General features: G+C 39.4%; 7 protein-coding genes across 14 annotated transcripts; 5 read left to right on the top strand and 2 right to left on the bottom strand.

Moving 5' to 3' along the window:
- The first annotated feature begins 19,489 nt into the window (after positions 1–19,489).
- Positions 19,490–22,274, top strand: LOC113148269 (ubiquitin-conjugating enzyme E2 G1-like). Its single transcript, XM_026339902.1, has 6 exons — positions 19,490–19,712; positions 20,238–20,340; positions 20,426–20,523; positions 20,692–20,870; positions 21,088–21,198; positions 21,322–22,274. Exons 1-5 carry the CDS (start codon positions 19,670–19,672, stop codon positions 21,172–21,174), a joined length of 510 nt encoding a protein of 169 aa, XP_026195687.1. The 5' UTR covers positions 19,490–19,669; the 3' UTR covers positions 21,175–21,198; positions 21,322–22,274.
- A 121-nt stretch (positions 22,275–22,395) lies between these two features.
- Positions 22,396–26,461, bottom strand: arpc3 (actin related protein 2/3 complex, subunit 3). The gene is made up of 7 exons (XM_026339901.1): positions 26,329–26,461; positions 25,805–25,904; positions 25,218–25,294; positions 24,478–24,546; positions 24,154–24,280; positions 22,989–23,083; positions 22,396–22,625 (listed from the first exon to the last, which is right to left on the bottom strand). Exons 1-7 carry the CDS (start codon positions 26,332–26,334, stop codon positions 22,563–22,565), a joined length of 537 nt encoding a protein of 178 aa, XP_026195686.1. The 5' UTR covers positions 26,335–26,461; the 3' UTR covers positions 22,396–22,562.
- A 41-nt stretch (positions 26,462–26,502) lies between these two features.
- On the bottom strand, positions 26,503–29,310 carry gpn3 (GPN-loop GTPase 3). Its single transcript, XM_026339900.1, has 8 exons — positions 29,147–29,310; positions 28,900–29,008; positions 27,974–28,141; positions 27,690–27,814; positions 27,435–27,550; positions 27,162–27,252; positions 26,948–27,076; positions 26,503–26,856 (listed from the first exon to the last, which is right to left on the bottom strand). The coding sequence occupies exons 1-8, from the start codon at positions 29,192–29,194 to the stop codon at positions 26,791–26,793; spliced, it is 852 nt and encodes a 283-aa protein (XP_026195685.1). The 5' UTR covers positions 29,195–29,310; the 3' UTR covers positions 26,503–26,790.
- A 403-nt stretch (positions 29,311–29,713) lies between these two features.
- rnf170 (ring finger protein 170) lies at positions 29,714–32,957 on the top strand. 3 transcript variants are annotated; one of them, XM_026339882.1, is made up of 7 exons: positions 29,714–29,852; positions 30,655–30,818; positions 30,991–31,066; positions 31,241–31,355; positions 31,665–31,738; positions 32,179–32,310; positions 32,440–32,957. In XM_026339882.1, the coding sequence occupies exons 2-7, from the start codon at positions 30,679–30,681 to the stop codon at positions 32,707–32,709; spliced, it is 807 nt and encodes a 268-aa protein (XP_026195667.1). In that variant the 5' UTR covers positions 29,714–29,852; positions 30,655–30,678; the 3' UTR covers positions 32,710–32,957. The 3 variants fall into 3 exon arrangements, with proteins under 3 accessions (XP_026195667.1, XP_026195669.1, XP_026195668.1); XM_026339884.1 differs by having other exon boundaries at positions 31,256–31,355; XM_026339883.1 differs by lacking the exon at positions 29,714–29,852 and adding an exon at positions 29,962–30,073.
- Positions 29,772–38,268, top strand: LOC113148258 (E3 ubiquitin-protein ligase RNF170-like). 4 transcript variants are annotated; one of them, XM_026339886.1, is made up of 8 exons: positions 33,736–33,958; positions 34,780–34,910; positions 35,242–35,405; positions 35,577–35,652; positions 35,773–35,872; positions 36,158–36,231; positions 36,648–36,779; positions 36,919–38,268. In XM_026339886.1, exons 3-8 carry the CDS (start codon positions 35,266–35,268, stop codon positions 37,186–37,188), a joined length of 792 nt encoding a protein of 263 aa, XP_026195671.1. In that variant the 5' UTR covers positions 33,736–33,958; positions 34,780–34,910; positions 35,242–35,265; the 3' UTR covers positions 37,189–38,268. The 4 variants fall into 4 exon arrangements, with proteins under 4 accessions (XP_026195672.1, XP_026195671.1, XP_026195670.1 ...); XM_026339887.1 differs by lacking the exons at positions 33,736–33,958; positions 34,780–34,910 and adding an exon at positions 29,772–29,852; XM_026339885.1 differs by lacking the exon at positions 34,780–34,910 and having other exon boundaries at positions 33,738–33,958.
- A 3,738-nt stretch (positions 38,269–42,006) lies between these two features.
- Positions 42,007–65,369, top strand: hook3 (hook microtubule-tethering protein 3). 3 transcript variants are annotated; one of them, XM_026339864.2, is made up of 25 exons: positions 42,007–42,181; positions 48,020–48,105; positions 48,305–48,377; positions 48,639–48,689; positions 48,802–48,934; positions 49,037–49,104; positions 49,571–49,633; positions 49,828–49,911; positions 52,284–52,447; positions 52,574–52,714; positions 53,151–53,238; positions 53,470–53,583; positions 53,669–53,779; positions 54,013–54,097; positions 54,834–54,903; positions 56,486–56,626; positions 56,885–56,972; positions 59,059–59,093; positions 59,269–59,351; positions 59,513–59,613; positions 59,758–59,862; positions 59,994–60,065; positions 60,511–60,647; positions 60,815–60,823; positions 62,111–65,369. In XM_026339864.2, exons 1-25 carry the CDS (start codon positions 42,125–42,127, stop codon positions 62,124–62,126), a joined length of 2,175 nt encoding a protein of 724 aa, XP_026195649.1. In that variant the 5' UTR covers positions 42,007–42,124; the 3' UTR covers positions 62,127–65,369. The 3 variants fall into 3 exon arrangements, with proteins under 3 accessions (XP_026195649.1, XP_026195650.1, XP_026195652.1); XM_026339865.1 differs by lacking the exon at positions 60,815–60,823; XM_026339867.2 differs by having other exon boundaries at positions 60,511–65,369.
- An 11,176-nt stretch (positions 65,370–76,545) lies between these two features.
- trabd2a (TraB domain containing 2A) lies at positions 76,546–119,151 on the top strand. Its single transcript, XM_026340363.1, has 7 exons — positions 76,546–76,935; positions 78,003–78,563; positions 97,085–97,231; positions 97,722–97,896; positions 112,872–112,962; positions 114,862–115,125; positions 117,580–119,151. The coding sequence occupies exons 1-7, from the start codon at positions 76,831–76,833 to the stop codon at positions 117,776–117,778; spliced, it is 1,542 nt and encodes a 513-aa protein (XP_026196148.1). The 5' UTR covers positions 76,546–76,830; the 3' UTR covers positions 117,779–119,151.
- Positions 119,152–144,179: the final 25,028 nt, after the last annotated feature.

Genomic DNA, 144,179 nt, shown 5'->3' on the forward strand with positions numbered 1-144,179 from the left:
CTTATCGGGTTTTACAGTGCAGGCCTCCACAAAAATTCATGCAAAACTCAAATTTACAGCTAACAAGAACTAGTATAATAAACTTTTGCTGACTTCCAGAATCAAATCATCTCAAAGTAATCTAATGAATTCTCCACATTTCTGTGTAATTAATGTATATTCACCCGAGGTTCACCTAGCTTTGTCTAAAGAAATTAAAGAAAAACTGCATTAATTAACCAGAGCAGCAAGGGTATCATCTTTGGGCCCAAAGTACCCATCGCCGTTTGAATTAAAGTATAATCTTCCAGCCAGTAAATTACGTCTCCAGACTGATTCCACCTTGACACCCTGAGACTAACAGTCGGCTCCAATTAAAGAGCATTTGGCGAATCATTGTTATGAAGGCATTCACAGAGTCATAAAAGGAAACTTAACATTTTATGACATCAGATAGGAGGAGATAACAATCAATGTGATTGGTATGCAAGGCAATTGTGACAAAACTGACGATGTTACAGCAACTACAAGGGCTGTAGAGCGACCTGGAATGTAAGTTAATAATGTTTCAGCAATCAGACATTATAATAGGCCTGCTTGTAGCTGCACAGGAAGGAATACTGATTGTTTCCTGATCACAGTGAATGTTAAGATGGGAGAAAATAGCTAAGGTATCTGGTAATAGATAGTGACCATTTCTGCCAGTGTTAGTGATGGTGAGAGACTCATCCCAAAGCAGCCTTATAACATGGAATATAGCACTGTACTTGCCCAGGTGGGTGCAGTCCCTTAAGTATCTATGTAATCCCATCATTTGCAGCACAGCCAAGTATCAGCTCCCCACTGCAGTTTCTGGCTAAGTGAGACAGACAGCAACAGATTGCCCTGCAGCCCAGTTACCTCCAGTACTAAAGTCCTCTGTGATCCACTCGCAGTCATTTAGAAAGCTAACCACAGCACCCTCAGTGCAAATCAGGGATGCACTTCCAAAAATGGAATCAATTACCATTTCAATTACTTTTCAGCTCCTGTGGTAACTGGTAAACATTATCTGTGATAGTACAAGGGCTGCTTTGATTCCTGGGCCATGATTAAAATGCATGCATGCATGGTGTGCTAAATGGATTAATTTTGTCAGGACAATTACAACTATTATATTATATTATATTATATTATATTATATTATATTATATTATATTATATTATATTATATTATTGAATGTGAGATCTTTCAGCTGTACACTATATGTATGTACGTTATATGGTCTTTAAATGTTAAATATTATGAATATTGATATTATATAATTAAACATGCAACAACAGTGTAAATCCATCTAACTATAGGTAGTATTTATTACAGTCAAACCCAGGGAAAATGTGTGCAATTTGACTAAACTAACCAAACTTTCTATCTATCTATCTTGGAAATCTATGATTTCCAACATGACATACTTTGTAGGCAACAATTATTTTTGAATTGGGACCACACAGATGTTTGTGATGCAGCCACTTACTAAATGAGAACAGAGAATAAAAATAAATATATCTCTGCTGAAAAAAATAACAAAACCTGCTTTAAATTTGACCAAAAAAACAAGTAGAATCACGCAGAGCTTAATCAGTCATGGTTAAAAGCTGTTTGGGAAAATGCGTTCTCAGGTTTCTTACATATGGCTTCATTATGCATCTCATTTGTTTGTTCTGAGCTGATCTTGATCAAATCCCAGGAGACGACCACGTCTAACACCGGTGTATTCTGTCTGTTCTAATTGAAAAGAAGGCCCATTGGGATATTAAGCCATGTTTAGATGTTTTTCTCAGGTTGTTTTACATTACTAAACATGTCCACTCAGGGAGACATGGCCACTATGTTCTGCAGACTAATCCATATGTGGGCATTCCACTTTCTTTGTCCTTGAGAGGTACTTATAGATACATATGCAGAAAAAAACCAAGGAGTTGTCAGTTAAGTGTTTACAGTATGTTGTTGATGCATATGGAGTGACAGCATATTTGTACTTCACCTGCTTGTACCTGATGCAGTCACATTATAACCTATGTCTTGGATGCACTTAGGGTACAGTTTCTTTTTTTTTTAAGGGGTCAACATAGTGATTGTAATAGTCACCTGAGGCTGCAACAAACAGGGCAGTTGCATCCATGTTTAAGATGTTACATGTTGCCATGCTCGTGCAAGTTTGTCTAGACGGGCTGATTTAAAGTTCGGCTGTCCCCAACACTAATCACAACATCAGTATCAGACGAAACGTCTGGCTGTGAAAGCAATGCCCGGCTTTTTACCCTGCAGTCCCTGCATGTGTCACAGTGACATATGAAAGTGCTTAAACTCTGCTAAACTCAAGGAGGCGATGGTGCCGTTCAAGACGAGGTTGGAGAGGTTTTCAAATGCGGGGCCAGCATGTTTGTAATGAGAAGAGAACAGGGTGCGCTGCGGCAGCATAAAGAAAGAAGAGCTCTATTGCACATTAAAGTCTGGAATGTTTTACAGATGGTAATAAAGCCCCCGGCTAATCACGTTCGCCACAAGCACGCTATCTGTCAGCCAATGACCACGTACAATCATCGAGGTTTACCTTCATAAACAGTATATCAGTATCTTTATTCTTCTTTATTCTTCTTCTGCTGTGAAAGAAAACAGGATGAACAGGGATTTGCTGTTGCAGTAACAGATTCTAAGAGTGTGTCCCATCTCGCGACACACAAATGTAAATTGCTTTGATACGGTCATGCTTGAACTGCAAAAAAATATGCATCGCCATTGCTTTTGGAAGCTAGTTTTATCACAGATAAAATAAGAGGAAACATTAACAATAAGTGCGGCAGTAGTGTCAGAAGTAAAGTGAATTAACTAAGGACAAGTAAAACAGGAGCCTGTGCTGGTTACTGGCCTCCGAGTTCATTGGACACAGCCTTTGTCACTTTAACATCACTTGAACTGGCCACAAACAACCTGGATGAATATCCAACCAAACAAAATAAAGAAATACGCTTTAAAGGCAACAACGTCAGTTCATCAACTAACAAGTTACCATGCAACCATCCCACCACGTCACCATGGAATGAATGCAGCCAACCCAGCCTATTGTTTAGTCAGCACAGTGGTGACACAATCACAAATGGATTTATTTTATGATTCATTTGGCTCTGGAGTACTTGAGGCAATTAAGTGTCTCATTTATTACAGGGAGCATCCTGCTGAATAGTAAACAGAGGCTCTTGAGGGACGAAGATGAAACAGGTTTCCTGCTTTAGACTGACACAAACACAAGAGCGAGATTTAATCAGACAGTTTATTCAGCATCCTATGCAATTATCTTCACTGGTAACACTTTAGTTTTCACAGCCTCTTTTCTTCACTTCAGCTTGTGTACTAACATATAGAGTTTTCTACCTGTGCTTAATTAAATATTCTAAAAGGTCATGATGCGTTCTTGATAAAATATTTAATTACAGTGACACAAAATAAATGTAATCATTTGTCTTGTTTCCAACATTATTTGACCACATTTGACAACACTGGTTCTCCCTTTCTTATCGAGTTTTCTCCATCTCTGTTCAATTTCTTATTGCTCCTCTGTTACCCATTTGCTTCCTCCCTTGCAGCCTCCTCTCCATGAGGCTTTCAGTGTCCTAAGCATTTCATCACTTCTGAGTCTTGCATCAGTAGGCATCTGTTGCTTTTATTAAAAGCATAATTGAAAACTCATCTTTTAAAATAAGTTTTTCCCCAGGCTTTTTAATCTGCTCAAACAAACTGCATCTGGCTACCCTTATAGAATCTACTTGGCTTGTTTCTCCTTTGGGTTTTGCATTGTTTTTCCGCTTCTTGTACATAGTTCTTGACCTTTTATTGTGATTTTTACCTCAAAAAAAAAATCAGCTTTTAATTAAAAAGTATCATTATTGTTTTAAACTGCAATGTTGAAATGTTTGCATTCCTCCCTTCTTGGACACTAAGGTAAAATTGACATGATGTTTTTTCATAAGGATTTTTGAGTTGCGGTGATCCGTGGCCTCATGCAAGGCAAAACAATACCGTGCCTGTTCCTGTCCAAAGTTGACTTGGTAGTTTGTTACTGTACTTTAGGCTGCGCTTTACGTTTGGTGACATCAGACACAGCAACTGGGCTGAATGTGGCCCAGATAGTGTCACATTAAATATGAAAATAACTAAGCTACAAAGTGTGGCTGTAAAATTAAGTGTAAACTATACTGTCAAATTCTATCTGTATATATCTAATATCTGACTGCATGTCTCTCTTCCAAGAAGCCATTAAACGCATCATACCAACTGTAATTAACTGCATCACTAGCCCGCAGCCAAATGAATTGCTGTGCTTGTTACACAACTAAACGTTATATGTCATCATTTATAAGAATTGTATAGGATCCTATATAGGAATCGTTTTATGGTGAAGAGGAGACGGCACTTTGCCCACTTGATGATAAGAAGAAAAGATGTGCTGCCGTGCAGAATTTGGTTGGCTCATTTTCGAGGATTTCATATTGACATATGAAGCGCACATAGATGGTTTGGCATCAGATTCAATCAACTAAAGTGAAGGGAAGAGATCTCTACATCGTGAACTTGTGGATCTTGTCAATGCCTTCGGCTCAGTATCACATAACTTCGTGTGGGAGGTTTGGACTTTTCAGTAAAATTAGTAAAAAGGCAGATCATGTTTTAAAAAAAAAACATTCAAATGTGCATCACACTAGCAAAGTTCAGTACAGAAGGGCAGCATCTGCAGATAGGCATCATGACAGAGTGAACAATTTCCCTTCCAGCCGTCATTAGGGCATCATCGTGGGTTTAAGGCAGGAAAAAGGCTACAGCGAGAGTTCCACCTTCCACCCAGCATGGCATATTTGATTAAATCATATCATACACCAACTGGATAGAAATTGGACCTAGAAATTGGATCACAGCCTAAGCCTTTCTCAAACGCTAAGTCAACTAAAATGAAGAGAATCTCTTTTTCCCCCACATATGTGGTTAACAAGAAACTGTCAAGTAAAAGCTCTCCGTAGAAGGGAAAAACAATTGCAACTGTCTTAGAAAAGGCTGTGTAAAGCTTACATGACAAGGAGCAGCTATGTGAGGTCAGGCAGGAGACGGTTAAGGGTACAAACGGATAATTGAGGGCATGAAGGTGTCAAAGCCACCTGGCAAGTTGAAGGAGAATTCCTTTTCTTACAACCTGGATCTCATTTTCATTGCTTAGAGCGGGACATTTTGACATGGGGATACAGTGTTGTTGATAGAGCCAAGTCCAATGGAGCAGGGATTACATATGGTCAGACAATCAGACGACTTATTTACAGTTGTTGTGATTAGAGTAAAAACTAGTAAAGAAAGATAGGAGGGATAGGATTTTTATTTTTATGATTCAGACAGTTCTGTTCTCACTGTGTCGCTGCTTGTGCAAACTACTGTGTCTACAGTAACCTGAAAGAGGGGAGCAGTAAGAGAACACTTCACGAAAAGACATTTTAAAGATCTGTCATGAGTGTAGTCCAGCGTGCAAACAAGGTCAGACTCAGCCTGCTCTGATTGATGGGAGCAGTCAGAAGTACTGAGGGGGTGAGAGAGAAAACCGTGATCTAACCCATCCAGGGTCCAGCTTGCTCTTTATTTCTGCCCTGCATGATGACAAAATAAATTTTATAGTGATCACTTCAAAGTGGCCCAGATGTGTTTGGTCTTGAGCCAGGAGAATGGATGAGGCTGACTCTGAAGTGCCACAACTCAGTGGTGAGCTTTGTAGAGCTGGCATGGGCCCAGTTTTGGCTCAAGATCAACTCTGCCCTCTAGCTGGTGAAGCTCTGAGTCAGACAAGCATGATGTTTTCCCTTTGGAGGTGACTTACATTGCTTGGAAAATTGCTTTAGTGGTAAAAAAAAAAAAAAAAATCACAGTGGACAGAGTTTTAATAATTGGGTTAATTGTAATGATGATGATAATGATTTGATTTTAGGAAAATTAGGATTTGGATATAAAAAGTTGCTTTGTGGTGTTCTTCAAAACTACGAGGTTTGACTGAAGACAGACTAACAACATCTAAGTGTCAAAGACATAATATGATCAGACACCTCATTAAGAACAGTACAATAAGTACGTTTGAGTAATTTTAGTGTGCTTGATGCACACATTTCTCTCAGCTGCATTCATTCTAATGAGAAGGTTTGCAAACATCACTGAGCCAACACTGATACTAAATCTCTTCCAAGTAGATAGTAATATCAAACTGTAGGAATATCAATCTTAAAATGAAAAAAAAAAAAAAAAACTTCTTAAGGACCTCACATTTTAGGAACACATAAACAGTCACAAAGGGGTTCCACAGAGGCATGAGGATAAGGTCGGAATCTGCATCATTTAAGTTTTCAGTTCAGCGAGTGGCTATTTGCTTATTCAGAAAATGATATTACTCATACTAAATTCTAAATAGAAAAAGATCCCACTGCTAAGGAACAATGTGTAAAGTCCTTCACTGTATTACAAAAGTCACTCAAATGAAGTTGTGTGTATTGAAAAGACCAGACCACACAACAAACGGCCGTGACGTGCATTTAATTGCACTCGTTAAACTTGGTAAACGCTCCAAGATCGAGTTTCTTTAGAACCCAATTTTCCCCATTTAAGTTGACCATGAAATGTTGGATTGAAGAATAAATACTTTCAGTACATACTGCCATTTATTTTTCTTTTTAGTGTCTTTGGTCTCAGTGGGAGAAGTTTGTGTTTGAGATTTTCAAAGAGAAACACCTGCCGTCATACCAGAGGGCAGGACTAGTCTTTGAGACAACAAATACTAATGAAACGAAATGAAATGTGCTGGAGGATGTCAGAAAGAAAACATTTCTGAAGGTAACTGATAACTAGTTGTGCCGACTCACTTATATGTCCCCTCATTATAATGATGAAGGCCGCAGTAAACAGGAGGCGGAGCCAATCGGGGGGAAGGTTTGGAGGCACCTGGACCCACCTCTTCCTGGTTATAAGATATCTCAACGCCTAGTGGATGGCTTTGCTGTGTCGTATTCACCTCAGGATGATTTGTGGTACATTTTTTATTTCTTTAATAATATTGTGTTTTATGAACAAACAGCTACAGAACCAATGACATTATCATGAACCTCAGCTGTGCTTTGTGTTTAGTTCTAATAGGTAAGATTTTAAAAATAGGACGAACATTACATCAGCTGAACATTAGCATGGTACCGTTTTCAAAATAACATGCTAATGCTTAGAAGGTTTCAAAGAGCCACTATCTTGGCTGCTTGTTTACCATCTTGCCTCAATAATCAAGAGTGGGCAAGGGAGGATTATTGACATGAAGTTATAAAACACCCAACGAGTATCGATCATATTTGGGCTCCCATTTTTGTTATTATTTCTTTCTTTCTTTCTTTCTTTTTGCTGCAGGATGTTGACGGGTTGAAATGCACACAGCATGCCAGAATCGCAATGAGTGAGCACACTCAGTTGTGTTTATCACCAAAGATAACAGAGGGGATGGATAGGTCAGGAAAACAAGTTCGATAGATTAAATTAACCAAACCAAGAGAAAGAGAAAGAGGCTGATGATTCGTACTTTTTGCTGAATCCTCACACAGTACAATCTGTCTGAAACCCAACTTAACAAACACAAAGTTGTTCATCTGGAACATGTCACTGCCTCAGATTGATCACTTCTGTCAAATACAGCAAACCCTCCATCTGAACTATGGTCAAGACCCCACCTGATTTACATGAAAGCACAGAACAACACCCTTTTTTTTTTTGCACATGGACACATTGAACCCCTCCCTGACTCGCTCCTGACAGCCTTTATGTCTTAGCTGGGCTGGAGCCACAGAATCCATCATCTTTCTCCAACTCAGCCACTGCAGCTGTCTGATCAATGATACCACTAATAATATCTGCCACGCTGTCACCTATGTCTCATCATCCCAACTGGCACAGCCAGGGGCAGCTCTCTGCAGATTGCCTCCACAGATTAGGACTCCATTAGAGAAGCTATTTACCCACCTTTCCTCCCCTCAGGCTCCCCTTCACTTTGTTTGCCCACCAAAGGACCCCGACGGAGGACATCATAACCTTTTTCAAAGTGAGAAATAACTGCTTCATGTATATTGCTCCACAGGCATCTGATAAAACTTAAGCCAGGAGTTCTGTGAGGATCATTAAAGTTTAAACTTTGGTAAGAAACGGTAAGACATTGCATCCAGCTTTTCTCTCTGTAAGCGCTATTCATCATTTTGCCAGTACACAATTCTATGGCATTTCGCACACTCTCAGTTAAAGATTAGCTTGGAACAAGGCTGCTCCTCTCCAATTTCCTGTGCAAAAAATATGCATTTGTGCCTTTGCAAGAATGACAAAGAGTAATATACATACATATAAAATTTGTATGAATATACAAATCTACTTTTTTTCCCGATATCACTGCAAAGGAATGGCCAAACTCTGTGTTTAGCCCCTCCAGGCTGCCTCAATGCCACGACGACAGGAAGAAGTCCCGTAAATCATTGGCCTCGGCATCCCAGGCCCATTACAGCACTCACTTAAACCAGTCATTAGAGAAAGAAGACCCATTGCATCCCTGCCCTCCTCTGCCATTACCACTTCCATATTAATCATCCGCTTCTGTGCAGAGAGAGAGCGAAGACAGAACAAAGGTCCTCGTTTACCCCAAAAACAACAGCACAGGGATCTTTTGACCCTTCATCTGCATGAGTAACTTAGTTGGGACCAAATGGTTGGAAAACATTGTTCAGAATATAAAGTGATGTAATATGTTACTGTTAAACCCTAATATAAGTGAACATTCATAACTTTTGGGAATGATGAACACAGGCTCCCACTGGCTCTTTTAATTAAGCGCAATGAGCCTTGTAAATCCAATATTCATCCAATAGGGAATTATTTGCAGAAGGATGGCTTCTGTCATACACAATAGAAAAAATAGGTATTTAAGCTGATACAAATGATCTATTATGATAATGTAACTCCCATGCCTCTAAAAATTTCCCAAAAGGTTGTAAAAGTGTTTTGAATTTTCAATGCCAATCTGCCCTTATGAGGAGAGAGAAATTACTAGAGTGAATCTCGTCTCAGGCAGTCCATTATCGGACCAACTTCTCTCCAGGTAATTTCACTGGCAAGCGAGTATAGTCCCAATAGAATGGAAAAGAAAAATGTCATATTTCCTCCACCACTCTTTAATTCATGAGTCCGCCGCCTTATCAGACCACTGGAGTCCTGACCTGTTTTACTTTCTGCGGGCGTCCATTGTGTGTGGGTGTCCTTTTCCCCGAAGACTTCCATTTTCCCCCTTACCCAACACTGTGCAGGCCAAAGTTCCCCTACTTCCCCCAAGGGACTGATAACACCTCAAACATACTGAGTCAAGGGGATGGGATGGGATAAGGCTTTTGGAATTCAGAATTGGTTTTCACTAAATTTGATTAGGATTTCATGGTGCTCCATTTTTCCTCACCCTGCGCCAAGGGCAAACAGTGGGATTATGCAGGTCTACTTCATACGTGGCAGACGTACGTAAAAATGGAGTTCGCCAAATCACTTTGCATTTATTTTAAACTGCTGTGAGCAGCAGTGGGGAACATACAGAACTAGCCGGGAGCTTGATATGACAAAAGTCCAGCGTATCACAACTTCATTTTTGTTTTGGCAAACATTTTTATTGGTAATAAAAATGCACTCACTTTAATTAAGTTCATTTCTGAGATCTGTGGATGCTGCAGCATTGCTAAAAACAAGTTAAATGGTATACGCTGGGGAAAAATGCAAATGTATAATTGATGCTCAAAGATTCATCCACATTTGCCATTTACAAATTGACTTTCAAACTTTGACCTGAGCGTACCTGTAGTACCATAGTTTTGCGCTCGCTTTCAGTTTTACCTCCCAGTGCAGTGGCAGATAATCGAGTTAAAGCCTAACTGTTGGCATTCCTACCTCATCAGACGTGTCACTGTGTTCCCTGAACTCATCAGTCACTTTGGCAAATACAGTGTTTCCAGGAACAGAAAGGAAAATGTGGAAAAAGTCTAGTCTGCTATCAAATGCAAATATGGAAGAGAATTTAAAGTGCTCGATGTGTGCAGAGATATGGGCCCTCAGTGACACCAGTAACTACTCTGAAATGCAGTGTCTTTCAAAGTTTATTCTTTGTTCATTTTTTATTGTCAGGCAAAAACGGGATGCAGCCACTTTTTTTTTATCATAATACAATATTATCACAATCTAAAGAATTTACATCCTAAACACCATAAATAAGTAAACATGCACGCATGAGATTTCAACCATCATTTAAATCATCTCTCCCATGCCTTCAGTCTAGCAACATAAAGCAGGTTTATGTTAATGATTCTTCACATAAATGTAATATCCCAGTCTCTGATTGCTTATGAGTAAAATCGAATTGAGTCTAATCAAATAAAAGGAGGGCAGTTAAAACATTGTTAAGAGGAGGATTAGACGGTGGATGGGCTTTTAGTTAAATCCATAAGTCCTGAAATTGATGAGAGATGATGAGTAAAGACGCCATCTGCTTAGGAAGGATGCCAGTGAATGATAGATCACAGGTCAGACTCGTCGCGGCGTGTCACTGCGTGTACAAGCACTGCAATCAAATGTTGTCCACTGGAAATTCTGTCCTAACTTTTGACCTATTGGTAAATGGATTGTGGTGTCGATATAAAGCAGTAGGGGAAATGGGACTTTTTAATCAGTTCACATCTTTTTTAATATAGTAGTCACAATAACATTTATCTTATTCATAATGACAGCAACATGCAGCAGGATTGCGCCAAACAGACAGTCTAGATATCTTACCATTACAGATAGCTGCATGTGTTGATTATGGCAAGAATGAGGTATTCCCTGGACACAGCTTTCCATTAATCATATCCTGTGAAGTAATGTTTAAAACTAGAGAGACACCGCTGACAGTGTAACATTAATCTGTCTTGGCCTTCATTATGGTCTTTCTCTATTTGCATTGATTGGCTGCAGAAAATAAATGTGGGCACGGTGAAAAAGAAAAAGAGAGACTGTGTTTGTGAGGGAGCAAATGAGGGCTGGGAAAAGAGACAAAGACAGGTATGTAAGCATTAGAAAAACTGCAAAAGACAAAGAGTTTCGAAGTGAAAGGGAATCAAACGCAATGCATTCAGCCAGATAATGATCCAGGTTAAACACAGATTTGGCCCTCATCCAGCTCCTCCTGGTCACGGGGAGGTCAAGCAGCATGCCGCATCCAGCGGCAGAAGAGAAATGTAGGATAGACTCTTAAATGGCCCAGTTCCTCCCCTTCCAGCCACTACAGAGTGATGACGGCCTTGTCTGAGATAAAGGCCGACCCATTGGTCTGATTTGTGGCCGGTGGGGCAATTTCAATACCCGTCTTTGGCTTGATAGATGAGGCCCCTGTTTGATAAAGGGCCAATTTGCCACGGGGCCAATAGGGATGAAATTGCAGTGGTCGCCTTTATTTTGTCCTCTCCTCAATCCACAGCAAAACAAGGCTGAGTGGAAAGAACCGAGCGATGCAAAGTAGGCACAGTAAAAACAGAGCTGGGTGGAATATTGCTGTTTTACTTGTGGCAAACACTGCGGCTGTCTTTGATCACTAGAACACATCCTGGTTGTTTAAACAGCCACAGTCAGATGTCAAAGAATAAATAAAAATGGCTTTGGGTGAGGACCAGGCTGCTCTACAGTACAGATGGAATATTAACTATGCCAATCGATACGCTCAGTTCAACTGCAGCAAAGTAAGACACTAAAAAGATCCACTTCAGCTGCCTGCTGGTGCTCGCTCTGGACAGCTGTTAATGACAGGTGAGGAGAAGTGTCAAAGTCAGGCTAACAATCAGGAATCTACAGATTTGATATCTAGTCTATTCTAACAGTGAGCTGCAGAGTGGTGAGTACACCCACCATTACAGCTGAAGGACCCAGATCAAACTCCTGGATTTCAAATTGCGCTGAAAGCACGAGTGCCCTGGCTGAACACTCTGGAGAAATGTATAGTCTGGAGGCTGCATATGTATCTGTTCAATTTTAAGAAGTCAAGCATCCAAAATTGCCAAAAGCCTTTGGGATCACAATCCACTTCTTTGTTCAGTGAATGTCTCTGTAGTAATTAGGACTATATGTGTTTTAACTGGTGGAATTGAGGACAAGGAACTGTGGTAGGACACTTTAATGTCATGCTTCATGTAAGCGTGCTGGGCACTTCACCGTATGTGAAATAAATAGATGTGAAGCCACACATACACAGATACAACACCACCTGCTCTACCTATCCAAATGTGCAAATGTGCAAATCATTTCTCGGGGCACACCATCAACAGGTGTTGAGAGCATGAAGAAGATGGCCGACAAAGTTTTGACGTGTGAGGTAGAGTTTGCAGTTGATGCTCAAAAAAGAAAAACAATAACATACAAACAAACAACTATTTATCTATTACTACCTGGCATCTGTTGGCTCTTTGTCCATCAGATTTACATAATGAACTAACAATTTAATATTTTTTATTATTTTATTTCACATTTATTTTCACATACTTATATATTTCTAACCACTTGTTACTTTTAGTTGATTGATTGTGCTGCTCTGCTGATTTGCTAACTAGTTGTCCATTGTTATACTGTAGAAACACAGTATGCATACATAATTGTCTAATCAAATCATAATTTTGTCAGATGTGTTGATTTACTCCACAATCTATCCACATATGTCTTGAAATACCCTTTTGTCAGTAATCACCGCTCCACTTGGTTTGGGAGTAATCACAGAAAAATAGGGGAGAGCTCTGATTGGATGAATCGCATTCACAAGTCAAATGTATTGACTGTGTGGGAAATAAAAACACATTTTAGAATAAAACGAGTGATAAAAAGCGTTCAGAGATATACCACACATCGACTGGAAGTGTCAACAACAAGAAGTGCTACATTGCAATAAGAATTAGGATGTGATATTTGAAGATGTGATATTAAAAAGGTTCATTTTTGGCGGATGTGTACAGTCCTTGACAATACATCGAATGCTGATGCTCTGATGAAAGAGGCAAAATGCAATCATGCCAATCCTTGTTCTGATTGTACCACCTGTGTTCAGCTCACACATGTTACACAATAATAAATCAAAATTCAGCTTCTCAGACATCGGATTATTGGTTAACCTTGTTTCTGCCTCCCGACTCTCATTGCACTCTCGCCGCGCGCTCTAAAACATCTGTGAGTTTTATGGAATTGGTCATTGAGCCTGTTTCGGAGCAAATAACTCATAGGACGTGCGGAGAATTGGTTTTCACTGAAAAAAAAAAAAGAGGAATACCTTGGAACAATCATTACAGCTAAAACGTGCATCCATTAAAAACGGCAGTAAATGTAAAATATCTTATATCATCTTCGCCATTAACATGGATTTGATCTAAAACACCAGCAGGAGAAAGAATAAAAGAGAGGCCTTTCATTCAAGATCAATGGTACTCGTGCACCCTGGAGCTTTTCTCCACAAAACCAGTTGGGATAAGACATAATCATACTTTTGCCAAAAGTAGATTAATATATCAAAGTGTAAAGCTCTTTCAGGGGCATATTAAACTAATTTTACACAGCCAGCGTCTCTTTCAGCCCATTCGTGTGAATGAATGATCTCTGTTAGATGTTGCATTATCCAGGCCAATCTTGTTTTCATCCTGTAATCTTGTTCTGTTAATCAATTCTGTTTTCCTCTGTGTCATAGCTTGCTGTGTACCCGTATAAGTGAATAAATAGGAACATTGATGAACACTGAACACACGAAGCCTCTCATTTGTGGCCACCAACTGAGACGACAATCAGGACAGCAGCTATTCCTGGTCACAAGCCTGAGGGGGGCCTGTGTCTATTACTTTACCAGACGCTGTTCAGCAATAGGGCAGTTGGTTTTTAGAAGCACACGGGGGCAAGTGTTGTCCTGGTTTTTTTCGCAGTATGTATTTACTGTGGTGGTCCTGCACTGAAATGTCAGCAGGCAATAAAAAACACATCAGCAGTGTATTTTGCATACAAGTGTATTCATTTGTTTTCTAAGAGGTAGTGTGTGTCACATTCTGAGCCATCATTTCTCTCAAATTAAAAAGTCAGGCGTCAGATGTAATCATTGTTGCTTACAAGCACTGGCTTTTTAATCCTTTTGGGTGGCAAAGGCTTAAAGACAAAGCAAAGTCTGCTTGTAACGCCTCGTCCCGGGCTGTGCTGCGGAAGAATTGTGAGCAGCGTAACCCAAGAGTGATTGTTTTAATGCTCTGGCTGCTTAAATTAACACAGCTGGCCAATGCAAAGCAGTTAGAGATGTGAAAACAAAAGTCACCCATCTTTCCTCTCAACGATGTTTTTCTTTTAAGATTTCTGCGAATGCTGGGAAAACCGCTGCACAATTATAATTGTGCTGTAATATGGAAAGGCAGGGTGAAATTGGAACTCTGAGTGTGATGTGTCACGCGAACAGAGACAAAATTAGATTTATTTACCAGCCATTTATTAATCATTTTGACTGGCCCACTAATTTCCGGGCAGACCAGGGGGGTTGAGGGGGTGTTTGTGAGGGATGAGTGCATTTAAATCAAAGCAGGATGTAATCAGCCATGCAGGGTGTGGAGCTGTCCCTGGAGGATTTAATACTCCATTATTTAAAACAGGGTGTATCAATGTGAAAATAAAACACACAGTGACAAGAGTTACACAGAGGTGTCGAACATCAACCAAGCAGAAATGGCCAAATTTGGGATTTTACAGTGATTCTTATATTTGTTTTGCTTAAATAACATTTAAGTAACTTTTCTCTCAAAGTGTGCCTCTTCTCTAAAGCTGTAGTGCACACAGAAAGCCATCACATTGTTTCAGCCTAAATAAAGATCAGATGCCTAAAAATCTAGTCTAAAGCTCTGCTGACTGTGTTCTTCTCATTCTAATTGCCCAAATATAGTGAATAATTATTGCGTGTTGGAGGATAATGAGCCTGTGAGCCTGCGCCCATGGTAAATCATTCTAATGTGTAGTCGTCATGGACAGAATAACAGGGGAGCTTGTTATTCTGGAAATGTAGAAAAGCTGTTCTGTGACTGCAAGAGCAGCTCCTTAGATGATCTGGAAGGATGCAGGAGGTGGGAAGGGATGCTCATATCTCACACCTTTACGTCATGGGAATCACTGGCGGTTGCAATGGGATGCGCTCTGGTGTGTTTGTCTATAAAGATAACAGAATCGCATTTATAGACACTTCAGATAAGTGAGTAAACCCAAACAATTCAATCATTGGGGCTGAAGGTTGTAATCTTCAATTGATCTGTATTTGAAGATGGGGAAACTTTCCAGTGAATATGTGGGTCACACTGCCATCTGTTGGAGGGTAACATCAAACTACTTACACATGTTGCACTAATAGATGTGTGTATTCCCCATAAAAGGAAGTGAAGTTCTGTAAATACGTTTAAAAACCACCGTGATGCTGTTGGAGAGATGCATCTGATAAAGACGAATGATCAAAATGATTCGGGCATTTCCCTCTTTTGGCTACAAACCAAACCCGTGGCAACACGCAAGAACAAGCTCCACCACTGTGACACCCACAGCGATTAAAACGCACACGCTGACAAAGAGTCAGTGATAAAAGCAAAGATGGAATTCAATCAGGATTCTGTGCAGGTAGAAAAAAAATCCAGGGGGCAGCCATCAAAAGCTCCAACTTCAAAACCAAACAATCCCCAAGGCGCAGTGAGCTGCTTCTATGAGTAATGAATTAATACTTTATGTGTTTTGTGCTCCGATAGTACTACATGTGAAAGCAATTAATGATTGATGTGGTTAAAGTTCAAATTAAAAGCATTGACGCTGTAAATAGAGGCTGTTTGTCCAAAGGGTTCTCCCACAGTTATTCTAACAAAGATTGAAGAGACATGAGAGACAAGCTTCATATCCGAGGCTTTAATTGACTCATTCCTTCATTTAGTTTCTCACAAAATTCAAAATCTGCACTGGTCCAAGAAAAAAACTGGACTGCCTGCAACAGCTTGTTCCAGCCAGTCACTGCTAACCTTTCTTTACAACTATATCCCAATACCAAGACAGTGAGTAATCCCACTGGCTCTCAGTGGAATAGGAGTAACAACTGTTTTGCTAATTGCTTTAGCACCATGACATCACTTTCTGCCACAGCACTATTTTGGCATTTCTTGTCCTCATCCACCAAGATGAATTACAAGCTGAATCACCAGTGGCTTTCTTTGTAGGATCAGCTGTTAAACTGTGGTATCTTTCGACAACATACAACACACATATAGACACAAACCTTCTGAAGATTTCAGCAGTTCAGAGGATCACAGGTGACACTGTGGAGCATGCACACACATTAAACAGATGGCACATGACGCTGTTTATGTGATACGCGGGACAGACTGTGAAATGTAGGTTTTCAGGCTGCATGTGTCCGAAGAAAATGTTTGAAAATCAATTGTGTTTGAAAGCCAGCATGAAATGGCCATCTGTTAAGTGGCCCCTGGATCTGACAAGATCTATGTTCAATTAGGCTGACACAAGCAAAAATAACTTAAGTTATTGCTCAGAGTCACCACGTGATATTTGTCATCAGAAGTGTACGACATTTCAAGGGGAAACATACTAATTGTATATCTGATTTTTAACTTTCAGTCTGCCAAAGGTACAATACACATGTCCTTTACAACCAGGTCTAATCTTCTATTTCATTTCAAATTCTCAAGTAAAGACGTGTAGGTCGGCAACTCCTTCACTTGACTTCACACTCTAGGTTAAAACAATGTCAATACCATACTCAAATTTGGTTTAGACCTTGGAACAGCAATGAGACAGCTCTAATCGATGCAACAAATGTCCTGCTATTAGCCACTGACCAAGGTTTTGTGTCTTTTCTCCCTGTGGTTTCAGTGCAGCCTTTGATAAAATGCAAACAGACAAATGCATGCAGCATTTTTAACGTCATAATACTATATCATGGCCTAATGACACAGCATTTTAATAGCATCATTACCTAATGCAAATGAGACCAGCATATATGCAAAAAGCGTAGCTTCTGTCTCATGCTGGTGGTACTGTTAAAACTCAAAGTTAAGACCCCATTTCCCAAAAGCCTCATTACATTGTGTTATAAAATAGAAGTTTTTACATTGTCCCCCTCGAGTAATCGTCGGCATCTTTGTTTTCCTTTATTTCTAGCTGAAGATACATTTGTACACTTTTTAATCCAATTTTTAAAAGCATTCGTTTTGTTTGTACGTTGCCCAATGAGGCAAATGGTGGAAGTTCAAACTGTCCAAAACCATAAAAAGACTGCGCTATTGAATTCCTAAATAAAAGAATTGTTTAGATCTATATTCCACATGACAGTGTCACAGGCAAAAAAAGGTATTTTTGTGGTGTTGACACTGGGTTTTCTAACGTATACTGTATAACTATTTGAATTTAGAATGAGATCAGATTGCATCTGTGCGCCAGACTAAAACCACAAGATGCGTTTCTTAAATTAAAGGTGACAGCCACCCTCAAGACCAACCCAAGAAGACGCTCGTCCTGATCCAAATTTGATTAAGAAGCTGCCTTTACTCTCCATCTATGATGGGCGCCTGTGGGCAATAAACAAACAAGTCAGTAAAAGACCTGAGGGTGAGAGGAGTTCATCCAGGGGGGAGTCAGAGGTTGTCGGAGAGGAGCTGCACAGATATATGAAGTTAACTGTGGAGGGCCAGGATTCAAATGAGTTCAAGATAATGATATTTAGTGTGGGTATGTTGTACATTTCACTGCTGTCAGGCAGGAAATGAAATAAATTGTTGATATTTTTGAGGATAAACTGGTACTTTACCATTTGTTGCACAACATTATGGTAGAATGAAAGTTGCAATAATACAGATGGTGATGGTGAATATCAAGAATAAATTAGAAGTTGAGAGTGGTGGTATTAAAACTATAATTAAATCTGGTAAATTAGAAAACGAAGACTGTAAAACAGGGCTGAATGTAGGTGTCAGAAGATGGAGATATCAAACATATACAATTTGTAAGTATATTTTCATACAAGCCAGATGAGTAAGACAGGGACTATATTTAAAGGAAACCTAATGTGTAATAAATTAGGAAAACTTATTTATCACACTTACCTTTTGCTAGGCAAACTGCTTAAGTCAATACAAAGCTGAAGGAAAATCATTCAAGTAATAAATTATGTTAGCACTGGGGTCTTTGAAAGAGTAGATGATGTAGTGGTAAATGTCAAGGACCAAAAAAATACTGTTTTTCCATTTTAAAAGCAGGAAAGGGTGTCATATAAAGTTAATACAGGCTGCAATTTTTAAGATCACAGAGAGGACAGTAAACGTTTACAAGCTGCACAACTGAAGTCAGTTTAGAGCAGTCACATGCAGTTTATGTAAATTTTCACTATGTGTTAAAACAGTAAAAGCTGGGAGAAAACAGATACAAGGGTATTAAACTGTAATGTGTGACTTGTACACTGCTATTCCCTGACAGTATCACCACATTACATGACATCAAGATACATTAGTCTTATGTTCACCCAGAGAAAGTAAAGAAAGCAGCTGCTTTGTGAGTACAACAAGTTAAAGAGCTGGGATAGAATGAGATGGAGAAAGGTCACACAACCTGCAGGCCCAGAATAAAAGATTTATTAGTCCTAGAGAAGATAACGAATGGCGACGGAGGAAATGCAAATGATAGGGTTATAGTAGGGCCACAAAAAAGACTGCACCAGCAGATGTTTATAAGTTGATTTGCAGTACGTTTTATTAAGACTGTGTAGACCAGGCTGTTGTCAGAGGGGTCATCAGTCATAGTTGTCAGGGTAACACCAGTCAAAGTTAATCTGGAATTTTCATGTTTGATTTTATTCAGTCAACTTTAAGTATTTTTTTATAACCACGTGTGTACTTGAAGCCTTATTGGCAGTATCAGAATATAGAAAATGGGAATTTTTATAAATTTATAGCAGTTTAAACAAGTTTTAAGGCAAAACTACTGCAATCCGCTGTAAATATTTAAGGTTTCCCAAGAGTGGCCTTTAGGAGTTTAATGTAAAAGCATGAGGAAATGTGTAGTGTCCTCTACGAACAGCTAGAGGCGTTAATACAGTAATGGGGATATGAGCTGCAGCAAAAAAGTGACACGAAGAAGAAATTGAACGCCGTGGGTAAATGTATGCCCTGAACAGCCCCTTATAGGCTCCACTTCTTTGCCTAGTTGTTGTGAAAATAATAACAGAACAATATCCCTACCATGGCTGTGAACTCTGACCTTGCATTTGATTAAACTGGAGAACCTTAATCGGCACAGTACACGTCCACCACACAGAGAGGCAGCGAGCTTTACCTGAAAGATGCCGCTGTGGGCGTAAAGGGAACAGGTCCAGCTCCCACTCACTTCAGTGCTTTTTTCCTTTTCACTCATGTTGTTGCTGTTGACAGACGCAGCGACTGAGGAGAAAACGTGGACGGGACCCTTCACTGTCTTTGCCCGATGTTTCATGTGATCTTATTGAGAGTTAGTTAATACAAGTAGCGTCAACAGACTTAAAAAAATAAAGGAAACTTAAGTAAAATGACGGAACAGTCCTCGTTGTTGCTGCGTAAACAGTTAGCAGGTAAGTTAGCTAATTGGTGCTACCGAATCTGCATTTGATTTTACTGTAACTTCATTTAAATATAACGTTAACCTTGATCACATTGTCGGACACGCCAAAGCCATAACTTTGTGTAGGTTTGCAGCCGTGGTGTGAGCCCAGCAGTGGCAACAAAGTGGAAATCACGTGTGTGAGTGTGCTACACAGCTGTTAGCTAACATGACTGGAAGGCTAGCTGTTGCTCAACAGCCAGTTGTGTTAGTGAAGATGTTTCCAAATCGCTACAGAGGCCAGTGTGTGTGTGTGTGTGTGTGTGTGTGTGTGTGTGTGTGTGTGTGTGTGTGTGTGTGTGTGTGTGTGTGTGTGTGTGTGTGACTCTTTATCTTTAAATAAAGGCCCCTCATATTGCTAGTAATATGTGTTGCTATAGTTATATTGATTTAACTTCTGTCTCACTGTATATTGACATAATATATATGTATGATAAAGTCCTGTTAAACTGTTTCATAAATAATTTCTTCAGATTAATTCTGTCCTCACTTTCAGAGCTCAACAAGAACCCAGTGGAAGGATTTTCCGCCGGTCTTGTAGATGACGATGACATCTATCAGTGGGAAGTGGTCGTTATTGGACCTCAGGACACGTTATTGTGAGTAAAATTGTTATTATTTCCCCCTTTAATTCCCTTAACATGTCACTGTAGATCCTAACTCCATGTTGTTTCTCAATCGCAGTGAAGGGGGTTTCTTCAAAGCCACATTAACTTTTCCTCATGACTACCCCTTGAGGCCTCCAAAGATGAAGTTCATCACAGAAATCTGGCATCCAAATGGTAAGGATCAACATCCCGGTGCAGTGTATCTGCCGCTACACTTTTATAAATAAAGTTAGTAAGTCTCTCACCCAGCACTTACATTGAAATGTACTACGTTTGCGACAACCGCAAAATATTTGTCTGTTATTATGCTGAAGTTCTTTGCTAATACTTGTTTTCTATTAGTGGCAAAAAATGGCGATGTTTGCATCTCCATCCTGCATGAACCTGGTGAAGACAAGTATGGGTATGAGAAGCCTGAGGAGCGCTGGCTGCCAATTCACACAGTGGAGACTATCATGATTAGTGTTATATCTATGTTGGCAGACCCCAATGGAGACTCTCCTGCCAACGTGGATGCAGCTGTAAGTACCTTCTGTCACACATCAGGATGCTACCACTCTGGGTTTTGTCTTGGTCCTCAGAAAGTAAAGTTAATTAAACAAACTGAAGTAAGGTTTGATTAATTTCAAAATGATCTTGTGATTGGAACTGTCTGTGAGAAATGTGAGGTCACGAAGAAATACAGCAGTGGAAATAGAGGAGTGGGAGTATTGAGGTTTTGTATGTTATTACTTGCAGAAAGAGTGGAGGGAAGATCCTACAGGAGTATTTAAGAAGAAGGTGGCACGCTGTGTGCGGAGGAGTCAAGAGATGGCTTTTGACTGAGGCCACACTTCAGTCGTCAACACAGTAAGTATAAACCTATGAAGAGCGTACTGAGACATACGAAGTTGTTTGTTTCATTTGTGTATTAGTTTTACTCAGGTTCAAACCGTTAAAAACTGAACTGAGGTGTACATTTTGTTTCTGCAGATGGGATCTGACAACTGGTTAAAGAGTCCGCTCTGATCATGGGACAGAGACTTATCAACACCAAACAGTTGGCCGAAAAAGCAAAATACTAACACGAAAATGTTTTATAAACCCATTAACACTTCAGTACCATCGGCTGTTTAGTTTGAACGGTCACATATTTCTCTTAAGTTTTTCCTTTCTTGCAGTTTGAAATTGGTTGTTGATATATATTGATTCATATTTTTGAATGGCAGCAGCAGCACTCTTGCTGCTGAAAGTTCCCATTTAATTTTTTTTATCATCGCTTACACAAGATGCTCTTTCTGGCCATGCGTCAGCATTTTATTCACAAGATAGTGAATTATACAGCTTATTACTTTTTTCCTGTATGTACATACTCAGCAGATTTCTGAAGAAAACAGCCTTTGCAATATATGCACCGTTTTCTAAATTTAGTTTACCTATATTACCTATTTATTTAGAGTGAGACTACTTTAAAATACATATAGTCTCTTTTGGATCCCTTTCTTTTTATTTTCAACCTGCTACACTGAGCCATCCAGTCTGTTGTTTAATTGATTATGCAATTTTGGAGTATTTACAGTTATTAAAGAAATGGAGACACAGACACTGGCTTTCCTTTCCTGCATGTCTGTTGTTCGGCGGAGAGCTTGAGGGGGAAACTTTACACCTGGCGCACCCTTTGAACAAACCAAAGAGTACACACACAATGATTTTATAAGGAATGTGATATATTTAGATATCTAAAAATATTAGCCGTATGTGTCTGTCAGTGCACATGAAGACAAAGTGCATCTACTTTCAGATATCACCCACAGAACAATCTCCAGATCAAGTGGTGAAAAGGGGCAATTTTCAAGCCTAGAAAGAGCACTATAGAGTAATAGTATCTACTTTTGAGGTCAGTGACATAATGTGAAAGGACACAATAAACTCAGTGTGGACATTAACTGATTTGGTTTTTACCTCTTTATGACTTCTACAGCTCACTGAAATATACATTTTCAGATTTTACATCATTTAGAGCTACTGAATATACACTGAATGTAAATAAGGACAAAGCAAGGTACATTCCTTTCTGAACTCCATGATTGCTTTATTGAAGCACCAGCTCAACATGGCCAACATCAAGACAAAGACATATCCTTTAACTCATTATAAAATATTTTCCCATCTCATCCAAACAATAATCCATCCATCTTGCAGATGTTTAATAGAAACTGTGGGTCCTGTGTTTTTCACTGTCCAGGAGCAGACAGACTTTTGTTCATGAACTGCTTCTTGACAAAGCACACCCACCACTGAAAGAAACAAATGTCCGTTAAGAAAAGACTGAAGCAAATGGGGCAATACAGTTTTCTGGTCACATGACAAATGTATTATGTACTGTATATGTGTATGTATGCCATTATGTTGCACATACACTACATTTAGTGTGCTGCACACTCTATATTTACAGTTCCAGATGTGAGCAGCAATCTGCATATAGCTGTTTAAGCAGCTATATTTAGATTTTCTCTCAGTATCTAAGTTTCATTTCCCATTACAACTTAAACCACATTGGATGTAGTTAACACAAATGCATCAGAGTTGGCGACAGCCTGGTGCAAGCATTATGTACATATAAAGCTGAAGTGATGTCATTTAAAATACTCTTCACTTACTTTGCTGGGTTTGTCTGTCTGTGGGTCGAACACACGTTCACATAGCCTCAAGCCAGTCTCCTGGCGGATCTGCTGGAGATATGCCCTCATAGTCTCTGGAAAAGGTTGCAGAGCCAATATTATAACAACCATCAGTTACGGTTTAGATAAATACACTATTATACGAAGAAAGTGATATCATAGCTTAAAATGGACAGTGGGAACCTTAAATTGTTAACCTTTTACCCTTAATATTATTTCTTATTAATTATTTATTAGGGTCTCTTTTAGCTTTTGGGACCAGTGGAAGGTCGACTTCCTACCGTACCACTGTAAAAAAAATTTTATGTGCCTGTCAAAACAATAACTAAAGAAATGCAAACATACATATAATCCATAAAAACACAATAAAACGTTGGTATCCAATAAATTCAATTATAAAAAAATTCTGTGTCCCTAAAAATATGAATTATTGTACTATTGATACAATCCAACAATATGCGATATAGGTTTACTATGTAACCAGCTTTTAATCATGGAATAAAGTTTAAGTGTATTTTTGTTTTCTTATTACATGAGGCAGTTACATGAAAAAAAAAATGAATGTGGTGTAGCCAATAATACTGCTTTCTTTAGAAATAGTAGTAGGCCATAGTGAGTTTTAACTTCTCCCAGAAACCAGGGAGAATTTCATCAATACAAGTATAATATGGACATTGTAAAACTAATCTTGCAGTCTTATTCTGGGCTAGCTAAACTCTATTAAAGTCCTATAAAAAAACAGACCATGCTACTGAACTGTTTCCCAAATGAGCCAACACTATTGCTACACTAATGACATTTCATGACTGATGGAGTGACAAAGAAACATTTCCTTGCTGGAGCTATACCTTTTCCCATTTTCCTAATGATAGTTTACAGAAAAAAAGCCAGCAAGCACAAAGCAGCACTTCTACCCGAGATCCTTAGAGCTGAAAGTGCCCTAGTCAGCATTGCTATTTTCGGCAATTCTTTCAGGCTGGGAATTGGATGAAATATAAGAAGGGTACGAGGGAACTGGCACTAATTCTGACTCCGGGGTAATGAAAACTCCCCTTATTCACTGCAACAATCAACAATTTATTCCAGGTAGCCTCATCAGGCAGTCCAGCATGTATTAAATCTTGTTTTTGGTGCCAGCTCTTACCTTCCTCCTGCTTGTTTGCAGGTTTAGCGTACATAGCATTAAGAGGGAAGCCGGGTTCTCCAGGAATGGGAAAGTTTGTGATACCCAGAGTGTACATCTCTTTCTCTCCCTGGCCTCTGGAGCTGCACTGTAAACATAAACCGATGCTAAGGGTTAGATCTGTTTTACAAGCATTCATTTTAACAGGCATTCAAGCTGCCAATTCCTCCCTCTTATATATGAGGCAAAATAATTAATATTTGGTGACTCTTCAAAGTCATCTAGTGGACAGTCAACCAGTATAGACCACCGTGAACGACATACAATAACAAATATAGAATTTACCTTCTGTAGCCTCTTTAGGCACTCAGAAATGTAGAGTGTGACATAGATCAGCGTCCTGTCTGCCTCATTCTGAAAGAAACAATCATAAAATGTACAGTTGCAAGGAAAAGTATGTGAACCCTTTGCAATTACGTGGAGTTTTGCATGAATTGGTCATAAAATGTGCTCTGATCTTCATCTAAGTCACAACAATAGAAAAACACAGTCTGCTTAAAATAATAGTACACAAACATTATATGTTTTCATGTTTTTATTGAACATAACATGTAAACATTCACAGTGCAGAGTGAAAAAAGTATGTCCCATTCACATACTTTTTCTTGCAACTGTAAATGCATTACTAGTTAAAGTAGACTGAAATGTGTACTCTGACTAAAGCACATATGTTTTTGTGATTAGTGCAACAACTCCAGCCACGTCTGATCAGCAAAAGGCTGCATAGTTTTAAATCTGAGGAGAACAGGAAGAAGCAAGCTGGGGCATGTGTCAGGTTTGAGACACAGCGAGAGATGGGGAAGAAAGAAAATCATACAGGAAGTAACATACTTATTTCTCACTCAAACAGCTTAACTGTAAAAATACAATTCTACATCTTTGTGTTTATTTTTCTTATTGGTTAAAAGAAGGAAGCAAAGTTTGAGGTGTACTCAAATGTTTACCTTCTTTAAACGCTGGTCACCCTAAACAAGAGAGAAATGCACGCTGCTAATGAAAATAACAGTAAACAGTAAATGTCTTACCTTGATTTCATAGTTCTTAAAGAAAACATTGGCCTTGAAGTAGTAGATGGCCTCATCAATGATGTCTGAGTCTATGCCTGAAATTGAAAAAAGGTGTCAGTAAATCCAAATGTAAATTTAACAAATATAGGTAATTTAAGCATTTATTAATAGTTGTCAAAACTTCTTCATCAATGCATTAATTATTCTGTTTTAGTTATGTGATGTTTTTAGTTGGTGAAAGCCAAGTTTTGATTTGTGATGCAGGGAGAAATATGCAGAGAAAGAAGTGATGCTGAATCAAATCTTCTGCTCTGTGGATTATGTTTAGATTATACACCAATAATGACTTAATCACGAATTTCCAGACTTTGTAGACAATGAAAAACTGTGTCAGAGAAGTAAATAATGAAGGGTGCACATATGGTTCACTTCAGCCCATATATGGAAGTAAAGCTGAAACATGTACCAGGAACTGAACGCGTCATATGGACAAAACCGACATAAGCAGGTAAACACACTGGAAATAAAACACTTCCCATGTTTATATGTGATCAAGAGTGTTTGGCTCAAATTATAGGTAGACAATAATGCTCACACAGCCTTACCATCTCCTCTGGCCGGTCCCTTGAACTGGGTTTTGAGGGGGAGCAAAGCCATATTCCCCACCAGTCTGGTTTCAGGGACCATCAAGTTTGAATGATACGCCTGAAAACAAGAATAACAAGTTTGCCCGATCCTGAGTTTGTCACCGATTTTCTTCTGGGAAACTGAACGTTACATTTCTGTCAAATGTGTCGCTCAGAGTCTACATCTGTGCTGCTGTGCATCTGAACTGTAGCTAACAAGTGAGCTACAATCATGCCACGCAGTGACGTTATATGTTTAGAGATAACTAAGATAGAAGCATTTCCATCCAAGCAACAGCGGTGAGTTTGTGATTTCTGCCACATCGCTAAATTTTAAGGAAATGCTAACGCGGATAGCCAACTATGCTAACGACTCCTGTCAGCACAGCTAACATTAACTGAGAGGCGATTAAGTCACTCGCTGCAGGGTCTACATAGGCTATTATGCCCCAAACGGACAATCAAAACATGTGCTAGTCAACAATCGTGTATCGTTTACTCACCGGCATATTGAGTGATAAATATCAGTCCTGTTCAGCAAAGAAAAAAAAATACCAGCACCTCAGAACGCGACTTCCGCCTCACCCACCCTTCGACCGTACAGGAAGTGGCTCCATGTCATGCAGTACACCGACCGAGAGAGGGCGCTGGTTTCCCCTCACACACCCGAGCCAGCTGTGCATTTTGGGTTATGTTTTATTTTTTAAAAATATAGCATTTATACATAACAACTCTTTATATTTCCACACTGTCTTAAAATACTTAAACATTAATACACTGCAGTCGCAGATATCTTGCGTCATCAAAACCGCTAAGGCAACAGAAAAAACTTCTAGACATACACATGACGCAAGATATTCATGCTCTTCTGTCTTTCTTCAAATGTCACTTTCTCAGTGTCCTTGCAGTCCCATGCCATTCTTCACGTAGACATGATATCATGTATGTTCGCTTATTAGTGCTCCTCAGCTATCAGATTTGTCTTGAAAAATCGCATCATAATTTAGGTTAGCAGGCTCTTCATCAATCTCCTGTAGAAAAGGATAGAAAAAAAAAACATTAGTTAACAGTTTGAAATGTAAAATGTATTTGTGCTTGTTTTGCTTTTCTTTGTTTCTTTACCTTTGGCTCCTTGAACTCCAGGTCCTCTCCATACTGTATAGAGAAGTCGATGTGTTGCAGTACTATGTTAATACTTTCCTCATCAGTGCAGTCAAAAGGCAGAAATCTCACCATACTGTAGTCATCGATCTAGACACACAGGCATACAATCATTTCAAAATTTAAAATGTTGTTCTCAAAGTAAATGTAATATCAAATCAAGAGCTTCACTTACAAGACCACAGATGGCTTTTGTCAGCTTCTTGAACTTTGTACTTCTGATCGAGTTATCTTCCATCATTGAGTACATGTCTGGGTCCAGGTATCTACAGTAGACAAGAGACAAAACATAATGAATAATAATGAGAATAAAGGCAGAATAATGATGCTGCTTCTTTACTTGTTGGTTTTAGTACTAACATTAAAGTGCATTATTGCTGGAGATTCCTTGTTGACCATATCAGTATATTCAGCATATCTGCACTGCATTAATATAAAAAAAACTTACTTTTCAATTTCCTTCTTTGCTTTGGGACTGAGCAGGTCCATTTTTGTCATGATGTTTACTTGAGGAATTTCCAATGACACCATGGCACTCAGGGCAGCCATGACTCCTGAGATGAACTGCAATTAAAGAAAGGGGAAGATGTGAGACTTCATGTTTACTGTCACTACTACTACTAGTACTACACTATTTATATGCACTTTGTGCTGCAATGAGGTGCATTATTAAATCATCAAAAAAAGATGAAATGACTGTTACCTTAAAAGACTCCACCATGAACTGTGAATCTACCAGGAAGACCCCGCACACCCGAAACTCCCACTGCTGAAGCTGCTCCACAAGCTGCTTCATTACGGGGAGATGTGTATATAGTTCAATCTGACCTGGAAAAAGAAGCCACTTGTCAGAACTGCAGTTGTTATCACTTATCAGCACCAATCAAATCTCTTCGCTTCACCTTATGTCATGTCTAACACTAAGCAAGAACAAAGTGAACCCTCAGTCTTGTGTTGGCTTCAGTATGCATCTGCAACAATGTTTACCTGGGCAGTCAAACAAAATGTAGTCGTCTTCTACATGCCCCAGGCTTTCCTCCAACCAGTCAAAGTTGTTGGCAAAGTACTCCATGCAGAACACCAGGCCTCCATTAGGGCCAAATCTGAGTGATTCGTCCTCCATCACATCATCAACCTGAATGAGCTCACGAATGTCTGGAGGCACAGAAACAATGAGAATGACATGTGGATAACATAAGTATACACAAAAAAACTGTGGCAAATAACAAAGGTTAGCACATGATTCATAGCCACAGAAACACACCCATAAGCACTTTCTATAAATACACTACAATACATAATATAACACGTTCTGTGATCACACCATCCTTTTTATCAGGCAGGAGATCAAAAATTATGTTATGATACTTTCTACATGTAAAAGACCAAGACACCTGGAAAACAACAAATAATATTTCCTTTGCTTTGTGCCACAAGGAATTAGACAAAGGCCAAAAAAAAGGGATGATGACAATGTTGGAGGATTTTGTTTTTCATTGCACATATCCATTATAGTCTAATTCCAGTATGCTGCATTTTCCATGATGATAATTAAAACTGTGCGAGGTTGATATGAAGTAGGTGTTTATAAGTAGTGACATATGACATATATTCAATGTGTACCTTTCAATTTAGAGCTCATAGTGTATATGAAATACATGTTAAGGTGAAAAGTTAAAGCTTGTGATAATAAATGTTGTTTCCATTCATTTGAGTTGATAAAATTTACCTCTACTTTCCGAATTACATGTGAATAAAGACCTGAAAATGCATCTATGCTAAACATGTGCATCTAATAACAAAGAGTATTTGGTTATTTTCTTTTCCCTTAACCTGTGTATGTATACATATGAATGATCCTTGTAATTAAGTGTAATAATCTTTTGGAGAGGGAAAAAGCATGCTGAATTCACCTGCCATGACAGGGTAATCAAAGTGCTCAGCTGCTGGGTCCAGATTGACGACCTGAACTGAGCGGTTTATAGCCTCTGAATGCTTGATCATTGTGGAGCAGTAGGTACTCTGAAAAACAAAAAACAAAAACAAAAGTCGATCAATATATAAACTGATATGATGCTACAGTCTCATGCTTTAGCATAAGTTAGCGCATTAGCTCAACAGCACAGCAAAGCGTTTGTAGCTGAATGGCTGATAACATACCTTACCGCTACCAGCAGGGCCCATCACTAGCTGCGCATAACGAGGCATTTCGCCTCAATGAAAAGACACTATAGTAAAAGAATAAATCCCTTTATTGGCTTTCTACAGCTAGCTTATTTCTTTTTTGGTACTGATGCCGCAGGCCCACTTCTTCGCGTGTTAGGGGAAACGTACGCCTGTTGTAAACTCCACTACTGCCCCCTACTGCTCAGAGTGTGAATTACAATCAAAACAGGGAAACATGCGGTCAGTGCGTGTTTCTGTGCGTATAGAGGTGGAAATATGACCAGCAAAATGTGTTGCTGATTATAATAAAACAGCCAAAGTCTCTCTCTCTCTCTCCTTTATTTAATTTTTATAAATACATAAATAAATGTGCTTCCCACTGGAGGGCGGTAGCACATCTGGTGAGTCGACGTGTACATTCTCAATCCCAGCAGAAGAAGAAACGTGACACAACTAACTGAAAGATAACGCAAAAGTGACGAAACCATAAAACGGATGCAAAAGCAACTAACGCTAATGGCAAAGCAGCTGTGTTAGCACCTGCTGTCAACGTGGTAATCTGACTGTGTGTCGAGCAGTCTGCTTCCAGCGTAACACCACTAGCTACTGAACCTGCCGTAACTGGAAACAAGATGTCTCTGGGGAGTGAATGGACTTGACAGGTGGATCCCCTGGAAAAGGGAGGACTTTCCATTAATAGGTGAGGTCTTTTCGTCGTGCACTGTCTACGTCTTGAATTGCGTGTTAGTTGGGGTATGTTACATTATCACGATTACGCCCTTGTGTGGTGGTACAGTCACTCACCGGCTGCTAAGCGCTAGGTTGGGCTGGCACAGGGGTAACATTAGCTAACGTTATGTTTATGATTCACGAAAGGTGACGCCTTTTGGTCCCGCTGAGCTCGGATTTAGAAGAGCACTTGTATGTGTTTTATCAGCGTTTAACAGCTCTGATATTAAGGTTAATTATATTATAATTAAGGTTATATTAAGGTTTCTTAGCAAGTCAGCAGTTCATAAATGAATCGCAGCACATAAACACTAGCAAGTTCAGGCTACTCTACGCTAACGCTAAAACTCAGCTAGCTACGAGGAGACTAGGAAAACAACATTATGAGAGACAGCAGTAGCTCTTATTGTCAGGAGAGTAAACAACAACCACTCTCTAGATATTTTGTGATCTTGGTAGCAGACTGGCTGACAAGCATTCTTGGATGTTTGACTAAGTTATGATTAGCCAGTCCACCACTTGTAGCTAGCTAGTTGGGCAACGTAGCATATGCTAACGATAAGACTTGTATGCTCACTAATGTGTCTAATCTGTACAACATAACACTAAAAAAATAAGTTTGCCAACTTAATACTGACCAATTTGCTGGCTTTATACAGAAAATACCACATATGCTTTAGTCTGCACCTGATATAATCCTTAAATCTGCTGAAATATTTGGTTCTTAAGTAAATGACGAACCCAGCCCTTCGTGTTGTTCTGCTGTTTTCTAGTGTTGTAGGCTATGAGTGTTGGTGATGGAGGACAGTCAATGTGGGGAGCTGGACTACCTGATCAAAGATGAGGACACTCTCATTGAAGGTGTCAGCAACCAGGTCTTACTTGTTGTGATCCTCAGTGTCACCTTCCTTGCAGGCCTGCTCACTCTGCTCTGCAGGTAAGAAGAACATTTTTGTAGATTAGCTATATGTAGAGGAATTGTATTTATATGTCTCTCTCAAGCAATGAAACATTTGCACAAAAAAGTCTTTTTTCTTTGTTCTGTAACACATTTCACAGTTTTAGTGGAGAAATATTGATGTCACGTTTCTGCTTTTTGACTATTGCAGACAAGAGCAGCAGAACATTCATCCTGAAAACCAGGAGCACGTCCGAGCAGTTCGACAGCAACTCCAATCAGAGCAGGTACTGTTCAGAGGCAAATACAGTGCTGACTTTTCTAGCCATATCATGAAATCAGTTGTTTTTTGTATTTTATCTATGTCTTCAAACTGATAAGTAATAAACGTTTACAGTTACATCAATATCAAGAAGCAAATATGTCATGTATTTTATATGTATATATTGAATTTCTTTCAGGATGAAAATGCTCAGGCAGAGGCCAGGCAGCAGTATTACACAGACATGTCTTGTCCCGTGTGTTTACAACAGGCAGTTCTGCCTGTGGAAACCAACTGTGGACACCTTTTCTGTGGTATGATGATTGTATAGATTTCAATAATATGCACCAAGCAAAAACCATACTGTTACATTATGAAGTAATGAAGAAATGAAACTCAAAAGTGGAGATGTTTTTACCTTTTCTGCTGTTATGTTGTTGCCAGATGATATGGCTCAATTTTATACAGCATAATGTTCAGAAATAAGAATCACTAGCAAGAATGAAAATTTATTAATGAATAATGATAATTAATTAATTCATTAATGAAAATAATTTATAATTAAGTACTAAAAATGGATTTAGTTGTTTCTTTTGTGCTCAGTGCTGCTTTTCTCTACACAGGCTCCTGCATAATAGCCTATTGGAGATATGGCACCTGGCTGGGTGCTATTAATTGCCCCATCTGCAGACAAATGGTATGGATCTAAATATAATAAACATTTGATGTACATAGTGTAACTTTGTTGCATTTTTTTCTTATGCCAGTAGTTGTTGTTGTTGTTGTTTTTTACTTCCAAAAATATCCAGGTGCCATTTTCATTTATGAAGACTTGTACATATACCTATCATTTAATAAACCTATCATCGGATAGTTTTATATTAGTTATTGTCAAAATCCTATCGTATATTTCATCCTAAATAGCAACACAGGTGAAAATTGTGTCAGTAAGAGTGGTGGTAGTATTTCCTCTTGCTTCTAAGATAACCTCCGATTATTTCTCACTTGTTCAGTCCACATCTAATATGCACTGGGTGTGCAGGATCATCATTTCCTCTTCTAAATGTTTTTCAGTTCTTCTTTTTATGTAACAGTTGCGCTGATTTTTTATTTTTATTTTTTTTTTCCTTTTCCCAGGTGACGTTGCTCTTCGCACTGTTTCATGAGCACGCCACTCCTCAGCAGGTCCAGGATGGTGAGGCAGAACCTCAGCTAATTTTAAGAGACATTAATGATTACAACCGCAGGTTTTCAGGCCAGCCAAGATCTGTGAGTATACCAAAGCCAGATCCATCTTTAGGCTGTATTAGTTACAGGTTAATGAAGCCTATTTATAGTACACTATTCATATTTTTTTTTTCTTTTTGACTTAATGTTTTCTTATGTCTATCTCCGCAGTATATGGACAGACTGCGAGATGTGCCCACCCTGCTTCGTCATGCCTTTAGGGAGATGTTTTCTGTGGGTGGACTCTTCTGGATGTTCAGGATTCGAATACTTCTCTGTCTAATTGGTGCAATCACCTATCTGGCCTCCCCCCTTGACATTCTCCCCGAGGCACTCTTCGGGCTCCTGGGATTCATGGATGATTTCTTTGTAATCCTACTTCTCTTTGTGTACATATCTATCATGTACAGAGAGGTGGTTACACAGAGACTGAATGGCTAGGAGATCAGTCATAAGAAAAGACAATCACTTGCTCGTAGCAGGCTCAGGAAGATGGATCTCAGCAGCTGAGGTGGACTTTAAAGGACTGAAGAATTGTTTAAAGAACAGTTCAGCAATAATGCTGATTTGGGGGTTAGATAATGATTGAGCTCTGAATGTTGACTCTGTATATAGACTTTATCAATAATCAATTCAAGGTTGACAGCAACACAGCATAAGGGGGCAGCATAGGGATGTAAAAAGACCTACATTAAATCAAACTCTGTTTTACCAAGGACACCCTTGTCTGAAACGGTAGCATTGCTACCTGCCAATTCTGTGACAGTATTACCAATATCAGTCAGCTTGGTTAATGTTCATATCATCATAATGGTGACAGTATTGTAATTTAAGGTTGATTGTCAATGTTCTGTCATAATTATACCCATTAGAAGCTGGCTATCTGTTGCATTGTTGTCACCTGCCACACATTGGAGTGTTTAGAGAACCCTATTATTGTGGCTGATGATGATGTTGCACTTGTTGAAGTAACTGTTGACTGTTCATATTCATAATGACCTGAAAACCAACACAGTTCATGCATGTGTGACAGTTACTGAGGCATTTTACCTACAGCTGATACAATCGGAGCCTCACTGGAAGCATCCATGTGGCCTGTCAAAGCAGAGGGCCAACATTTCTAATGCATAATGACCTGTCTTTCCTCAAGAAGGAGAAACCGTAATGGCTTGATCAGAAATATCAGCTCAAAACTGCACTGTGGTTCTCCTACTTGTGGATGATCAATGTCTTGTGTTTTTAATTTATAAGTAAATTTAAAAACCTTGAGTCTATATTAATTATTTTTATTTATATTTATTATTCAAAAAAAGAATTGAAATGAACATGCTGTACACGTATGTCAGAGGGTTAATGTGTTGTCAGTGTTTTGTCATGGATATGTTCATTTGGCAAAACAACATTTTCATGGGGACTAGATTTGTTGACATGATAAATAGAACGCATCTGTTAAAAACATAGTAGGTGCACTTTCTCAAACTTGCCTCATTATCGGAAGATGTGTATAAAGTTCAATCTGACCTGGAAAAAGAAGCCACTTGTCAGAATAATCTCGCGATATTTGCAACGTTACTTCCGGTTTTGCGGGAGATTGCGTTTGTAATTTCCTGTTTACTACGGGATGCTAGGCACATGCGAGCGTGACGTGAATCAATTGCCATCTGCAACGAAGCACTACAGACGCAATGCTGTAAGTTTGTATTTATGTTAGTTGACACTATAAACGTTATATTTGCATATGTATTGTGTTAAAAACGAGAAAGCATACGATGTTGCATTTGATTGATATTCGGTTGTATAAGTTTCGGTGCTAGTATTCAGAGACTGAATGTTTTCCTTTTGAATTGTGTTTTTACAGTTTTTACCAAATGACCATACTCGCTCACATGCACTTTTAAGTGAAGAGAAGAAAATAAACGGCACTTTAGTGAAGTGAAGCCTCTTCATTTGACGTCTGGTTAGCTCCGTGTTTAGTCAGAGTTTCAACACCCTGTACGAGAACACTAGATGAGGTGGGGTCTTGTTGTCTCCCGTTGCTGCTAGTCACGGCAGCTGTTGAAAACAGGAAGAGAGCTCGTTAGCTGTCCTTGTCAATGCCGATCTGATTGTTTATCGTTGTTTTATTAAACCTAACACCTAACCTAAAGTGTATTTCGACAAGAACGTCAAGAACTGGTCCGACGCAGCTTGAACGTTGTGTCCTTCTGTGTTACGGGAGTGTCTGAAATCAGAGGATCCTCAGTGGACTGAGGAAGTCTCTTCGTGACTTTGGTCTGTTTTCACTCAAACATCAAACCTGTGCGTTTCGTCTATGGAGTAATGTTTAAGTGAATAAATGTCAACTACACATATATTCTGTCGCACTTCATTACAATAACATAAATTAAGAAGAAATTGTTTGTTCGGGAATCGAACCCGCTTCTCATTGTAGGAAAAAGTTCAGGGTCGGGGGTGAAAACCACTGATCCAGCAGATGTTCAGCACTTGTTGTCTGTTTGTCTGTTTCCAAAGCATCCAGACACACGTCTCTCTGAACAGCAGCAGCAGACACATCAACTTGTGACCACTGTGTCTGTGCATTCACACAACTTCAGCTTCTTCTAATGTCTCTTTTCAACACTGACAGGAGCTTCTCCCTCAGGGTTGGTCTGCTGTTCACTACATTAACGTGTCATGTCCAGGAAATACAATAAATACATCTCTAACGTTGTTCGTAGTTTCGTTGTTCCCTGCAGTGATGATGCAAACATGTCTTATGCAGAAAGCTTCTGCTTGCGGTTGTAGGTCAGTCAAATGTCTACATGTTGACATCCAGAATATTTGATAGACTATAGCAGTTTCCATTTTATTCACCCATGATAATGAAAGTACTTCGAATGTAGTGTTTTCCTCGATCTCCTTTTATTTTTTCTAAAGAAAGGTTCAATATGACAAATACATATAATGTCCAGTGACATGCTGTCTGTTTTCTAGTGTTGTAGGCTATGAGTGTGGGTGATGGAGGACAGTCAATGTGGGGGGCTGGACTACCTGATCAAACAGGAGGACACTCTCATTGAAGGTGTCAGCGACCAGGTCTTATTTGTTGTGATCCTCAGTGTCACCTTCCTTGCAGGCCTGCTCACTTTGCTCTTCAGGTAAGAAGCAGATTTCTGTACATTAAATAATTGTACAGGATTTTTATTTGTATGTCTCTCTCGTGCACTGAAATATTTGCACCAAAAAGTCTTTGTCTTTGTGCGTTAACACATTTCACAGTTTTAGTGGAGAAATATTGATGTCACGTTTCTGCTTTTTGACTATTGCAGACAAGAGCAGCAGAACATTCATCCTGAGAACCAGGAGCGCGTCCGAGCAGTTCGACAGCAACTCCAGGCAGAGCAGGTACTGTTCAGAGGCAAATACAGTGCTGGCTTTTCTCTATTACTCGTATATTAAACCAAATATGTCATATGTGTTTTTAATATGTATATATTGAATTTCTTTCATGTTGAAAATCCTCAGGCAGAGGCCAGGCAGCAGTATTACACAGACATGTATTGTCCCGTGTGTTTACAACAGGCAGTTCTGCCTGTGGAAACCAACTGTGGACACCTTTTCTGTGGTATGATGATTGTATAGATTTTAATAATATGCACTCATATGCAACATATGCAAGCAATACCATACTGTTACATAATGAAGAAGTGAAACTCAAAAGTGGAGATGTTTTTACCCTTTCTGCTGTCTGTTTGTCAGATGATATGGCTCATTTTTATACAGCATAATGTTAAGAAATAAGCATCAGTATGAAATACAGTAACAAAATGCAATTAATTAATTTATAAATGAGGAGTAAATATGTATTTAGTTGTTTCATTTGTGCTCAGTGCTGCCTTTCTCTACACAGGCTCCTGCATTATAGCCTATTGGAGATATGGCGCCTGGCTGGGTCCTATTAATTGCCCCGTCTGCAGACAAATGGTATGGATCTAAATATAATAAACATTTGAAGTACAAAATTAAAGTTAAATGTTTTTTCTTATGCCAGTAGCTGTTATTGTTTTTTACTTTCAAATATATCCAGGCGACATTTTCATTTATGAAGACTTGTACAAGTACCTATCATTTAATAAACCTATCATCCAATAGTTTTAGATATTGTCAAAATCATATCGTATATGTTATACTAAATAGCAACACAGGTGATAATTGTGTCAGTAAGAGTGGTGGTAGTATTTCCTCTTGCTTCTCAGATAACCTCTGATTATCTCTCACTTGTTCAGTCCACATCTAATGTGCCCTAGGTGAGCAGCATTATCATTTCCTCTTCTAAATGTTTTTCGGTTCTTCTTTTAATGTAACAGTTGGCCTGAAATGATTATTTTTCCTTTTCCCAGGTGACGTTGCTCTTCCTACTGTTTCATGAGCCCGCCGCTTTTCAGCGGGTCCAGGGTGGTGAGGCAGGACGTCAGCTAATTTTAAGACACATCAATGATTACAACCGCAGGTTTTCAGGCCAGCCAAGATCTGTGAGTATACTAAAGCCAGATCCATCTTTAGGCTGTATTAGTTACAGGTTAATGAAGCCTATTTAATGCACCATTCATAGTACGGTATTCAGATTTCTTTCCTTTTTGACTTAATGTTTTCTTATGTCTATCTCCGCAGTATATGGACAGTCTGCGAGATGTGCCCACCCTGCTTCGTCATGCCTTCAGGGAGATGTTTTTTGTGGGTGGACTCTTCTGGTTGTTCAGGATTCGAATACTTTTCTGTCTAGTTGGTGCAATCATCTATCTGGCCTCCCCCTTTGACATCCTCCCTGAGGTACTCTTCGGGCCCCTGGGATTCATGGATGATTTCTTTGTAATCCTACTTCTCTTTGTGTATATATCTATCATATACAGAGAGGTGGTTACAGAGAGACTATATGGCTAGGAGATCAGTCGTAAAAAAGGACAATCATTTGCTCCTAGCAGGCTCAGGAAGAGGGATCTCAGCAGCTGACGTTGACTTTAAATGACTGAATAATTGTTTAAAGAACAGTTCAGCAATAATGCTGATTTGGGGGTTAGATAAAGATTGAGCTCTGAATGTTGACTCTGTATATAGACTTTATCAATAATGGTTCATAACTTGAATCAATTCAAGGTTGACTGCAACACAACATAAGGGGGCAGCATAGGGATGTAAAAAGACCTACATTAACCCTCGAGGCACCTTTAAAATTAACCTACACTTTTTACCTTCGGGACCCCAAACGGGCCCTCTCATAAAAGTAAAATAAAATTGTTATATATATATATAAAAAAAAATGTCACTTTCACCACATCAGATCTCTTCAACAGATTCAGAACTATCCATATATATACCGTTTTTTGTGTTTTTTATATGGTTATTATATTTTTATGCCCCTTTTGTCATAAGAACAGAAGAGAAAAACATATGCAATATTTACCAATTTGTTATTTTCTGTCAAAAGATGTAGTGTTTTGTCATGTGCAGGGGTCAGCAACCTTTAACATCCAAAGAGCCATTTGACCCGGTTTCCAGGTTAAAAAAAAAAAAAAAACACACTGGGAGCCGCAAATACTATAGACATCTAAAATGAAAATAATACTAATAATTTTTTACCTTTAATCTTTGTATAAACTACTAAAGTGTGTTAAATATATCTATCTATATATATATATATATATATATATATGCATGTTTTTTTTATTATTTTTATATGTTTTTTAGGTTTTTATGCCCTTTTTCCCTTGTGAACCCTGATTTTTTTTCAACAGGCCAAAACACAGAACATGCAGTATTTACCAAAAATAAGATGCAAAGTGAAATATTCAGGATGAGGGTATTAGAGCCTTGACTAAGTCAATATTTGATAACAACTTTGATTTTGATGCATTATTATTTTTGGAGCAATAAGAGTTTATGTACAAAATTTACACCTTTTATCTTTGGGTCCTAAACGGGCCCTATCATAAAAGTGAAATAAAAATGTTATATATCAACATATAACAATTTTGGGGTTTTTTTTTACCTTTACTCTTTGTATAAACTACTAAAGTGTGTTTCTTATGACATTTATGAAGTGCTATAGAGAAAATCTAATTTCATGTATGTAATGAACACATTTAGAACTCTCAAAAAAAATTCTGACACAAAAAAAATTTATAAATAAATAACACGCAGAGTTGAAGGTCTCTCTTAAATGAATTAAAAAGCTGAACTTCCACGTTACAAATAGAAGATGCTGTGAGCCGTCATCCTTAAAACGCCTTTGGGTTGTCAGAGCGTGTATCCTTGACATGAATTTAAGAAGTAAATTGGAAAACAAGCACTACGTCACTAAACAATGAAAAATAAATATTTATTTTACCTGCTCCTGAACCTCTGCGCACAGCGTCTGCAAATTGGGGCTGTATGGAGTGACTTTCATCTTTACGCTGGACTGTACGCTGTCGTCTGTGTTTGACGACAGCTTACAGCTAACGTAGTTCATGGTGGAGAATAGCTGCTCACATACGTATGCGGAGCCGAAGATCGACAGGCCTTCCAATGCATATTTCTTCATGTTTATGCAGGTAAACATGACAACACTTAGTGCTGTTCCAGCATGGGTCCACAGAAGTGAGCAGGACATAGGCATTGTAACATGACATGTCCATCATGTCATATTCCTGCATATACTTGAAACCTACACGCATATGAGGTCTGCATGCAGGCACTCTCAGGGCTGCTTATCCTGACAAATACAAAGTGTAAGTCCGTCCTGGGGTCAAGATGGGAGGGGGAAAGAATGGCAGGGGCTCTTCATGTGTGGCAGACCACAGGATTTCCACAATTTTTGATCTCTATTGAGATATTACCACTTTCTCTTCCTCCTCCTCAAAATTGCAGGTCCCCTAGTTACCTAGCAGGAATTCCACCTCTCATCCCTCCTTACACTCAGGTGACTTTTCACTGCTGGTTACATGCTCCTCACGCTCCTCAGAGTACTGAAAGTCTGCAGCAGGGGCCTCCTCTAGTTCCATACTTCCCCTGATGGCTGTCTTTTGGACATATGAGCAGCCAAGGCTACAAACTATTCTACCTGCATGTGTATGCAGGTGCATGTTTGTGTTTACCACACATCCAATAGGACAGACGATGACACTCTCTCACACACACAAACAAAATGTATTCTCAATCACTTTCACTCTGTTTTATAAACGGAGCCCATTGGGCCTTTGATTTCACATACGCATACACTAACTCTCTCTTACACACACACACTTACACACACATAAAAAAATAAATTTTCACCCACATGGGTGTGTGGTCCCACACACCAAGATCATTTTTGTGGTGCTCAGATTTCTTATTGCCATTCATTTTGGTAAGGTAAGAGAACCAGGCCTCGATTGAAACCTTATCTGATAAAACCCCTGCTGACCCTTGTGGTTTTGGGGGGGTCATGACCCCTAAAACCTTTTTTCCCCGGATTTTTGAAGGTAGAGGCTTAGATTTATTTGGTATTAACGGGGAAAAAAATTATAATAGGTCAGGATTACAGTATATAAAAAATATGTCGTTATAATGGGAGTCAATGGGACCAAAACGGGTCCTGAGGGTAAAGAGTGTATGCATTGCGCATATCTCCTATTCTACACACCTTGTAATAGAGGGGAATTGGAATTTTAAAATTTAGGATAAAAGAAAAATCCTGGGCAAATTTCATACAGATAGCATTTGAATTGACTGAGATATTGAAAAATGAAAAACTAAAATCAGCAGAATGTACGAGTTTGGTACCCCAAGGTGCCTCGAGGGTTAAATCAAACTCTGTTTTACCAGGGACACCGTTCTCTGAAAGAGTAGCATTGCTACCTGCCAATTCTGTGACAGTATTACCAATATCAGTCAGTTTGGTGAATGTTCATATCATCATAATGGTGACAGGATTGTAATTTAAAGGTGATCGTCAATGTCTGTCATAATTATATCCATTAGAAGCTGGCTATCTGTTGCTTCCAAGTTGTCACCTGCCACACAATGGAGTGTTTAGAGAACCCTATTATTGTGGCTGATGATGATGATGCACTTGTTGAAGTAACTGTTGACTGTGCATATTCATAATGACCTGAAAACCAACGCAGTTCATGCATGTGTGACAGTTACTGAGGCATTTTACTTACAGCTGATACAATCGGAGCCTCACTGGAAGCATCCATGTGACCTGTCAAAGCAGAGGGCCAACATTTCTAATGCATAATGACCTGTCTTTCCTCAAGAAACAGAAACCCTAATCGCTTGATAATAAAAAGCTGTTGAGATTGTCCAATTTGTGGACGATCAATGTCTTATGTTTTTAATTTGAGTAAATTTTTAAAAAATGAGTCTAGATTAATTATTTTTATTCAGTTATTATCCAAAGAAATTGAAATGAACATGCTGTACAGGTATGTCAGAGTTGTTGTAATGTGTTGTCAGTGTTTTTGTAATGGATATATTCATTTGGCAAAAAAACATTTTCATGGGGACTAGATTGACGTAACACACGGGGGTGGGATATCAGACTGTTGACATGATAAATAGAACTCATCTGTTAAAAACATAGTAGATGCACTTCTCTTTTCTCAAGCTTGGTGGCTTGTGACCACTCAAATGAACTAACTTTCATAGCATGTACTCACCTGTTCAAAACAGTCACACTTGTCTTGATAACCTAACGTTTCTGTGTGTGAATAGACAGTTCTGACCCTCAGGCAGAAAATAGCTGATTTAAAGTGGGAACTGAAACTATATCCAGGCCATTTGCTTTCTGGCCTTCATGTTCATGACTAGTAGAAAGGCGGGAGTCGCAGGTGTGCGTGGATCAACATTTAACTGTAAAGTTCAGCAGCTTGACAGTTCTGGGCCAGTAGAAAGGAGCATCAGTTCCCTTGTGGAATGTCTCACTTTAAGGTGTGGCACATGCCAAGCTGTCATGCCTTTTTACTCTTGTTGTTGATTAAGCAGCACAACACGTGTTGTAAATGCTCCTGCTGTTCTACAGCTGAGGACCGGTTAGGTGAGAGCTTCTAGGTGGGAAAATATTCTGGCTGCCGTGGGCCTGTGATGAAACCTCCATCAGAGTTAGGAGACATATCCCAAGCAGGCGTCTCATCAACCTACGTTTTGTAAATGTTTAATATGACATATAGATTAAACTTCTTTCTGCGTATACACATAGGTGAGTCTGGCTGCAAGTCAATATTAATAAGTTCATTTCCTTCAACTTGATTTTGTGAGTCAGAGTATCATCTAATCAGAGCACTGTCAGTACTGATCAGTATCAGTGCTTTTTGTTATGCTGTAGGATGGGTGGGTGCATTAAATTAGATTTTCCAAACTTCTTTGGTATGTAACTCTTCCAGCATGTCCACCAATAGTGAATACTAAAACCAAACATATTTTTTCCCATATTTTTAGTTTAGGGGCAAAATAATTTATTATGAGTATTATGTGTATAGAATAAATATTATATATTCATATACCGGTAATCCACCCTTCCCATTTAGCTAGCTTGGGAACCACTATCTTAAATGACTAGCAGACATCTAACAATAACGCAGGGTGCTTAATTTCTTGAAAGTGGTTTATAAATACGTATTTTATCTCGTAATGGAGCATTTTCTGAACTCGTCGGATTGTCCCTTAACTACAGTGCAGACTCCGCCCAACCAGCCCTAGTCTGGGAGACGCCGGAGTCGCGATGCAGCGAACCCGACTATTGGCCGACGGGTTGTGAGACAGACACCCACAGAGCGAGAGACCTCGGGAGTGTATGAAGCCGACTGTTAACTTAAGGCACTGTCTGCCACATAAAGTCAGTTTACGTTAGGTAACAATGAGTACATCGGAATCTTTGGATCGAATGGAGCTCTGTGAAAGCCTCTTGACATGGGTAGGTGAAATAATACGAAGTTTCGGGGTCTCTTTTCCCTGACGGACAGCTCTTCGGCGCCGGCGATGCTAGATAGCATACAGTGCTAATGCTAGGTCGATGAGCTAACGGGATAACGTTAGCAGACGGTTACGTATGCAGGCCAGCTGTTTGTTGCTCTAGCTGCTGATGTGTTGCATGCTAGCTGCCAGCGAGCCACCTACCCAGCCAAGACTGTAATTTGCGTTATAGATATCCCGGTTCTTTTAGCTAGCTGAACTTTCCTAATGCCGTGCCGTATAACAGTTCACGTTAGCAGGGAGTCAAACGGCAGAGAAAGTGGCCCTGTTGAGGTTCAGTGTTTTTTCTTTTTTCTTTTTTCCTCTGGATTGAACATATGACGTTACAGCACAGTGTCTGCTTTGAGTGTGAATTCCTGTCATTGTTGTCCAGTGGATCATTTTGTCAGCTTTCCCTTCTCTATCCCTTCCTGTGATCTAAAATGTACAACACAAGGTTTGTTAGCTTGCCAGTGGTGGATTTATAAGGTTATCCCAAATCTACATCATTCAAAGCTTGGACGATGAGGATCATAGAGAAAATGCATCAGATTAGAGGATCGCATGCTGTCGTTTAATGCATGTTTACATTGTTGAACTGAAGCTACGTGTCTGTGTATAATTTGATGCAACATTAAGTCTAAGGCAGAGATTTCTTGATTTCTGAGAGAGACCTGGATAGTCGTGCACATGTAGGTCACACATCTCAAACAGAATTGTGAATGGATTAGCTTAGATGTCGTGGTGGAAACTGGTCATATGTGTTTATGTGTTTACCTAAACACTGTTGGCACAAATGGTAGGAGTGAAAACATGCATGTTATGTTGGTGATAGCTAAACTACCCTACTTCTGCATAGTCACGTGCTGCTTGCCATGCAGTCATGCTTGGAGTCAATTTTTAAATTCTCTTTATCAAATTGAGATTTTAGAGCTTGTATGCTGATCATTAACACAAGATGTTATTTACATCTTAATATATCTATGGAAACAAAAAAATCTGGTTTTTGGATGATGCTTCTATGATAGATGTGAAACTTTTTGAAGGGAAAGAAAGGGTCACTTTTAAAATTATGGTTTCAGTACGGAATTTAATCTGTAAATGTACAAGTTTAGTTCAGGTACAGTTAGAATTAATCTGTGTCTTGTGTCTGTCAGTACAGCACTGTCACCTTCCCCTCTTGTCGGCTTGTTTTGTGTATGACAACTCTTTACAGTATGTTCCTAGTAATGATATGGCTGGTAAAAAAAAAAAGAAATTCCTCACATACCTGTTAACTGAAGTCATACCAGTCAGAAAGTAACTGACTGATTATTACTAAAATACAAGCCATTGTAATTCTTACATAATAACAGCCACAATAACTAGTCAACTTTTTGCTTGTGGTCAATATATGCGGCCGGTCATATAGATAATTTAACTAATGTCAAAAAATGAATGTACCAATTATTCCAAATATATTTAATGATATATTATAATAACATTTTACAAAGTCATATTGCTAACTGAACATGTTTTCTTACTGTACCAGTTTGTTGTATTAGAAACCCACAGTAATGGCTGCATATCATAAATATATTTTCAGTGTTGTCACACCCAAATGCATTATATAATGTGATACTCCATAAAATAGTAAAGTTTCAGTACACTATTAGCTTCTGCGAATCTGGTGTTTATTATCTTACCGTCAACATTCACTTAACATAAAGGGAATATGTATTTTTCAACTGATTACACTCAATGCAACACATTTCATGGTGTCAGTGTGACACCAGGTGTGAGCAAAATTAACATTAAATCTATCACTTGACTTTAGCGTATATCATCTCTCTCAGCCATTTCTTTTTTCATAAGGCGATTTATTCCTGTTGTACAAGTCAGTTTGCCTAATTAAATAATATTATATAAGTGATGCAATTTGATTTTATGAAAGTGTACTTACTGCAGATGATATAAAAGATGTTTTTTCCCTTTTAAATACATATTTGTGATAGTTTATTTGATGAATAAGAAAATTCTTGATTTTAGTTGAGCTATTGACATTGTAGAGTTGCAGTTATAAATACCCATGGTGAAATGTTTTGTTGTCACCATGTGCACTAATAATTATGTGCAGCATAAATGTGTTGTATAAAACGACTACTTAACAAGACTAGTAAATTTGACAAGACAATAAAGATATATATATATATATATATATATATATCTTTATTGTCTTGTCAAATTTACTAGTACTAGTATATATATATATATATAAATACACACATACATGTAGCAGCAGCACAGCTTACAAAGAGGCATCTTTATCCTTTATGACTTGCTCATGCTTCTCAAGGAAATGCAAAGGTTGCCAGTGTCTTGGTTATTTTTGTAGCACATAATTTTGTAGCTGAAACCACCATCACTAAATGCATATTCACTGTTAAAAAGTAGTGCGCTGGCTGACATTGTAAACCCCTGTGTGGAAATTTGGACAAACGTGTTTCCACAAACATGTAGGTGTGGATTTCCTTTTTTGACCTCAGTCTACCCTGTTTGTTTGAGATGTGAATGTATTGTGTGCTCACGCTTTTGGTCAGGCCTGTGTGTGCCATCCAAGGTAACGCAAGTATTAGCAAAGCCCACTGTGAAACCAATAGTGTCATTTAAGCTTATTTCAGTTAAAATCCACTGAACTTTCTTATCTGTGAAGCAGATTACTGTTGATGCTGTAATCAAAGCAGTCTGATTTTAATCTGCCATGACTGTGGAACAAAAGCAAATCTTGCTAAACTAGATTCTAGTTTAGCAAGACATGCATTTGTTCACATGGTTCTTTGTTTCCAGATTAATTAGTTTTCAGTCGTCACTTTCCACATTGCAGCTCACACACGTTGGACGAAGAAAGGATTTAGGATACCTTGTGGAAAATGGCACAAGATTTTCTGTGGTGGTACAGAAAGTTCCAACATATGTAAAAGTGGTTGCTGACCTCCTTTTTTCTCTCTGCTCAGTGTTGTATCAGTGTCAGTATATCAAATGAAGTCATCAAATGCAGGGTAACTCCTAATAATCTTTTTACAACGATGTAGTAGCTAGACAAGTCTTTCAGTAGCTATCCATGTAATACACAAAACATGTTCAGCAATATCCTCCAGCACTAGTTGGGTGCTGGAACACACCAGCTGTTGGCAAAATGTTTAATGCTGACTAACATGTTTTGGCTCATCTATTTACTAAGAGTGCAACATAAATAATATCCCTCTAAAAGCACAATTTGTTTGCCATCAGCAGTTGAAATAAAGCTGGCAAAGGGGGCTTTTCTTTCTCTAATAGCTGGTAGGGTGTACAATATTCTCCTCAGAATAAAGGCACTTACCTGCACAGTTCTGCTGTGCCTTTTCAGGAAATGTCACATAGACATATGTTAAGTTTATAAACTAGTGGTTAGTAGGGTGCATTTTTGCTGATGTAGCATATAGTCAAGCACATGGCATTGGGAACAAAAGGTTAGAATGTAAATAAATAAGGCCACAGAGCCACTCAAAAAGGAGATAAATATAATGCAGCTTAATCATTCAATCCATAAAATACACCATGGTTTAGGGTGTGCTGGTCAAGCAGCTGATCTGTTACTATAGCTTATCATGATCATGATGATGATTAATTTTCTTGTAACAAATACTTTATAACATCGTGTTAGAAGCGGTTGACTGTTTGCCAAGCTGTGATGTTATGGCTCATCCTATATTTCCTTTCCTGCAAAAGGAAATGATGCAGGCCAAACATTGCTGTGGTGTAGAGCCATCACCAGGTTTAGAACAATATGTCTGCATGCAACCGTTTACATCTTGACATTTGTCTTGTTTCAATTCCTTTTAGCGCTTCGCCACTCCAGGGGAAAAGTGATTTGTCTTGTTACATTATCCCTTCCTTTATAATGTGTAATTCTGTCTTCCAGTGCACATGTTCTTTACATGCTTACATGTAAAGAAGACGTTTATAATGTCAATATAGTGTAGTGAATAGTATAGTATTGCTAAAATTGTGTTTTTTATAATATAGTGTTACTGCTAATTGGTGAAAAATAGTTACACTATATTTCAATAGTGCAGTGTCATCCTACTTGTCAGTATTATGTCTTAAAAGTATTGAAACACAGGAACCAAGCATGTAACCATTTCTACAAGATAGTGTAGTATCACAGGAAAGGGTGTAATCTTGATTCTGATGCAGTATAAATGTGGCAGCACTCTTAAGCTAAACTGGTAGATTATGGAGTGAACACTGTGTGTGTAATTGAAGGTTTTCTCAGTCTCTCACTGGTAACTGGTGTTATGTAATCACTGGTATTGTTTGGTTCTGTTGTTTAGAGGCTTTAGGCCAGGGGCTGGCTTTAGCTTCTAGCTGCCTGACTGATGATAATCTTATTGGTGCCTGACTACCTAAAAACCCTCAAAACTAGTTAGTGGAAATAGATATGACAATACATACATTTTAGGGGCATCTTGCTGTCAAATTAAAATTTTATGTTCTCATATTGTACCTGAAGATTTAAGATAACAACATGGGAAGCTAAAAGTTAACTTGCATCAGCTTTGTGTAAAATCCTACTTTACTAACCATAACTGTACTTTAACAGAAAATGTCACATTTCACAATCACTGCAACATGTGAATGGGCAAGAGTCATAACAAAGGTGTTGTAGTCAATGTGAAACTGTGAACCTAAAGTTAAACTACTGTCTACAACCTTTTGGAAACATTAGCAAAAGCTGTGTCTTAATTTATCCATGAGTGTCATGTGTTACGTTGCACTTGTGCCATGTGAAATGCTTCTTTTACTGTGGACAGTGTCAAATGTCATGTTTACTACAGTCAGAGACAGCCAAATGATTTCAGATTGACTAATTTACAGTTGGTTGGAAAGTATACCATAACCACAGGTGAATCTTTAAGCACATTAATTAACCAAGTAGAAAGATTTTGTACATGTCTTTCACATTGTTTAAAGTGCAATGTTTTAATATTAAAAACCCAAATAATGGTAATGCAGCAGGTCTTAGATGCAGTGAAATGTCATTTAAACCTAGATATCTCATCAAGGATTTAACCTGTATTCTACTTGATAGGCAGTCTCACACACTATTTGACTAGTCTGTCACTTGTTTGTTGTCTTTAGCTCTTTGGTTAATCTGTGCCTAAGTCCTTGTCATAAATATAAAGTTAGAGGGACAGAAGGATATGAAGGCAAAATTTCAACCTCTTTATTTTCTTCCTGTAAAATTTCCAACATTCCTGTTTTGTTTCCTTTTTGCTTTTGGCATGTAGACTGTTGGCATGCAGAATGACGAATATTTACTTCTGTCTGGGCAACAGACGTTCAGCTCAGAGGCATAATATGAAAGGTAGAAAGGCAACAAAGACATGCCAAGCAAGGCATCTGGAAAGGACGAGAGCAGATCTGAAAATAGTGACGGAGGTGATGTAAGAGAAACTGTAATGATGACAGGTGGACTGAGTTTGCTGGAGCAAATGTGTGTGCTTCCTATTTATGACTGTATTTGCTCTTTCCCACAGGAGCTATTGTAGAAGTGTAAGTGAAATTCACACTAGCTTTAATAATGTTGAATGTTTAATAATGTGGAAAAGCAAGAGTACATTGACAAAACAAAATTCTGAAACTAATCCAGTTGTTTTGTTATTTATTGACTTTTCACTAAAATGTTTGAAAGATACTGTATGAGCACCATTGCATTGTCTTTTCCTGTGCCCATCACACATTGTGTTTATGCGTCTGTGTTTATCAATTTGATGTATAGATCCAGACGTTTGGAGTGGAGGCTCCATGCAAAACAGTAGAAGACTTGACAAGTGGTGTTGTCATGGCCCAAGCTTTACAGAAAATGTAAGTCATCCTTAGTGTAGGCGTATTATAAAAGTGAATATTTGCCTTTTATTTGCTAACTGGATTATACAATCAGCAATAAAGCAGAATGTAATGTGAATGTGACTTTCTTACACGTCTTCTTGCTACTTTGTTTATGTGCTTATTCACAAAAAGCACACATAGGAAAAACTCTGTATTCTTTGTTTTATTTTTCTAGAGATGTAGTGTATTTCAATGACGCTTGGATTAGTAGAATCAAGCCAGAGGTTGGTGACAACTGGAGATTAAAGGTGAGTATCAGCAAATTGTTTGTTTTAACAGGAGGATTCATGGTTTAAGTTATTTGGGGGGAGTTTCTTTTATCCTACTAGCTTAAGTGTGAATGACTAAAATCTTTATCCAGAATTGGTGTTTGTATTTTAACATATATATTTATTTCATATTAGTTATACATTGATTGGTGTCTTTTTTCACAGTCACATTTGGTATTGCTATTATTGTGATTTCAAATTTTCTAGGGACACATTTACATAAATTCTTTCTTGTTTCAGGTCAGCAATTTAAAGAAAATTCTCAAAGGCATCCTAGATTATAACCAGGAGGTAAGAAAAATACACCTTTAATCTCTTCAACATAATAAAGGCCATGATAAACCATGTGTTCATGTAATGTGATATTTGGATTATTTAAAAAACATGTTTTTGCCCTATTTAGATTTTAGGGCAGCATATCAATGACTTCACACTACCAGATGTTAATCTCATTGGAGAACACTCTGATGCAGCAGAACTTGGGAGGATGCTGCAGCTAATACTGGGCTGTGCTGTCAACTGCGAACAGAAACAAGGTGCATATCTCATGCTGTGTAAAATTTCCTCTTTGAAATTACACTACATAAACAATTGAATCCAAAGGTTATATTACATTTTGTGTGTTCTATGTTCTCTAGAATACATCCAGACCATAATGATGATGGAGGAGTCGGTGCAGCATGTTGTCATGACAGCCATCCAAGAGGTAGATTTTCACACTATTTAGACCTGAATCAAATAATATTTGCAGACGAGAGTTGATATTTTTTTTCTCAAATATCAAAATACAAGAGGGTTGCAGGTGGAAGGTGCATCTGCAGAATGAACTGGTGATCCAATGGGTGTGAGCAGTCCTGCTTGCTAAATTTTATAATTTTATATTTCAGTGCCAGGTCAATACCTAAATTCTGAAAATGTGATGGTACTGAAAGCACCCTACTAGCTGTCAAAGGTGTTGTGTCATCATAAAATAGCTTGTTGTATTTTTTGGTACAGTATAATTTGTTTTCCAAGCTCCAACTCACTTGCTGTATTGGAATAGAGAAGAGTTAATACTGGATGCATGCCAAACCTTTGGTACCGTGTTATGATATCCGTAATAGAACCTAGTCGTAATCACTTCATTGAACAACTTCTTCCCACTGTTAACCTGTTTTTGTGTGTTTCCGTAGCTGATGAGTAAAGAGACTCCAGTGACAGGAGGAAATGACTCATATGTGGATCTAGACAGACAGGTATGGAGACTTGTGTGAACAGTAAGAACAGAAATCAAATCAATTAAATTAAAAAAAGTTTTTTGGTAAATGAAATTTTATAGTTGTATGTCCAACTTGTCTGTGAATTATTTTCCTTTAGCCTCATCCAAGTGACAGTAAAATCAGTAAATCTGACAAATTTACTTTTGTTGTTGTTAAATCTCTGTTTTCAGCTGAAAAAGACAGTTGAGGAGCTGAATGATGCTTTGGCTACAAAGGAAGAGATCGCCCAGAGGTGTCGTGAGCTTGATATGCAGGTTGGTTTGTTGTGTTACTTGTAATCCCCCTTGTTTGAAACTCTTTGATAGCTGGATGTGTACATCTTTGTAGAGTATACAGTTAGGTCATGGATATGCTTGCTGGTAAGTACGTGGACACTTACACATTGTGTCACTTTCACCTAGTCTGCATTGATTTGGTTGTGACAGCTGTGCATGTTGTCAGAAATGATCACTAGAAGTCCAGCATTTAACTGATTAGGCCCTAGTCTTCCTCCTCTTAGCTATCCTTTTTAAATCCTTCTAACATCCACAAACTACACAAGCATGTGAACAATGACACAGATGGTGCTGCGGTTATCTATAACTACACATTGATAAACAACAAGTATCCCAGACATTAACAGGTGATTGTATCAATATCTGGATGTCAAAGTAGGTGACACTGTGACAGTACAGTACAAAGTAGGTGACACTGTGATAATATTTCTTATGTGTTGTTTCTTTTTTCTCAGTGTTAAATATTCATAAAATATAAAGTATAGCGCCTGTCCCTGTAGACAGAAGTAAAATGTGACTTTTTCTACTATATATCCAACTAATTTTGTCATAATTCATACCTTTTTAACTAATTTTTAGTTACACTTTAAAGGCAGCTCCATTTTTTTTGCGTAGTTTAAGCATAATTATATGGTGTGTATTTAAACTGCTGATTCTGGCCCCATAGTTCGGCCTTTAATATACTAAAATGCTTAATTACATGCTTGTGAGATTGCAGTTTTTTTTTCTTTTTACCTTAATATTGATTGAAACTGCTACACGAATTTATCTCTGCTAATGACAGAGTTGCTGCAGAAAAATGGAGCTGTAATTTAAATGGCTCCTTGCTCTCCTGTTGTTATACTTATTAACTTACTTTCTGACTATTTCAATACTGTGTGCCTTGCTTTAAAGGCCCTCCATGTCCAAGAGGAGCGTGATAGACTGAGGTTAGACTTTAATGAGCTAGAAGAGAGGGTAAATCTAAATTTTGTTTTCTTTTTGTCTCTTTTTTTTGTATTTGTTTTGTGGTGTGTCTAATACTACTAGATATTTTTTTTGCAGTCTGCTTGCACCAGCATCCCCCTTGGAATCTCCCTCTCCTAATTATGTGTGCATGTGTGTGTACACGTTTTTGCACAAGTGTTTGTGCACACGTGTACACGTGGTCTACTTGGGCACACCAGCAAAACTGCAGTTTTGTGTGGGTGTGTCAGATGTCACCCCGCTACTTATAACCTGCTGCCTTTTTACTGTGTTGTCTTTCATGCTTCCCACAGCAACAGTAGACAGGAAGGAGGAAGGCTTTGCTTCTGGAATGACTCGGCAGAACTGCTGAATACATATATCATTTAATCTGTATTATTCATATGTAGTTACTGGACCAGTAAGCTTTTTATAAAAATGTAGGTTCTCTACTCAGCCCCACCGTTGTATGCACTGTAACTCAGTACATTTAGGAATCAAGTATGTTTTCGACAAACCTGTTTTGTTGAGAATGAACAAGAATTTAACATTTAAACTGCATACATTTTACCCATAACAAAGAAATGTTCAAAGAAAATAAAAAATCAACATAGATGGTCACATTGTAATGGCTTATAAATGCATTTTAAACTCTGCTAAATAGATTCTGCAGGTGCATAGAAACACAGTTTAGTATCACAATCAACTTAACATACGAGCAACACAAAAGTCTACCCAGAACTAAAGTTAACACATAATACTGTATATCGACACTAGTGCTCCCTTTGGCGATGATGAGTTGTGGTGCTAGTGGTTTTAAATTCAAGGCTAATAGAAAAAAAAATCACTACTGATTGGATATTCCTGTATTAATCATCTAAGAATGTCTTTGTTGTATTTTCTCAAGCACTAAGTTCACAGATTTGTTGAAGTGTTTTCAGTAATAGGTTAGTATTGTCAGATAAAAAAAACAGCTTTTGCTTTGCTTTGTGTGGAGTTTTATTCCATGTCTACCACAGTGAGAAGACAAACCATATAAAGTCCTCTTTGCAACCTTGTTGGTTTGCCTTGTTGAAGTGTGTTTGGTGTGTGTTTGCTTTGTTACCCAAAAAATGCTGCAGTGAATTATACATAAGAGAATGAATTTAATTCTGTATAGACAGTTTCAGCATTGTTTCCTGCTACTGTAACTTGTTTCCTTTCTATTTCTCTCTCTCTCTCTCTCCCCCTAATATTTTTCCATCTGTACCACACCTGTCATGCTCCCATTAAATTTTTCTGTTCTCCAAACTTGCTTATCCGACTCTGGGCCTTTCATTACCTTTTCTGCCCTTTCTGCTCCTTTTTCTTTTTCTACTATACATTTCTATTCTTTTCGCTTCTTTTTGCCACGCTCTCTCCCACAGGTGGCAGCCCTCCAAGAGGAGAAGAGCAGTTTGCTAGCAGAAAACCAGGTCCTAATGGAGAGACTTAACCAGTCTGATTCTATAGAGGACATAAACAGCCCTGCTGGACGTAGACACCTCCAGCTGCAGACACAGCTGGAGCAACTACAGGAAGAAACTTTCAGGTGTGGAGCTGTTGGAATGAACATCCTTAATATTTTGTAAAATAATAATAATAATAACAACAATAATAATTTGAGTTAAAAATCTTTCAATTTGACGACATTTAGATTGTTGCTAATTCTTTCTAGGTTGGAGGCAGCAAAAGACGACTACCGGATCCGTTGTGAGGAGCTTGAAAAAGAACTCTTGGATGTGAAGTCACAGAATGAAGAGCTCACCTCCCTGGCTGATGAAGCCCAGTCTCTCAAAGATGAGATGGATGTCCTCAGGTAAGCTGGAATGCAACATCTTACCTCTAGTGAATTTATCTAAGTAAAACTAAATGATAAATATCAGTAATCTCATAGCTTCTAATTACTTGTTGAGAGCAATTACAAAATTGTCAAACATCAGACAATGTTAACTGCATGCTTTATTTGCGTATTATTTTAGTTTTCCAAAAGCTTTAATGCATTCCTAAAGTTAGAAGAGGTGATAAAACAATGTTTTTCATCATAACACATCAGAGGCTATATGACTCAAAATACATATTGTTGTTGGTGTTGTGCTAAATGCGTGAACATGACACTATAACAACAGATATACATGATATGTCTTGCACCAAGGGCCCAATTGAAATTGGTTCAGAATAGTGAGCTGATATGACAAATAATGCTATTTAAATGTAACATCACAAAATGACCCTACCTGTTGCCTTCCTCCCAGACATTCATCGGACAAAGTGTCAAAGCTGGAGGCCACAGTTGAACACTACAAGAAGAAACTAGAGGACATGGGACTTCTCAGGAGACAGGTGCACAGTGAACAGAAAGAACATAATAACTTTTTATTGTGATAAGTCTACTAGATATTCTTCACCTAACAACACATTACATGGTTTGTCTTTTGTTTATGAGAAACTACATTTAGTTTCAGTCATGTTTTTTAGTCAGCAGTTACTCTTAAACATGGTAGAGTTTTTTTTATCTCTATACAAGACAAGTTAAACCAGACAAATGCTTACATTTCTGTTGCTATTTTTCAGAATAAACTTATGGAGGAGAAGAACACAGTGTTAATGCAGACAAATGTTAGTTTGGAGGAAGATTTACGAAAGGCTAATGCTGCCAAGGCCCAGCTGGAGACATACAAAAGACAGGTATGCAACCAACAGAATTTTAATCATTATTTATTTTCCTTTTTGAGGGAGAGGTAATGTTTTCTACTGCCCTCTCTATTCACAGGTGGTTGAACTCCAGAACAGACTGTCAGAAGAGTCTAAAAAAGCTGACAAGATGGAGTTTGAGTACAAACGTGTCAAAGAGAAAGTGGACTCCCTGCAAAAAGAAAAAGATGTATGTAAAGGTCATTTGAATAACATAAAAACTATTAAGTTATAAAAGTTTTGCATAATGCACCATACACATTTCATCATTGGAGATTGTCTAACTTTGTAATTTAGCATTTTTTAGAACAGGTTAGAAGAAAGTAAAACCAAAGGCTATAAATAACATCTAAATATTCCAGAAATTATTATCATTTTCTGTTTCACTCATTCAAACTTTTTCCTGTCTGAATTTCTTTATAGCGTATGCGAACAGAGAGAGACTCTCTGAAGGAGACTATTGAGGAGCTACATTGTGTTCAAGCTCAAGAGGGACAGCTTACATCAGGTAAAGAAAAGTCAGAGTGGCTAAATGAGAGTAGTTGTGCTTATTTTTTTTAAAGGGAACTTTACAAAGATGTAGACAAATTTGTTGATTTAACAAAAGTACTGTTTCCTGTAATTGGCACTATATGTCTTCAATCTTGTCATCAGTCATTCAGGCACTTTATACGGAGAAAAGTAATTTCTCTGGTGTTAAGGTAAAGGCTATGAGACCAAAAGTCAAGGTACATCAGTGCTGATCATACCGTTGCTGTTTGAGCAACAGTGAGCTCAGTGGAGGACAATGGAGGGACACAAAAACAGTATTGTCTGAAATTTGCTAGAATGCATATTGACAGCCCATAGTGCTTTGGGAGAATATCCTTTGGACAGATCAGAGAAAACTGGAGCTTTCTGTAAAGTCAATTTAATTAAACTAAAGCCTGTAGGTGTGAAAGCACCCTCAGATATATTTTGGGTCTGCATTATTGTTGGAATCTGAGCAGGGTCAAAATACATTTTCAAGACTATGGAGAATTCTAGAGCAGATCATGCTGCCCAGTGTCTTATTTGCAGATCATGGGTCCCCCATTAGCATGACCCAAAACATATAAACCTACCAAAGAAAAGCTAAGAACTAAACATTAGACGAACCATAAGTGAATCTTATCAAACATGCAGTCGGACATGGTACCCCCTGCTTGTTAATTGTAAGTATTAACCCTGTAATAGTGTAATAATAGTATTGTCTGTTTGTGCAGGTCTCTTGCCGTTGGTCAGCAATGATGGCTCTGATTCACTTGCTGCAGAGATCACCACCCCAGAGATTCGGTATGACAGAAATGATATATGTGTGTTTTTTTGTTTTGTTTTGTTTGGTTTTTCCTAATACTACACGTTGTCTGTATATTAATAGATAGGTCCTCTGGTATTGGTGCTACTGATCCAGTGTGTGTGTGTGTGTGAGTGTGAGTATGACCATGAGAGCATGTCTGGTGCTGTTCACAGTTCACAGCCTGATGGTTTCTAGCCTGTTCCTCCAGCTCTCTGGTGTTTTTAAGGTAGACAAGTATGGCCTCTAAAGAGCCATATCTGCGAGTTATGTAATAGTTGTGTGTGAGTTACATCAGCCTGACTACTGCCTTCTAAGAGGGCTAGACTTTCTACTGGCAGCATGACGTGCAACAACACTTGTGAACTTAGAAAAATGTGGATTTAAATAGAAATCCTAATCTTCTAAAAGCTACTTATATTAAAAGGAGCATTACTTGAGTAACCCAGTCCAGATTACTAATTACCCACTTTTGCCCTGGAGTGTCGAAACTACGATGAAGATGTTGAAATGTATGTGAAATACAAAATTAGTAACTGGGTGTTTTGGTGATTCATGCTAATTTATATCTGTTGGTTGTCAGTCCAGTGCCTAATAGAGTGTGTGACATGTCTGAGCCTGTTGCTTTCATAAGCAGCACCTGGGGTTGATTTTTGCTTTCTTCAGACCACCAAAAAAACAGCTGGAAATGCTGTTATCCCTTAACTCTGGAACGTAGTAATCAGAACACCTCCCAAAGAAAGTTTGGTGACATTGATGTAAATCTTCCGCTTAGCTGGCTGCACTATCAAGTCTTTTCTTGCCTTTATAACCTGGTCTAAGCATTACTAGCAAGCAACTGTGAGTAGTCTGGGTCATTTAGCCAGTTTAGTTGGAAATGAGTCAGCAGCCACACCCTAAAAAACAGGATTCAAGAGACAGACTGCACAGACTTTACACAGTCTAACCAAACAGATTCTGATCTAATATAAACCTCTGATCCAGGATTGATTGACTAATTCCCTTCCAGACCACCTAAGTATCAGATACCTCTTGCTCTATTGTACTGTCAAAAAGCTCCCAACATGTCTTTCCACCACTTTAGTGTTTACCTGAGTACAAAGATTCTTACTTTTTGTTTTCATTAATTTAACTGAATTAGTACAGAGGGCCATGTTACATTGACTACATATAACCAGCTAATTGTCTTACTTCTGCAAATGTAGGAGCAACTAGACTGACGCAGCATATTTGTTGCATATTTGCAGAATTATGTAGAATTTAAGACTAGCTAGTACAGAAATAATTTTCTGACATTCCACTGTGTCATACTCACTCAGGTGTGATTATATCTCACAATGTATGCACCTAATACAAGATTAGGATTGTAACTCACTACCTACAGAAACAAGTCTGCATCTGGACTTGCGTATTTAGTTCAGTGAAGCCATGTAGGTCCTCTTCCTCTTATGGTTGAGGTTTCTCTTTGGTACAAGTCAGTTCCTCACAGTGTATCAAATAGTATCTCGGCCAGCTACACATCATCAATAATTTTAGATTGCTTAAAACTGACGCTTTTTCCTGCCCAACATGTTTTTACAGAGAACACTTGATTCGTCTCCAGCATGAGAACAAGATGTTGAAGCTGGCCCAGGAGGGGTCAGACAATGAGAAGATTGCACTGTTACAAAGTTTACTGGAAGATGCCAATAGAAGAAAAAATGAACTGGAGACAGAGAACAGGTCAGTGAAGTGCATCCCAGCAGTATTTTCATCAAAATATTCATGTACATTTGTGAGAGCCACATTTTAACTGTGGGCAGGTGTTGGAATGTGGATCAATATCCAATTTGATTTCCCACAAAGAGTTTCTCTGTGTACAGTTGAACGTCAGAGATTTACCTCACTAGTGTTTTATCTCTCACTGTATAGTTTCCAGTTTGCTCATTGCTATGTTACAACAGCATTGTCAAATTGGTATTTTCTTCCCTTTGTATCTAGATTAATCAATCAGCGCTTGATGGAGGAGCAGAGTCAGGTAGAGGAGCTACAGAAGACCGTTCAAGAACAAGGTTCCAAGGCAGATGATGTAAGTAGTGAAATCTTTGTTGTCACCATTATTGAGATGGTACTTAGGAATAGCTTTTTTCATTTTCTTTTTTTTTCTAGTAATAACATCAGTGTAATTTCAGTCATTAGAAGCTGGTGTGTTAAATATCAGATACAAAAATGCAAAAGACACACTGGCAAAATATTGTTTGGATATAAAGCTTGAAATCGAAGTCTGGCAGATCATTGATTGTTGACATTTGGTAAGACATTTGTGCATTTTTTTTAAATAATGCTCCCACTTTCAGACTCTAGTAAGTACCATTGTGATTAATAACTAGTTCCCTTTTTTTTGACAGTTTGTTCTTTTAAGACCAGCTGTTTGCTTAGTATTTAGACTTCTTGAAACAAATGTGTAACAACTCAGAATGTAATAGACGTTTGCACATTGTACACAGTGCTTAATACCAAAATAGATACAATACCCGTTAGAGAGGACAACAAAAACTCAGTAACAACATTATTCTTTGCAAAGAAAATTGCCATTTAAAGTCACCTAAAACCTTATTCCATTCTAAAATTTTGTTGAGGATGTTAATGACCACTATGCATTTATTCACTGAGTTGATACACAAGTAACTGTTTCTGTTTCTGTAGCTACTATAGTGTTGAGATTCTGTAGCATTCGTTCATGTTAGAAACAGAGAAGCATCTCTAACACTATGCAGGCATACATGGGAACTTATAGATAGACATATAGATATTCCTTCCTACTCCAACTCTCATCATTTGTAGGTGTTTTTGCCTACTACAACTTTGATGAAATACTATTTATTACACTGTACTCTGATGTTTACAAAGGCCAGTGCAGGACAGGATTGTTTAAAATTAATGTGCAAAGGTTACTATCCCCTCTTTAAATAATTGTTAATGTAAGTAAAAACCTAAGAAAAATAATCTGATCATAGTGGACTTCAGGCAAGTATAACCTCAGATGAACAACAACATATTACCTTTTTACCAATCGTCAGCAGGCGTGCAAACCTCTATAAAAGCTCAAGTTTTGGCAGTTTGCTGGTTTGGATTATTCAGGTGTGTGTAAGAAAGAAAGACATAAGCAATGATCTTAGAGAAGCAATTAATGCTACACATCAATCTGGAAATGATTATAAGACTATTTGCAAACAATTTGTAGTCAGAAAGAACAGGCAGAAAGATTGTTCAGTATCAAAATGGAAAAGTAATATATGGAAAAAAACGCAGGAGCTACATCTCAGACACTACAGGCCTCACTGAGCATAGCATCACAATGACAAGAAGACTGAACTAGTACAGTTTGTTTGGAAGTGTTTCCAGGAGAAAGCCTCTGTCTGAAAAGAACAAGACAGAAAGACTGATGTCTGCAAAAATGCATCAGAGCAAATCACAATTTCTGGAACAATGTCCTATGGACAGATGAGACCAAAGTGAAGCTGTTTGCCATTAATGTCCATCAGCAGAAACACCTAATTGAGCGCCTTGGTGGGGTGATGATTTGGATTTAGATTATTTTGCAGCCAGAGGACTGTTGCACCTTGCAGTCATTGAGTCGACCGTGTACTCCTCTCTATACCAGAGTATTCTAGAGACAAATCTGAGAGCATCTATCCAACATCGAAACCTGGCTGAATTTAAGTCATGCAACAGGACATGATGCAAAACACACCAGTAAATCTACATCAGAATGGCTGAAAAATAAAAGAATCCAAGATTTAGGATGGCCTACTTAAAGTCCAGACTTTAACCCAACTGAAATGCTGAGAGAGAGCTGTGAATAAGTGAAGCAATGTTGTTAGGAAGAATCGTTCAAAATTCATCAACAATGGTGGGAGAAACTGATAAAATTAAAAATAAATAATGGCATGGTGTAAAACAGTTATAGGTTGTTGTTTGTCCGAGGCTGTATTTGCCTAATACAGATAATTTTAAACACAAAAAAAGAATTAAAATAGAATCAAAAGAGGGGCGACTAACTTTTGAACAGCTGAAGTGTGGTTCAAGTCCTGCATATATCCATCAGAACTGCTGCGTAAATACTTTTTTTGAAGACTCTTCAATTGTATTAAATCTTTATTTTCATTTTTCAGTCTTCCATTCTGAAGAAGAAATATGAGGAGCACATGTAAGTAATTTTGTTACAGAACTTCATATATGATTTTTGGAGTTAGGACCATGATAAAATTAAATTGAACAGGAATTTCAAGTGTCTTTGTGATTTAGTCTTGGAGTGCTTAGCATGAAACCTTAAACAAATCTAGATCAGAAACCATTTTTAACATTTATATTTTGTTATCCAGGGAGAAACTACAAGAGTTGAACAGCGAGTTACTGAAGAAAAACGCCTACATCGATGAAGTAGAGCCAAAATACAATGCCAGCTGTGAGTGTGGAGTCATGTTCAGTTTTGAAGTGCAATCGTAGTTTGTAGATTTCCCCGTCTTACAAGACAATCCTGCAAAAAATTATTCAATTCAAAAGGAAATGCATAAAAGAGCATAGCAAAAAATAGTAAAACTAAAATGAAATGTTGTTCCCTCTCAGCCCAACGAGTGGAGGAGCTGGAAGAGGCCTTGAAAAAGAAAGATGACGACATGAAACAGATGGAGGAGAGATATAAGAAATACCTGGAAAAAGCAAAGAGTGTGAGTGTGTATATATATCTACATTTACTACAAGGATCAACACATTAACTATGTTTTGCAAAGTGTTCCAAATTTTTGCTGTCTATATTGGTCAATAAAAAAATGTATTTATGATTCTGATGTTATTAATTGTGGTTTCTCCAGGTGATCCGAACCCTGGATCCCAAGCAGAACCAGGGCTCAGGTCCAGAGGTCCAGGCTCTGAAGAACCAGCTGCAGGAGAAAGAGCGAATGTTACACTCATTGGAGGTAAGCAGTCCTGCAGTTAACAAATAGTTCAGGGGAAAGTGAGTTACACATAATGGAAATATGCAAACAACAGCATTTAACTCAAAAGGTTTTTGCTTAATTTTTTGTGGCTTTACTTTTACTCAAAACAGAAAGAGATGGACAAGACAAAGACCCAGCGAGATTACGAGGAGAAACTGATTGTGTCAGCCTGGTACAATATGGTAAGAAGGACACACACGCAGCCTGAGATGGTTACTGACTTGTGTCTTTTGTTTTTTTTCTTACCTTTTATTATGTTATTCTCTGTGATTTAAGTTCAAACCTAAATACTCACAAGTCATGCATCAAATGACTGTGACCACTAGAGGGCAGCAGAGACTACAAAGTTTACCATGCAACATTTGCTATGTCACATTCCTAATCAATAGTTGGTGTTAATGTTCATTAGTTGTTAAAGCTGCACTATTATTGCGTTTGGGCTAATTTGCTTTCTCGTGCATCAAGGTTAGTGGACCAATTCCCTAGTGGCTCTGTGTATTTGAACAGTTTGTGCTGCATAAAGTCCATCTTATACTGCCCTAATGAGTCTCTATCTACTCACTCTCTTCTCATTCTGATAGCAACCATTACAGCTATTAATGAACCCTCTTCTTTATCTCCTCTTAGGGTATGTCTATGCAGAAGAAGGCGGCTGAAGACCGACTGGCCAACTCCGGCTCTGGGCAGTCCTTTCTGGCCCGGCAGAGACAAGCCACCAACACACGCCGCACCTATCCAGGCCACGTCCAGCAAGCTACCGCAAGGTAGATGGCAGCAGGGCAGAAAAATGCTGTGACAAACTACCTTACAAATCCCTGAACTTCTATACAGTACATGTGCCCTTTTTAAAGGCGCATTGTTTCTATTCATTTGTAATGGAAGTTCTTGTTTCCTGCCTATTGATTTATCCTTTTTTTCCCTTCTCGATCAGATCCATGAGGTAGAGATGCCAGCAAAGACTGCCCAAATCATGCACCATTTTTTTTCCTTAAGCATATTTTACTCTGACTCCTGTGATGACAGGCTTCTACCTATTTCACACCCCAACATATTTGATAGGGCCTGACTAATCACTCCAAACGCCTTCTCTACTCCCTCTCAACCACTGATCTGAACCTGTACTCTGTGGCAAACTTTTGCCAGGCAGGTTATCTGGATGGTAGGGCAGAGAAGAATGGCATCTTCTTGCTTAGTTAATGTTATTCTTGATTAGAAGACCTGCTCTACCTGATCATGCAGTATTCATGCACATCTCTACCTGTTATAACGTTTGAGGTTCTTCTTCTTTTGATTTTTTCCCCGTCAGAGTTGAAAGATTTTCTGTCCTGTGTATATCTGTCTTAACTTTTATGATATAGCTATAAGGATGTTAACGGCAAGTTTCTGTTACATATGTTAATGTTGAAATTGTTCTATTCAAATAGAGAGATTTTCAGAAGGTTGCTCCCCTACTGAGTCATTATAGAGACATAGGATGTATAGTCATCACATGTAAGTGTTCATTTTGCTTGCAAAGTTAATGAGCTCTGATAGGACTACAAGGTTTGGAAAGCGAAACAAGTTACTGCTGACTGGTGAAAATTACAGCAATAATTGTGAATGGTATTTTTCTTCCAAAGAAAAATAGAAAATGACAGTTGTTGCTGAAGATGCAGTCCACAGTGAGTTAGATGTAGGAGATCAGTGTGCTACGTAATTGTGTGAACTGATTTTTATTATGTTTTTTAATGAGCCACTGTCAAGCAAAGTAGTTGCATTGGCTCATAATTTACCAGCATTTACCCCAGACAACACCCTATGTGCCATGGTTTTAGATTTCCACGTACTGTATGGACTACTGGTCGAATTATCTTTGCAATACTGCGGGCTTCCCTGCTGACACTACACAGAGCTCACTGACGCAGACTTACTTTCGATATCATTTTAAAATCAATTAGTTACAGTCACAGTGAAAAGTTGGTTCGCAGTGTGTTAAAGTATTCCCCTTTGACCTTAAATAGGAATCTTGAAAACATATGCTTGTTGCAGGCTTTCCCATCTTTTCTTTAACACACTTTTTGTTGCATTTTGTTTATTGTCAATGTTTTTAAAGCAAGTCTTGAGTGATCTCTAAGTAACATGATAAACCCTTTTGTAAACATGCAGTTTTATTTTGACCAGGGTCCGAATTTTAGGCTTACAGGCCCTGTCGTTTGACCGACTCTCTTTTTCTCTCCTCCTTCAACAGCAATGTTACTGCATGACCGCCACACCAATGAACTGACCAAGCCTAGGCTGGGGCACTTGATGCATGAACTACCTGCCTGCCTACTATTTGCATGACTTTGCATTGACTCTAGCCTGCAAAATAACCAGCACACCAAGCAGTAGCATGAGCACTAACAACCCTCTGCAGTGTCATGCATTGTAACTTCAAGACAAGCCTGAGGAGGGATGGGCTCGGAAAAAGAAAACCCTCGCCCTCCTTCCCCCAATTAAACTCTTTTCCACCCTTACAACTCCTTAATCCTCTTGTTCTCCTGCTCTTTGTTATCCCATCCATCTTTTTTCCTCCATTTCTCCTCCCTTAGTCATCATGGACATGCCTGCTTGTGCTTCCACACTCATCAGTGTGTTAACATTCAACCTACAGTATGTTACAAACCACTAGGACAGGGCAGAACATGGCAGTAAAGTCAACCTGTTGACTTAAGCCTTTTCCTGTAGTCCCCGTGTGTAACTTCATGTTGGCTGGCTGTTCCAGGATACCTCAGTGACATATTTCCACATGCCTGATTTTATTTACATGGTTGGGAAAGAGTTGGCGTCGGTGAGAGAGGAATACGTGAGATTTGTAGCCTGCAAAACAAAATCGAAGTGTCTATCTCCTGCAATGGTTCTGCCCAGCCTCTCCTCTACATGTTTTTAGATGGCGTCTTAGAAGTTTTTACCTCAAGTATTAATAAGCACAGCAAGTTTTGGACTAATGGAGAACTTAAGAGGCATTACCATCTTACCCTGCAGGTTTTTGGACAGTTTGAAGTAGGAGCAAAATAAGTATTTTAAATGAATTACATTGTTACAAACATTTATTTGCATTTATACAGAATAGAAGCCCTCATTAAGCCTACCTATAACTTTAGATGTAATTTATTGACAATTAGTTTCTCAATAGAATTCATATTTTCATACACATTAGTGTATTACACATAGCTATTTTGGATATTGGCTGCATTGTATTTGATTACCGTGTTACTTAAGTAGCAGATAAGTACATTTTGGCACATTTTACACACTCTACTTTAATTTGAATCGATCTTGATACTAATTAAAAAAATGTGGTTATGAAACTATACAGTAGTTCAAATAGGCTAATGTAAAGCTTATTGATTTAGCCAGATTGAAAGCACCAATTGGTTAAAGATGAGGAAACGGAAACAATAATTTCTGAAAAAACAATTTCAGATGATAAATTTTGGCATTAACAGTTTTTTTGGTGTGGCTATAAGTCATACCGTACATTATATGTAGGTTTTTGTTATACTTGTCTTATCTACATTTTATTTCCAGAGCATGTTCAAAGTATATTGACAGAAACAGAGACCCACCTGGACCCAGGGATACATGTGTGTTATGGCCATCAATACATACGTTTATTTAAATGAGAGAGATGAATGAATCCTCCAATTTAGTGCCTTTTTTAAAATATGATATTTTAGTAAAAAAAACAAAAAAAAACTTTCTGGTCTTCTAAAGGCACATTGTCCTCAAAGACCGGTTTCAGTTTGTTATTTATCGTGTCAAGACAAAATGTCTGAATTGGGCTTAAATCTGTTCCATGATGCATTTTTTTGGGCAGAAAATGTTTTTACATGTATTTTTAGGTTAAGTAAGTTTAATGAGGGCTTTACTTCTGTTTTTAACCTCTTTTACTCATAATTGTTATATTATATAACCTTGATTTAATGGATGTTGTACATTTTTTTTTTAATCTTAATGGCTTATTTATTCTTTTGCCGCTTGTACAGCAGTGTTGTTACATTTTTTTTAAAATTAGTAGTATTATGTCATCACCACTCATACTGTTACAAATGATGTGACATTTCCATACAAACATCAAAATACTATTAAACACTTATGCAACAAAAGGAGACAAGGACTTGTAATAGTGCAATGTTTGTTTGAGTTTAATGAGAATGACACGAAAGTAGTTTTATGAGCAGTGTCTGCTCGCATAGGTGTAAACAGGAGAAAAGGTTACGTTTACTTTTCAGGAAGAGGAGTTTCTTAGAAAAAGTACTGAGCTAAGAAACGTCCGTTTCAAAATTCATGTTTTAGGATGAGCAAAAGAAGCACATTTAACATTTCTAGTTTTTGAATTGTTTCCTACTGTGACCCTACAAATTATATTTTCCAGTGTTTAAAATGACAGGAACAACTGCGGTTTTGTTTATGGGAATGTGGTTCATCAGCTGTTTTTTTTTTTTTTTTTTTTCTAACTGCAACAAGATGTTAGTAAAGATGGAGGTAAACCATGCTCAGAATAAATGTGGTTTCGTATTTGGGCATCACATACTGCATATTTCTCCTGAAGAAGTGAGTGGTAAAGTACCCTTTGAGGGATAAATTCAGTTGCAAAGTGTCTACTTCTCGATTTGTCTCTGTGTTTTGTAAACCACTTGCCATTAACATCAACAGTTTGGGCTCTAAGTTATATTACCCAGAGCTCTTTAGAACCGTCCGTCCCCACAAGTCTGTATATAATGGAACTCATCCATTGTATGTCTGACCTGTTGAAATGTACGTCAGGGATGGTGTGGAACCTTTTTTTTAAATATATATATCTGAAGAGAAGGTAGATTGTGGGATCCCTGTGTTTTCTTGCTTTCATGTGTCTGTGTATATTTTTACCTTGATGCAAATGATAAGATACTGTGGGAGAATCGTCTCAAGTGAGTTACAAGGATAGGTTCAGAGAAACTAATGTAAAATCCAGCTAGTTTGGACCATTTCCTGGTCCTATTAATGGCAATTTCTTCTTGAAAGAGACAAAAAAAAAAAATTACAGACTCAAGCTACCGGATAATTTCTTATATATTATCATAATTGACAACAGTTTGAAAAATAAGCATATATGTTTTAGAGCCAGTATTCCAGAGTGATACTTGATTGCTGGCTGCACTGTGAGCCAGTCTAAAGTAAATTGAAAGAAAACCAACAGCACACAGGTGTTAACAGGTCAGCATCTATCCCGTGTGCAGTGTTTGCAGTATTTGCAGTATTTTATTTTTTTGAAATCTTTTACATATTGAAGTAGCAAAAGAACCTTCCATTTGCCAAGTTTTATAATGCCTGTATACAAACACACTATGTACATAGTTTATGTGACAGTGGTAGAGGAAGTGTCCGGTCATTTGCGAATGAGGAAAATAAAACCTATGATAACGTGCTTCCTACACTGCAAAACTTGGAAATAACATTGTAAATAAAGCTTGTAAAAAAACGGACTGCTTGTCTGTTTCCTAATTTCTACATAACAGGATGACCAATGTAAACTTTTTTTTTTTTTTTTACTTTCTGGTGCTATCAGGTACCACAAACATCCTGGGTTATTTCCTGTGTCTGGTTTCTTACGTTTATTTGAAGGAGACTCACAAACTAAAATGGGACTGTGGGCACTAATGACTGCACGGCCTCAAACTTGGCCGCCTGATCTTTTTTGCACAAAAACCAGCTAATTTAATTGGAGTAATAGTTCCATGGTAACAGCATCAGCTGGAAAAGGCGATGATCATATGTCAGTGTTGTGTCGACAGCTTCTTTCTGCTCAACACAGACATGTTCAAGTTCATTCCACTTGCGGGAAGAGATTTCCGAGGCTGACTTGTACCCGACTGATGCTGTTTAGGTTTGAAATAAATCATAAGAAGAGCTGATAATCTAAACAAAATGCATCACACTTGAAAAGGAATAGGCCACCCTGGAAGATGCATTTGGTAGCAAACCAAAAAGATGTATTTGATTTTTGGTATCTACCTCGGAGTGGATTCACACAGACATCCCAGCCTGGGAAAGAAACGTCTGGATGCCCCTTGAGGCTGCGGACACAGGAACTTCCCCGTATCAGTGTCCTATTCTTCATTCCTGAGAGCTGCCTTTTTTTTTTTTTTCTCCTCCGTCTAAACTCAGCCTCTGGGTGCCTCCTCATGACATGTCACAGCAGAGGTCCAGATTCTCTGGTTACTCACTCGCGTCCATCAAGATGGGTCTGAGTGAAGGAGGAGACATGACGGTTACATTTCACTGTGTTGACTTAACTTTCAGAGTCATGTGCTGCAGATGTTGATGGTTTATTTTACCACAGATGGAAATATTATATTATCTGTGACATAAATTGGTAAAAAAGAATATAGATATGTATTGTTTCCAGATGATTTATCCTTTGGGCATCTACCACAAGCAGCAGGTTGATGTTTGTGTTATTGAGTGAAATCTTGTCAACAATTCTATGGATTCATTTAGAATTCATTTATAACACCACTAGAACTGGTATTACTATCAAATATGGTTAATTGTTTGAAACAAACCTCCACCTCGCACTATGCTCGCACTTCGCTGATTATGTTCCAGCTCCACTTTGTTCCATTTTGTCATCCGTATTTCAACTTCAAAGGCTCAGACGAGAAAAATGAGGTCAGGGAAAGTCAACGAGAAAATAAAAATCACACCACAGACAGACTGTGAGTCATGAGCATTATGAAAAGGGTGGACAAACAGCAGCGCTGACACGGTTCCACTCCTGTGGTCCAGACAAAAGTCAGATTCCTCTGCTCTTATTTGAAAGCTGATCACATGGTGTCAAATTCATTATTATTCATTCATAACCAGACACTCATTCAAATGTAATTGACATAGAGATGAATTTTAAAACCCCTCTAGAATATATCCTAGTCTGTATTTTCTAAAATGTACCGGATTTCACAAAGCAAGAGGGGTGAAGATTTTCCAATAAACCTGTTTTAAATGAACCTGGTAAATGCTGCTGGAGTATTAGAACATTATATTTAATACCCAAAGAAAATGTAGTCATTGATCCCAGATGTTTTTCTTTCTTTCTTTTTTTTTTTTTTTTGACTCTCTGTTTCTCAATATTGAAGTAATTATGGAAACATTCCAGCAGGAGGAAAAATCAGAGCAAAACGAGAGCTGTCATTTCCCTAATGAAAGAGCCTGTTATTATTTCTTCATAACTTAGCGTTTGGCTGACAATATGGGCTTTATGACACCTTCGATTTACATTTCAATCACGCTGATGGTGCGGGGGTGGCGTTGGCCTGATAACACAAGGCTCTCATTGATGCTCGGGCTCCAGCAGACACTCACGATCACACACACACACACACACACACAGATCGGGTGGTGTTTCAGCACTTTTGGGTTGGTGCCTGGCAGATACCTGACCTGCGATTTTACCACGTACACGCACACGGAAACCCGTGGACACACACTCTCTAAGAACACACATAAAGCACTTTCACTGTCAGACGACGCACAGGCAACCTCTCCACTTTTGCATTATCATTTTTGGCAGGACTTCAATGAGGCGCAGGTGAGAAGTGCACCGAGGAAACTGAAACCTCTTGCTGTAGCCTGTTGACACAGTCTGAGAGGAAAACGAAGGCAGAGCGGCTCTTTATTTTGTATTGAGCCCTGTGAGCCTTAAAGGCGCAGGTTGACTGACAATCATTGCGTTCATAAAAGACTATCTCACATGAATTCATTTGTGATGAATATTTATCTGTTCCTACTTGCTTCTGACCTTCTCTCGGGTGCGTTATAATGTTAAAATGCCCGCCTGCCTGTGAAGGTCAGCAGAGGAACAGTTAAATTCCTGCTGTTATACAGATACAGACATGCTCATTATCAAATCATAGCATTAATCAGTGAAGTCTTTTACTTTTTCATTTTGTGATTTGCTTTAAATGCTAAGCCTTTTCAGATATTCTTTTCATACTATTCTCTAGACAGTCAAAGAATAAACGTCATAATAATAATAATTGCCCCCCTTTTTTTCATTCTGACTTTGATTTTGACTTTCTACTTGATATCACATTCATTTACTTGTGCAGTTTGAGTGAGGAGTAACCCTAGTCTCATTCTGTCACATTAAGCTTCATGCTCACATTCATGAACATGACCATCACTGTCTGGCATAACAAACTGACTGGTATGACATGTTTTTTGTTACTACTGAAGCATTACACACACCTAATGAACACATTCCAAAGGGTTCAACTTTAGGTGTAGCACACACTGTACACAACGTTGCGGCCAGTGTTTGCCCTGCAGGGATGCTTTGAAGCTGCAGACTGGAAGACTCTCTCTCTCTCTGTGAACCTCATGTTGAGGACGTTGATTGACTGACAGACTGCATCACTGACTACATTAATTTCTGTGTGGTCACCCATGTACCCATGAAAACTATCCACTGCTTTCCTAACAACAAGCCCTGGATCACCAAGGACATCAAAGCCATCCTGAATGAGAAAAAGAAGGCATTCAGGTCTGGAGACAGAGAGGCAGCGGAGAGGGTCTAGAGACTGCTGTCTGTCAGGACTGAGGGGAATGTGGACTGGGCCAATGAATTTAATCATTTTTATCAATAGATTCCAAGCTGAGCCCCAGAGCCCCCTGCACTTCAGCTTTACTACAGTTCCTGAGGAGTCCCCACCCACGTGGAGTCTACCTCAGAAGGTCAGGTGAGGAGACAGCTGAACAGCCCACAAAAGCTGCAGGTCCAGATGGAGTCAGCCTAAGGGTGCTGAAAGCCTGTGCTCCTCAGCTATGTGGTGTTGTCCAACACATCTTCAACCTCAGCCTGCATCTGGAGAGAGTTCCTCTTGGGTGGAAAAAGTCGTGCCTAGTTCCCATGAATAACGTCCCAGAGTCCTCGATGACTACAGACCAGTGGCTCTGACATCACATATTATGAAGGCTTTGGAGAGGCTGATCCTGGAGTCCCTCCGACCTCTGAGTTTTCTCCATTGATGTTATTCTGTATTTGTGTTGATGTCTTTTCTGGTTGCGGTTCCTTTTCTTTCTATCTGAGTTGAGAGCAACTGTAACAAGGCAAAACAATTTCCCTCTGGGATTAATAAAGTGTTTTGAATCTAAACTATCTCTCTTTAAAGCACGCACACACACACACACACACACACACACACACTGCAGAAAAAGTGGACTAGGGGGATGAACGTCTGAGTGATCTCCACGGTGTTTGAGCCAGAGTGAGTCACACTGGGCGCCGTGACCACTAAATCAAAGAGCTGTTTGAAAAGCTGCATTCCTTCACACCGCTTCATCCTCTGTCTCTCTCTTGCTGTGCAGTAATCCTAATTCTGGTTTTCGCTGCTGACCCGAGACTCCACCCCTTCTCCGTTCCTGCTCTGGTGTGATGGAGATCCAACCTAATGGAAAAAGAGTGCATAAGTAAGTTAAGTCATCCTTTGACTGCGGACAGGTGTCTGTTAGAGGCTGGGTGTAAATGCGAGACAGAGAAACACTGTGAGGCTTCACAGAGCAACTGCAGTTGATTTATGAAGCCATGACATCCCAAGTGAGTCATTATGTAGCTTCTATTTCTTTTCACACATACAGCTGCTCTCCTCTGCAGTCATTTATTTTGGGGCCATTAGTTTTCACTGACAGGCACAATAATTGGAATTGTATGGAAAAATCCAGCACTAAAACACTTCTTTTGATTTTGCTGGAAATAACTACTCAGTAGTTGTCTTTGCTGGTTCACTGTCTGCTCACACACTTTCTACTGTCGACTCACAGACGTGTGATGACTGACTGACAGGGGCAGGCCTAGAAATGTTTTAATGGGCCGACCAGACAAAGGCTCACACTCAAAGAAGGGTGGCACATTTGGAATAAAGCAAACAAAGTAGAAGATGTCAGACTCCCATAAAAAAAGATAAATCAAATAAATACGACTTCTGCAATGATCACATGACACTGACAAACATTTTTCCCATATAAAAGGAGGAGGTCAACCGTACACAGGCCTTTTGGGCCCAAAAATGTGGAAATGTGAGGTTTATTCAGGCAATTTTTAACTCCAGATTCCAGAAGGATCATTTTTGGGGGGAACAATGCAGCACTGAGCAACGTTCATAGGGATTAATGGGCACAATATTTTTGGTTTAAGGTCAAGGGTGGTCAATGAGATTTTGGGCGTGATGTGCACAAGGCCCTGGCCCCCTCTTTATCCCACACACCTGCTGAATGAAATGCTAGAAGCAGAATTTATTCAAGACTGAAGATTCAAAAAACATTATTGATCCCAGAAGGAAATTGCAAAATAGTCAGTGTTGGATGAAGCTGGATGAGAGAATATCAGTCTATTCCAAAAGCAAGAAAACCTCATTTAAAATCCCATTGACATTTGTTATTATGCTAATGCTGTGTCATGTCATTTCAATTATTATTTCGAGCAGCCGAGTGGGAGAAAGCCTTCGGATTTGCTTGTTGTTTCCATTATTATCTTTTATCTATTTTATCTGCCAGCAATGTACAAGCATTGCGGCCTGGTATGAGTTCCTCTGGTTTGGTGGTCTACGCTGGCGAGACACAAGATTAACACAGAGGCACGAAGTCTCTCTCTCGCTCTCTTCATAAGTTAATGATGACAGCACAGCTAAAGCTTTCTTTTTCAAAGTAGACTTTATATCAAACTAGCATGTTTCCTTTGGCACATTTCTTTGGTTCAATCCTTTAAACAAGTTAAGCATTAAAAGTCATTCAACTCATATTTCATTGTGACATCGGTAACTCCTGTAAAAGCTGAAAAAGCAGCCAAGAAAACTATTCTGACTGGAGAAATATGAATATCGGCTTTTATTATCCAAAGAGAAATTTTGGAAAAATTCAAATGCGGCTCTGGATCTGGTCATTTCACTCTGATTACCATCTTCACCTTTGTAGACTAATCTTTGTGTTAGGACAGCAGACTTTAAAGACCATCCAAAAAAAAAAAAAAAAGGCACTGACATTAGTGTTTGGATATGTTCTTGTTCTTATGAAACTTTCAATCAAATAAAACACAAGTTGGAAACACACATGCAACAGTAAAGATCAGAGTCAAGATCAACATCCTGAAGGGTCAGCTTTTACTTTGAAGGCTTCTGGCATTGACAGGTAACTGAGACACCAACTGATGCATGTCATCATGAAAACTAATGATCTGAACACACAGGCGCGCTGCAGTCGAAGAGAGCGGAGGAAAGTCTCACTCGAGCAGGCTTGAAAGTTGAGGGTGGAGCTGGAATGATAATGGCAGGAAAGAACATTCATATTTTCATATTTTCACTGGCTGCCGGCATTGAAGAAATCACCATCCGCTTTTGACCTCAGCTGGAGACAAGTCAGCAGATAAATGACTAGAGTTCACATTTGAAGCAGATTTTTGGATTTCGGCGTTTAGTAGACAGCTGAACAAAACAAAACAGTATTTAATGCACAGCTTTAAAAAAAGGGCACTGTTCAAGTAATGATATGAGCCATTCTGAAATGGATTGACTGTGTTAAAATGACAATTTTAGTAACTTTATCCTTTTTACAACACAGTTTCATAAAGGTCCTGAACTCAAGGCAATGCTGCCCTCTTGTTGAAAAAGTACTTGGATACAAATGAATGAAATGTGAATAAAGAGAGAAGAGCAACAATATGATACTGATGGGGGGGGGGCGCTTGAGGTAATTGAGAACATGAGCCGGGATCACAGCTCTGGATGTAGTGTATGTGTTATGTGTGTCTGCCCACAGAGCCGCCAGTGCACCCTGGATTCCCGTAAGCACTTTATACCATGAACACCATTTTTGCTTTGATGCTGTGACTAACCGCTCAGTCACACAACCGCTTCCATCACAACCGACCGTGCAGTCACGCTTTTTCTGGCCTCGGTGTCGTTTGCCATTAATGTCATGTTTGCTTTTGAAACGTGAAACTGAACGTGTTTACAAGAAGCAGATAATTGAATGTGTTGCGAGTATCAAAAGCAACAATCATGTGGTCTGTGTCCCTGCTAAAACTAGAAGGTCAGGGCGTAAAACCCACTGAAGCTGAGTTTTCCGGACAGTTTGCTCATTGGGAAGTCACAGATTAGAATAGATTGGATTACTGGAAGTGGCACATAAACATATTTTGGACAAATTATCATTTCACACAGAATTCATGTGGTTTAAGCATCTTTCTGAAAAAATGCATCAACATAGAAGTAAAACAAACAACTGTGTTTTCTCCCAGCCTGACAAGCTCAGAAAGCCTCTAGTAAATGACTAATGAATGATCTGCATGTCTATAATATGAGATTGCACAGGGTGACATTGATCTGAACAACACATTCCACACGATGTCTGGGTCACTATTTGTGACAGTTTACCAAAACCTCCCTCACCAGGAAGCTACCTGATAAAGAACTGTCCTTATGTCTGCAGACGTGTGCACAAGGAATACACCAGAGGATTCAAAGTTCAGCAGGTAAACATGTCACTTAATCTTATGAGATTATCTGGTGAGGATATGTGAGTGAGCTAATATTCAGTGCAACGTGCAAATAGAATAAAATCAACCTGGTTGTACATCACCTGATAGTCTAGCCAGGAACCTGTATCATGTCTTTACACTTACGCGGATGTACGTACTGCTGGAACCAGAGATGGAGGTCTATCTCTATCTCTGTTGAACCAATTCCTCTGATGATCTAAAGTACAGCAAGTACAATAACAAGCAAAATACAAATAACAGGGATAATGACAAGTATGATAAATGAGACGTGTAATGTAACCTTTGATGGTTAAGTTCACTATTGCAGCTTTACGGCCTGACCTCCTCAGACAGCGTCAACATGCAGGCACTCGCACTGTTGCGCACACATACAGTGAAACAGTAGTACACACATTTATGCAGAGCTCCAGATACGTATGCCAAATCTTTTCAATCAGAGTTTAATGTGCTGTGAAGAAACTAGACCATGGTCAGTATGACTGACCATCTGTAAATGGACTGAGTCACTCAAACAGTTACTGGAAAGCTTTCATAATTCATACAGTGTGTCTTCTCTTCTCTTCTCTTCTCTTCTCTTCTCTTCTCTTCTCTTCTCTTCTCTTCTCTTCTCTTCTCTTCTCTTCTCTTCTCTTCTCTGCGTAGACATGCAGACATACACATATTGCACACTGCAGACAGTCTGGGTGCATGTGCAGGCCAACTTTGCATTGTGCTTCGTCAATAAATAATTATGATTATGTGTCAAGGCTACATTACTATTCTAAATCAGCCAGATGCGCTGTTAAACCGGTAAATATTTACAATTCCAAAGTGATGGAGAGTTTTATGGGTCGTCTGACAGGATCAGATACTCCACCTCCAAATCTTTCTAAAATGAAACACATGTGACCATTTCCATATTGTGAAATCCTTTTGAAGCGCTCGCTACAGAGGCTGAATCAGTTTGCTGAGGATCCCTTAGAAGATCCCATTTCCGTTTGATCTTCACAAACACAGTCACTTTAAAGTGGAAATGTACAGATGGTGGTATCAGTATTGACAGGGGGTCACTGAAGTCCATTACAAGCTTCAAACAGACCGCTTTTCATGAATGAACAGTGCTGCATTTAAAATGTTGGAAGCAAATAGGAAATGGGTTATGAATCACTTTTATTTTGAAGGCCCCCGTTAATACAATCAGTTAAAACAACTACGTAAAAAGACAATTAAGGAAATGAACAATAAAAGCATGAACTTTTTATTGTGCTGCTTTTGTTATATATCATGACTGAACTGCTGGTTCAACCTAAAAACAAAATTATTAATCAAAATAATTTTTGCCAGCACTTCTTGTTTAAAGAAAAAGATGTATATGTTACATAAGACATTTTGCTCTCATGTGTGACAGGGTGATGTGCTGCTTAGTGGATTCCTGCCTACCTGAGAGGTCATGACCTCCAGACTTCATCCTGATCCCTGTCTAGTTATTGAATTAATAGAAAAAAATATGCGCTTTTCAGTTTGTAGCACTGAAGATCAATTAATGATGAATGAGCAGTTAACAGGTCTTACCCCGAACATATGTGATACGGTGATGTATGTTGGGTAAGTATCTGGACAGGACAGCCTCTGTGGGCTATAGTGGAAATAAAAAACAGGTGTGTGCGTCAGTATCCATGTATGTAGGGAGTGTTACACAGATGCTTCACCACAAATTACGTCCCCCAACCTTTACAGACATTAAACAGGAAAGAGTGGCATATGTTGAGAGAGAGAGAGAGAGAGAGAGAGAGAGAGAGATAGAGAGAGAGAGAGAGATCTGTGAACAGCACCATCCACACTGATGGAAATGTAAAAACGATTGACACTGAGTTTATTCCCCAAAAGACATGATTATACATCCGCACTCTATCACAGATTTTTGATTTTCACACTAGTTCTGCAACATTTCTCCTAAACCACCCATTAATATCAGTTGACTGTGAATGCTAATACATTCAAAGAGAGGGCCATTTGTGGAATCCCATTTTCATTTTTCTCAGGTGGCAACCTATTGTTGTTTTAAAGTTTGTGCATTTAAAAAAGGTGACAAGAAACTTTTAACTTGTAGTCAAATCTACATTCTTTTCTATATATGTCTCCTGCTTTTTTTTCATAATTACACCATCACATCTCATGTTAGTCTTTAAATCTGAATGACACCAATACTTAAGAAGCATTTCTGATGCCAGTGTGGAAGAATCATCCACTCATGCAGGTAAAGAGAAAAATCACTCACGTTTCCCTAAGGCTGGTATCATGAACTGTGTGTGTGTCCCCTCGCTGCTTCTCTTCTTCGTCTTTTCTCGTCATCATTTTGTGCTCCATCCTCATTTTCATCTTTCTGCCTCTTCTGTTTTACATAATGCCAAACTAGCTCTGAATGAACCTGGTGCAGAGTAGATGCATAAAGTTGGACAAAATCACACAGGGAGCAAAATTAATTTCCTCCACTAGGAGGAGCTCTAACAGGCCGTGGACAAGTTGGGGCCCACACAGTCATGGGGCCATGCTGAACCCATATGGACAGAAGCACTGTAGAAGTTGTCTAAGTATAGTCTACATAGTCTAGACGCGTATTTTAGTACAGTTTAATGTGCATACGCACAGAGGCTTCCTGCATTCATTCCGCCTTTTCTGCTTTATCTCAGTTTTTACCTAGATAAATTATGTCTTCCTTTGACAGCAGAAACACTGACATCTCTGCAGCAGCGCTGAGGTGAGCTGTCTGTTCATGTCATGTTAACTTTTAATACGTTTCCTCTGGCTGCGCTATCTTCTTCTTGGGCAGCTGGAACCCACAAAGCAGTGCGGGTGCCATCGTGCTTTTTTTTCCCAGGCTGGTGTATTTGGATGCAAACAGAAAACCAACAGGAGTGAAGTCCAGGACGTTGAGCTCCACGGCAACAAATCGTTTTCTGTTTATTCAGACAGTTGACAAAAACGTGTTTGCTGCCTACGTGTGAACCAGGAGTCTGGGTAGACCGGGCACAGAACCAAAACGCACAGATCAGCTCCCTGCACGCTACAGGCCTATAGATTGGAAAGATGACTCCACAGAGGTGACGCATACACTCCTAAAAAAAAAAGAACTGCAGAGCAGCATTATTGCACAATGACAAACGTGTTGGTTGTTGTAAATGTGTGGGTAATTTCACTATCAGGCTAAGGGGCAGGCTGCTTAACATATGGCCGCTGAGCTTGTCCCAGCAGATGATGTCTGCTGAGCCTCTTTAAAAGGTGGTGTTCTAGGATTTCCATGTCTGTGCTGAGCAGTAGCGCAGAGTAAGCGCTGTTATTGCGGGTTTTCTCATGGTAATGTTTCCAATTTGTAAGGCATTAACTACCAGGGTATGACAATCTATCCACGGGATCTCCACTGGTACCCTTGATTGCTTGTAGGCATCCTACAGGGTGACAGCAAGAGACCTCATCAGTCCGGCTGATACTGTGGATTTAAGAGTAAGACTATGAAAACTCAAATTATCAATAACATATTGGCCGAGAAACCCAGGTTATCATCTTAACTCTTGAACACCTACAGGCTCACACACCTTCAGTTTGTTGACATGGGCGATATGGAGAAAGACTTTACGCGTCGCGCACAGGCTGAGTTTTAATCAGGTTAAGGCTGTGCGTGCATATGTAAGTGAGAAAGAGAGAGAGAGAGAGTGTGTGTGTGTGTGTGTGTGTGTGTGTGGGGGGGGGGGGGGGGGGGACAAAGAGAGAGGAGGGTAGGAGGGGTGTGGAGGCAGTCTAGGGGGTAGGTAGAGTGGAGTTGTCTGACAGAGATGCTCACACACGCAAACGTCAGAGAGAAACACAGAGAGAGAGCTGCTGAAAAAGAGTCCTGAAGAAGAAGTTTGGAGAGTGTTTTCTGTGAGGTCCAACACATCTTCACCAACCCAACAGTTACAGGAACTTAACCCAGAGCCGCGGTGTGCTCTCCTTTTGGCTTCAGGTGCCTCGACGAGGCGCGGACCTGTTGGCTCCTTTCTGGCTTCTGCGCCTCAAACTTTTTGGATAAACTCCGTGCGCGCTCCGCAAAAACATCGCAAGAGGGCAATGCAAGGAGGGAGGGGGTGGGGGGTGGGGAAGGAGGTGTGGGGAGGTGATGATGTGACCCTGTTTAAACTCCAGTGACCACCTCTCTCTCTCTCAGACACACGTGAAAACAGCAGCGCCGCGTCCATGTCCAGACTCAAGCCAGCATGACTCTGTCCGGCGGTTTGTCGGATACTTGTCATCTCATTTTACGTGACCGCATGGAGCCGGGGCTGTGGAAGTAGGACTTGATCCATGCTTCGGAGGAGTTACAGTTGCCGTAACACGTTGTGAAGCAGTCGCAGGCTACCGTGCACACTTTGGAGAGAGCTACGATGCGGGGCACTTGGAGCGCATTCATTCAGTCCTGTCTGCTGCTGCTGGTCCGAGCAGACCAGTGGAGTTTGAAGGAGTCAGCCAACTGCGAGTTACACAGGAAAGTAAGTGAATATCAAACGAGCTTTTTTTATGCATTATTGAGAGTAAAGTGCCATTTCTTTGTCTCTTTGACATTAACCCTGCTCACCTTTTCTATATCAGGCACATTTGTGGAGCAACTCCTACTTGTCTAAACTCTGAACCTGGTTAACACTGTTACAAATGTAGTATATAGGTAAAAATCCGCCTCATGTGTTATGGTTTGTGCCTGTTTTCATTATTTTTTGATGGAATCCCTTAGTGCTGTGGGTCAAATGTGGAAAAATCCTCCTCATCACAAGTGAAGCCCAAATTGTGATGTTCAAAATGCTCCATTATATATTTACATATATTACAAAGTTATATTATAAAATGGGAAATACACTGGTACAAGGGAATTAATGACATTTTTGCATAAAAAGTGATAAACAAAGTACAGACCATCCATTTTCTATTGACTAATTAACAGAACTAATTGTTCAACACTGGCTGTGTGTATTGGCATTGTGTAACATGCTTGTCTTTAATTGCTGTACACACAGATGTGTGTATTTGGAGGAGAAAACATCATACTCAGTGATATGCAGTTAACCTTTTTGCATTTTACCACAAATGACATATCTTAACTTTGCCTTTATTTATTATCTTTCATTCTTTCTTTGATTAGTTTTTTTTTTTTTTAATGGACACAGACCGTTTGAGGTCAGATTCAGCGTACACACTCTGGGCAGCAGCTCTCAGTCTGACAATCATTGACATGTGTATTGTTGGTTTGGCACTTGGGTCTTAAGTGGCCTGTTAATAAGTCATTATCAGTCTGTTAACAGTCTGTCTAATAAACAGCCTCTCACAGACAAAGCCACGGTGTTGGTGTTTGGTGTCAGACAGGTCCAGTGTAACTTTACAAGACAGTGATAAAAGATTTACTCCATTTACAAGAAATTCACCACCATTCCTTTTCTGTTTTGTTTTCTTCTCTTTTCTGTTTTTCAGTGTTTTGTCTTTGTAAATTAATGTCACTGAATTTAAAACTGTTCAATTAAATAGTAGATTGATCGAAATAATTGTTATATTCTCATTCTGTCCTCAGCAAACTGACCTAAACTCCTTCCTGTGGACAATCAAACGGGACCCACCCTCATATTTCTATGGTACAATCCATGTTCCCTACACGCGTGTTTGGGACTTTATCCCTGAAAACTCAAAGCAGGCTTTCCAGGAGAGCAACATTGTCTACTTTGAGCTGGACCTGACAGACCCATACACCATTTCGGCCCTGACCAGTTGCCAGCTCCTTCCTCAGGGTGAGAACCTGCAGGACGTCCTACCCAGAGACATCTATCGGAGACTTAAAAGACACCTTGAGTATGTGAAACTCATGATGCCTTCGTGGATGACCCCAGATCAGAGAGGGAAGGGACTTTATGCGGATTACCTCTTCAATGCCATCGCTGGGAACTGGGAAAGAAAGAGGCCGGTTTGGGTGATGCTGATGGTGAACTCGTTAACTGAGGCAGATATTAAGACGCGAGGGGTGCCAGTTCTGGATTTGTACCTGGCGCAGGAGGCGGAGAGGATGAGGAAGAAGACGGGGGCCGTCGAGAAGGTGGAGGAACAGTGCCACCCACTGAATGGGCTCAACTTTTCTCAGGTGAGTTGTGAAGCGGCACTGATAAGTGCACAGACCTCAGACACACAGTGGGGCTTCAAAGTTAGATCCTTCAGAATTTTCTCTTTTTTTGCACAACTGTGACTTAAACATGGACTGAATATTAAGTCTTAAACTAAATAACAGTAGCCAAGCTAAACAGATGAGTCAATGAAAAAAAAACCCCAATCTTACATATTTGTGTGGAGCAGAAGTATGAGAACCTCTAAGATCATCGGTTCATGCAAAAGGAAAACATTCTGATGTTTTAGTCACTAGGATGACATTAGTAGGCTTGGACTTATTTGAAGAAGAGAAATCTGTGTCTTCATTCTTATCTTGACAACACAGATTTTTAAAAGTTTGTCATGGCCTGAACAAAAGAGATTTCTGAAGAATTTGTTCATGTTTTCAGGTCGTATTTATGCAAAGTTAAAGAAAATGACAAAAAAAGTTTCAAATCTATCAGGCCCCGCTGTACCACTGTATCTCTTTCTACAATGTGCCATCTCTGCAGTGTTTCTAATTGTAACTGACTGACTGTTTCTGTGTGACTGACCCATCAGCGTTGTCATAACAAAAAGCAAAAATGCAATGTCTGGAAGTGAAGACTCTGTCAGTATTTCCAGCACTGCATACAAATCGGATGACTAGACCTGCTTTGAATGTCTTGTGGAAGACCCTTTTCAAAATAAGCTGAATCACAGGTTTTCTTCAATAAGGGTTTGATTTTTAGGACGCCAAAGGATACTGCATGGAAGTGGCACCTGAAAATACCCAATCGGCACATCCTGTTTATAGAACCATGCCTATGTCTTCGGTCTGTATGTTACATCCATTGTGTGCTGCAGGTGTCACATGTTACATTGCTTAATGTTGCACAGCTGGTGGGTGTAGACAGCCCTCTACACTTTATAGGTTTGTTCCAATAAACTCAGTGTCAGATCTGCTCCTTTGTTATTAAAGAAAAATGGATCCAAATGACTCAAGCCTCAAATCAGCAGCAAAAAAAGGTGCCTTGTTCTTCACACCGGCACACTTAGGTCTCCTTGTCTGCCTGTCTGTCTGCCTGTGCCCCTTCGCTGACCCTTTCAGCTTTACAAACATGTCTCAAAGGCAGCAGTCACTATGAAATCATGTTGCGAATTATTGAGGAATTTTTGCTAATACTGGTTGGAAGCTAAGGGGATTACGCTTGACCGTTTACCCTAACACCCAGAAGCTTTAAGTGTTGTTATTTTAAAGCCCCTCAGAATGTAAGTCACCACCCAAAACCACCCAGCAGCAGTTTTATTAGTGTTCTGTCGAGTCCTAGAGGAAGTGGGGGATGTCAGCAATGATGGAGCATAAAATATAATCATTCAAATTTAATGTTACAAGATTTTTGTTGTTTGTTTGCGTAGGCTGTTAAATGAAAATCTGTTTCCCATGCCAGTGTTTATTACCTAATAAGCACATAGTATTAATACAAGTTAACAATCGCTAGCAGTGCACATTTCTTTTCTGGGATTATAACATAAACACTGAAGTATTTTCTTTTCTCAGATCCTCTTACGATGGTCACATTTTTGGCAGATCAGATGAAGCTGTTCCTTGTGTTATTTTAAATAAGCCTGCAATCTCGCTGAGACTGTCATCACCAGAAAAACAATAGCATCAGCCGTTGGTTATTTTTGCACAACCAACACTTTGTGGTATAGTGTACAACGTGTTGGACCCTGGAAATTAGTTTATTAACCTCAAAGAGGTAGGCAGATCATCATGAATCATTTTCATAACAGTCTTATTGGTCTGTTTGGAAAGCTTATTTTGTCGTTTAAACACAGTGGGTGGCTGAAATTGGGTTTGTCAACGGAGCTATAAAGAAAGCAAGCCTCCCTTCATCACAGCCTTCATTGAATTAGGGCCACAAAGCCTCCAAAAGACTCAACAATGAATTCTTATGTCCCAGACGCAACCCCTACTCTGACACCGCACCAACACAGCACACTGCTTGGCACTCCATAATTTCCACACTCAGTTTCAATCTAATCAACAGCAGCTTGAAGGACGCCTGAACCCTGCTGGCTGGAAGCAGCCGGCTTAATATTTCAGTAAACATTTCTTTTTCACTCACAGTTTTGCCATATAGTTAAAAAGGGCAATTCCATTTAAAGCCTTTAAGCTCAACTCAACCGTAAGATTTCCAGATGGAGTGTGATGAGTGAGATACACTCTTGGTGAAACAATAGTGCTGCCTCAGCTGCCATTCTTGACTGAAGGTGCTGTTTAATCAGGCTACAACCAGAGACGTGTATTTACAGTCTTCAATAGTGTCTGTAATGTTTTCACTGGCCATTTACATCTGGCATGAAGGAGGCAAATGGAAATGAAACATCTCATGTACTGAGGTGATGAGGAGTTCTTTCCTTTTGGAGGGAAACAATGATAAGTTGTTATTATGCAATTGATCTTTTTAATGATAAATTGAGACTACCCCTCTGAACAGCTGACAGGATGAATATGTATCTTATTTACACACTGGAAAATAAGTGGCTTTTCTAGTATGGGTACGTTTTGGGTAATAATAGGCTTCAGAATAAGGCTGCGTTTCATATCTACTGCTGTTTAGGTGGATGCTTTATTTCGCAAGCAAACTGTAAACACAGCTGAGATCTCATCCATGTGCAGTTGATTCTTGCTGATGTGGAAAAAAGTTATCGCCATTCTGAGCCTTTGGTTCAACTTTTTTTTTAGTGGAGGCAATATATTGTTGTTTTTAGTGTCTGCATGGGAATTGTTGAAAGTACTATTAATATGGAAAATAACAAGCTGTATCCGTGAAAGTTAGGGGAAGATTGTGGTCTGGCTTAATAGCAAACAAAGTTTATCAATTCTATTGAATATACCCACTTAACTGGACGTGGCCCTAGAGAGGAGTTCAAAGAACTCCACACACACCTGTGTGTAGTGTTTCTGAACATTACAGAAATTGTCAGACACAACTGAACTCACTCCCGCTGTCAGAAAGGTGGGATTTCAGATGCTCTTCAAACGTCAAGGACTTGACGTTTAAAACTTTAATCCCCTCGAATGCATCTTTTTGGGTCTGAGAGAGTCACTTGACAAGTCTCTACTAAAGGCAAAATGCACTAAAATGCAGTGCATTTAAAAAATAGGGTGTTTTTTTTATTACATGTGTCCATTTTTGAGTCTGCCTTCCACTATAAACTACTCCCATTGAGCTCATTATTTTCAAACTACAATGAATTATACTTTCTTTACTCACATCTCTAATCTTGCTAAGCATGACTGCTCTTATTCTTGCACGGTGCCCGTCATCTTTTGAAGAGCGGGCTCAGCCTTGCCCATTACACTAAGTGAGCTTGGTGAGGACAACAATAGCCGCATGAAGGCCGGCTTTCTTTGTCATTGTTGTTGGAAACCCGCAGGACATTCCACACCTCAGTGGAGCAGATCTGCTAATGAAAGTGTTGTTTCTTTCCTCCCATCACTGGGAGTAATGGTGCATGGAGCAGTGATGAATACAGGTCTCAGTGTACGTGTATGAGAACAGGGCAAGAATGTTTGAAGCTCATTTGGTTCATTCATGACCAATAGAGACTGGAACGAGGAGAGTTGAGATGCAGGCCGAGATCAGTAGAAGAGCCATTAAGGTAGGAAGGCGTGACTTGGTCTCATGACATTGCGTCTCTTTGACAACCTTCTTACTTCAGTTCTGTGTTTTTTTTATTTTACTTGAATTGAAGGGACGTCTCTGGATTTGCTGAGTTTCAAACGGGAGGTCTGATAAATTCCAAATAAAAAAACCCAAAACAAAAATGGAAACAGTTATAGTCCAGCAACAGACATGCAACAGGCATTTAAAAAAATCTATCCACTTCATGGACGACGTTTTGCACAACCTGCCCTAGTATGCAGCTAGATTGTGAAAGAAGGATGTGCTGTTTCAACTGGACATAATAAACTGAATAATCAGAAAAGAATGAGATGGAGTAAAGCAGGGCAGGGGGGTCCATACAGACACTTCTGTAAGTCGCTTCGAGAGATAGTGTTAAAGGCTATGTGAGTTTGCCCCACTGCTTGTGTGAAAGAGTCAGCAACTTGTGAGGAGAAACAATGTTTATGACATGATTTGAACTCAAATACGGTTTTGTACATAGGGGTCTGAGTAGCTCTTCTCCTCCAGCTTCTCATCACCCACACATTGCTGCAGGAAACTGAATCAGTGACCATAGTCCTTTATCACCATGTTGTATTCGGTGCGTATCATCTGTCTTTCTAGTCTCAAGGTCAGAGGAGCTGTTGCTTAAAGAGGCATTATAACATTTTTTAGTTAACATTTATTAACATTATTTTGCATAATATAGCAAATTTAAGCTTTAACATTCAGTAAAGTGACCACGACTCACTCTGTACCACTGCTCATTGAACAGGACAGATACCGTCACATTATGTAAGCACCTTAAAACTACCAAGTGCATTGGTTATCTTGAAAAATGAACTTACACTTTGCGCACAGTTCAGTCACCATCCGCTTCCTCTATTCCAGCATGGACAGTGCTTTGACCAAACTGATTTACAGAACTTGACCACAGATGAAAATCTGTATCAGTCTCCAGTCCTCCGTATGACGTTAAATGGTCAAATGAGTGTGGTGATGGGAAGGGTGTGTATATGCATGGATACACACTTTAAATGGGAAATAGTGTATGCATTATGCATTATACATTTTCTGTCAGATGTTTGTGTGGCAAATATGCAGCTTATGCCAGCAACCACTTAGCACATAGACCCGAAACAGATAGAAGCCCAACAGCACATTTAAAGACCATTAATTATCTAATTTATTTAATCTGTGAAGTAATGTATGCAGAGTATACAATCAATTATATGTGGTTATATAGCTGCAGTCGAAATGGTAATCTTATTGATAAAATATGGAAACTTAGTGTGAGGTTATTTGTTATCAAGAAATAATCACACACAAAAGCTCTCATGTAAAACCACATATTAGCATTTTTACACTTTTTGGAGGGATTAATAAATCAAATCTGATTAAATCTCATTTGTCTTATTTGGAATTACTGTAACTATCCAGACCAGTGATTCAGTGATCATTAGAGCACAATGGCCTGCAGTGATGAAATGTATTGTAAATACACATAGTCACACATACATATAGGTAGACCCCGCCAAAATAAATGGCAAGAGTGGCAATAAATCTTAGCCTGTGCTCTGGGCTCATTAAGGTAACTTTAATGCTCTGCCAAATTATTAATCTTAAAAAATTAATTTGTTACCTAGACAAATAATGAATCATGCAGACTTAATGTTCACTTGAAATGAATGATGAAACACTCACATTCCAAGTAAACGTCATCATATGAGATATTAATGGCAAACATGTGGTGTAATTTTAATTAAAACATAAAAAACTAGGTGTTCTGCTGAAACATAAAATAAACTATTTTGATGTATGCTTGAAGTATTTTGTACGTTCTTGTTATGGTTCAGCATAAGATAAATACACCTGTTGAGCAGTCCATTTCTGCAAAACAGCTGCATAATCATTACCACACTGACTGTAGGTAGTGATTAATAATACAAGTGATTTTCATTATGAAGTTATTATTCATAAGTTTATTTTATTTATATCCACAAATCACTTGCAGCGGCCAAGTTTCTTGCACGTCTTCACAGCCTCCCTTGAGTCCTCAATTCATGTCGCATTGAGGTGCTTGATTTCTTCTCCACTGTTGACCAAACAGTCCCATATTAGATGTCTGGTATTTCCTCAGACAGTATCTGTCCATCTGTCTGGTTACGTGACACCGGAGACAAAGATTCAGGGCTCCTCTCACTTTCAAAACCCTCTTTTCCAAAGCTTTGAGCTATAGAAAATGAAGCAAGAAGTCTGTCAACAAGTCATCATGAAGGAAAGCTACTAAACAAAGAAGTTCTTGAGGTCATCAGTCGGATTTGTTTGCTCTATGAACTACTAATGAAGATTAATGACAGCCTGTATTCACGCTATATTCTCTGAATTACTCTATTTTATGCTCGTATTTACAAAAAACAATATGTTTAATATGTATGTAATATGTAAATTTGTAAAACCAACTCGAGCACAGTTCAGTGCAGGTTATATTGCAAGTCACTATATAATTAATGAATGCCATTTGTAGAAATCTCAAAGAGGTAGCTTTTGAAATGCAGCCACAGTTTAAGGGTAATTTTTAGTACTTAACCTTAGTGAATCTTTCATTTAGAGTCATTATTATCTTTTTTCATATAACTTAATAGGATGTTTTGAGCTTTTTTTCCAGAAACACTTCTTTTTGCGTTAAACATTACTCACTAAAGATTTTTTGCCCCTACGAAATACTACAAAGTCATTAAGAAATTTCTGTTTGGAACCTCTAAACAAATTTAACACCCACTCCCTGTTTGCTGCTGTCATATCAAGGTAGAATAATTCTAGAAATAAAACTTTCCATTCCCATGTAAATCACCTTATTGCACTGTTTTGTTTTTCAAGTATATTTTATTGAAAGCGGATCAGATGCAGCTGGATGGTGCCAACTGTGTGCCAAGAAAAAAAAGCTTAGTTCTTGGAAAGTCTACTGTGTAATGCACTCCAGCAGAGGAGACTCTGACTTCTGGAGACTGCTGCAGGCTTTTCCTGGTTGTGTAATGCAGGCTTCTGCAGCTAAAGAAGGGATTTAAAAGCTTGTCTCTCTGACTTAACACCATGTCATGAAAACTTGTGCAGGCTGGGGAGTCTTGTAGCACTGTACCTTTTGCATCTTTAGTTCAAGATCAGTGCAGATTTTCATGACAATATTTTGTCCTAACAGATCCTCTGTGACTTGTTTGGGTAAAAATAGAGTATTTCTTATTACACAATGCAGTGTGACTCACAGTAATGCTCTTTTGGCAAATGGGTTCAAGGTTACACTCAAGCTCAACACAGTTCATTAAACTCAATTAATCGAATCTACTCCAAAGATGAACGTGTAACTCAAACAAGAAAAGCAAATCTAAAAACAATCATAAAAATAAAGTGCAGCTACAGATAAAATAACAGATTTCTCTGCCACTGCTTATTTTAGCATACTGTTTTCCATCCACTGTTCCAACATCTGATTGTGAAACCTAGTAGAGAGTGAACTGTTCTTGGAAAAACACCGAAAACATGATTGTGATTGTGCTATTTCGAAGTATGCCTCCACCTTAATTTAAGTAAGAAAAGCTCAGCATCTACAAATGTATTTAACACTCACTGACAGCAGCCTTCTCACAATTAAAGCTAATGTAGGTTAATACGTAGGGGCTATTAGGGTCATTACAATGCTAATTTCAATTTGTTTTGTGGCCATCGTTCCATCTATTGTTGTGTAAGTTAAGGTTTTTCTAGGCTGAATGTGGCTGAGACCACAGAGTCTTTGTTATTACTAAAATACGACCAGTAAGTATTGAATTTACACATGACTGATAAAAATTAAGGATTAAGGAATACCATACACGCTCTTTTTGAAACAACACTAATTATTCATGTATTCCTGTGTACTGGAGACCTTAGATAACTTGAAACAATACTATTTGTTAAATGCTGCTAGCATTGACTTGACTAGTTGCATTTTCTACTTTTGGCACTGTTAAACTTTTGCCAAAGAAATTTTAATACCCTAAACTCAACACTATACATATTGCTTGATTATGTGAGTTAAGAAAACACAACATTGGGGTACTTACAACACTATAATTTTACTCTCTTGAGTTATTTGGCTATAACATTTATCCTTTAGATTGCATTAAAACAATGTTAAGGTGTTTCCAGGGTGTGATAAAAAGCTCAGCGTCTACATGCTAACAGAAAAAGATGGCTGTGTTCATGATGGCTACCAGGGAAGAAGAGTAATGATCTTTGTCACATGCTGATACACATCAGCAGTGAAAAGCCTAATGCCTTTGTTGACAGTCTAGTGTTAAATGAATCAGACGACTGTGATCTTATCACAACTGCTTGGGTTAGTGATCTCCAAGCAGGCAGTCTGAAAAGTACTAAAATCATTACGAGTATCGAACTAAAATAAGATATGAAAGAAACTATAAACAGCTAGATTTACTTTTATGAAGATGTATTTGGGTTTTGAGAATTAGAATCCTACAATTTTAAACTAAGTAGAGCATCACAACATGAATAAAAACATGCTTTTAAACACAGGGCCTTAGCTTTCAAGCGAGCATTAACCTCTCACAATTTGACATGAGGTCTAATAAATTGCTCCTGCTTTATGCTTATGGTTTCTCTGCACTGGCCAGGTTTGTGTCTGGTCTGGATAAAATCCAGCTCCTTCACCACCTGTAGAAATGAGCCAAACCTGGCTGGAATTCAGCCGAGCAAATATGAGGCCAAAGTTTCCCACAAGCTCCAACACAACAAGATTAATAGGTTCTGCTACCTTACTCTGAACTTGTGGAAAGGTTTTGTGCAGCAGCGTCTTTGTGATTTAGGATTTAATTTTGTTCAACAAATTAGGAGGGGTTAAATGCTCATATTTCTTTGTGTACACAAAAAAATGAAGGGTTTGAACGCTTTTCAAAACCAGACACATATTGAAGAATGTTTGTATGTATTTTAAATGTTAGGGTTTCCCCAAGAATGCCTTTACTTACTAATCAACTAAAAAGCCAAGACATTATCATATTCAAAATTGCAATGATGACAAAAGTGGTGAAACACTTTAGTTTCATATTATTCCATAAAGTAGATGTTGGTGACAATTTATTTGAGAAAACAAGAAAGGCTTGAACTACGGTTAGTTCACCAGTTTTCTGGCTTAAGTCCAAATGTTTGGTGCCTTTAAGGGAATTTCACAGGTGAGCACCAAACAGGAGGGTTTTGTGAGACTTTGCTGTTCTTCACAGATAAGTTGACCTATAGCTACAGACAGCTAAATGTCTCAAAAGTGGTCCACATGTGCACACGTACCAGGAGAAAAGTTATGTATCTCGTACCAAATTAGTGATTAGAGATTGTATCATAAGTGACTTAAAGTACTAATTTCAAATGCACTGACACATCATATAAACTAATGTAACACTCATGTAATATATTTTAAATATTTTACTAGAAGTTGCCTGACTTTGCCAAACTGAGGGTACAATTGTTTGAGATTTCTTTTTCTTGAATGAGCTTTACTTGTATTTGTCGCCTTGGGAAACAGCAGTTGATTTCATTTTTGTATTGTGTTAAAATCCGGCATGTGAGAAACCTTTCATTGTAGCTTATAGATAAGATCTTTTCAGTGGAACACATTTCATTATGATTAACTGTTGTTGCTTCTTGGCTGACAGACAGATATTGGTCTGAACACAATTGGAAATGTGATGGTCCGCTGCTCTGACTTGTTTTGCATCCGTAAAGGAGAGAGTGGGAGAGAGGTTGTATAAACCTGTGGTGTGTGGTTATGTTTTTGCGTGTGGTGTATTTCTTTCTGCATGTCTGTCCATCTTCGTGGCACAACCCATGTCTGTGTTTTTTATCTGTAACAATGCTTCTGACTTGGTCACAGTTATGTCTGTATTTTACCCTTTATTTTTTTCTATACATGTATGTGCAGATATTTAACTGTGTCACATACATGAAACTGTATGATGCTTGGACTATGCACACTCACAGGCAGAGTACATGATCAAGATCCTGCAGAGGTGTCTGCAGAATATTGTATTCACACATGCTGTTGTCCACGCTCACATCAGATCAACACATACATAAACATGCATATCAGATTCTTACCACCACCCAGAGTCAGTTCCCTGCAGTGGATAAAGGACTTCAAGGTTGTTTCTACCCACAGACTGTTTGTGTTTTTTGGGGGGGGGGTTGTCTGCTTGCGGTAGCTGAAATCATAAAACCTGTGAGGGCCCAACAGCAACACCACTGTTTGGCCTCTCAGCTCATTTCACCACCCTGCTTCCCTCTCACTGTGCCTGTCCAACTCTCTGTTGCAGTCTCTTTACAACGCCTTTTATAACCTTGGTGTAACTTTTATGGTTTTGGACACCACTCTGGATATGATAACTTTTTTTTCCCCTGGTTGTCCCCGGGGTATAAACAATAATTTTGTTTCTCTTTTTATCTTTTACGCACTTCCTTTCTTCTGACAGCACTTCTTCTCCGGTCTAAAATTAGTGAAAGTCTTTTTTTAGTGTATCTTGGATCATTTGCGCAGCTTTGACAGTTGTCATTTTGGTCATAACCTTCCATGACAGGAGGATGTTTATGAGTGCAGCATCCTCAGTGAATGCAAGGGGACACTTTTCTGAAAACTCCCAACACATTTAGGATGTTTGGATGTTTATCATATTTTGTTGGCTATTTAGAAGTCTGTGGTTGTGAGAATGTGGGTCGTGGCAGATGTCTGCACAACAACAAGCATCTCTCTCTTCCCTCTGTCTTGCTTTCTTCCTGTCTTTTCATCTTTCCACCTTTGTCTTACTTTTTTTCTTTCCCTACAGGCATAGTTCTCGCGTTCCTCCCACTGTCTGTCTCGAAATATTGCCTTCTGTTTATCTCGCTCAAGTCTTCTCTATTGATCAGTCTTCCACCACATAAACAGATGCGATTCTCAGACGGTTTGGACACTGGGTCTTTTTTATTTCCATGACATAAACACAAAATTGATGCAACTTGATGGAAAGTGTTTACATGTATATTAATGCGAATGTGCATGGCTATGTATTGATGTGTACGTGTGGCCTCTTCAGTTTGGTTTGCCAGTGGTGCTTTGGAGGAGAGTCTGAGCCAGTGGTTTAAGGGAATTGCAGATACTCGTAAATAGCACTGTGTGGGTTTTGATGCCTGCTGTCTCTTTCTATCTAACTTATGCAGAGTCAAAAGTTGGAGATTTATTTCTGGCGCTGCTGTCTGCTGTTTTTTTGTGTACCCTGTGTTGAGAACATGTCTTGGCAAAGTGTGTCTGGAAAGAACTGTATGGATTCAAAGCAGATCCTGTGTAACACTGACAGGACGACTCCTGTATGCTTTCCTTTGGAAACAACACCAAGTGTTTATGTGTTTTATACTGTATATTGTTACTCTGGTAGCTGCTGTAGCAAATATTTTTTTCTCAAGCTGAATAAAAAGTTAATTTGTTCTTTTTGCGCTTAGAAAATAACACAAGTAGGCAAATGTGTTCATGGTCAGCCATGAGTGATCAACACTTGTGGTGCCCACAAAGGTCAGCACTCCAAGGCGCTCAGTGCATGGCAGAGAGGGCTCAGCGCTACTCATTCATATGATTAAAGTATTTAGATTACTCTTACCGCACTAAATTATGTTCAGAGCGAATAAACCTTGAATGAAGTATTTTCCTTCATATTTGAGGCATTGCGGCGTATTCTTGGTCCCAAACTATTCCTAATATGATGATGGCATTTTAACAGTGTTATTTATGTGACCTCAGTAATGAAGTGGTTAGTGTAGGAAGTCCATTAGCGACCTGTAGCGTCTTGAAGAGGTGGATAGGTCAAACTGCCTGACCTCAGAGGTGATGCTGTGTTTATCTATATATGCGTGTTTTTCTTTTGCTGTGTCCTGATATACGAATGTTACCAGGCGAATTTGAATAATGAACGCTTGAATCAGTTTTATTGCCTGTTATTGACAGCTAAGGGACTGAAATGGAGTCTCCATGTATATATATTTAAAACTATATATGTTTTTGGAAGTGTATGTGTGCCATTCAAACAACATAGTGACACTGAAAGGCAGTTTTTAAGTAACATTCTCATTCTCTACAAGAATATGAACAATCATAATCAATTTAAGCTTATTTACTGTTTTCCTGATAACACACACACACGCACACAATGTAAATGCCCGTATGGTGCGTGTGTATCCATACTAAGTGCTCACAGCTGTATTGCTTTAAATCGCAGCAAGAAACAGCTCTGCAGTGTTGTTCTGAAGATTAACAGTGTTCTTTCAGTCAGCAGACAGTTGGATAGATTGATGGCTGTTTTCCTTGTGGCTCGCTGTGTTTTCAAGATCCTTGTGTTGTTTTTTAGTGGACTGATGGACTGAGAGGCTGGCTGGTTGCTGTGTGGGGTTTTGCATGTGTGTGTGGGAAGTAAAAAAAGAGTGAAAAGGAGAGTGACAGACAGAAAGACAGAGGCTGGAACAATCTGTAAACAGCTGTCAGCTGCCAAATCAGACCTCTACTTGTGTGCTTATATATTAGTTAAGGAATTCATTCTTATTCATTCGTATGTTGTAAGGCTTGGACGAGTTATTGTGCTTTCTTTTAATTAATGATGAAATGACTCTTTGGACTGACAGTAGTGGAAGAATCAGGAGAGTCCAGCTGACTATGTATTAGTTATACCCTAATCAAATTATACCATTATTATAAAAGTTTACTGCTCATTTTGCTTCCTGATTAATCCTTAATCGATGAAAAGAGTATATAGTTCAGAACTAGCAGATATTTAACATAATCAGTGTATTTTGACATGCTTCTTCTGTTCAATGTGTTAATCACTAGGTGTGAGAGACATCTGACAGACGTGTGTGTCTGTAATGCAGCCTGTGGTTATGTGGGTGTCTCTTTTATTAAGCGTGTGTTCATTGGGACTCATGTACAGATTGTTCAGGGTGCAGTGAAACAGGATGGGGGAGTTGAAAAGTTGATACTTCAATTGCCACAGTCCCCTACACATACACACACACACACACACACACACACACACACACACATACACACACACACAACTCAGTCCTCTAGCCATTTGGTTTGAGGCTGATTCCCTGTGACAGCCTAAATATTTGGCTGCATCCGGGCACCAAGGTAAATGCAAGAATGTTTTTACAGAGAGAGAGAGAGAGAGGTGTGGGGGAGAACACAGGGAACACACAGAAAGAAAGAGAAGGAGGACTGTATTCACCACTTCATATAAATGTGGTTTGTGCTCAGGGCTCAGAACAGTCGGCGTGATCAATGTGGATCAAATGTGTCACTTTCATTTAAGGGAAAGGACCCACCTCACCATCGTGCTGGTGTAAGCACATGTAAGTGTGCACTAATGCTTGTGGCCACTTATAAAGAAGGCTGGCGTGTAAATAATAAATGAATGACTACAAATCTATGTATTTCTTTATTTGACAATAATACAAAGATTTTAAGTGTTTTATTTGACTAAACAGCTTAATTGTAAATTATATAAATATTAGCACATTTATATCTTGTATTGTATATTTAATTTTTGCTAGTTGACAGAGAACACTAGCCATGTCAGCAACAAGCTCAAGTAGCCTACAGGACTGAATATGTTACACTTGGCTTTAATTAGATTAATGACACACAAAGGAGAAATGCTCTGACAAAAGCCACGAAGGCACAGAAACTAGAAAGGGAGATGAGAGGAGAGAGCAGGTACAGAAAATGTCACATTGACGACCTAATGTTTGTAATTGAGTTACTCGGTCGCAGTGTCACTGTAGAAAACATCCTATCCTTACTATAGATGGGATTAGTAGATTATTATAACGCTTTTGGACTGTTGAACTGCCAAAATAAGCAATATGAAGAGTCACTGAGGGCTTTAGACACTCTGTTCTGATGTTTTATAGATTAAACGATGAATTGTGTTATTTGATCTGAAAACATTTGAGCCTGTCTAATTTATATCTTTGTCCTTTTTGAGGAGAAAGTCACTTTCTGTATGTGGTAGAGGGTTGTTCATGTCAACATTCATTAACTGGGCTGTCAAGATCCAAAGCAGTAGGATGTATCAGTTATATTGGAGGATGAACTGTCCTTTCAGAAAGAAGAGGAGAAGCAATTCATGCCCATCATTATTTCCAGAGATATAGCTAGGCCCGGGATTTTCCCTGTGTGGCTTGGCAAGGATTTAATTCTCCTTCTTTTTTACTTTTCACTTCTCCTCGTCTTTATTTCCCCCCATGTGGAAAACCTTGCCCCCCTTCTATCTTTCTTTTCTCTGATATTGCAATATTAATAAAGCCAATCTAAGCACAAACACATACATGTACATAGAAACACAGAGAGAAAAAGGCCTAATCTTGTACAGGTGTATACTCACTTAGATGCATGAAAACACACACACACGCACGCTCGGGGAGGAGGTCATTAGTGACCTGAGGAATGCAAGGGTCAAATCTTAAAAGACCTGACTGATAGAGGGGATGTATAGGATCAAAGGAGAGAGGGAGAAAGGGAGGGAGAGATGGATGGAAGGAGGGATAGGAGGAGAGGCCGGGAATGTACAGGATCAAAGGGGAGAAGAAGGGAGGGATGAAACGATAGGAGGAGAAATGGAGGAGCGACACTGGAAGTGTAGGCAAGGAGAGGGGAAAGTAAGAGAAAATGTGCTCAAGGGTGGAGGTGGAGGAAAAGGGGTAGATGAGGAAGGGTACAAGGGGGACAGAGTGTTGAAACAATGCAGATAACTCAGCCTGGCAGGTGTGTGTATGTGCGTGTGTTTCAACGGCGAGCGTTCAGCCAGAAAGTGAAAGCTCACTTGTGCAGCGATGAAACATTTATGTGCAATATGTGCAGATGTTCGTGTGCGTGAATGACAAGTGTCAGTGGAAACCTGCTGAATGAAACGTGTCTTTGCGAGGTAAAAATAAATAAATAAAATAAAAGGACAGTAGAAAGTTCTCAAAGCCACTTGTGGGGCAAAATCAACGTCTTCACTGCCTGTGTTCATCACCAGAGGATCCCTGTAGCATATTTAGTGATTTATCGAGGGAGAGCTTTCTGCAAAGCCCTGCTGTTGGAATTGAAGGGAGCTGCTTTGAATTTAAGCTGACCAGAGCACTTCTCCAATTTTCAGTAGAATATTAATTTAAAGAAACTTTCAGGTACATTTCAACATAATGAAAGTTCTATATATGTAACCATTGCATGGGAATCAACACACAAATCAACAATTACATCTGATCATGAATCATCATGTGACAATTTAGTGGTAGCTGAGTGAAAAAGCTGTGAGACAAACATTCACGGGAGGAGTTTCTCTTATAATAGAATATACTGAGTCGTTTCTTCATGAAATAGTTAGTAGAGAGTATGGATTACCATCAGCTATCAAATATAGTGTATATGATTCTCAATTGAAAACCCCCTTGTGCACGTCCGTGTGGTTTCAGTGCAGACAAAGGAAGATGAATTAAAGAAGTAACTAAACTTAAACTTAACAGTACAGCATCTGCCACACAGATGGAAACCTGACTCCACGTTATCTGGGAAATACAATAACAGCCAGGCTACTTCCTGCTGTAAAGTGGATGTATATAAATTACTAGATGTTGGTGTTGATGTTACCTGAGGACTGTACTCCTTCAAGTCACACTTCTGTAGTATCCTGGCAGCGCCGTGCTCTTCATAGGTAGAAACTCTACTCTATTCTCCTCTCTGTCTGTTACCGCTCTGTGTTTTGTATTACTCTGATAACATCACAGAGTCAGGAGGAAACAGAGGAGCTGTTGGAAGTCTTCATTTGTACTTGGGAGATGGCCAAGGCTCATTGAATTGACTACAAGTGCTGTGTGTGTGTGTGTGTGTGTATGTATATCTGTTTAAATGCAGGGTTTGTCAACAACAATGTGGACAAGCTACTTTTGAAACCCAGGGACATGCCTTTCTGCTCTCTCCCTCTCTCTCTCTCTCTCTCTCTCACACACACACAGGGAGAGAGATGGCTGCGTGCAGGCACACACATGCTCCTCTTTAGTGTCTTATTAAAATTGAATTCGAAATGAAGTTACTCAAGCACTCTCTAGTGCACTGCCAGCACAGAATATCACAATTACTTCAATTAGCAGGAGGTTTTACCATACAAGGCCTTGATGTTGGTTGCCGTAATGTTCGCATTTACACCAGATTCGTGCTGTGACAGGACCTCACGTACAGTTTACATACCCTAACCATTTATATACAGACAAAATGTGCTGCTGCATAAATACCTCAAATGGGCTTATCTTTTCTTGTTAGGTTTACGAATGAACGTGGCAGCAATGTTGAAAGAAGCGGCAGATAAAGAAGGATGACTGATGATGAACTGTGTTTGACTGCGGTGTCCTTGTCTTTTTACTCGGCCTAAAAACCTCAGTTTTAAAGTGAAAGAGTTCTAATGAATTAGCTCTAAAACATGAAGTTAATCATTTAGATTTGCCCCGACACTAATGCCAAACTACACTGAAAGTATACCCTTTCTCAGATAAATCAATCTGATCTGATGCATGCTGTAAAAATTTATTATCTATGTGACTCAAATGTGTGAAGTACACGAGCAGCACAAGCCAAAGCTAACGGTTAATTGGGGACTCGTCAGCCCTTTGATAGACTGGTGACCTGTACAGGGCGTATTCCTCCTCTTACCCAGCATCCCTGCGACAGGACAAGCAGTTTAGATAATGGATGGATACATCGAAGGAAAAGTGACAGCTCTATTACTCATGATACTGCGTCTGTGCTGTTATGTATAGTGTAGATTATGTAGTCTGTTTATGAAACCTTCTCACTCATAATGTGTCCACTTCTGGCGTGCCACATTTTGGCTCCATAGCATGCACTTTTTTTTCCACTCAATTTCAATCTAAATTGCTGCCATCTTTCTTTCTTTCTTTCTTTGCAAGTACAGTTCTCACTGATCCACCAGTTTATAAATGCAATGAATGTAACCTCTCTGCAGACGTACTCCGCCGAGCTTGCCTTGCGACTTGCCAACACGCTCCAGAGCGAGAGCAGTGAGTTGTGAGAGTTTGAACACTCCAGATCTCCACATGTGGGAATCTGACTGTGATGATGTTTGCTCTGGATGCACACACACACCCCACTCCATCTCAACAAGAGGGGGACATTTCCATGACAAAGGACAATTATTGACTTTCATTGGCTCCGCTTGCTTTGATATCAGCAAGGGGTGTGTCTGTGTGTGCGTGCTGGAGGGGGCGGGATACGGGGTAGCAGTGGATGAGAAGAAGAAACAGGGGTAACTGATGAAAGGAGCCGAGTGGGAAAATGTACCCACTGACCCACAGTGCATTAAGAGGAGGATCACAGCGGAGAGAAAGAAATCATTTGTTAAGGTTTCCTTTCTTTCGCGCGTCCTCTCTGCTCCTGTTTTCTGTTTCCTTCTTCTTTCCTGTCTCGTATGTGTTTTCTTCCCATCCCTAAACCTCCCCCCTTTTTTTTTTTCATTAACTCCCTTTCTTTTTATCTCGCTATGACTGATCCTCCCCCTGTCCCACTCTCTCCTCTCCCTCCTCCTCCCTTGACAGCCATAATTTAAGGGGCTGAAAGGCACGGCGATCTGAGAAAGAGGAGAAGAGAGAGCTGAGAAAAAGGGGAGACCCTGCAGATGAGGGCCTTCCTTCACGGACGTGGCACAGATGTGAGGGTGTTTTTTGTGAAATGAGTCGGGGAGGGCCGGCGATAGGCTAATTTGCGTGGCATAAAGACGGGGCCCTTTTCATATGCAGAGCGCCACTTTGATGCGCGGCCGATGAAAGCTGGAAGGAGCGGCGAGAAGAGGAGAAGAGAGGGTGACGGAGGGGTTCTTTGTCCTCTGACAAGAAGGCATCTGCTCCACGCTGCCCTCTTCTCCTCCTCTGTACATGGAGGCTCCCACAATGGGCCAGTTGAAGGGAAAAGTGTCATCAGAGCACCTTAGAAAGCAGGAGATGAAAAAAAAAAAAAAAGCAGCCGCTTGGGTATGCATATCAGTACAGAATTCATCTGACACAAGATCTGAGAGAGAGAGAGCGCACACACAAATAAATACACAAATTCGTATGCAGATGCACACTGATTTGTAAGGGAAAAAAATGCAGGCGTACTGTAGACACATTTACATACTTCCACAGCTGACAAAACACATCTTCACTTTGATGGACTGTCCCCTTTGAGTAACAAACCATACAAACTTTCTTCTTTTATGGGGATCAGCATCAGTGGCTCACAGGGTGAAAGGTCCACCTGTGTTTGTGTGTGTGTGTGTGTGTGTATGTGTGTGGTGAGATCAGAGAGTAAGCATGCGCTGAGGTGAGTGCTGGCGCTTTTGGTGTTACTGTCTCACTGTGCGTAGACCGTAGGGCCAGCAGTGTGTGTGTGTGTGTGTATATGTGTGTCCCTGCAGTGCTGATAATAGACTGCGGGCTCACCAGGGCCCTCTCACCAAACACTGGCTGATTTCACGTTCAAACAATAGTCGATTTTCTGCAGCGGAGCCGAGAGGGTTCGAGCTGGAAAAACCTCAACTGTCCCCTTTTCTGTAATAGTTTAGATTTTTTATTTTACCTGTAATATAAGGAATCTAATTCTCATAGATTACCATAAACTATAAAATTCACCCATTCATCAACTTAAATTCTTTTACATTTTACTTCTTGTTGTATGACAGTATGACTGTAATGTTTGGGGGGGCAGAGAGCCTTTGGGTCTTCCATCAAAGTAAAATCAATATATTAATGACTGGTCTCCTTCCAGGTGATCTTTGCACTGAACCAGACGTTATTACAGCAGGAGTCTTTGAGGGCAGGGAGTCTGCAGGTTCCTTACACCACTGAAGACCTCATCAGGCACTACAACTGTGGAGATCTCAACTCCATCATTTTTAATCACGACACCTCGCAGGTCAGTCCTTCAAACTGTTTCACTGTCTGTCATTGAAGCGTATTATTGTATTTCATTTAATCGCATCTCACCTAGCAGTGGACTTTCACTCTAGTTAATAGGCTGAGTGTCATTTTGACCCCATTGACATGACCCTTGTCCTTTTACCTTCACCCCTAACCCCCTTACTGACCTTCCATCCCCCAAACCTACTCCTACACCCCTGCTGCTTCTCTGTACTACTGCCAGATTAGTTCTTCTTCTTTTTGCTCTTCTTGTCACGTCTTCATATCTATCACCTGCTATTCTTCCCCTCTGCACCTGTGATTTTCTCTAGATCAGTTTTGTGTTCAGTAGCGTTCTAGAAAACAAAGTAGTACTATGTAAATAAGTCAGAATAACTTTATTTTTTATTTGCAGTCTAAGTGAAAAGGTTGCAAATGACAACTAAAGAAATCATCTTCTTTTTTTGTGACTCGAACTCGAACCACCACCATCTCTCCAACTGTAGGTTCCTAACTTCAATAATGTGACACTGCCACCCAGTGAGCAGGTGACCGCCCAGGAGATCGACAGCTACTTCCGACAGGAACTCATCTACAAGAGGAACGAGAGGATGGGCAAGAGGGTCAAGGCCCTGTTAGAGGAACATCCAGACAAGAGCTTCTTTTTTGCCTTCGGAGCAGGTTGGTTTTAAATATACCGGTAGTATAAAAGAATCAACTCCCAACACAGTGGAAGATTTACTTATGTGTCTGTCAGTGAAAACACTCAATACAATTACTATTGTCCCTACAATAGTAATTGATTTAAATTGACTTAAATCCCTCGTTTTGTCTGAAGAACATTTCTGCAGAGGACGTAGAAAGTGCCTTAGGCTGAGCATCTTAGCACATGCTGCAGAGACAGAGAAAATAAAATGAACTTACTGCCCTGGAAGGCAGCAAAGCTTCTGTCTAACAAAAATGTGTTGAATTTATATTTTCTATAACCCTTCTTGAATTCATGATGAAGTGAAGTTTTTTTTTTTTTAGAAAAGGTAAAAGCACATGATCAGGTTTGAATAAAAAATGTCTCTATCACTGTTTAGAAAGGTGAGAAAGGCAGAGAGGTCCTTACAGCGAAGCTGCCGTAACCGTAAACACTAAGAGAACAACACTAACATGGCTTTTATAAGCTGGTCTGCAAATGATCAGCGGCTGAAGAGACTAAACCACTGATCTAAAGCTGATGGTCTTTATCAGCTTGGGCGACTAAAAAAATCAGAGTCGTGTTGAGTCTCTCTCTGAAGCAGATGCTCTATAAAACATCCTTTTATCAGCTCGGGAATGACCAGAAACAGACATGTGGCACGTTTGAATTCTTTCACGTAGTCTTAAAAATGAGAGAGTGGGACTCTGAAGTATGGAACAACCTCATAAGTAGCTCCCGTCTGATAAGAGACTTGAGTTTAAACAGGGATGATAATGAGCACAGATACCAGAGGAGAAGATTCCACAAAGTTGTCTGTTAAACTGTGGATGACTCTGAGTATGTGTGTGTGTGTGTGTGTGTGTGTGTATTCGTGTTTCTTGGTCAGGGGTTATATATCTTAGGCAGACAGTCTTTGTCCTGTGGGGGTCTTTTTAGTTTGTTTGACCTCTGGTTGTTCAGTCAAACCTTGTTGTTCACACCTAATAAAGGCGATGAGCCTACATTGTAATCATTAGCTCAGGTGGCTTTTCAGTCTAGATAAAGTTAGTTCTTGTAAAGGTATCATGCAACATGTTTAACTCTTTCCAGTAGGTTTTACACTGCATCTTCTCCCCCTGAAAGGAAATTTCTTCTTTTTTTTTTTCTTTAAAAGAAAAGCAGATTTTATTACATCGAATGCAGCAGAAGTACAGTGTATACATTGTTAATGTTGAAAATGGCTATTGCAGGTGGAAACTGCTGCTACATAGGCATAAAGAGGCACATTCTGTTATATAGCTGTTATCTTATTGCATAAGATTGTATAATCCAGTACAGTACAACATATTTAGTCAGAAATGACACAGCAAAACAGCAAAAAGCAACTTTTAAGATGCTGAAACAGCAAACGTCGGCTGTATGTGTGAACCTAAGAGTAAAGAATACAGTTTTCACTCAATCTTACATTTTCCTGATGTCGTCAGAAACGTCCTCGTTCAAGTTTTTTTATGGTGATTTAGAAGCTGAAAAGCAACAAGCTGTGAGCAGAGAGAGAGAGCGAGAGAGAGAGAGAGAGAGAGAGAGAGAGGCCTTCACTGCCTGTTGGTCTCTAAACTGGCAGGAAACAGCTGAGGAAAAGCAGACACACACACACACACACACACACACACACATACACACACACACACACATACACACGCAGACACACACTTACTCTCAAACCTTAACAAGGAGTACATTTCATGGCGTGTCCCTACGGAGGTGCCTTTACAAGAGCTTGGTCTAAAAAGGTGTGTGCCTCTGTGTGTATTTATTCACGTGTGCTGCTTGTGTGTGTGTGTGTGTGTGAGCTGGTGAGTGAAAGTGATACGGCCAATCCACCCAGAAGCACTAGTCGTAGACATGCGGGGAGCAGGTTGGGTCGCCTTGTACAAGGAATGGGATGGGGTGCAATGGGGTGCATGTATAGTACAAACACACACACACACACACACACACACACACACACACACACACACAGAAAAAAAAACACAGTTTTACACACGCATGCCCCAGCCTCCAAGACAGACCTGGGTAAAATGTGTCCTTAATTATCCCTGGAGGGGTCAAACATACACAAAACACACTACAATGGAACCCATTATGTCGATGTGCTCAGCTTCCCCTGTTCCAATCAGCTGTAGTACCAGTCTTATCAGCGACCATCTCATTTGAATCTGTATAAAAGGAGCGTCTCGACAGACTGATGATGCAGTTATCGTCCGTGCCGTATTTACTTACGTATGTTTTATAGCAAAGAATTGACTTAATTGTCAGTGTGATACGAAGCTTTTTTTTCTACCTTTAAATTGTAATGCTGCAAACTTAAGATACATTATGATTAGCTGTATCGGAGGAATTAGCTAGCGTTTTTTGAAGGAGCAACCACATATTTAGCATATTTCTTTTTCTGAGTAATGATCCCATTAGCCTGCAGGGGCTGGTCTGCAGATTCCTGACTGATTCCCCACTGACCATTGTGGAAAAATGGTTGAGGCTTTTCATTTTTGCCTTCTATATGCTTTATTGCCACAACAAGTTAACAAAACAGTTTATACATGGTAATTTATTCCTTTTCCTTGCCTGGTTGGATGCCAATAGTGCTTAGCCAAAGGAAAGTTAAGATATCACAAGAATTAAGCATGAAAGTGTCTGGGTGTTGTAGTGGTGTAGTGTTTATGGACGCCTCAAATGTGTTTGTTTGTCAGCAGTGATGACAGTAAGTCTGAAAAAAATACACTGCATTAATATCTGATCTAAAAAGGAAGGCTGTAAATGTCTTTGCCGACAAGACAATGATATGAATCTGCATTATTTCATATTTTAAACGAAATATATTTTGTTATACTTTGATGCGGCAGTGAAAGCAAAATGCTCCTGAAAGATCATGAGCCTACATCGTCAGGCTTAATCATAACTGAAAGAAGCTGAATTCCACAGTTAGGCTACAACATTAAGGTTAAGGTAGTATTTCAAGAGGAGCCGTAACTAGATGAATGTGCTGCATTTCATTGTTATTTGTGTTTATGGGAAAGAAATATTTTCTGTTTTTTTTTTTTTTTTTTTTTTTTTTTGTGGTTTTGGAAATTGTTTATGGAGACAGCATTAATGCTTGACAGTCACACAATGCCAAACCAGACCTAACATTTTCTGACCCTAAATGATTTCTCATATGCACACACACACACACAGACACGCACGCACACACACACTCCCTCTCTCTCCCTCTCTCTCTCTCTCCTCGTACTCTTCCTCTCTTTGGCTCTCTCTCTCTTTTTGTTTTGAGTGTCTGGACTGGACTTTTTGGATGACGTCTTGAGCCTTTATTATACTGAGACATTTAGATTTTTTGTCCTAGTATATAATAAGTTATCAAAAATATAAAGCAACTATTCTTTGATATTCTCGACCAGGATGATGTTTAGGGCTGGTGCCAGAGCAGCAACCCCACCACCCACATCATGCACTCAGATTATTTTTGTGGTGTCTGTCTAAGATGGGGTTTCGTCCCACTGAGCTGTTTTGTGCATTTATAATCTTCATTACACACAGTAGAGATGATCTAGATATGAACAAGACAGAGATTGGCCGGGAGATGATACGATCTGCTTACAACAATTTCATGTTTATGCATGACACACTCATGATGACCACCCAGTACTGTATTTTGAACTCACAGGGTGTTGTGAGATGGTTTATGGAATAAAAAAATAATGTACAGCTCTTAGCCCTTTCTGTGCTAAACTAAACAAAAATGGGCCAGTAGGGTAATGGAACAACTGCTTCAACCTTTACTGACATCCAAATCCAAAAAGCTGTGAACAAAAAGGCTCCGACAGCAGTTTGGGAATTTGGCAAGCATTCAGTGATCTGCTTATTCTTGCAAAGCAACATAACTCCAGACTGGCCGGGGTAGCATTTTTGACAGATACAATTTGCAAGTTCTTACACTCTGTCAGAAAGAGTTTGAATTTCAGCAGGCCTGCAGTGATTTCAGCATTGTAACTTATATGGAAGCTAACGTAAAAGTCCTAACAGAAGTGTAGATATATGATGTGTTTTCCACTTTTTTGAGTGGACCCCGCTTTAAGTATCAAAATATGGTCATGCCCTGCTCTGCGGTACTGTAAGTGCATTGTAGGATGTAGTATAAATGTTGTTTATTGGATAATTAACTTTTTCTTGTGAGACAAAAATCACTTAAATTGTGTTTCCCATACAAATAGCATATTACAATGAGCTATTTATTGCTTTTACTGTAAATGCTTGTTGCAGAATATCTACAAGGACTAAAGTAAACCTGGTGTGTTGTTTTAATTCGTTAGAACTTTTTATATTCTAAGATATAAAAAAAAAAAAACTGTAAGCAAATACCTCCTAGAAATTTGTCTTTTCCCCCCATCTGTTTGTCTGAAATACCGCAGCCATCACTCAGCGTAAATGACGATGTCGAAAAAGGACCATATGTTCAGACAGGCATATGGAAGCAGTTATTGCTCTCCTCCATAGGTACAGTAACCAAATCCATATATACAGGGAACCGGTGTTCCCTTCATAATCTCTGCCATACCCTGGCACTCTTGCCTTTAATAAAATGATGTGTTTACATATCGTTGAAGGCTGGGAGCTCGGTTTCTGCCGGCTCTTACAAATTCTTGCCTTCTTTTTCAGGTTGAACTCGAATGCATCCATGTTTCAGTCTCAGCTCTGAGCTGCTTAGCACATCATGATTCCCCTCAAACTTCGTTCCAAAACCACAAATTTAAATATTTGCGGTGGTGTAATTGCCAGTATGGTTGACAGGCTCTAACGGTTACTGTACTCTTTTCACAGACAATTAAGGTTTGCCTGTGGATCTTTTGCTATTTAGGTTGGTAGGGCCATGCTAAAATGAATGCCCCTGAGTTAGTGAGCTATTTAGCGAGGTGGGCAGGCCGTAGTAAATGGATGGCTCGGCCTTAGGAGCTGTGGCTCATGACAGAGTTTGACATGAACTCATAACTCAAACAGAGCACCTTGACTTGTCAGTGTGTGGGTAGCTCTTGCTGCTGGAGTGGGGAAATTGTCATTTAATACGCTGTACTTACTGAGTCCACTGCAGTTTAGGCATCAGCACCTTAACAGAGCCAAACTTATAAGACAGTAGGAATCAAATCAATGGTGGTTTGTTTTCATCATTTCATTTATCACCTTTATCATGTATCCTATAATGTATCTGTATCACTGATCTAGATGAACAGTGCTAAACTGCCTAACTTAACACTTATATATCAACTCAATATATATCACAAAAGTTTAGCTTATTGTCACAAAGTGGTGTATGTCATCTTTCCAAACATACGCTGTGCAGCCAGACATAAACATTGCAAGAAAAACATCATGTCGCTTCAATAAGGAGGAGTTGGAGCAAACTGCTGCAGAATATGAGTCTGTGATACAGTCAGACAGCATGAAATAAGATCATTTTAACTTATTTAGTAACTAGTCTCTAGAGAAATTTGGAAAAACATTACATAGATGTTTTTTTTTATCTTAACTGCTCCTGTGTGTTTAATATTTTATTATAACTGATTCCTATTTAAATTCTGTTATAAATCCCCAGACCTTACACATACCTGGGCCAAACCGCTGCAGTGTGTTTTCACACTAAGCACCACGACATCACTGCCGCCGCCCTCTTCCACTCTTTTTTCTTCCCCAAAGGGTGTAAAATAAAAAAAACCAAAAAAAAAAAAAAAAACGTGGTGCTTTTTCATAGCACCTCGCACTCATAAACAGCCAGTTTACAACTGTTTGGGGCAGTCGCTGACACGAGTACACACATGTCATACGGCACCATTAAAACACAGGCCAGACCTACCACACACTTAGAAGGGAAGCAGCCAGGCGGTGTCAGAAATATCTGGACCTGGATCAGGTCCTGGATTTAAGTTTGAATGACATATTTAAGCTACAGCTACATTTTTTTTTTATGTTACAAGAGGATTATTGTTATCCTTGTGCTTGCACAGCCATTTAAATATGAAATGCAAGTGACCTACAGTGTCAGCTACAATGCAGAAATGCAACACAGCAGGTTAGTGCTCAGACAGTCTGATCATAAAAACATATCTAAACAACATATGATTTCATAACTTTACAACCTCTACATGAAATTGTGTCGTGATGGTAAAAATGTAATCTTGGTTAAATTAGTGTTCTCAGACGCACTGTAAAACGTCATCTATCACAACAGATGGACCGTGTTGAGCCTTACTTTCTTTTATGGCGTGTGCCACACTGACCACCTGTCACTGTTTGTCTGTCTGCGGGGCTTCCTCTTGATCTTCTTCCTCTTCAGAAGTGTCTGTAATCTTAGTTACATATTTATGATCTTAAGTACAGATCCATAAACACGAAAAACATTGGACCAGTAGGATGTCAAGACGTCGGGGAGCGTCTGTAATGTGTCATCTGTTACATCTTAGTCTCTTCTTAAATGGGAGGATAAAACTGTCAGCCGTCCTGGATAACAAACTGGCTGTTAAGCTGCTAACTGAAAAGCACCTAAAGATATACATTTTTTTGCTCTCATCGGGCCAAAGGCCTCGGTCTCTGTACTTGAAAGACATATTTCATGCAGCCTACACCTCTTTCTCAGTCGGAGCAGTGAACGCCTGTCACAACAGCTTGTTGTGATTTATTGAAAGAGTTGAACTCCTCACCCCTGACCCCATTCAGACTGAGCAGTATTTCCTAATGCACCTGGATCTTTACATGCTTGCCCAGGGGGCTAACCTTTCATTTGGCCCAGAAATACCTGACTCTTATATGAAAGGGAAAGGAAAATTATATCTTTAGCTAGTGAGCGCCAGCAGTGCATCTACTGATGATTCAGAGCGGGAATTGTTATGAAGGACCTGTCCTTTTTCATTTTGGGGCTAAACCATAAAGGAGAGCAACACACTGCCCAGAGGGGATGAAGATATGAAGACGCAGAGGAAAACTTCACTTGTGATATTTGTGGCTTCCACTTCTCCATTTCGCTTTTTCACTGAGGATAATACATTTTAGTTAGGCTGAAGCAAAGATTTTTCTGGTTCACTCCATGAATGAGGCTGTGTTGCTGGCTGGACACAGTGCGTGCGTGCGTGCATACTGTCACACAAGCCAAGCACGATTCTGGGATGCCACAGAGCATTTGAATTTGACTGTTTATACTCAAAATAGCTTCATTATGCTGATCATGCAATATATGCCAAAGCACAAAGATAATGGTAACCTTTTATAGTCATTGTTGCGTTGTTTTTGTTCATAGTTATGACTGGTTTGCTGTACAAGAATCCTGAAATTAGCGACTCACTCTTAGTCCATAAACTTCTCCAAGTGTAAGTGCACTTCCCCTGTGATGCTGTCCTCTTATTGCAAATGCAAAAACAAAGGTTTTTTTCTGGATTCAACAAAAATAGGCACTGCTTTAATTAACTCCTACTGTAATTACTGCAGCAGGTTTTGCAACTTCTGTTTTGCGTCACTAAGGGTCTGGATAAAATAAGGGATTGTAATCAGTAAAATGTGATTTCTGTTTTTGTTGAGTTTGTTTCAGACAGTGCACTTGGTGCATATGCAACATTTGGCCATGTTTTTGTTGTGATGCTTAACTATTTGCAGGGAAACATTTCTGGAAAAGTCTGTGATACCACCCACAGCACGCCCATGTTGACTACATATTAGTGAATTAGTGTTGAATTGATGGGTAATTGAAAAACACTGTGTTACAGTAACAAAGAATTAGACAAAAAAGAGATAAAAAGACAAAATAAAGAGTTTTTTTTTGACCCGGCAGGAAGAAATAGCATGAGATAAGACAACTAAAACCAGAGTTTGTGAGAATTTACAGGCCTCTATCATGTGGCTCTGCTCTTAGTTATAATCTAAAGCTAAATCACAGATGATATGCAGGCCTCATTGGACATCTACAAGATTTCGTGCCGATTACTCAAATTAAATAGGCACAAAATTGCACTCTGGGCCACATGTTTTAGATGGAGGTTCTGTGAGAAAACATCTGAGAAAAATGATGTTGAAGGCTTTTGTAAAAAAAAAATATGCGACTACTCCCTTTGCTATTGCTTTTTGTGAACAGAGACAGTTGAAAGGCCGAGCGGAGACTCACAGCGTGATGTGAGACTTTCAGGCGTAAGTGTATTTTCAGAGGAAGTGGTTTTGGGTATGCGAACAGGACGAATACATTTTGGCAGGTATGGATGAGCAAAAATATACTTTGTATTGTAAAAAAAACAAAAAGTGAAACTATTTAGCCCTAGGTCTCCCGAGCTGAGCCTCTATGATTGATCTAAAGCATAAAGTAGCTGGTCATGTTGTTTGGCAGAAAGCTCAGTTTCCAGACTCACTTCCCATTTGGTGATTTTAGTCATAACTTTGTGGTGCAGTTTCTTTCCAATAATGATATTTCTGATGATAATCTTGTTAATTTGATAAAAAAAAAAAAAGCAAAAAAAAGATCATTCAGCTCTCAAACATGTGGACTCGTTCTCACTTATTCAATATGAGCTAACACACTGGTTTAGTTTTCGCCTTGTGAGGCCTCAACACAAATCTTCTATCTATTTAGCTTTTGGCCTATAAATGAAAAATCATGAACTAATTTAAAAGTCAAAAGGTTCTCCACAGTAGACACATCTTAATTAATTGGGTTAAAAGTACTGGTGATGCTGGTGCATTTACAGTTAATATAAAAAGCCAGAGTTTAGGTAGGCAGGTATCCCTCCACCGCTCACAACCTGCATATAAAATCTCCTTTCACCAGCCTTTTCATAAAGAACATTACCTGAGACTGTACTTAAAAGTAACCAGACCCTCAGTGCCAGGTTCATTCGGAGCTGGCAGTGCTCCGTTTTCACTTCGTACTAACTGCTCACTCTTTCAATAACTTCAATCTTTGATCACTCTTTTATACGACCACGGCGAATAAGCCGGTGTGTGTTCAATTGCCATCATTTCTTGGCAGCGAGAGCCAAACTGAGGACTGCGCTGAGAGAGTGTAGAGACTATTGCAGCCTGACAGATGTAATCTCTAACACAGCTCTAAAGTGCTGTGTGCTACCACAAATTTTCAGTGAGGGTTTATTTAAAAAACAACCTCACACCACAGGCCTCTTATGTGCTCTGTTTCCCATTTATTCTCAGTATAAATTCAGAGTTGAAGTTGCTCAGCACAAGCTCACGAAACCTCTTGCAGACACTTAAGCAGTTTTCGCACTAATGATAAACACTGGAACATAATTCTTTTTCTCAGATGCAAGGCTAAATAATTAAAATATTGGCATGTTTAAGAGTCTGTCTTTTTAATTTTCATGCGTTAGTTGAAAGTTAAACAGACCACCTCTCTTACCTTCAAAAACTATCCTCAATAAGTTTCAGTTTGGTGCCTTTTAAGAGGCTGACATCGGTCCTGTCAAACTGAAATGCGACTTCATGCAGCCCTGGCTCTGCTCACGTTTTAAACAGCAGACTTTACATGGGCACCACGTCAAGACACAGTCTACACAGTCTCAATACAGAAGTGTTAAAGTCCTAAACCAAGGGCTTTACAGGATGCTCGTGTCCTCAGTTATCAGTCTGCCATCTGACAACTTAACATTCCTGTGTTCCTGCTCTCGCCTTAACCCTTTGTCCCTATTGCTGTTTTTCTTTCCGTCCTCAAATCAGCTATTGACTCCAGCACTCGTCCTGCTCTTCGGTCTCTGCTCCTGTCTGTCTTGAATTGACTTGTTTTCTGTCTGTATCTACATCCTGTCTGTTGTTTCTGCATCTGCTTGTCTCTCCATCTGTTGACGTAATGGTGATTGGTATCAATTTAACAATAAAGGGCCGACCTCTTGAATTCAGCCAATTTTTGAACTTTGTCTCACACCGTGTCTCTCTATGAAATAGAAAGAGAAATGTTTTGGTGTTGGTTGGGATGTTAGCATTCTTTGGCTGGACTTAAGACAGGCTTATTTCATAGATCAGAGGTGCATTCGTGCCTTTAGCTTGTTTTTGTGTTTTCAAACTCATGCAGCCGTATCACAGCTGTTTTTTCTTCCTTTCTAATCCAAGGTTTCTCCTGTCTATGGGGACAGATTGTTTCCATACTGTTTGATGTTGATTGTTTAATATTTGGGCAAGAACAGCATATGTGCTCTCTGTGCACAAACTGTAAATCTCTTACATCTTAAGGTTTTTGTGCGTTGTCAAACACGCTCAAAATGTCGATTTGAAAAATTTCCCTCGCTTTTCTCATAGTTTTGTTGGAAATTCTGACATCATTAGCACAAACAGGGCCCGTACAGTAGGACATCTGTGACTGAGGAGTAAGAAGCACTAAAGCAACACGGGGAGGTTTAGTTTGGCTCAGTCAGCGTTTTACCCTCAAACTGGACTTTTCTGGTTTGTTTTTGTTAAATCACAAGTCGTTTTTATGTGTACCATTTATTTGCAATATGTATAATACAGAAATGGGACAGTTTGGTGCAAATACAGCATACTCCAGGTTTAGGAAAAGTTGGAACCAATGACACTGAAAGATTTTTTTCTCTTGTGACCCAAGCTGAATTTGTGGGCTTATGTGCAGACTAATTTAACCAAACACTCTGTGGTTTTGGCTTCTGACTTTCTACACTATTATATTAAGAGTATCCTTATCCTGCAGGGACTTGGGATCAAAATGACAAAATATAGTTGCAAGTAACATCATACTAAATTGATTCCAGGCTAAAAAGTAAATTTTTTTGAAAAGGATTTTTCCATGGCCCATCCAGTGGTGAAGAATCTTGGTGCCTGCAAGGATGAAATTGTATTAACATTAAGAGACGCTTATGTCTCAACACTCAACACACAAGTGAAAGATTCACTTAAAAAATACCTCTCTTTTACTCTTTGACAGTACTTATCTGATGCCCTCCAGTTTTTTCGTCTTCTAATATCTTTGGCCACCCTACAAGCGCAATATTGGTGTAACAGTAAAGTCACCACTTTGGATGGATTGCCACAATACATGGTATCTATTTATAGGGTCTTAATGATTTTGGTACAACTATATGCTTTGTTTTAACTTGTTAACACAAACTCTCAAAAGATAAAGAGCTAAAGTTTGACATTAAAAACTACCACATTATTGGCTTGTCAGTTTCCATGTCAGTGTTTAATCATATCCTCTGTCTAGACTGCTGCCAACAGTGTCCTGATGTTTTTTGAATTGCAACCAAATCATAATAGATGACGTCTAAATCTAAGAGAGAGCAAATCTGACTGTGTGTCAGAGAGATGAAACAATGTCATTTATCCGGGGATAAGAAGAGATCCCGTGTAAACGGAGCTTGTGTTTCCAGATACTTGATGTGTGTGTAATACCAGCTGGCATTGTTTGAAGAACACCAGGATGACCATGTGATCTTCATTCTAGTGGATAACCAATAATTTTCCTGTTACTTGTCTTTGACATGACTATCACTTATGTGGATGGCTGCGCTTCCCTGACATTTAAAGATGCTGAGGTTTTGCCTGACTGCTCAACAGCTCAGCGAACCAAAACATTGATTTTCCTGTAAAACCGTTGGCTGGTTAGCTCCTCGGATGCCCTAGAAATGTCAAATCCTAAAATCCAATCTGTTATTTCGTTTTGACAGATTTTTGAATAGCTTAACTCTATCTTGTTCTCCTTCTTTCTTTGTGTACAGTGCGCTGATATTTCTAAAAATCACTGTAGTGTTAACCTCAAAAATTGGCCAGTTTTAAGCTATAATCAAGCCAAATGTTTGCGGTTTTATGTCACTGGCAATAAAATTTACTTCCAGGAAGTAAGACGTCCAATTCAGACTCAAGAAAGCACCAGACACCTCATTGTCATCTTCTTCAATAAAAGGCTTCATTCAGTGCTCAGTGGTGGTGATTATGGGCTGCTGAGGCCAGCGGACTATAGCAGGGAACATGTATACATAAACAGCTAGAAAAGGCTATACGGGCCAGAATGGCCTCAGCGCTGCCTTTTGCGTTTGTTTATCCAACATGCTGTAATGTTATGAGAACTGCTGCTCGGGCCCTGGTTACATGTCGTAATGTAAATATTGATGTGGAATGCCATTTAAGGCTTACCATATGTTCTTCTTTAATGTGAACCGCTGATTCTAGAGATCGGTTGTCTTTTTTTTGAAGAATAATACAGCTATGGTTCTCAGCTGATATCTGATATATCTCTGTCTGAGAACAGGTGTGCACCAAAGCATTTTAGGAAAGAAAGACGCATCATTCACTCAGGGAAAAAAGCCATTGATGGAATAACCTGGTCATTTAGTATATTCATGCATAACATTGGTGAACCTAGACCTGAGTAGTCACTAAGCATGATGGGTGCATCACTTCATCCGCTTCTCTTCTTACCCTGATGCGCCCATCACTCTGGAACAGGGTAAATCTGGACTCATCAGACCACATGACCCTTTTTCATTGCTCCAGAGTTTGATCTTTATGTTCCTGACCATGGCCAAGAGAGACGGTGGCATGAGCTATGTTGTGACCGCCTTGCCCAGTGGTCCCATGCACGAGTGCTGCTGTACTTAAGAATTTAGTTGTGAATGAGAGCTTTCAGGTCGCTTTATCTCTTCCATCTTCTCTGTCTCAGCGTTGCAGTGCTCACACAGTGAACATATTGTACATTGGTGCACATATTTTTGGCCCATTTGATAGATTTAAAATGTTTGAAATTTAGCTTGAATAAATAATCTGTGGAAATAAATGTCAGATGTCACATATGTCACTACAGGAGTGTGCTTTTTAATCTGTGCATTGGACTCTGGCATGGGCTTGAGCTGGATTGGTGCTTAAATAAATGATTTTTTTTGCAGAGAAACATTAAAGAAACACTGAAAAACCTTTAAAGCAAACTATCTATTTACTGAAGGAGGTATGAGTGATGTTGGGAATCTTAAATAATCAAAAGAACTACTCTGTGCAGTGTTAGGATACAAAGAAATGCTTTATTTGGATTTGCCATGAGACAACTAATAACCATAAAAACTGATTGTGATTGTGTGAGTCAACAAGTTTAACAAAGCCGTGCACGGAAAACATCTGGGAAACCAGCGTGGCAGAACCAAACTTAATACACAGCAGGAGGATGCTATAATGTGCATGTGTCAGCTCTACAACATCAGCACTTTTTATCACAATTATCATGTGTGTTCTGTTTTGAAGAAAATATGGAAGTACTAAAGTAGAAAGAAAATATGGCAGCAGTTTGGCTGTCCCGGCGCTGTTAAACGTCCTCTCTGACCCTACACATGACATTGACGCCCCGAGAAGGAATCCGTGATCTTTTGAAATGAAAAACTGTGCTTTCTTTACAATAGTTTAGTGGCCAGGACACTTCATCTTCCTGTATAGGATGACAAATGCAGTTTTTATAATTCATTCATCATTCATTTTTTTTCATGTCCACTAGCAGCAGCAGATTGTAGCTTTGAAAGATGTTCTTGTTGGACTGCTAGTCATAAAAAACAGTGGCAAACACACACTTATGAGGAGTCAAATTTACAGAAGAAAATGTGTGTGTGCCAGTGTACAGTTGTTTTATAGTGTCAAACTTTGATCCATAATTTTCTGTTATATTGTCTAAGTACACTCTAAAGTGGAAGATGTGTTACAGTCTCTATAAATCCTTAAATGAAACCATAAAAGCTCATTTGGAGTTTGGAGCTGTTGTGGAAGAGCACAGACTGTGACTTGTTAACACATCTTATTTCTTTCTGGCAAACAGCTTTTGAAACAGAATACTTCCTTTTTTTCACATTAAAATTGACAGAAGTGATGGTTTACCAATGTGCACGTATACATATTTGTGTGTGTGCGTGTGCACGTGTGTGTGTGTGCACGTGTGTATATGTTTCCATTTGTGTGTGCATGTCATCGTGAACGGTGTTATGTTCCTTTGATGTCCGCCCACCCTCCTGAGGCCCTACATTGTGCTGAACAGCTCCATTTGTCCCACCTTAATCCCCTGACATAAACTCACATAAATCACACCAAGTTGTTTCTAAACGCGGGCAGGCTGGAAAACTCTGTCTCTCTGTCTCTCTGTCTCTCTGTCTCGCTTCGTTTTCCAGCTCTCATGTGGCGTTTAAGGCCTGCTGCCTGCCAATTTAGCTTAGCCTTTGTATTGATAGTGATTACTGCTTGAAATAAACATAAAGGCATGCCTATACTTGTCATTAAGTGGGACATTCAGATTATTTAGAGAGAAATCTACATTAGGACAGAATCCACACACATTTATAAACTGTTAAGGTCAGTAAACCAAATTAAACGCTCACATTTTTCAGTGCAGTGCCTCCTTTTTTATACCGGGACATCATTTTGGCTAACACTTATTAGTTCTAGAGATGGAGCAGCATCATGGCACCCATAGCACATGTAGGCCGACCTCTCTCTGTCAATGGCTCAGGGCCAGATTAAAGTGCCAGGGCTCATTGTTTACACAGCTCTTTGGTGCCACGGCTGAGGAGACCCAAACAATGGGCCCCCGCTCCCCTTTGTCAGAATGAGGGGGAGAATGGAGACCTCTTGACATGGCAACCTGAAGCCTCAATGCCCCCACTTCACCTAGCTGAAAGGGTCAGAGCAAGAACGAGGGGAAGTTAGAGTTAAAGAAGAGGAAGAATGGCGAGGTGAAAGAAGGAAAGGGGGAAGAAAGGAGGTTTGATATGAAGGAGGAAAGAAAGGAGGAAAGAAAGGAGGAGATACATAGGTGTCATGATGAAGATGTAGTATGCATTTGGACTGCCCTGTCAATAAAAAGGAGTAGTATTGTATTCTCCTCATTGGTACTACTCTAATGTTTGTGTGTTAGTTATGGAGCTGTGCAAGTGTGTGTCTCTATTAAAATCAGTCATCACTTCTCTTTTGCTGGTTTCAGGTCATTTTCTTGGCAACAACACCGTCATTGATGTGCTCCGTCGCCAGGGATACGAGGTAGAGCATACTCCTGCTGGGCAGCCCATAAACAGGTACGTTTACTGTTAGAATGCCATTAAATACACACACATACTAACAACCACTAACACCCATAATCCAGTGACGTGTGTTATCAGGGGACTACATGATTAATTTGTTCCTTGTTTTTTTTTTTTTTTTTTTTTTATATATATATTTCTTTCCAGTGTTACAGAAATCCATTGTGCCAAACTTCTTTCTTGACTTCTAAAGAGAGTTAATAGCAGTAATTACAGCGTTAAATTGTCAAAATGTTTTGTTGTTCCAGTGACAGGAAACAGTACAAGGCTATTACTATACTATACTGAATTAAGAATGAATCCAGAATGCAGAAGATGCAGAGAAAGAAAGAAGCAGAAAATCAGAGAAATAAAGTAATTACTGATACAGATCTAAGAAGAAAATATTATGTTTTTCAATAGTTGCTGCACTTTACAATGTCTGCTTAAAGCACAAGTCTGTAAAAGTCAGAGGCCCATATTTTATCACTTAAATGGGTGTAAGGTTTCACGTCCCGGCCGCATTTTACAGCTCAACCGCTGCCTCACGGCCCTGACAGGAATATATGTTTCTCTCAACTTTTTCACTGACTGCATTTCAAATGGGAAATAATTTTCCAAGTAAGCACAACTCCATAGTTGGTCTGTGTTCATTTGCAGACCCAAAACAGATGTTGAAGTTCTGTTTCAACCCTTGTAAGAAATGTGTTGTCTGCAAATAATCAAAAACTGCACTCAGTAGTTATCCATTGAGTGATGGTATTATAATTTTTTGTATACTCACTCTCCCCTAATGAAAGGATTCATTCCATTGCTTCACCTTGACGTTTGTCATAGTTTTACCTGCACTTTTAACACTCAGGGCTTGATTTTTTTTATATTATACTATTATATTGTAGTAATAAATGTTGTTACCAAATTCAAAATTTTACAAAATGTGTGAATGTGTTGCTTAAAGTTAAAGCTCTTGCTCAGCCCATTGTTGTTATTCTTCATGACCACCACGTCAACAGACACTACAAAATTGTATTTAATACAAAAAACAAAAAAAAATTCATTGATGTCTCTCCTTCTTTAGGAGGGTTTGCATGTCTTCTGCTCCCGCTAAATAGATAGTACTGCAGATAAATCCCCAGTGGCCACCAATGAAGTGTTGTTGAGGACTTTAGGCCAACTTATAAGCGGGGTTAATACCTCCTGCTGCGAAGCATGTAGTGCAGTCTACCATGGCACACTGTGCGGGTGGCTATCTCAGTGAAGATCTTTGTTCCTGTTGTGCGTGCAAGTGAATGAATGAGTGAATCTACTTTCACACAAAAACTCCACTGTTTGATGCGGGATCGTGAGCCTGAGGTGAACTTGCATTTGACTCATTCATTCCTGACTGCTGCCATGCGTACATCAATGCACGTCCTGGGTCTGCCACTATGCACCAAGACTAAACTGTAAAGTTATACCAGTAGTTTATGTATGAACATATTTAGATACATATATTCTATGAAGGTGAAGCTGTTGTATATATTTTTTCCAGGTGGTTGTGTTGGGTTTGTGCGCCATGCATGGTGATTGTTAAAGATATTTACTGAGAGATGGCCAGCAGCTCATCAAAATCAAGAGTGTTTCTAATCAAAAAGATGAGTTTTTGGTTTTGTTCTCATACGTCCCATTCCAAACGTTTAATTTGTTTTTCCAGACAAGCTTGGCTGTGTTTTCTATTAGACTGCATGTTGGTTCTTGGAACATCCACAGCATCCTGCTTTTACATACTAGGAATTCCTCCTCTCCTCTCCTCTCCTCTCCTCTCCTCTCCTCTCCTCTCCTCTCTTCTCCTCTCCTCTCCTCTCCTCTCCTCTCCCCTCCTCTCCTCTCCTCTTCTACTCAATACCTCATGTTGCTGTGATGTTTATCGTTCAGGAGATCATCATTCGGACCAGAATCGGAGGACCACCACGATGAATCCCCTCTCCTCGAGCCTTTCCTCCATGAGCTCCCCAACAAAGAGGAGGATCAGGGGCGTCCCCTGGAGGAGGATCTATTACCCCACATGCTTCTGCCTGCAGATAGCCTGGAGCTGCTGGAGAAAGGAGAGAAGAAGGTGCTGAAGAAAAAGAGGAGAAACAAGCAGAAGAAGCAGAGGCACCGGCATTTTAACGACCTCTGGGTTCGCATCGAGGAGAGGTAAAAAGAGACAAATGGATATGAAAAATGAGAGTCCATTGAAGGTTTGCTTGTTTCTCCGTCATACATGACTTGTCTGCCTCAATGAAGTGAGGTGAAAGGGCAGAGATTAGGAAAAAAGGCAAGAAAAAAAGTACATGCTTAGCGGAGGACAGAGAGGATGTGAAGGAAGTGAGGGGAAACGCAATCTCTATAGAATAAAACTGGTGTGATGCTTCAGGCTCAAACAGCCAGCATATCACATCACTGTACTCCTCTTGCAGTCTGCACACACTTCAGTGTGGTATGAGTCCAAACTAGTTCCTAGCTGGTTTAAGTGTCTTGGCTGTGAAAATAGCAGCCTGGGAATTCCTACCAAGTATCTGGTTTTGGTCTCACGGTAGCTCCAGGCGGGGAGTAACCGGACAACAAAACAAGCTCACCTTTCAGACTTCTGCACAAGGTGTGGTCTGCCATGTTGAAACTTCTCTTCAGTTAGTTATAAGGCCAAACGTTTTCATGGACATGATTGTGCATGTGGGCTGGAAGCAATAAGGTTAATTCGACCCTCCATCCATACAGTCATTCATTTTCTACACCCACTTATCCTGCTCAGAGTTGGAGGCTATCTCAAAAAAGAGGCTTAGTCTGTCACAAGGGCCAACACATATAGACAGGCGAGCATATTTATTCACACCTACGGGTGATTTTGAGTTTCCAATTTACCCAGCTCACACATGTTTGAAAGGAAACTGGAGTTCCTGAGGGAACAAGCATGAGGAGAACATGGAAATCTCACAAGAAAAGGCCCCAAAGATGGGACACGGAACTATCCACTGAACCAGCAGGCCAACACCTCACTGTTAAATAATTTGCAGATGTATATTTTAAAGCTAAAACCTCAACTCAGTTAAATTCATGTAGTAAGGTGATTTTTGCCTCTGTATGGAAATGTGTCTTTCTTCGTTCAATATACACCAGTCGAAATCAGTGATGCAAAGTAAAATCCAACCGTGTAGCGTCTGTTCTTCATAGAAACAGAGGAGGTTTGTAAAACGCTTGTGTACATTATGTCTGCAGAAATGTTTTCTCCCCTTTCTGAGCGAGCCCATATTTTAAAACGGAGAGGAAACAGACTGTTTGTGCACACGGTACAAAGTGTACACGACTCATGCCTTTGTATATTTTAATGTCTGAAAAGGTGGCTGATTGAAAAGGGGAGAACGAGTCCAGAGAGCAGAGGCGGCAACGGGGCCACAGTTCTCTGTTGTGTTTGATGCATGGCCACAGTGTCAACCCCGGTTTCCATACATGGTATCCCAGGCCTAAAAAACCCAAATAAACCAAATTCATAACATAAAAAACAACTTTAAGCTGAGCATTCAAATACCTGCTTGTTTTTTATGATAGTTGTTTGATTGCCACTGGTATCACTGTGATGTTATACGGTTTATGATCAATCACAGACTTTATTTTGGGTGGCACTGACTGTCCAATATTTTCCAGGGTCTTCAGCTTAGGAGCGTGCTGTTGACATCCAAGCTCAGGCTCATTTCTCCACAGTGATGTCACTAAGTGCAGTCTCGTTTGACTGCAAACAGACAAAGTCAAGATGTGAACTATATCATGGAAATTTAGGGCCGGGATGGTTCAGTTCCATCCATTTGAAACTATGAAAGACTTGTTTTCATTCTTTTTAATTTCAAACTATCCCTCAATAAAACATAATCCAGACTTGTTTAGAATATAATAAAGAGAGAAATAGAGGCAGCCAAAATACAGCAGATTTAATGTGTAACACCGGATGAAGAGTCAAGTTTAGTATTTTTATATTAGTAAAATTATCTTCTAAATTGACCAGCACTATAGCAGGGAAATCTTTTCTAAAGAAATGTTCCTATACATATATAATGAAAAATAAAAGGAGTAAGAAGTCAATATGCTTCAATCTTTATTTATCTGAATGAAAAGATAAGATTTTCAGTGTTTTCACTAACATGATTGCATTTTGTAAATATAAGTGACTTCTGAAAGCTTAAGGTCATTACAGGTTATTTCTGATTATTTGGAATAATCATGAGAAAAGTGTAGTCCAATTTAAAGTTATGAAAATAACATTTTGAAAATCGGCCTAATCAGGATAATGTTAGTGTGTTTTATTCACATTTGATTGACGGTGGGCCAGGAGCATAAGCAAACTACCTGTCAACTATCATCATCATATAGCGCTGAATCGTGACTGGTGAACATAAGTACATATTTTCCAACTCGGGTCCCGGACCAGTGAAGGGAACACAGACAAAAACACAAACACGAATCTCTCAATTGCAATAACCAAAATAGCTCAGACCTTGGCACAAAATTGTATGTTCATGTAAGACCTGTCATTCATATATAAAAGATCTGTTAAGACCTTGTAAAGGACTCGTGTTATTAGAGGTTCTTAATTTAATCTGTCTTTTCTTCTCCCCACAGCTCTATGGTCCAGTCCCCACCTCCCCCACTGGTTCGCATCATCAACGGTTACATCACAGTGCAGCCTCCTGACAGAGTCCACAGCCGCTACAACTATCACCAGATACCTTCGGCATCACCCTCATCCTCATCTTCTTTGCCATTCTTCCTCTGCACATTGCTAACAGTGATCGCACAGACGTGGACTGCGTTCCTCTAATAGAGCATATTTTTTGGACTCTATAAAAACCATTTTGAGTATAAACTCTTAAACTCGTGGTTGGTTTCAGGTCTCGACTCTCAAGGTGAGCTCTGATCATGCAGCATAAGACACAGAGACGGCTGCAAAGTGGGTAGCGAGTCTCAGAGGCCGTTCAGAAAAACAGACAGGAAAAAACGGATGTGAAGCCGACTCTAGCGGTAACACTACACTCCACGATTGTTGGGTTAGATAAAGACTCAGTGGTAAATCATTCCAATAGAAGGTGTATGTCACAAATTGAGGCCTTGATAGGCATGTAAGTTAAGATAACTTGACCTGACGTTTTGCAGAAGGTTTCATAAGGTTTCAGTTATTTAACATCCACAGCAGGACCGAGTACACAAAATCGCTGCATGAAAGAAAAGTGAGAGCTTACAAACAGGAAGTCATATCAGATGACATCACGCGGCATGTCTGGTTCCTTATGGATTGAAGTGTTACAGTGGAAAATCAATAAACATCCAGCGTCTCTGAGAATCTAAACTCTCACTGAAGCGACTGCGACTGGTGAATGGACTGGAGAACATTGTTAAAACCACTGCTGGATATAAAATACCTTCAAGTGCAACTAGAACCATATGTCCTTTGCATGTGTGTGTGAGTGTGTGTGAGTGTGAGTGTGTGTGTGCATGAGACAAACAAAGTCTATCAGCTCTTAAACCCCCCGGCCATGCAGCAGGTGTTCCTCCAGAACTTAATTTATTCTTCCATTTTCGAAGAATGTTGCATGAAAAAGGGGAAATTGTAAATACTGATTCTAAATATTATAGATGTATTTTAGAATTATAAAACAAATGAGAGTTATCAAAAGTTTTGTTGTTGTTTATATGAATATATGAATAGATATGCATTATATTTTTGAAAAGAACGTGTTATCGGAAACTAACCACCATAGCCCACGTCATGTGTCTCACTGAAATGAGAGTTTGGAAGGGACATTTGATGGTATTGTATCGTACTACTATGTATCAGTGTTATCACTTGCTTTGCTGTATGTGTTTGCTGAAAGGCTTCATGTTAATGTGTGTATGTTATTTGACATAGAGACCGTTTGTTTTAATTTATTTAACTACTATAGTTTTGCTATAGGCCGTATAAAACATTCTGTATGTCTTTTAAAATATATGTTTTGTCACCATGATGTCCAAATGTCTTACTTCAAATATTTTCAACTATAATTTTTTAATTATATACAATGGCAAACATAATTCGGTTTTAAATAGGCTACATGAACCACATACAGCATAGTACTTTAGGCCTTTCACATTACACTTAGGGCATGAGATGATTGTAATAGTATTACCATGGCAACAATAAAATATTTATCTAGAGTCAAATCTGATTTTGGATTTCTTGATTGCTAAATTAATTTAAAGAGACTTTTCTTAAAGGTTAAAATACCCACCAGGTACATGAAGCAACCGATGTATGTAGATCAATAAAGTAAGTACTGTATATCAAAGTGAGGCATTCAAATCCCATAAAGGTAAAATGGGCTTTAAAGTAATACACGACTAATAGTCACTATGCTCATGGCATGGAGTCAGGGTTGCTCCATATGATGCTGTGTTACTGTGGGATTTCATATAGTAGCAAAGTGGCAGGTGACAAAAAACATGCAGGTTTCCACCACCAACCACACTATTTTATGTGTACTCAGGCGTATACTCTTCTATTTACTCCAATATATCTTTAACTCCAAAGATTAATGCACATGTCATACAAATACAGTGTGCCTCAGGGAACTTGAAGATTGGTAGTTGTTGAGACAAACCAGTAGTCTGGTATCGTAAAGGTTTGCTGATCTGTCCTGAACACAACTGTGGCTAGGTATACACACACTCACACAGACACACACACACACACACACATCCAGACGCCTGTCCCGACCCAGGGTTCGTGCCATGTTTATGTGAGGCTAATGTGCTGTGATAAGGCTGCCATTAGACGCCGTTTGATGTGTGCATGTGGTCTGCCGCAAACAAGGCAGCTGCTCTGCCTGTCGTAGGTGGGTCCTGCAGGAAACAAACAGGAAACCAGAGCCAATGGGTTCTTTAGATGCACAGGAAATGAGAGTTAATTGATTCAGTAGATCAGCAGGAAAAGAAAGCTTGCTGACTTGTTGGTTTGTGCTTTGATTTAGGAATGGCTCTGTGCTAGCAGAGGTAAAACGAGGTCAGCGTATGACTGATTGACAGGAAACACTTAAGGTTTACAGGGTGGCAGTGGCTCCGGATCAGGTGGTAGAGCAGGCGTCTGAGGATCAGTGGTTCAATTCCCAGTTGCTGCTGGCATCTCGTCTAATTTTTTATGTTTTTATCTAACGGTGCTTTTACTTTTTCGTGCACTTCATTTGTTTCCCCTTCACAAATAGGTGGAACAGTTGCAACGCACCAATGAATGCATGCGCTTGATGTGATGCAAAGGTAAATGACCGCACTTCATCAACAAATGAACTGCTGGGATACAGTGACAGTCACACACATATGATATTTAACACTAACAGCATGTGGATTTTGCCTCTTTGAAGTATTTCTACATACTTACGACACTTTGATTAATCAGGTAGCATTTGTAATCAGTCTAACAAATTAGCCTCTGACTTTTTCAGCTGATATATTGTGAACAACTAAACACATCACACACCACATTCTTTGTGATTTAATGTTATAAAGAAAAGTGTAAAAAACCAACTGACTTCATCATTAAAGCCATAATTGTAGATAAACCGCACAAAAAAAGTGTTGAACTTACATTCTTTTAAACAGTATGTGTCTCTAAAGGAGATCCTCGGTCCTGTGAAACCCAAAACTTAAAAAACAGCAGACCTCGTAAGTCACCCAGTCATTCCACACAAGAATAAACAAACAAAGGTGCAGGTCACTTCTCTAATTGCCTCCTGTTGAGTGCGTTTGCTGATTGATGTTTCAGCTCATTTACTATCAGAAACACTTCATGAAAAATTGTCTGAATTCCACGAGTCAAGCTGACTGTTATAAGAACCAACGGCGGCCAAGACGAAATCACTTCAAGACGCTAATCCAGTGTCAGAGACCAGAATCAGGGCACAGAGTGACTCTGATCAGTGGATAATTGCTTTCACTCCAACCCGAGTGATAATTTGAACGTCCCTCTCAAAACCGTGCTCCACGTGTCATTCAAGCCTGTAAAGCCTAGATGCTGATAAGACGTGAGTCTAATTTTAGGCTTAAACCCAGAAGTTCAGCTAGTGGATAGCCTGAGTCATGTAAATGGACACCTGATAGTTTGCACTTGAAAACACAGATTGCAATCTGAAGTCTATTTTCTATTTCATTTAACACACTCGATATTAGACATTCAAAATCAGTTCCATCACTTATCATTTCCTTGCCATTTTTTGAAATTTGTAAAGGAACATAATTGTATCCTCTTTGTGATCCCAATATGAAAAAGAAGAAAAGCTCTGAACAGACACAGCCTTAAAAAACACAATTAAATACGAAAACGAGTCTTATACAAACATGCCGCAAAGGACTGGATGTGGGGTTGCCAGAGTAAACCTGTTGGAATTGAAAACAGATGTCCGTGCAGACATCTGTTTCCTGTGCAGTGTTAAAAACATGAATATATATATATATATATATATATATATATATATATATATATATATGTAAAGACATGACACCAAATGTATAGAAATGTTTAAATAGTTTTCAGTTGAATGTGTTTGATTAATAATTGTGAAGAACTGGAGTATTTTATTATTAATTATTTGTCTCTACAGCCACACACTCATTAGATGCTGCCTTGCAAAGACTTTCTATAAATATTTAGTTTAGATATATTATCTTTATATCACATTATAATGTGAACTTTTTCCAACTCAATCAATAATTCCAACCTGTTTGTGATGAGGACACTATTACTCCCATTCACTACCATTTACCCAGTTGCATGCACGCTCATGCTTTCATCCAGTCATCAGTTAGTTCCTATTTCGGGCCGCGAAGTCAAATCACTTTCTCATTGTTAAAACAAGCTTAGATTGTTATTGTTTATCTGATATAGCTCTGGTCAATCCCTCACAGTCCTGCACAAATAAGCCGATGTGTGTGGAGTAGGTCTCACTGTGGCCATTATCACTGCATCAGTCTGAGAGTCATAGCTGCGTGTTAACTGAACCCTATGGTAATAAGTGCTGTGTTGACTGAGTCCTCAGTGTATTTACATAGTAAATCTCCTTGGGGTTATATATAATAAGTTATGAGTACAGGTTAGAGCTTTGACCTAATGGGACCTCACATCGTAAACAACAGCTTGTATATTAGAGTTCTTAGACTGACCAGACAAGGGAGAGCAAAATGAGAAGCTTCACATGATCCAGCATCATATGAATACACCCAGCAAATACAGCATAATGTTAAAGACATTAGTATTTAAATGTTAATTTTAACACTCATATCGCTTTTTATAGATGCTTGCCTAAAGTAGGTACAGTATTTCCATATGGTTTCTCCAAAGCTCAGCTACAAATCATTAGATTTGTGTGTCACAATCTCACATTTAGTGTTCAAACACTTTCACAGAGGAACAAAACCCGCAGGAGTTGCTTTTATCTGTCACTTTTGACATTTCACTATCTGTTAGCTTTGAATATGAATGCTATCTCACATCTTATGTGGTTGTAAAGCCTAGATGCCAGAAAGCCTTCATTTCTTCTGGGGTTTTCAAAATGCTTGGCGGAGTGCAACGTTATTGTAATCCCTGCCTCCTCTGTGTGAAATTGACCACAGAAACTTGTAGTCTTAAGGAACCTATTAGTTTCAGTGAGTTCAAAGAATTTGTAAGGACAGTGGAAAATGCATATATTGGAAATACTCAAGGCTTTGATTGTGCTGATTGCAGGGGTCAGTGCATCTGTTCCTTTTCCTTTGCCTTCTTCCATGCTTCTTTTCTTTCCTTCTCAATGATAATGAGTTATTCCTAGTGAGAATCTACTCACTACATATTGTACTCGAGAAAGTCTCATTTTAATTTGAAATCAGTTGCAAAAAATCTTTTTTTTTATTGAGATGCCCAAGAATAGAAAGTGATAGCTCACTGGCAATAGACAAATCTCTGCTTGGACCCATCTGTGACTATGTAATTTCCATTACATAGTCACAGATTTAGTAACTTAATTTTTTTTTTTACGGTTTAGATCATAATTGGTAGATGTTAACACAAAAAAAGATGAATTATATTACTGACTAAATATTTTTATTGGTGTCCATTTTACTAACAATATTAATGCTGTGAATTCAATTAGTTTTCTCTAAAAAAAACAAAACAAATCTAAATTCCTTTTTTAAAGAAAATCTGTGAAGCAGCTGCGTGAGACTTAAAATCTATATTTCAGGTTCAGTAGGAATTCCAGAGCAAAAAAATTGTTTATGTTCCTTAGTGCCTCTCAGGGTTGGTCTGCCTGTGATTGTCAGCTTGTAAACAAATGAACCATTTTTGTGCTGGCTCTACACCACAGGGTGTCACTCAGCTACCGCCCGGGTCAATGGATCCCATTCACGGGAATGATTTTTCGGGGAGTGTTATTGATAGAAGGAAGCCCACACTGGGAGCTCACACTTGTAGTCGTGACACATACACTATTACTCATAAGACACACACACATACACACACACACACATCTCTCTGCGTGTGTTGGGTTAATACACATCCTCAGAGTTAGTTAGTTATCTTAGCTTCAAGAATGGGAGCACAGCTTTAATACAGTCACTGGGAAAGAGAAAGCTGAAGGTACAATGTCACGAATGTCGACGCTTGACCTGTGTCTCTTAGAGCCACACAGTCACTAGAGTGCTCAGCTGCTCTTATTCTTTGATGTGATTATTATTAGATATGACTTTGTAGCTATGTTGCTTTGTTTTACGCAGGTCCTATTGTCTTTAAACATGCAGCATACTGTTGCATTGGGTTCAATACCCTAGTTTGGGCCACGATTATAATATTAAAGTGTGTTAAAAAAAAAACGTATAAATATTCACCCAGAAGAAAATAACTGAATGTGACATAGTGGCTATGTTTAATATGTTTGAAATGAAATGCTTTAGTATGTAAACAGCCTCAGTACTGATGAGAAAACTCAACACATGCTTGAAAAGTACCCTAAAAGCAGAAAGTGACTGTAAGGTTTGTAAACTTGTCAACGTAAACTTGTGGTTTGAATAAAATCTGTCAAGTCAGTTTAATGCTTTGCTGTTATTGTGTTAAAATATAAAATGCTTTATTCTATGTAATGAGAGAAATGTGCACGTTATTGCTGACAGATCAGAGTGATGTGAATGGACTGACCACAGTCTGGTACTAGTGTGTTAATCAGACATGAGAACTGTGTGTAATGCTTCCCTCTGCCTGTGAGCTGAGGTACAGCCTTTCAGTTCTCACCCACACTGTCAGGAACACGTCACTGAACCTATTATCCACATTTTATCAGCTGTTGAGCTGCTCAGTGTTTGTGTGCAACAGGTTTCACTGGTTCTGGACTGCAGTCACGGCTCAGACCAAATAGAAACTGTTTTTTGAATCACATTAAAATATAAACTAAAGTTATATTAATATTTATACATAACTACATGTATGTATGTATGTATATCTTTCAGTTTCTGAGTTAACTTGCATTGCTGCCTTTACAAACTGTTAGTTTTATGGTATATTTTCATCTTTATTGTCCCCTTGAGTGACAATTAGTTTTACAGCATCTGTTACATGAAGAAAAGTAACGAAGGAAACGACAGATGGATGAAAACATAATGACAAAGATACAGAAAACTAGACACACATACTGTATTTGCTTGTACTTTGTATAAAAATGAAAACATTGAATTAGAACTTTGAAATAATGCATTTTTAACAACACAATCAAATAAAGCTGCTGATCAAACTAAAACAGTTACACGAAACAATAAATAGAGCAACTTGGAAAGCAGGGGTGAGGAACTTGAGGTCAGCAGAGTTATACTGCAGCACAAAGAGGAAAAAGAGAGATGGTTGTTTTTCACAGTTTGCAAAAACAACCGGAGGGTAAAATCTGAAACTGTGGGGAGGACAGACAGTCGGTGTCAGCAAGACTAGTGCTGGCTTTCCTCCAAACATGCCTGCTGTTGAGACAGACTGCTCTGCTGAATTCCATTAAAATGTTCAGTTTTCAACATCACCATTTTTTTTTGTACAACAGAGACGTTGCTGACCCTTTATTGACAGGACTGTTAATGGTAAAACTTAGAAAACGAACGATGCGCCGACTTACTCACACACATTTGTTGCTACCTTCCACTTGCTTCACTTCTAATGTATCAGCTGTTAAGGATTTGATTGTTTTAATATTTAAAGTAATATTTTACAGTGCAGATCAGTTCCAAGGTGTCAAATTCAGGGTAATAAAGTCTGCACTCATTACAAAGATTACACAAAAACTGGATGCACAGTTGTCACATCTGACGGGATGTTGTCTATTTTAAATGGAAAGACGTGATTCATTCAATTTGAACGTAAACACAGTGTAAAGAAATGTGTGAACTCCGCATCTGTGGATGAGTGTGGTAACATGCATTATACATTTTATACATTATGCATAGGGGTGTGTGGACCCACAGTGCACTAAGTATTTCTACATAATTTAGTCGCAAAGTCTAAATGCAGCTTGATCCAAAGCTAACTACACATTTGAATATGGGTGAATTATCAGATTTTGTTTTCTGCGCTCACTTAAAATTAACGACCCCGCGCTCCATCCGGAAACACAATGACACATCATATTGTAACAGGTAATTACATGTACTTTACGTGTCATCATGCACAATTACAGAGCCCTGGAACTGGAGCACCTAAATGGATCCTCGTTTCTGTTGACACACCTGTGCTTTTCATGCTCTGGCAAACCAAAATGTGTCATTTGAAAATGGTCTATCATGCTTTGGGAGGATCACAAGAAATAAAAAAAAAAGACCTCTGGATGGCTTCATTCATTTAGCCATTGGGGTTTAAACATTTTTTATGCAAGGTTAGATGAGACATGATTGGAGTAATAGCCTCACGTTTCAGAGTCACGGCAGGCTGATTATAACATTTATATTTAGTCATTTAGTCGCAACAGTCTTCAAGAGAAGAGATACACAAGGATGCATGAGACAGATGAGACAAGATCCATCTCTAAACCAGTTAATGCATCCAGAATTTTGGAATTATAACTTAAAATGTACTATAATGTTTGAGGCTGACAGTAAAAAATATGTGAAAATGAGGCCATGGTATGCCATTAGTGCCACGTGAAAGGAGTGCTGCTGTGTTTTCATCAGTACGACTCAGAGTGGTGCAGAACAAACGCAGAAGTATAGTCCCTCACAGGACTTTAACCTTTGGAGGGTAAAATTATTTTAACAAATATCTCTCGGCAAACAGGCCAATTTTTAATTAGCACTGCGCTCAGCAACACCAAACCAGAGTGCATGCACTGGTATAAAGTATATATTCTCCATCTTTGTAGGGTGTACTGTGGCTTTTTCTGTGTCCTGAGTGGAATTGATAAGAAAATGTTAACACAGCTGCAGTTTAAGTGGTGGATTATTTTGGAACTCCAGCTTTCTGGTGTTTTCCATACTGTAATTTGTCATTTGTATTCATCCTCCCAAGCTTTTAATTTAGTGAGATGCATGACTGGAGAAAAACACATTAACACATCAACATTTCAATCACTTGCAGCCTTATGAATTTTGATGTTTTGAAACCTGCGGAACGGTTGTCAGCCTGTTGCTCGTGATGTAAGAAGCGGCTTTGTGTGGAGAAGGAGGTTTGGACATATGAGACAAACAAGTCAGAAAACATTATATCCCAGTGTTATTTTGTGGTTTTAAAATGCCAGAATGTGTTATTCTCTCTTCTTGTACCACCTGATATTACCTACACTCACCTTGACTGTCCCACAAATGAACACAGTAACACCCACGTGCCCACAAACTGCCTTTGCTCTCCCCCTCACCTGCCACCGTTGGGTTTTTTTTTTTAAATGATTATCTATTAAAATGCCATTATAAGAAATAGGGAGTGATGTTGTCCCTGCTAGAAGTTTATTGGAAAGTAAATGTAAGCTCCCACACGTGGAACAGCTCATTAACCCAGTGGATATTTACGACGCTGCGGCACAGAGGCACCAGCAGGGAACGGGGCGTTTGCTCATCTTAATAACGTCTCAGCTGATGAGGCTAACTCTGTTCCTGGTCATACCTGCATTTTTAATGAAGCTTACTCTGCCTAATGACCCCCACTGATCCCTGCAGGGAAGACGTCTTTTGTTTGAAACCTCACACAGACTAACTCGACAGTCGTCACTTTCACTGTGATTGGTTGTAAAGTGTCAATTAATGTTTTTAATGAACAGCTCAATGGACAAATGAGGTGTTGGTTGCTCTAAATGAATTTGCCAGGAACCTTTTTGCGTTTTCATTCGGATGAGGTGCATTAAAAGAAGTAGTTGTCATGTTTTTTGGCACGTTGGACAAATAATCATGCTACATTTCACAAAGTTTCATGGTACACATTAAACAAAGCACTTTGGCTGACATCTACCCTTTGTCGTCCTTCAGCTGAGCACAACACTGTTCATTAAATTGTCTGTCACTCCAGTTAACCGCATGTTTTGCGACTTAGTATGTGAAGTAGGAGGCAAAAGGCAGAGAATACTGCCTGTCACACGAGGATCAAGTATTAAACCCTCCGCCTTATAGCCTTTCTCGAGACATTTCAGCTTTTACCTTTAGGCTGAACCCATCACCTTTTTGAAAGACGAATGGCAGTCCTACCAGCCTCTCTGAAATTCCCCACCCCATTCTTTCCACCTTTCAAATGTTAGTGTGAAGTCTCTCCAAGTTCCCTGTCTCCTCACCTCAGGTTCTTTTCCGAGCAACTGTAGATAACATTATTGAATATAAAGCACCTGGGACTGGCTGCTCACCCTGCCAAAATCAATTTAAAGTCAGAGGCTGTGAAAAAGTTGCGGAAAACTCTCTGAAATGAAACTTTGAAATATCAACTGGTCCCAAAAACATCTACAAATAGAAGGGTTCATCCCGAAAAGTCTAATAGAACTGGGTTATTTTAGGAAGCTATTGGAAGAGGTATCCATTTGTGACTGAACAGATATTTTCCTGTGTTGAGCGTTGCTTTGTGAAAGTCATTATATATAGAAATATTTATATATTTGGGATCTCTAAATTGTCAATTTTCTAATAGCATGATGTGCCATGGTCAGCTATATCCCACACGTACTGTGTAAACAAAACACTTCAGTAAAATGTTATGTTGACCTTCAAAACAGTGCTACAGGGCAAATTAATAGTCTGGATGTTTACCTGTCTGTCAAACAGTGGCTTGTTGAGACGGCAATTAAAATGATTGATAAATGCTATTGACTCGGCCCATGCCGTCTAATTTTAGGCTCCATCTCTCTGCTTGGCCTTTCAGCCGAACGTTATTGAGAGAGACGGACGGACGGATGCTCCACAAAATGAGAAATGACTATTTTCTTTTTCTTTTATTTTATCATGTTGTTGTAAATGAGGTGAGCGCATTCAGCTTTTTGTTACTGTGCTTCTTCTCTCACAAGATGATTGAAGCGTGCTGGAGTTGCCTGTTTTCTTTTGTTATTTAAAAATGCCAGTTTTTTTTTTTTTTTTTTTTTTTTGCGTGGACACTCTCCTCTTCTCAGCATCCTCTTCCATCGCAATTGTTCCACTTTCCATTACAGTAGAACTTCTCATTTGAAACGAGTGTCCGAGCTTTTCATCTGCGCTGCCAACACCACTCCGTGTATGTAGCTCGTGATTGCATCTCGTGCTGTTGTGTCGAGCATTCATTAGGCACAAAGGAACATTGTTTATCTGTGCTTTCAACTTGGTTTCAGAGGGACGGGGAAAGGGACACACTCCAAGTACAATTCTCTTGTTTGTCCGAGTTTCCTGTGCCCAAATCCAAATATCATGTTGAGGCATATTTTCACCTGAATGTGGTGTGGCAATTTAAAAGTCCCGACTGACAGATATCTGCCAAAACAAACCCAGAGGAGGCTCACAAATGGAGAAAGGGAGAGATGTGACCTATCCTGTAGTGCACTGCATAAGACTTTGAAAACTATTGTTTGCTCTGAAGAATAAGTGAAAAAACTTTTTTATATATATTAATTTGCAGCGGTTTTTGATGTATAATAAGAATAACAGGGTTAATGATATTAATTTTGCTAGCAGGTGACCAGTGGGACCATGAGGAACATAACGTAGAAGCATAACGTGCACAGAATTAGTGACTTTTTGTGCAGTAAGTCTAATCACTTGACAACGGATAAGGGATTATTACTCTCAGCGTGACAGGCTTACTCAAGAGGTTGAAATCCAACATTGTCCTGACCTAAAAATCTTGTTTAAAAAGCATCTCGGTGTTAACTATGAAATATTCAGCTCATGTTGGACAGCTTATAGCCAAAGAGCGAAAGGAAGAGCCAACGATAATCCAGTCAATCGAAAGGAATTATTTTAAACAGCTTAATCATTTTGCTGCATATCAACGTGGGCTTAACCGCACGGCAGGATTGAGCTTTTTATTAGAGCCCATCTTACTCTCGGGGCGAAGCGAATGATTGAGCCTTGTGCTGCAGCTCAAGGCTCCTCTGGTATTCAAGACCGAGGCTCAGATAACTGACACTGACAAGGCAAAGCTGGAGCACATGAACCTCATCGACACTTGGAGGCATCACTGATCACAGCTGTGACAGCGCTGGAGAGGGTGAGAGGAGGCAACAGAGGCCGTGAAGGAGCATGTCAGATATGACATGTAGAGGGGCCTCTGCAACAGGTATGGCCACTTGGTGATTACTTGCAAGGCTGCATGTGAGTCTCAGAGAAAGCTGCGGGCTTATTGGTCAGAAATATGGTGAGATCAAGGCTGAGGAGAGCGCCTACCCCCTGAATATTTGAACACTAGATGGCAGTTTGACACAGAGAAGTATTGTTATCTGCAAGCCGCTGTAACAAACAAAAAAATTTTATTTAGCAACCATCACTGTAATTGCGATTGTTTGGTGACGCTGATTGAAGCCGTGTTTGTCTTCCTCTACATTCTTATCAGGTTTCAATTGGCCTGAGCCTCATTTGATTTCCAGATCTCTGTCTGGAATATCAATCTTAGCCCGGGTTTGTGTGCATGTTTGTGTACGTGTAGGTAGGAAGATGAGCAACAAAGCAGTTGTTTTAAAGGTTGTGATAAGGTCTTTAAGGTTTCATTTCAGTCATTTCATTTTCAGTTTAGCTTAGATCTAAGTTCTTCTCTTGTACAGCAATCGTGTGAGAAAGTGTGTTGGCATGTGTGTTCAGCGCCACTTCTATTTAAGAATAGACAGCGTCAGCCGACAGCTCATTTGTATCATTTAGGTTTGTGACATCTGTGGAGTAACACACTGCTGGCCTGTAGCCAGGCGCAGTCAGACAACAGGCCATCCCAGTCAAAGAAAGGGTTTATTCTATCATTGCCATTGTGAATAAAGCAGCCACTAAGTTGCTAAGACACATCAAATATCAGTAACAGTATTTAGAGAAACGACAGGAACATCCAGTGCACACACAAGTGAGGAACCGACTCGCAGGGGTTTGTTTTCTACAATAAACAGGATTTAAACGCATCTCCCCTGTTTTCCCAGTGTGAACAGCAGTCTCGGTGGATTATACTGAAATCATCTCCATATTCAACTTCAAGCCCGTCTGCGCCTTGAGATATGAACTGGCGGCGCCTCTCCCAGAGTCTGCTGTGGCCCCTGATTGACGGTAAAATGCTGTGGTCATTATGACTGTGAAGCGACCACAGAAGTCTCACTGGAGCCTTAAGAGGGCTGTATTGTTTGTGAAGAAAATCCCTTGTTTAAACACATCGTTTGTATTTAGAGCTGTTGAATTAATCATTTTCTGCTGGGACGAGGACGTGACATTGTGAGTTTCCTTTTTAGTGTGTTTGTGTTCTTTAGTTGTTTTTGTCTGTACATCTCAGCTGTTGATTTGTACTCACAGGATTTATCTCAGTTATACCTGCCAAGTGCATGTTAAGGCCTAATATGTCCAAATTTAGTTTTATTTGTACAACCCAACATCACAAATCCACCTCAGCGAGCTTTACAGTGTACAACATATGGCATCTTCTGTCATTAGCCTCTTCCAGCCTGTGTGCATTGTCCGATACAGTACAGTAAAAGTGAACTGGATCTTTATAGAAAGTGATTGCAGGGAGTCTGCAGGCCCTGGTGTCCACCTGGTTGTCCACTTTGGCCAGATGGTAACTCAGCCTTAGCAAAAATGCTTTCACAGTGCCGTTCTTGAACACTTGTAGCACCAAGCAGAACGAACCTGCGATTTGTTTTTAACTTGTAGACATAATGAGAATCTGTCACAGTAACCACACGTGTTTTGACTGCAATACATATTCAGCAGTCCCTGATCTACTCTGAACCACCGGTACAATTATCCAACAGACCCTTCAGAATAATGGTAACAAGCTACAGTGCAAGGTCTTTGGGCTGAGCTGAAACCTGAAAATTAAAATACTTTGAGAACAGCATAACTTTTAATATACCCTCATTGTAATCTCTGAGAGGTTTGATAATAGAAACTGTAATGGCACATCAGGATGGAAACCCTGGAGGGACAGCGGCGCCCGAAGAACATAACAAAGAATTGATTTGCCTTTTTCTATCAGCACTCATGTGAATACATTTCATTAGAAGGCAAATTGCTTACAATTGAATATATTATTTATATTCGTTTCTAGAAGAGTCCACAGAAGTGATAGTGTTCGCAGAGAAATTCACCCTCCCAGTCAACAGGTCCAGATATGAGCTTTCATTTGGGGCTTTTCCGCAATCACCGCTGAGAGTAAATATTAAATGTTTTCCAGTTATTCCAAAAATGTATTATTAGTAACAACATGCCATTGTTATGGAGATCATAATGTGTAGATAATGTAGACTTCAACCTTTCAACACAGAATATTACAGAATCAGATTTTATTGACTGGTTCTTCTGTGTCATCTTCTTGTCCTTCTTCTTGGTCTTGCACATAGTTAGGTTGGTGTGCAGGTGCTGTAGTCTGGTTCATACCATCAGTTCTTAACTTTACTCCTATTTTATCTGAAGCACCTTGAGGAATTTCAATAATACGTTAAGGCTGAGACTTATACTTGTACCTTATGTCTCCACCTGCCGCACAGTCTTCTTCCCCTCAGGTCTCTTAGAGATCATACCCTACCACCAATGCTCATTTTATGCTGTTATATCTCATTTCTGCAACTATTCTATATCACTTTTCTCTGATTGTTTCCTATTTTCGTCTCTGGCTTCTCATCCTGTCCTCATTTTGCTCTCAGCTGTTTTCTTCTGCCATGTTCAGATCAAGACAATCACATCCTCATTTTCTCTTCAGTTCGCTTATTTCCCCTTTTGATGTAGAAGTCACCAGACAGAGAGAGATTAGAGAAACACAATCTATAGAGGAAAAAAAGAAACACATTATATATGAGCTTAGAACAGATCACTTAGTAAGTATAAAGGATAGAGATTAAAGCAGTGAATAAAGAGAAATGCTTCTGGAATACATGTATGTGAAGACCTGCTGGTGGCAGTGTTGATGCTTATAAATCTGCGTGGAGCTGCACTTTGGTGAACCCTTACCACACATGTCCCCTCTGATAAATGTTAAAGACAACAGTGGAGCCCAAGGCTGAATAAAAGCTTTAAGCACAATTTGATTTTGGGTTTAGAAAGGTTTTTATTTCATGGTGGTGACTTCACAAAATCAATTTGTCATTATAATACCCAATAAAAAATACAGTAATAATGTTGTGTTCTGTTTCAAGAGCATACACAATCTAATGTGAGTAAACTATTGGATTGAATGCAGAGACTTAATCCCCAGTATCCTTCACCTACTGTAGGCATCACTATATGATGTCATGAAATATTCAAAATGGTTTCAAATGTTCCCATCATATTTGCTGGTACCTTTCAGTCACACCCCCTGGACACGTATAACACAGTCCGTCAATATCTGCTCTTCCATTTTTCACACTGTGAGGTGGACTGACCATCTGGGCTGATTCGAGTTTTCCCAGCGGGCCAGTCACCTCAAGGGTCTGCAAGCGAGTCTCCAAATGCTGATATGCTCAGATTAAATTTCAGTGCTGCTCAGTTGTGCCGTAGACTGCCTGGTCAACTCCATCCAGGTGTGTGTGTGTGTGCAGGAGAATTATAAACACATCACATCTCACGAGTCTCTCTCTCTCTCTCTCTCCGCTTCACTTTCACGCCACGTTTATGATCCACTGAATGCGTTGTGCATGAACTGTGACAGTTAACTTCACAAATTACCACTGCGCTGTGCATGTGTAACCACTGGGAATACAGGACTTTCAAGCCAGGTGTGCACAGGGAAATTCGTAAATATTGGGGAAGACATGGTTTTATTAACTTCCATAATCGGTTTGTGATTGTCCATCTATTGCTTTATAGTAGCGTCCCAGTTCAAGACTTTACTCCATGAAATAACTGTCTCTCACTTCAAACGGATGTTTTAATGACACGCCATAACATCCAGAAATTAATTAAGGAGGCGGATGAACAGCAGCAGGTAGTAATGCAATCCTGAATTGGCAGCGATCCAGCATTGACCAAAAGTCTGTAGCTTCTCTTAACACTGCTGATGTGAATGCTGATGTTTAGTGAGCTCATATCAGTTTAACAGGTGATATAAACCCAACCACCTGTGTAGGTGTCATCATCTGTTTGGCCCGATCATGATGTTTGATAAATTGACAAGAGGAATGCCTGTACTAAATTTCCTGACCACTCTAAATGCTACAACCACATCATCAGATGTGATGCGATTCTGAAAGTGATCATATAATTCACACATTCAAAATGTGTTTGAAACGAAACAAATCATCCTTTGACAGATGCTCAGGAGCTCATCTTTGGAAAACCCAGAGGACACCTCAGGATTTTTCCTTTGATTAAAGACACAACTTTCATTAAAAATCATCAGACGAAGCAACAGTTGAGGGCAACATAAAACAAACCGCCAATACTGTCTCGCCTAATGGCCTCAAGTTGTTTACTGAATAAAGAGCAAAACAGAATTCTTAAAGCAGCTTGTACAAACCAACTTTGAATGCAAATCCTATGGCTGGTGACCACCTACTAATCAGCTGTGTGAGTCCTAATTTGGTCTACTGTACTGTACACATAAACCAGGAAAACATTTGGGTTTGACATCAAAAGATGAATACGAGACAGATGATCAATAGTTCAGCTTTTAGATAGGACTTAGGAGATTGTTTGAACCCATGCACCCATTTTTCATGTGAGCAAAAGTATTGGAAAATGGGACTCAAAGATGCGTTTTGTCACCCAGGTGTGACCCTACATTATTTCTTCGAAAAATAAACAGCACTGAATGTTTTTGCCATGACGTATCTTCAATGTGTGTCTACAGCAACAATGAAAGAACTGGCCTCACTGTTCCAATACTTTTGGATGGGAGCGCATCTCGTTTATTGTACTTTCTGCGGTGAGTGCCATTAGTGACCTAAGCAAGCAGCAGCAATCTGATGCTGATGCAGTCGTCAAGCCAATTAGCCTGACTGTTTTGATTGTATCCGTCTAATGAACATTCAAAATGATGTTGTCAAACTCTGTCTGCTCGAGTTGTTTATGCGACTTTTACAGTGTATTAGTTTTAATGAGCTATGAATAGACCCTGCGTTTTAGTATTTATTTCAGTGGAGAGCCTCTCAGGCTGAATGGCGTGAAATAAATTTATTATGAAACCACAGTCTGCCGAGGATTGTTTGGAGGAGAAACTCAAAACAATGGCGTGCAAACCGTAACCACATACACAAAGCATTTAACAGGGGAAAGAAATGACAAAATAATCACACTGCAGAGTCAACAAGGGGTTTCTTCTTCTTCAACTAGTTAAAATGTTACCAATCCGATGTTTTGCTCTTGTTATGATTAAACAAATTTAATGGATCTGCAGATAGACACTGTTTGACAAGATGCTCAAAGGGAGTTTTGCAGAGTTAATGATTTGAAACGTTATTATTATTACAGAAATACTGTGTGTGTGGACAACTGCAGCAGAGTTAACAAAGAAATCATTTAATTCACACTAGACCTGCACGTTTATTATTACAATGAATGCAATTACAATTGTCAGCTGTTAAGTAGACGTGTTAAGGTGCGTAAATGCAGCTGAGTGTGGCTGGATAGTGTAATATCAGGGGGTGGTACTTGAAGCCTACCTCCAGTAGGGGTCCTTAGGCAAGATCTCCTTACTATTGACCTGCCTTTGCCTTCTACCTTGTACCCCTGTCAGTCGCTTTGGATTTAAGTGTCTGCTAAATGTATATATGTACAACATGTGTTCATATCTGTAGATGAAACTCGACTTTTCAGAGCTCCTGGGAGATGATTACAGTGCTTTTGTGTATCGAGTGCTTTTGTTGAAGATAAATTGACCTTATTTCAGAGGTAATTTTCCCACATTAAATGAACACACTGAATAGAGAAGAAAAATACCATATAGTCTAAAAACCTACAACGACCTCTGCAGTAAACACAACCTATGAAATATCATCACATTTAAAATAAAAACAGGGTTTCTGGCAAACTGCTAATCATCGACTTTGTCTGCGTGCTGGACAGGTAGTAAACAGTCAAGGACACTGTTTAGTGCTACACTGTAGAGCAACCTGCGGATCCTGACATCAACTTTCAAAATAAAAATATTGATCATGATTTTTTTGCACAAACTATTTATTGTAGATGGTGTGCTGTGTGTAGATACAGTTAGAATTGTCTACTATTGTCAGGACTTGTTGTTAAATAATGACATTAATAACATGTCTGCTTACTGTGAATGTCTGTCTGAAAGGCCGTTGAGGCTTACAGTCCGTTTTTTGCATCACTATTCCTGTCACCATGGCGATGGGGCCGGTTAGAGATTTGGGCCTTGTTCAAATGTCATGCTCTGACTGTGGCATCATCATTGTGCTCCCTGTGGAAGTGTTTTCTCTCTGTGCTTATGTCAACTACAGATGACAAGATCCTCTCCTCTTCTTCTGTCTCTTCTGGGTGTGTATACTCAGTCACACATTTGTTTTTGTTTTTTTTTGTACAAGCGTATGCGCGCACGCATATGCTTACACAAGGTTTGTGATGTTTCATGTTGTCTATGAAACAAGCGCCACTCCGAAATCCGTGACCAAAGTCGAGGCCCTCAGAACTACAGCGTCTGCACCTAATGCATACGCTCATGTTTTGAGCGGTGAATCAACAACACGATAAAAAAAAAAAGAAAAGAAAAGAAAGGACCTATTTCTTTGCGAGATGTGTTTCTTCGTGACAGACAGAAAAATTGCTAGTTGCCTGTTTTAACGCTGACATAAAGTCACAGGGATTGAAAGAGAGAAACAAAACACCTACACTCCAAACTTTTATTATAAGCTCTTACTCTGGACAACATGAGCAAGTGATGTTTACATTTTCTGTACTTCTACATGAACATATACTAATATTTTACTGGGTATATTAAGAACAATTGTGCAAAGGAGGTGAATTATCCCCATATTCTATTCAGTTCATTTATTACTAGCATATTGGACATAGCTGTGGAGATTTCCTCCCTCAAATACAGGTCAGTGGGTTCAGCGCTTTGGTGATGAACTGCTACTGATCAAACTCTCCTCTGTGGCCACTGATATTGACTGACACTGTGTAACAGCCCACACAAATTCCTTATCACGCTGTCATAATGTTACAGCCAAGGTGGTCTCAAATCATTTACTTGTTTGTGAGATTGATAGCAAGCTAAATAGGCTTTTGTACGGTATTCCTTTGATATTCTTGGCTGGCTCCCTGCTTGATGCTGACTACCCGCCTTCATCAGCTCTACAGGAAACAATAGGCTATAAGCAACGACAACAGCAATCCAATCTGCACTGCTGCTATTCCAGGGGAGCATAATCACAGAGTGTGAACTCTATTTCATGAAAGCTACTTTCTCACCGACTTTCCCATTCTCTGTCCATCTTCCTCTCTCTCACACACATAGGCATGTTAATTGGCTCCTTTCTCCATCAATGTCTGCGTTTTTTTATCCGCGCAGGTCAGATATAGGATGAAGGAACAAGAATACATGTTAAAAGTAACATTTTCACCCATGTGCTGAAGGCTGACTGAGTGAGTCCTCGTCTTGCTGAAGCAGTGCATGAGTCAGCATCCAAAGTTCACCAGGGCGGAGTGCTAAAATACAGAGTGTACCTAAACCTAATTTAGCAATTAAATTTTATATGAGGTGGCAAAAAAGACTCTAAAAAAAAAATAAAAAAGGTCCAGCCTTGCGCTTTATCTCACAAAGCTTTAAGATTAATCAGCTTCAATTATAAATGCAATGACCTGCTGCAAAGCTAAGACTAGTTACCTTATAACTCAACTCTTCATCCTTTGACTGCAATGACTAGTATTAGTACTGGGTGTTGGTATTTAAAAAAATCTGTGTATGCTTCAAGGCAGAACAAAATCTTATGGTATGGTGTCAGTGTCATCCTGGCTGAGTTTGAAGGTGTTGCTACAATGTGTGTGTGCTGCTGGTTGAAACAGGGTCAGCAGTCAGCAGAGACAGTGTGCCTCAAGGGGAAACATGTCAGTCTCTCTTACTGCACTGCTAAAAGCTTACATTAGTCATGCAATGCTCAGTAGAGTTTTTACGTTCAAATGCTTCATTTTATTCTGTTATTTTGGTAGCTATTACAAGGTGAGACAGAAGGAACGCTCTTGTCAATTTCAGACTTTTGAGTGCAACATATTGTTATTTCCCCAAGTCCACAAGTGTGCACTGTACTTGGTTCATATCAAAGGTGCAAAAAATACTAGTAGACATTGATTTGTTCACTATGGACCAGTGCCAGGGGCCACACAGGAGACCACACAGGGGCTGCTGCTGCTGCTTTGCACTTTCCTGTTACATGGACACGTTGCCAACTAACTCAGTAACAGGAAGTGGACTGAATTCTAACACTTATAAAAGTGACAACATTGTTTCTGATTGGAATGAGTTACTGCTGGTGACCTAAGTATTGTTGTATTGTTTGGTTGTATATATGATGCTTTAAAAAAATAAATTTAATGGTGGCCTGTTCTCAGTTTATCACAACAACTTTCTGTTAGATCATTATGACATTTCTGACATTAACATTAAGCATATCTCACTGTGTCTAAGGCCTGCCTCCCAGAGCCTTAAGCATGCAAGTAAAATTGTATTCCCGTTAAATACAAATCCTCAGAAGAAGCTATTATTAGTGCAGCCTATAATGAGGTGAAAAGGAAAACAACACACAATCTATTTTTGCCAAAGACTGTGGGTAACTGGCGTTATTATGCCTCAAACCACCTACTGCTGAGAATGTATAATTTAAAATGCAAGGCTTATAGTATTTGCACACATGAGCAAATCAGATTAGTGTTTTGAGTTATGACGGGTGAGGAAAGCTTATTTCTGCACTGACATCATTTCAAAAAGTGCAGATGCTATGCGGGGTGACTGTGCACTTTCCTCATGAAACTGAGTAAAAGCAGTAACTAGCAGGGAGTAGAGGCCAGGCAGGCGGCATCACTCGTCACAGATGGCTGTCTGATTCTGCCGCGCTGATGGAAGGCAGCCTGTCATTTTGTGTTTCATGTTTATCATCATTAGGTGAATTGACAAGGCCCAAGCAGTGTTTTTGTTTCCCTCCTCTGTCCTAAAAACAAAGACAATGGACTGACTTTTGGCAGACATGCCTCGCTGCCATCCCCACCGTCTGCTCGTCACTTGCAGACACAGTGGAGATTCATGAGCAGCTACGCTACGCTATTGTTTCAAATGTATGAACAGTTAATTTGAATAATAGCTTACGTCTTCTCACCCTGCAAAACGAGACAGAAATTCTTAGTTCAAGTCTTAAAAGTATAAAAAAGCAGCCTCTCTGTCCACACCTCTCCTGACGGTTCTTCTTTGCTACAAAGGGAAACCCTCTACTGTTATCAGCGGAGATAAACATCGTCAATGACTCTCTGCCCTATTTAATTCCCCCAAAGCTCCACAAGTGTGCTTCCTCTGTATCAATTTACAGACTTGGATGTACAGTAAAACATTCATAAGTGATATGCACATGGAAACTATGGTACATATTGGACAAACTATACACACTTTTGAAGACAGGTAATTAAAGTGGAATATCTGGAGTCGCTGATGTATAAGTAAGTGAGTGTATTTAAAAAAACATGTAAACTGTAAAGAATAAACAAAATAAAGGAAATAGAAAGGTAATTCAGAGCTAATTATTCTGAATGCCAATGTAGTCATAATGGCAGCAAGGCTTTACAGTACGATTACAACTGCTGCTGGATGGACAGTGTACACTAAGGAATGACCAGCAGCCGCGATGAGCACACAATGTGGACTGCATGTCTTATCCTGTAGTGTGGGTGATTTTAACTTGAGTTACTGAGTAATTGCACAGTGATTGCTGACCAATTCCCATTTGCATTGCTGTTAAAAAAAAAGTTTAAAAGTTTAAATATTAACCAAGCAATCACTGTGAAATGAACAGCCTGCTAATTGAAAGGTTAATGGTGTCAGCTGCAATTTGAATGTTGCATGAGAACATTAGTCTTTATCAGCTGGAAACTATCACTAAAACATTGTGCACGTTGTCAAAACAAAACTCTTCAAACTTTACGTAGGTAGAGAACAGGTAGCGTTCGGTGTACTGTGGGTTGTGACTCTGTGCCAGCACAAATCCCACAAAGACAGACTATTTCTGCATTAATTCCTTGAAGTAAATTTAGCTACAAATCTCCCTTGAATGCACTTTCATTGTCGATAATTAATGTGCTGATTGAAAGACAAAAGGACATTAGCACTGCTAAAAAGTGAAGTTGCTTAAATAGCACAGGAGAGGCAGTAATTTCTTTTTTTCTTGTTGTACTATAATCTCTCCCCTGAGAGACAGCTGAGTTATTCTGCTATACATGGGGTGTTTCTTTTCATCTCTTTTATCTCCCCCTCTGCTGTGCTACCTCACTTGGTGTATTTCTTGTATTTATTGTTTATATCTCGACTCTCGGTTTTGTATATATTTCGCCCGGCGTACTATCTCTCTTTTCTGCCTACAATCTTTTCACTTGTTGCTCGGTTGTGTATTTTCTCTGATTCTACAGTATATTTCGCTTTTTCTTCTTCTCATCTGTTTGACAGTTGAGAAAGTAATTAGTTTGCTTTTTGCACACTTAATTCACAGACTTTTCCCAGTCTGGGGATTCTATTAATTACTGTATCATGTGTGGCATTAATGATTCTAATTGAGAAAACATACTTGTAGATAGATGGAGAATTAAATGCAAGAACCCTGGATGTTTTACTGTTGCTGTTGTACTGTATCTTCAATAGGAAACCAAACTGGCTCAGTACTGAGAGTGCATCTTCTGGAGCTGCTCTTTGCAAAGCTTTACATTTCTGACATGATATTTGTTAATCCACGGTTCCACTCCATTCTTTTCCCTCTCGCTTGTTTCTTTTCACGTCGTCTTTGTTCTCGCCGCCACTCCGTCAGTCGTCACTCTATTAATGGAGTGGCTGTCAGCCCTGTCTCACCGTGCATGACAAGTGTGTGTGTTGACTGTTTAGTGCAGCCTATCATTGTCCCTGTCTCCAGCGTCTCCCGTGCACTCACAGAGCTCCATATCCAGGTGGGGAAATTCTATCAACACACTCCAATCTGCTTTTGATTGGCTGCATGTACCCCCACTGTTCAGCAAAAACACACAGGCACACGTCCCATGACTTTCTACTTTATCAACCTATCAACTAGGAGATTGAAAAGGACTTTGTCTCATGGGGGGTCATTTCCGTCATCATAATCCTCTCAGACACCCGCAGAGTTCGGATATATTTCACCAAATCTGCAGCACTCATCTAGATGTTTTGTAAAACTGAACAATGGCGAGTGAAAGCTCGTGATTAAACCGAGGATAACAACAGTCTCCAATATGATTGTGTCATTGTAGATATTAGCAGCAAAGGCAAAGATGCTGCGTAGCCACACTGCCTTGATTTATTTAAATACAAATTAGCAGCACAATCTCAGTGTGTTTTCATTTCTATGGCTGACAGTTTGGTAACACATGAAGCATGTGGCTGCTTCGTGTAGGCCTTATCTAACAGTGCAGACCTGATTCATATGGAACTGGCAGTAATTCTAGTAAAAGATTTGTTTGCTTATTTTTACTGTACACTGTTCCCTCACAAACATTCAGGAGAGGACTGCTTAACACCAATATCAAAGCAATTTAGTTGTGTTGCTGTGTGCTGGATGTGTGTGTGAGAGCAGGTGGGAATGCTTTTTCAATAATTCTTCTGTTGCCCTTTATTGAACGATGTTCCATAATAGCTGTGACCCTTTTTAGAAAATGCTTTTGTACATCTTGCCATTTTCATTTTCTTCAGCTCCTTTTTGATTATAGCAGTTTGTTCCATTTTGATTTATTTGTTGCTCCCAGCCAACTCTTCTGCATCCCTGCACCGCTGCGCCACTGTTCCTGCAAAGTAGTGCGAAAATGTCTTTCATAGGACCAAAGTATCAGGAAGGTCTACCACCACCATCCTCGGGTGCTGCCTGACAGGAGATGCACTTTTGTCAAATATTTATCAAGGCACATAAAGGAAGAAAGACACAATTTCAGCATAACTGAAGTAAGTGCCCATACCTGCAAAGATATAGTAATTCACACAAAGTATACACTCGTAATCCCACTACATATAGATCACCGTGGGGGGATCTATATGTAGTCAGGAGTAGGCTGCAAAAACACACAGTGCTGGCAAAGCACCCATTTTTCTGCAGGGTTTGAAAGGCAGAGGTACTGAAGTGTAAAATTGGCAGGTATGTGATCAAATGGGATCTCCTGTAAGATGAAGCATAGAGACTTCCCATTCTACTTAATCTAAAATGACAGGATGACCTGTGATCCATTCATCACACATGTGCACATATAGCTGTATACAAACACATAAACATAAACAACCATAGCAAATAGTGTTTAGTTACTAAATGACTCAGTCACACTCACCTTTTAATTGTGTTTTTACTAGAATACAGAGTCTTACACAGAGCAGTATGACTCCACTCCTCGGACAATCACCTCAACAAAGCACAGTGCAGTAAATTCACATTTCTCCAGTTATATCTGAGCTACACCTGGTAGTAAATATTCACCCCAGTCCCACTCAGAGTTTGAGTCCATTGCTTCACACTGTGCCGGTAAACAACTACCCACCAGCAAAGAGACAAAGTTCAGTAGCCTGCTCAACTGTGAAATAGACTTCAAATTGCATATAATTCCTGCATAATGAGCTCAGTGTGCTCCTATACAAGACCCCTATAATCATATTACATTAATTAAAGTTTTAATTACCAATTTACCACAGTGTGTTTGAATGCTAAAAAAGACTAATTTCGATCCTGGGCTGTCGTAGGCCCCAAGTAAAACTAACACCTTTTTTTAAAACTTAGAAATATATGAATAAAAACATGCATACATGCCCCAACATTTTGTGCAGGCAGGTTAATTTTGACTGACCTAAAAAAACAGGACATAATTATGTCTGTAAATATCTGCATCTGTAAAGCAGTGCAGCCTGTAAAGTATGATATGACCTGTAAATCGCCTCCTCCGAATCGCCTTTCTTAACTTAATTATAGTGTAGGTTAAACTTTCTTCGACAATGCACCAAAATAGCAGCGCTGTTCTGGATCTTCAAACACTGGGCTGCTGCATGAAGGTGGGGCCACCACAGCTTAAAACAAAGTCAAACTGAACAGCACGCTTGTCTCAGCAAACTGATTGCTTTGTGTAAAGCCACAGAACAACCATGTTGATGCATACAGGTAATTAGTTCCACCTGATCTAAAGATGCAACACATGCAACAGAGGCTGAAGGTGGCCGTGTCGTAGACACCACACACAAGCCCGTTTCCAGTAGGTCTAATGATTCTAATAAGCTTAGATTTGCTTCCATATTAGTCTGGAGAGAATCACTTCATCACTGTCATAGAGCTACAGCTCTCTTTCACACAAGGTTGTCTCCGGGCATCCAAATCAGCTTTCCCCCCAAATCATGACCTCTCAGCACATCCGTCATCGCACACCCCCGACTGAACCCAGTGACGGAGATCTCAATTATTCAGGACGTCCAAACAATGACACATCTCCCAAAGTACTGCTGAGTAATGAGATGTTGTTGTTCTCGTCTTCTCCTGTTTTCTTTTCTCCTTCTTAATGTTCGTCGTTAGGTCAGCTCTGCACTTTGGAGCCTTGTAGTAACCTTGTATTTGCACACAGTGTCTGGTAAGATTGTGACACTGTAATTTCATGTTCCAGCTTATTTACCACCCCCTCAGTCCCTGGCAGACGTTTGGTTTACAGATGTTGTTGCCATGGTGTAATGTGCAGCACGTAGCACAAAGCAATAAAAAGGAAGAGAGTAAAATGAGGAGCATTTTTTTTTTGTTGCTAAGTGTTATCTTTCTGTGTATGCTCTCTTGTATTTAATTAAGTTGGTGACTTTATTGTTCTTGCTGTGCTTGCAGTGTTCTCAAAAAGTAGGAGAGCGTTGTTGAAATAAAGTTTAGAATTAGTGCAGAAGTTGTATTATGCCTCCACACCAACAACAGCTCTAGCCGGAGGCGTTGTATTTTAGGGTTGTCTGTGCGTCTGTGCCATTCTTATGAATGTGATATCACTACGTTTCTTCAAATTAGATTCTAGTAACCAAAATGAAATGTCAACGTCACTGTGACCTCAGGTCCATCCCATTTGGTTGAAGAAGATATCCTAGCCGCACCCTGGCATTTTTTCAAATTTTGCATGAGGATGAATTGATTTTGGTGGTCGAAGGTCAAAGTCACTGTGACCTCACATATATCCCATTCTCAGGAACTCCACATCTCAGGAACGCCTGGCGGAAATAAATTCATCACATCTGGCACAAAAGACGTGGCACTACAACTAGGATGTTGTGCAACATTTAGAAGAGCCCGGGAAACACAGCACTGGTGTAAATGAGATCAGAACGATGATCAGAAACAGACAACCTCAGCTGTCTTTGAACACCAGTTCAAAATCAGCAATAGCATTGAAGAGGTCAGGGGTCTGCATATGGCCCCAAGCTTTCTGCTCGAAATGGAAACAGTGTC

This window comes from Anabas testudineus, chromosome 22 (assembly GCF_900324465.2).
Source record: "Anabas testudineus chromosome 22, fAnaTes1.2, whole genome shotgun sequence".
NCBI classification, from domain to species: Eukaryota; Metazoa; Chordata; class Actinopteri; order Anabantiformes; family Anabantidae; genus Anabas; species Anabas testudineus.

Bases quoted from the DNA above. Each gene is read 5' to 3' on its own strand.
- hook3 (XM_026339864.2), top strand. From the start codon at position 42,125: ATGAGTACATCGGAATCTTTGGATCGAATGGAGCTCTGTGAAAGCCTC. The intron at 48,378-48,638 runs GTGAGTATCAGC...TTCTTGTTTCAG, and splicing joins GTGACAACTGGAGATTAAAG to GTCAGCAATTTAAAGAAAAT. The intron at 56,973-59,058 runs GTAAGTAGTGAA...TTCATTTTTCAG, and splicing joins AAGGTTCCAAGGCAGATGAT to TCTTCCATTCTGAAGAAGAA.
- rnf170 (XM_026339882.1), top strand. From the start codon at position 30,679: ATGGAGGACAGTCAATGTGGGGAGCTGGACTACCTGATCAAAGATGAG. The intron at 30,819-30,990 runs GTAAGAAGAACA...TGACTATTGCAG, and splicing joins CTGCTCACTCTGCTCTGCAG to ACAAGAGCAGCAGAACATTC. The intron at 31,739-32,178 runs GTATGGATCTAA...TCCTTTTCCCAG, and splicing joins GCCCCATCTGCAGACAAATG to GTGACGTTGCTCTTCGCACT.
- LOC113148269 (XM_026339902.1), top strand. From the start codon at position 19,670: ATGACGGAACAGTCCTCGTTGTTGCTGCGTAAACAGTTAGCAG. The intron at 20,341-20,425 runs GTGAGTAAAATT...TCTCAATCGCAG, and splicing joins GGACCTCAGGACACGTTATT to TGAAGGGGGTTTCTTCAAAG. The intron at 20,871-21,087 runs GTAAGTACCTTC...TATTACTTGCAG, and splicing joins CTGCCAACGTGGATGCAGCT to AAAGAGTGGAGGGAAGATCC.
- arpc3 (XM_026339901.1), bottom strand. The intron at 24,281-24,477 runs GTAAATTCTATA...TTATGTTTACAG, and splicing joins GCCTAAAGAGGCTACAGAAG to TGCAGCTCCAGAGGCCAGGG. The intron at 22,626-22,988 runs GTAAGTGAAGAG...TGTTTCTTTCAG, and splicing joins AGACAGACAAACCCAGCAAA to TGGTGGGTGTGCTTTGTCAA.
- trabd2a (XM_026340363.1), top strand. From the start codon at position 76,831: ATGCGGGGCACTTGGAGCGCATTCATTCAGTCCTGTCTGCTGCTGCTG. The intron at 76,936-78,002 runs GTAAGTGAATAT...TTCTGTCCTCAG, and splicing joins ACTGCGAGTTACACAGGAAA to CAAACTGACCTAAACTCCTT. The intron at 97,897-112,871 runs GTTGGTTTTAAA...TGCTGGTTTCAG, and splicing joins CTTTTTTGCCTTCGGAGCAG to GTCATTTTCTTGGCAACAAC.
- gpn3 (XM_026339900.1), bottom strand. From the start codon at position 29,194: ATGCCTCGTTATGCGCAGCTAGTGATGGGCCCTGCTGGTAGCGGTAAG. The intron at 28,142-28,899 runs GTGAATTCAGCA...CTGTGCCTCCAG, and splicing joins TGATTACCCTGTCATGGCAG to ACATTCGTGAGCTCATTCAG. The intron at 27,077-27,161 runs GTAAGTGAAGCT...CTGTGTGTCTAG, and splicing joins CAAAAGCCATCTGTGGTCTT to ATCGATGACTACAGTATGGT.
- LOC113148258 (XM_026339887.1), top strand. From the start codon at position 35,266: ATGGAGGACAGTCAATGTGGGGGGCTGGACTACCTGATCAAACAGGAG. The intron at 35,406-35,576 runs GTAAGAAGCAGA...TGACTATTGCAG, and splicing joins CTGCTCACTTTGCTCTTCAG to ACAAGAGCAGCAGAACATTC. The intron at 36,780-36,918 runs GTGAGTATACTA...CTATCTCCGCAG, and splicing joins TTTCAGGCCAGCCAAGATCT to TATATGGACAGTCTGCGAGA.